The 144,179-nt window shown below is 36.4% G+C and overlaps 2 protein-coding genes across 3 annotated transcripts; both read right to left on the bottom strand.

Annotated features, from left to right (window-relative positions):
* Positions 1–60,659: 60,659 nt before the first annotated feature.
* Positions 60,660–119,606, bottom strand: LOC131144921 (prohibitin-1, mitochondrial-like). 2 transcript variants are annotated; one of them, XM_058093880.1, is made up of 6 exons: positions 119,468–119,606; positions 115,702–115,861; positions 113,169–113,285; positions 61,687–61,857; positions 61,192–61,404; positions 60,660–61,096 (listed from the first exon to the last, which is right to left on the bottom strand). In XM_058093880.1, exons 2-6 carry the CDS (start codon positions 115,852–115,854, stop codon positions 60,899–60,901), a joined length of 852 nt encoding a protein of 283 aa, XP_057949863.1. In that variant the 5' UTR covers positions 115,855–115,861; positions 119,468–119,606; the 3' UTR covers positions 60,660–60,898. The 2 variants fall into 2 exon arrangements, with proteins under 2 accessions (XP_057949863.1, XP_057949864.1); XM_058093881.1 differs by lacking the exon at positions 119,468–119,606 and adding an exon at positions 118,057–118,526 and having other exon boundaries at positions 115,702–117,991.
* Positions 119,607–135,816: 16,210 nt separating this feature from the next.
* LOC131144396 (MLO-like protein 12) lies at positions 135,817–142,466 on the bottom strand. The gene is made up of 14 exons (XM_058093026.1): positions 142,077–142,466; positions 141,757–141,814; positions 141,427–141,581; positions 141,095–141,211; positions 140,749–140,809; positions 138,683–138,771; positions 138,373–138,447; positions 138,176–138,264; positions 138,004–138,053; positions 137,665–137,705; positions 137,370–137,543; positions 136,648–136,683; positions 136,405–136,533; positions 135,817–136,284 (listed from the first exon to the last, which is right to left on the bottom strand). The coding sequence occupies exons 1-14, from the start codon at positions 142,209–142,211 to the stop codon at positions 135,982–135,984; spliced, it is 1,512 nt and encodes a 503-aa protein (XP_057949009.1). The 5' UTR covers positions 142,212–142,466; the 3' UTR covers positions 135,817–135,981.
* Between the last annotated feature and the right edge of the window lie 1,713 nt (positions 142,467–144,179).

Below are 144,179 nucleotides of genomic sequence, written 5' to 3'. Positions count from 1 at the left end.
CGAATAGACCAGTATATCATTAATAAATACCATAACAAACTGGTCTAAGTATTGATGGAACACCTAATTCATTAGGTCCATAAACACTATGGGTGTATTAGTCATACTGAAAGGAATTACCAAGAACTCGTAGTGCCCATACCTGGTTCGGAAAACTGTTTTTGAGATGTCCTCTGCTTTAACTTTTACTTGGTGATATCTCGATTGCAGGTCAATCTTAGGGTAGACCTGTTTTTGAGATGTCCATTGTGGCCTTGTCCACCAATTCGGAGAAATCCTGTACTTTTAGGACTGCCACTTGCTTGTAGATACCCTACCTCAAGCCCTTCTCAAACATCCTTGCCTTTTTAACCTCATCTGGGAAGACATAAGGGGCAACGTGTTATAGCTCAATGAACTTTTTCACATACTGCTGGACCGTGAGATTTCCCTGAGTCAATTTTATAAATTATGCTACCTGAGCCTCTCTGACGGTGGCAGGAAAGTAATGATCAAAGAAAATTTCTTTAAATCGGCTCCAGGTCATAACCACTGGTACATGCCTCTATTCCTCTAATAATCTCACAGTCGTCCACCATTTCTTGACCTCACCTGTCAATTTATAGGTAGCATAGAGAACCCTCTATTCATCAGTGCAGTGGAGTAACATCAATATTTCTCCATTTCTTACATCCAATTTTCAGCCGCTGTAGAATCAGATCCTCCTGAAAACGCTAGAGGATTCATTTTGGTAAACTTCTCAATAGTACAGCCCTGATCTATTGATAGGGCTCCTTGCTCTCTAGAGCTCTGCGCAATCTTAGCCATAACCTACCCCCAGGGTCCATCTTGAAAAGAAGATAAACATAGTCTAAGGACCCTATCTGTATAACATAACTAACATATTTATCTAACTGAAATCTCATATCCTCAACTAACATATCATCCTCATTCTCAATTTAAGATTCAGTCCAGTAATTAAGAAACACAACCCGACAATAGTTTACTATGGCTTTCCATAAATCATCACCCTAGGAAAGACACAAAAACCACTACAAAAATCCTACTTCCCGATCACAGAACAAAACCCTAAATACTCATCTTAATTTCCCCAACATTGACTCACTAAATTCCCGATCTATTCCTATACTCTGGTATTATTTTCCGCTGTACTCTATATTCTACAAAACCTAGCAACCTAGAATTTAATACCAAGTTTTAATGACCTAAATTTTCTAACCATTTTTTTTATTATCAAGCTATATATCATAACTCTGATACCCTGTACATAAACATCTGTCATCATCATGGCCCAGAGTGGATGTCGTGATAACTTGTGCATTTCATGTATATTACCTATGCAGCGGAAAAACATAAATATTCAAATCATATCCCAAAATACACAATACCAGAGTACTACTGATCTATATATACGCACTTGTACATTATTCCCCAAATATTCCAAAAATACTAAGGGTTCTACTACTCAAGCCGAACTCACCCCAAAACTATGCTAACTCAGCCACCTCCTCTATCTCTAAGTCGGACCTACACCTCTCTCTGGGTTACCCAAATATTCATAATGCTGGGATAGACACCTCTCAGTAAGGAGAAATATGTTATTACCAGTGTGTGGCATATGAGTTTATACACAAAACATAACTTTATATTAAAACTATAATTGAGATATCATGTAACGGTATCTATACTATAACCCACATCTATGTCATTTAAAATACAGAATTTTTGAGTTATCTATTCAATCATACTTCTAACTATAATCTGTAATCTCTGTTTTCTGTGTATACTATATATGTACATAATTCTAAAAACTTCCCTAGATGCATGTATGTCATGATTTAACCCCTTAAGACAAGGTTATGCGGCCCATAGGCAAGACTAAAAACTGGTTGGCCTACCAGTGCTAACCTAACCTTATTTATCTATATCTATAGCACAAAAGGTCAGCTCCAACTAGTCCAGACGCTAGGGAGCCCTCTACTCTACCTGTGGCACAATCAGCAATATCATACTCTATCTGAGATGTATGGTTGCACTATTTATACTATATAACTACAGTACCGTGCTCTATAAACTACTCTGTTCCATCATGGTTTGATGCTATATAATACTATTTCTATATATATCTTACCATTTTACCATGATTCTGTTTCAACTGAAATAACCACAACATTGAAATAACTGATTTGAATAACTAAAATATCTGAATAACTAAAATATCTGAATTTTATGGTTCTGAAATTTGTATATCATGGTATTCTATAAATGTTAAAAAATATATTTCTATGTGTTTATTTAAAATCATGATATTCTGAAAGTTGTGTAAAGTTTGTACTGAACTAATAATTACTAATGCCACACAATTAAATAAATAAGAAGTTCATATACTGTAATTTATATTTTCCTCATAATAAAAGTAATTTATAATCTGTAAAATTTTCTCTGAAAACACATAATTTCATACAAAGTTCATATCCCAAAATACATACATTTTACTGATAAAATTTTTCAAATCACTAGCATAGCATATTTCCCTTACCTAAATAATTGGGAAACCTAACTCAACGCAACCCTTATGCCCACAGCATACCAAACTCCAAAATCCTGTAAAAATATACATTTCCTAATTCAATTAACCCAACTCAGAATAATAATTATACTCATATTTTCCCCAAGCTCACATATCCCATTATATCCACAAAACCCTAATCTACTAATCATTTATCAATGTTACCTGATTTCCAGAGGCACACCTGCTGGGGATCCTCAACCCATGCCTAAGGTGTTTGAAAATCCAAAGCGTGAAATCACAACTCCCTAGTTTAATTAACTCAGACACCAGTATATTTCCATCTTATACAAAATTTGAGTTCAGAAAATCCTGTTATAACCTACTTACCCTAATTTTGGGATGGTGCCTAAACTTCTCCAACTAAAATTATGCTCCTGTTAAGTTGTAGAGAATCTCCCTGGGATCATTGTGTTAACTTTTGATCATTGAACCGGGGAAAAACGGGGCCAAAATCTTAAAGATAAGGTGGGAGAACTGAAAATCTAAGGAGAGAAAGAGAAACCAGCTGAAACTCTCGCCCAAAAATCTAATTTTTCCATATTTATAGGTGGTTGGCCACGTGGCTTCATCAACGAGACATGTGGACTTGTCGACGAACTGAAGAAAGGAGTTCATTGACGAAGGTGAAGAGCTCATCGATTAACCAATGGGTCTGAAATACCACCCCCCCCCCTCTCGGTATCTCTTTGCCGACGAAACACCTGAACTCGTCGACGAACACTACATGGGAGCTCCTCGACGAAACCAGGGCGTTCGTCGACGAACTCTGCTTTCTCCCCTTTTTAATTTTCCTTTCTCTCTATTATTTCATTATTATAATTTCTAGGTCTCTACATCTTGTCTCTTGGTTTTCCAAGAAACAAAATTTCGTAGCCTTATCCACCACTGAAGCTGAGTATGTGGCAGCGAGTAGTTGCTGTGTACAAACTCTCTACATGAAACAACAATTAAAAGACTTTAATTTAGAATACTCATACATACCAATAAAATGTGATAATATAAGTACAATAAACATCACTAAAAAATCAATATCACACTCAAGAACTAAGCACATAGACATAAGACATCATTTTCTAAGAGATCACATACAAAAGGAGGATATACTACTTGAATTCATAAATACAAATGACCAATGGGTGGACATTTTCACAAAATCTCTTCCAGAGGAAAGGTTTATAACAATGAGAAGAGAACGTGGTCTGTTACACAATAGGGAAGTGGTTCAAAAAGAATACAAGAAGAGAAAAGAAGAAAATTTTTTTTTTTTTTTTTTTGGGAAGTCAGGCAACTGAGTCCTGTGAACTTGTCGACTGACAAGTCATTGACTTGCAAAAATACAACTTCTCTGTCATTCAGGCGACTGACTTCTTAGGTCTAGTCGACTGGAACATCAAGATTTATAAAGTTTTGAGCGTGAAACCCTAAGTTCTTACTTTCCATTCAACTAGACTTCGCTCCTCCACTTACCTGAACTCCATCTCTTCCATTTCCCTTTATTCAAACTCTAAATTCTTCCTCCAAACGAGTAGAAATCATCTTCCCTATTCAATTTCTAGGTTTTTATGCCACGTTCGTTTATCAAAATGCCATGAACCAAACGAGCAGCAAACTAAGGTTCTACCTCCAAACAAGAAGAAGACAATCTTGATCAATGGCTTGTTACTTCTCAAGCAAAACAAAGATATCAGATTCATTTTCGAGCAACTGATCCTATTATTGTCACCGCATTCTTCACAGCAAATTTTCCAAATATTCTACCATTGTTTAGGGTAATTGGATGGAATAATCTTGTGGTCTATCAAGCCAAGGGTCTATACCCAAATCTTGTTAAGATTTTCTATGCCAACATGACTCAAAATCAAGTAGTACTCATCACTAAAGTGAGAGGACAAAGAATTTCGTGAACTCCTTAAACCTTGGCTCCCATTCTTCATATTGACCAAGGTGATTTTGAGTGTCCAGCATTGTCACATACTTGGATCATGGATCAAGGATTCACCCCTGAGGAATTTTTACCATTAATCATCATAGAAGCACCAGAACAATTTAGGACTCCTCCCAAGTATACTCAGTTGACTCTTCAAGCACAGATCCTTTAGAAAATCATAACCTACAATATCACACCTCAGGTGGGATCACACGATTACATGTCATATGTGGACTGCTTTGTCATGTGGTGCCTTTTGAAAGGGAAGAAACTTGATTTGTCCAGTTTGATTTTGAAATCAATGTGGACAAGGTTGGAAGCACGTCGAGTTACTCTTCCATATGGAGGCATCCCTAATATCTTGTTTTCTCATCTTGGTATCATCAATCTGAGTGAGTTATTCATAAAGAGAATTCGGTTTGATCTTTTCAACTCCACAACTCTAAAACGGATGGGCTATGAGAAACATGAGCAGGGCTGGTTTCTGAGAGGAAGAAGACCACCTAGGCCAGCTCCTAAGCAAGCTCCACCTCCTAAACAGCAGCCCGAAACTCAGATTGATGCTCCTTCATGGTTCATACCATTCCATCATCAGTTTACTACTTTTAGTAGTGGCGTACACTTAGAACTTCAGTCTCTTCAGGAAAGCCATTCCTCACTTCAGTCTAGTATTTCTTTCATTGATCAAAGACTTAGTCGTTAAGAACAATATCAGACTAGTTCCTCATGTTATCCTAGTGATGATGCATTTGATGAGGCATCTGAGGAAGAGAAAGATGAAGGAGATGATGAAAGTGCTGGAGATGATGACGCTGCTGCTGCTGATGCTTGATGTTTTTGTTGCTATGCTATGTATTTCAATGATATATCGGTTTTTTTTTTATTGTGTATATCCTTGTTATATGTACTTAGTTTGCTTATGTATCTCAATTTGTTTTGGTATGTATCTCAAGTTGCTTATAACACTATGTACACCTATGGTCCTTCATGAATATCTTTTTGTGTATGAATTTGTGTCTACTTCGGCCTTTGCCTTGTTATTTTCTCTTTTTGATTGATGTCAAAAGGGGGAGAAGGGTGTTAAGCAAAATTGAGAGAATGTTGATGAAATGTTGATAATACATGATATATGCTCATATATGATGAAATGATGCTATATGAAATATGTTGAAATATGATCTTGCAATATGAACTTTCATAAAACTGAAGTTGATAATATTGAATGATTGTTGAACTTTCAAAACGTTGTTAAAAATATGCTTATTGTAAGGGGCAGCCTTATCAAGGTTTACTCACTTTTGCTCCTTATTTGTCATCATCAAAAAGGGAGAGATTGTAGGCCTAACATGGCTTACTAATATTGTTTTGATGATAACAAATCAAAGGTTATTTAACATGTTTTTTTGAAAGTGATGATACTTCAGGATTCAGGTTTTTAAGCTTAAGATCAAACTTATCACAAAACTCATTGCAAGTCTACATGAAAAATAAATGAAAGCTCAAAAAACATATTTCAAAGAAAACATGATGAAAGCTTAGAGAATTGAAGAAGTTCAGAGAATTGAAGCTAAAAAGATGGATTAAGCAAGTGACAAAGCGTGAAAACTCCAAGCTTAGAATGTGTTTAAAGTCTTAAGAGAATCTCTATGTAAGTACTTCATTCAAATGATGATTTGATTGGATTTGAAGCTCATTAGGAAACTCATTGACTTAGAGACCATATTTTGAAAAACACTAGAAAACACTTTTCAAAAGTCTTGAATTAATTTTAGGAAAGCAAAAGAGCAAAAAATTTTTGGAAACAAAAAGAAAAAAAATAAAATTATGGTCTGTCCAAGCGACTAACAAAAACAACCCAGGCAACTAACAAAGAAATAAACTAATTTTGAAACAACCTGAGAGGACCCAGGCGACTGACAAAGTTTTTCTAGTCGACTGACTCTCTTCTACCTTTGAAATTCTCAGTGTTTTCATGAATCTAAACGACTGACTCTTTATTCCCAATCGATTGACTCTTCGAGATTTCAAATTTTAAATGTAACAGGAAGTTTCCAAATTTGATTTTTTTGAATTCTAAACGTTATGAAAACTTGGGAAACACTCCAAGTCACTTGAGGAACACGAAATAATCTTGTTTAAACATCTATAAAATACACCTTCATGGCTAAGAATTCAAAATATCAAGCAAATTCACAAGCATTCAAAGCTCTCTTGCTCTTAATACTCTCAAAGCTCTCTTGCTCTTAATACTCTCAAACTCTTTAAAGTGCCTTACTGAGTTTTGCTATGAAACTCTCTCACAATTCTGAGCCTACTCTGAATTCTTTCAATCTACAAAGAAAGCTCACGGTGATATACTTTTAAAGGCTTCAAATTCTTTCAATTGTTTTTTTGAATTGAAGTATATTAGTGCTTAATTGTTGTACTAATTAGCTCTTGAAGAGAGTGTCTTTGTACACCAAATTTGTCTCTTTTTTTATAGATGGTTTAGGTCTTTGAATTGTTGGAGAACCAAGCATGAGGTATCGTTTGAAGATACGAACTCTAGCCTACTGAAGGAGAGATTGTAAAGGCTACTCCTGCCCGTCAAAGGAGTGTGTAAGGTTACTCCTACCTGCAAAGGAGTGTTATAGTAGAATCCTTAGGTGATGTGCTGAAGGCAAGGATGTAGGTGGGTATAGCCGAACTTCATAAAACTCGCATCTCACTCTCTTCCCTACTCTCATTTAATTTTCAGTTCATATAAACTGTGTGCTTAGATTTTAATATTTTGTTCATAATAACTACGTAGCTTGGATATTAAATAAATTGAAATTTAATTTGACTTTGGGATTGCGGAAACCAAAAAGGGCGTACGTTGGTTGATCAATATTTATTGCGGAAACCATAAGGGAGTACGTTGATTGGTTAACACGCAAGACTTATTAATTGAAAGTTTATTTAAATTCTGATTTGTTGGAAGAGTGTTGGAAATTGAAATTGTGTTTCATATTAAGAAATCAAGTTTACAAATACAGGGATTTTATCAGCTACATACTTAAACTCTACTTTGAGTTACTTAAGTGCTGAATCTTTGAAACATTGATGAATTCATTGTGAATTGTGTTTTGGTTATCTTGGTTGGATTGAATTAAAATGCTAAAGGGATATTCAAATTAATATATTCATTAATAAAGGTTTATAACCAAATAAATTTCCGCTAAACTTGTGATTGAAAATCAATTTTTTGTGTGTGGTTGCTAAACTTAAAACAAGTTGAGAAAGAATCAATTAAAGAAAGTATAAAGAAGTTTTAAAAACCCAATTCACCCCCTTCCCCTTCTTGGGAATACACCTTCCTTTTCACTTCTTCCTACTCATGAATGTAGATCCCCATCTTCTCTGTCCACCAACCTTATTCAAAGATTCTAAAAATCTAATCAAATATAATAAAGTTAAGGGAAAATACTATGTACCTAGGAAAAGTTTGTATAAAGTCATAGGTTACACACTTGTTTTAAAAAGTTAATATACATGTCAATGTGTTTGTATGTGTTTTGTGTGTGTGTGTGTGTGTGTGTGTGTGTGTGTGTGTGTGTGTGTGTGAGAGAGAGAGAGAGAGAGAGAGAGAGAGAGAGAGAGAGAGAGAGATGGAGAGAGTCTAAATTCATAGGCTTTTAAAAAATAAAATTTTCCTATGGGTAGTATATATAGAATTTAATTGCTATATTCTCCTTGAAAATCTATGAGTTTTTAAGATAGGTTAATTGTATACACTTTATGATAACTTTAATGGATTTGTTAGGAGATTTGACAACATTCTAGAAGAGTTACATAAATATTTAAATGGTATAAATTTTTCTTCTTTACAAATTTAAACTTTAGTTATAACCAATTGTAGAATATGTATGTGGAAATTGGTAAAATTTTAAAGGTGATTGCTTTTGTTTGTCCAAAGCAATTGCAATAGTTTTTGGAGATTGTGCTATCTTACGAGGGAGATTAGAATGCAATATGACTAATTCTATGATGTAAAGGTTATTTTATAACATCTTATAAATTGCATAGTAGCTATGTTATAGGTTCATCAAGTTACTAATAGAGTTAAGGTCATACTTTTTTTTTAGACAAAGATGAAACAAGGGCCCATTTAGTAGTCATAAACTTTTGACCTACACGTGGAATTTACTTAATGGTAGCATTATTCAAAAATTTACCGAGCCTAACTTTTAATAAATGATAAATTGGTAATTTCCACCTAACAAAACTTTGCTATAATCTAATATTTAGTATTAGTAACCAACAAGATTTCAGGTAGTATTTTATTTTAAACATGTGTTTTCAAAACCAATTACGCAACACCAATCATACAATATTAAACTATGCAGATTGTATTTTCATTTTGAGTTACTTCTTGTTAATAATGAATTTTTCTAAATAAAAAAAATAGATTTTTTTAATGTGCGTGCATAAACATATGCTTTCATTTCTCTTGTTCGTGTCCTTGTTTTTTTTTTCCTTCTTTTGTGAGGCTTAATAGACCTTGACCATATTATCCCTCGTTTTGTATTCTCCTTGTGCTCTACCAAAGTTAAAACCCGAGGCATTCGACATGAAAATCTTCTATTGATTGTAAAATTGAATTGTCCTGAGACAAGTTCGATTTTTTTTTTAAAAAAATCAAATAAAATATTATACAAATGAAATACTTTGTTAAACTCTAATTGTTTTTTAATGAGAGAAATGAATCAAAAATCAGAAATACCAAAGCATTTAATTTATATATATATATAGATATATATATATAAATTAAATGCTTTGGTATTAAAAAAATTTGTGCACAAATATATGCTTTCATTTCTCTTGTTCATGTCCTTTTGTTTCTTTTCTTTTTTTCCCCTTTCTTTATGAGGCTTAATAGACCTTGACTACACTATTGTGAAGTCAAAACCCAAGACGTTCAACATGAAAGTTAAAACCGAAAAGTTATTTTGTGTGTTTAATCAACTACAACAACCACATTTCAACAACAATTCCATTTGTCTTAATTCAATTCATGTGTCACTTCTATTTTTCCTACTTCAATTTTATTCTATAATCAAATCTAGTGTTAAACTTTGTAATAGACCCATAAAATAATTCAAATGGCACAACCCTCAAATAATTTCACACACGCATACAAATTTAAATTTAAAACTTGAAATCAATACTCTTAAACATAACTTAAATCATTTCATTTTTTATGCAATCTTTAACTTGATTCCTCGACATAGTCTTTGTGATCTTTAATATCAAAAAGGTGAAGCATTTGTTATGCAACTTTGAGCCTCCTACCTTTTTCCCACATATCAACATCAAAAAATTTCTAAAGCCTATTAGCCTTGTGAAAAGGTTAAGGGCTCAAGATATCCATCTGCAAAAATATTACGTTCTTTTCAAAGCAACCATTCATTACCACAGCTATTCTATGAATTAACTCATAGAACCAATTCATTAGACTAAACAAAGCTAAGCCCCGTCTCACGGTTCAATCTTGTCTCCCTAACTATAAAGTTTTTACTTTTACATAATACTAATATTGTATTTAGTAAAAACTAGAAACTTTTCATATGGTGAATTCCAAAAGTTGGTGAAAATGATCGACAACGTCAAAAAGATAAATCATTTTGTATTTTTGATACACGTGTATCTAATACATCATTTTTGTTTATTTGAAAAATTATGTGTGTTAGCTTTACCGTAATCCCAAGAGGAGGGGTGAATTGGTATTTTTAAACATTAAGCCCTAGGTTAATCTCCTAAAACCAGTATATTCACAACCCTATGGACAATCTAGTGCAAGCAATGTAAATGTATACCAGAAAGTAAATAAATCAATTTAATCAATCACACATGCACTAGAAAGTCGTAAAGTAAGAGTGACACACAAGAATGTTATCGAGGTTCAACCAATTGCCTACATCCCTGCCTTAGCTAACAAGCACAAGGATTACCACTATAACTTGCTCACTTAAATGGGTGGAGCGGCACCAATACAAATCAGGTCAATTCAAGGGATTGACCTCAACCGTTACAACAATCCTTACCGTACTGGATTACTGCCCCCTCAGGCCACGCCTGGAATCACTCATATTTACAATCAAATGGTACAGATAAAAGTGCTTTCACGCAAAGCAGATATGTACCCAAATGCGTTCAATCACATACACCACAAATGATTTAATACGTAAGCTCAGTGTGGTCTAAATAGTTCAACTCTCAAATGTATTTTCTATCAGTGTAGTGACTACGTGAGAGTGTCAACAACAATCTGTGTATCTCAAAATATTCAATCAAACATGTTCACACAAGATGTCAAGTGAGTCTCAAATGTGTCAATCAGTAGGATGTCTCAATCACGAATATAAGTTATATGCTTGGTTTGCAAAAGCTATGGAATCTTTGTATTCAGCAAATGATGTATACTTGAATAAATAGTGCCACAAAGATTAATATCACAAACACAAATATCTTTTCACAAATATATCAATATAGATCCCACAAGATATTTGAGTAAGTTTGAAAATATTTTTGCCAGCCAAAAACAAATACAAGCTTCCTAAGATATTGCAATACAAATGCAATACTCAGAAACTTAGGAAAGTCTTCTTAGGATAAGCTTATGAGAAAAGCCCCCTAAGAACACTTAGGTTTAGTCCTCAATGAAAATCGATTCAAACACACAACAATGAGAGAGCAAACCTTTTAACATCAACACTCAATACACTTACAGATGATATATAGAATTGAAGAAGGTAAGCTTGAGTGGTTTTAGATAGAGTATAAATAGTAATGAGAGTTTTGCTTAAGAGAAAATATTTGGATTTTGTATGTTAATCAAGTTGCTAATTTTCCCAAATGAAGGGGTATATATAGACACCCCATGAATTATGACCATTGGGGACAAGGTTGGTATTATTAGAAAAGATTAATGTCGTTCTAATTAATTTAACCCTGTTTTAAAAAAATTAACCACGGTAAAAAATTCAAGGCAACCCGAGAGACCCAGTCGACCAGAATCATTTTAGTCGACCGAAGTTCATATGGGTCGGTCGACCAAGCTATTTTTTAACTTGGGACTCGGTCGACCGGACGTACATGTCCGAGGTGATTTTTTCATTTTACCGAAGTTTGGTCGACTGGGAAGATTTGAACTAAATGGTTTGGTTGACCAGACCATTGGGACTTCTCTCGAAGACCCTCAGTCGACCGGAGCGTTGGAATTCATTTTGTGCTCAGTCGACCAGGTAGTCAAACTGTTGACTCCTGGGAGGTTCGGTCAACCAAGGTCAAATGACCGAACTGTGGTCAATTGGTTGACCCAGGCCAGTTTCGGTCAGTCGAAAGTGCACAAAGTGTGCATTTCGGTCCTGATTCAATACACTTTCACCCTATTCAAGTGCCTAACATTTATGAATGTAAAGGTGAGTGTCCTAAGGTCATTTCTGGGTCTTTTTGAAGACACTGAAAAAATCTGATGTCGGTCGACCGAAGGGTAAACCCTAAGGTCTTTCTAAGGTCATTTTTAGTTATTCTTGGTTTGAGCTTACGTAATAGACCATGCATGTGATGTGTGTGCTTATTACAAACCAAAGACCCTAATTTACTATTACATACCAATTACGCAGGAGAAACATATATTATTATCATAAATATAAATTGGCCTTCAAACTTCATTTACTTTACGTGCATCTTGATCTTGACGATTGAGGTTCCTACACATATTCTTATATACTCATTAGATATTATGAGTATTTGTCATAATCAAAATCGGGCGTGACCTATACGGTCAACATTCTCCCCCTTTTTTATGATGACAAATATGATCAACAAAAATATGGGTTTAAGCCTAAAGGGCTCCCCCTTTCAATATGCATCCAATTTATTTTTAACCAAATTATGTTACCCATTATTTTTTCCCCTTTCCATCTCCCCATTTTGGCAACAGCAAAAAGGGCCATATGAATTAACACTCTAGGCAATGGGTAAGTACTACAGTTATACATGAAAAATTTTGGAAAGATTTAGAAAATTTTTGGCAGAGTGTCGTTTGTAAATCGGACTTTCCAAAATAAATCCTGTATAAGTGTAACCTATTTGAGTTTAAATATTTCCTAGCAGTTTATCCACAACTACTCAAACAGTTCAGTATGGTCCAACAAGCAAATAAAATTTCAACATGATCATGAAGTGGACAACAGAGTTGTACATTACAAGTAATAATCAATATTTGATGCATTCAATATTATCATGCTATAGATATGAAGCATGTGCACACTATCAATAATCAACTTTCACAAAGTCTAAAGTAAGAAGGCAAGTCATCAATAATATTAGTTGCTAAGACTTAGAAAGTTCTCATTTGAGAGCTCCCCTTAAATTTATGCAAGTTATGAAACATTTAAGTTTAGGAAGCTTCTCTACTATGCATTAAGCCTAACTCGCATCCAATTTGTATGAACCTATCCTCAGGTAGTGGTTTAGTGAATATGTCGGCCCATTGTTCATTGGTGCATACAAAATCAAGTGCAGCATCTCCTTTTTGTACATGATCACGAAGAAAATGATGTCTAATCTCAATATGTTTAGTTCGTGAATGTGAGATAGGATTTTTAGAGATGTTGATTGCACTAGTATTATCACATTTAATAGGTATCGTATCATAGTGCAATCCATAATCCATAAGTTGTAAAGTTGTTGTTTCATATAAAGAGTTTGGGCACAACAACTTCCAACCGCAATATATTCAGCTTCGGCTGTGGATAAGGCAATTGAGTTTTATTTTTTGGAGAACCAAGAAACAAAAGATTGTCCTAAGTAATGACAAGTGCCGCTAGTGCTTTTTCAATCAACCTTACTACCGGCAAAGTCAGCATCATTGTAACTAACAATCTCAAAGGTAGTATGCCTAGGGTACCACAAGCCTAATTCTATAGTCCTAACTAGATACCTAAGGATTCGTTTGACAGCTTTTAAGTGAGATTCCTTAGGGGTAGCCTGAAACCTAGCACACATACACACTGAACATAATATCAATCCTACTAGCAGTGAGATATAGGAGACTCCCAATCATCCCACGATACAATTTTACATCAACAGGGATTCTGTACTCATCTTTATCAAGCTTAATGGAAGAGTTCATAGGTGTACCAAGAATTTTGCAATCTTTCATATTAAATTTCTATAACAAGTCCCTAATATATTTAGATTGGCATATGAAAGTTCCATGTTTGGCTTGTTTGATTTGCAGCCCTAAGAAGAAACTAAGTTCACCCATCATGCTCATTTCAAATTCACTTTACATGCATTTGGCAAACTCATTACACAACTCATCATTTGTTGCTCCAAAAATGATATCGTCCACATAAATTTGAACAAGCAACATATCATCATTTTTGGATTTGATGAAAAGTGTAGTGTCGATTTTGCCACGGGTAAACCCATTTTCTAGTAGAAAACCACTAAGCCTCTAATACCAATCTCTAGGAGCTTGTTTCAATTCATACAAGGCTTTAGATAACCAGTAAACATGATCAGGATATTTATGATTTTCAAAACCGAGTCATTGTTCTACGTATACCTCTTCATTAATGAAACCATTTAGAAAAGCGCTTTTAACATCCATTTGAAATAATTTAAAATTTTTAAAAGCGGCAAAGGCAAGTAGCATACGAATGGCTTCTAACCTAGCAATAGGAGCATATGTTTCATCAAAGTTAATCCCTTCTTGTTGATTATACCCTTGGGTAACTAGTCTAGCTTTATTCCTAGTTACTACTCCATTCTCATCTTTCTTATTTCTATATACCCATTTAGTTCCAATGATGGTGTGCTCATTAGGCCTAGGAACTAAGGTCTACACTTTGCTTCTTTCAAATTGGTTAAGTTCTTCTTGCATGGACATCACCCAAGACTCATCATCTATGACTTCTTTAATGTTTTTAGATTCTTCTTGGGATAAGAAAGCAGAATGATTCACTAGATTTCTTAAGGAGGATCTTGTGGCTACACCACAGGATGGTTTGCCTATGATTTGATCTATAGGATGACTTCTAATGAATTTTCAATCTCTAGGAAACTCCTGATGTTCATTATCTTAATATGATTTTTCATTTTCTTCTGGGTTTTCACTTGCATTATTTTCAATAGAGAGTTTGTCTAGACATTTTCTAATATCAATATCGTTTTCATCATCTTTCTTAGAAAATGGATTAGCTTCATCAAACACAACATGAATAGATTCAATCACAGTTAAAGTTCTTTTATTGAAAATCTTGTATGCTTTACTATTAAGTGCATAGCCTAGGAAAATGTCTTCATCAGATTTGGAGTCAAATTTTCCTAGATATTCATTTTCTCTAAGCACAAAGCATTTACAACCAAACACATGAAAATATGAGATATTAGGCTTATGGTTGTTCCATAATTCATAAGGGGTTTTATTAGTTGATGGTCTAATCAACACCCTATTCATAACATAACATGCAGTATTAATAGCATCGGCCCAAAAATATTTAGGTAAGTTGTGCTCATTCAACACAATTCTACCCATTTCTTGCAGTGACCTATTCTTTCTTTCTACTACACCATTTTGTTGAGGTGTTCTAGGTGCAGAGAAGTTATGTGATATGCCCTATAAGTTACAATATTTTCTTATGCTTTCATTTTTGAATTTCATGCCTCTATCACTTCTTCTGTGAGTTCTTTTATACCCCTTTCCATTTTGGATTCTCCTACAAAGTTTGGTGAACTATTCACATGATTTATTTTTATGTGCAAGAAACAACACCCATGTGAATCTAGAAAATTCATCCACAATTACAAAGGCATAAGATTTACTACCAAGCCTTTGCACAGAATTAGGTCCAAACAAATCTAGGTGAAGCATCTCTAAAGGTCTAGTAGTAGATATGAATTTTTTTTCTTAAAACTAGATTTTTTTTGCTTACCCATTTGACATGCATCACAGATTTTATCCTTTACAAAAGACATTTTAGGCAAGTCTTTAACTAATTCTTTTCTAACAAGTTTGAACAATAAATTCATGCTTGCATGTCCTAAACGCGTATGCCATAACCAACTAGCTTCATTTATAGCATAAAAACATGTTGTTGTGAAGTTAAATTATCAAGAGAGATAGTGCAAACATTTTCATGTCTATCAGTAGTAAAGAGCACTTTGTGATCTGTTTTATTTTCTACTATGCATTTGTCATTTTCAAAAGATACTTTATATCCTATGTCACACAACTAACTTATGCTAAGTAGATTATGCTTCAGTCCATCAACCAATAAGACATTTTCAATAGTAAGAAAGGAATCATTACCAACCTTACCTACCCCGATGATGCATCCTTTGGCATTGTCGCCAAATATCACATAGCCTCCATCCTTGGGAAAAATTGAAGTGAATTTTCCCTTGTCGCCGGTCATATGTCATGAGCATCTACTATCTAAGTACCACTGGTCCTTGGAGGAGGACGATCTTAGGCATACCTGCAGAATAAGCTAAGTAACTGATGCTGGTCCCCAAATTTTGTTGGGTCCACAGGGGTTAATGGCAGGATCTCCCTTAACTACCCATACTTTCCTAATTCTAGCATACTTATTCCTAAGTGGACAATCAAACTGAATGTGACCAATTTGTTTACATTTAAAACATTTTAATCTACACTTAAGTTCTTTAGGAGGAATATGGGACTTTGACTCTCGTGTAAAATGTCCTAAGTAAAGATCTGGTCGTCTAACATTTTCAACACCATTTAAACCAAGACCCTCTTTACTTAAGGAATTTCTTTGGGCACCAAGTAATTTTTTAAAGTTTTCTTTGGCCTTAGTGAATTTTAAAATGATTTTGGAGCTATCCTCCAATTTCCTCTCAAGCTCAATAATAGTAGCATCTTTTTCTTTTAAAATAAAGGCATGAGAAGTTTTTGCCATATTAAATAATTTTGACCAATTTTCATATTTATTTTTCAAATCATTATTTTCTTTGGTCATTTTACCTAACAATTTTGAAACTCGAATATATTCAAATTGTATTCTCTAAAAGTAGGCACGCAGTCAGAATCACAATCATCAAATGAATAATAAGAAGATAATGAATTAGAATACAATACCTCATCCTCGTGTGCCATTAAGTACAGATTAATGACCTCCGTGTCACTATGATCTGAATTTGAGTCACTACTGCTGAATTTATCCCATCAGGTCCCAGCCTTCATGGCTTTCTTCTTTTTCTTAGGCTCCTTTTTTAGCAGTGGGCAATCAGGTTTGATGTGCCCCACCTTGTTGCAGTTATAGCACGTAGGAGCATTTAATTTTTCTTTTCTTTTGCTGGACTCTCCCTTCTCATTAGTAGAGTATTTATACTTTTTAAATGGCTTCCTGTTCTTCCTGAAAAATCTGCTAAACTTTCTAGTTAGCATGGTCATTTCATCATTTGTTTCAGACTCACTGCTCTCACTAGAAGTGTTTTTAGATGCTTTCAATGCAGTCACTTTGTTAGCCCTATTATGCTCATTAAGTCTTTCATTTATAGGTTCATCAAGTTATCAAGGAACCTATCAATTAATCAAAGGTCAAGGCCTTAAGGTCTCTACCCTCAACAATGGTCGTAGCCTTGGCTTCCCAAATAGGAGGTAAGCCTCTAAGGATCTTCCTAATCATCTCATATATGGGATAGGTCTTTCCTAATGCATGTAGTAAGTTTATGATATGTGTGAAGCTAGTGTACATGCTCTAAATGGACTCACCTACATTCATCCTAAATGCCTCATACTCACTGGTCAACATATCTATCCTACTATCCTTTACATCCCTAGTACTCTCATATGTGACCTCTAACTTATCCCATATTTCTTTTGTAGTGGAGCATGCCATAATTCTGTTAAATTCATTCACATCAAGACTACAGTACAAAATATTCATGCCAGTGGCATTAAGACTAACAGCTTTCATGTCATCATCATCAGACTCATCCTCAGTCTTAGGAACCCTAGCTACACCCTCAGTTTTCATAGGGACGTAGTTTCCCTTAAAGACAATCCTCCACACCTTCCAATCAGTATTCCAAAGGTAGATGCGCATCCTCTATTTCCAAAAGGTGTAATTAACACCACTGAAAACAGGAGGTCGTGTGGAAGATGGTCCCTCAGGGAAAGGGGTCACGGAGCTATGAGCCATAAATGATCTTTTGGCAAAATAACAGCTAGTCTATGCTACGTAGCGTTGGAATTCATTTTGTGCTCGGTCGACTAGGTAGTCAAACTGTTGACTCCTGGGAGGTTTGGTCGACCAAACTGTGGTCAATCGATTGACCCGGGCCGATTTCGATCGACCAGGGCAAAATGAACTGCCAAGGTCGGTCGACCAAAAGTGCACAAAGTGTGCATTTCGATTCTGATTCAATACACTTTCACCCTATTCAAGTGCCTAACATTTATGAATGCAAAGGTTAGTGTCCTAGGGTCATTTCTGGGTCCTTTTGAAGACATCGAAAAAATTCGGTGTCAGTTGACCAAAGGTCGACCGAAGGGTAAACCCTAAGGTCTTTCTAAGGTCATTTTTAGTTATTCATAGTTTGAGTTTACGTAATAGACCATGCATGTGATGTTTGTGCTTATTACAAACCGAAGACCCTAATTTACTATTACATACCAATTACGCAGGAGAAACACATAGTACAATCACAAATATAAATTGGTCTTCAAATTTCATTTACTTTACGTGCATCTTGATCTTAACGATTGAGGTTCCTACACATAATCTCATATACTCATTAGATATTATAAGTATTTGTCATAATCAAAACCGGGCGTGACCTATAAAGTCAACAATGTGGGTACATATTAATATTACAAAATTTATTACTATCTAAAGATGTACCTTAGAAAAAAATGTAAAGTTCAATCAATAAGGCCATTGATACCGGAATTTCATATTCCATACTAATTTTTTAGAAGTTCTTTGAACCTAAAAATGTGTCTATATATTTTACACATGTTTTATATTAATTAAAGTTATGTTGTAAAGGTTGGTGTGTACCTTTTAAGTGGCCTATTTTTCATTGTTACTTCACATTATTTTTATTCTAATTTAATGATTCACAGCTTATATCTTCTATTGTGTTTTAGAATATAGATTTCAGGCTTCGAATTTGTACTTATGTGAATTTGGACAAAAATTAATATCATTTTATATTGCATTTTGCTTAAATTCACACAAATTAAAATCTAAGGTCTTTCTCAAACATAGGCTAAAACAATAATATATTGTTATGTGAAGCTAAAATAAAAGAGAAGTGTTTCTAACAACTTTTGACTCTTCTCTGTGTAAAATGTATGAGAGACAATTCAATAAAGAAAAAAATCAATACTATTTTTTTCCTCTTTTACAAATCAATAAACAGGTTGTTTTATCCTAACATAAACAAGTTAAGAAGTGTTTTTGGGTCCATTGGCTAAATCTAAATCATAGAACACTTGAACCTCTATAAAGAAAACAAGATTATTGCACCTCAACCTAATTGGAATCGTGTTTATACTCTTAAAGTTGCATTTGGTTTGCAAAATATCTTATATAATCCTACTCTATATGCTTTTGTTAAAAAGCAAATAACAATCTCAACTTTTTTGCGAAACAATATAAAGAAAAGACAAAGAAAAATTATTATCAATTTTCACCATGAAAATATCTATTTCTTCCTTATTTCACGTTGGATCAATTAATAAAGAATAAATAAAAAATAACTAGTAGTTTTAACTATACTGCAAATCAAGCATAACTATACCACAACTATTCTATGAATTTACTCATAGAACCAATTCATTTGACTAAACAAAGCTAAGCCCCTTCTCACGGCTCAATTGTCTCCCTAACTATAAAGTTTTTACTTTTAGATAATACTAATATTTTATTGAGCAAAAACTAGAAACTTTTCATATGGTGAATTCCAAAAGTTGGTGACAATGATCGAGAACATCAAAAAGATAAATCATTTTGTATTTTTGATACATGTGTATCTAATACATCATTTCTATTTATTTGACAAATTCTATGGGTACATATTAATATTACAAAATTTATTACTATCTAAAGATGCACCCTAGAAAAAAACGTAAAGTTCAATCAATAAAGTCATTGATACATGAATGTCATAGATACATACTAATTTTTTAGAAGTTCTTTGAACATAAAAATGTATTGATTTATTTTACACATGTTTTATATTTATTAAAGTTATTTTGTAAAGGGTGGCATGTGCCCTTAAGTGGACTATTTTTCATTGTTACTTCACATTATTTTTATTCTAATTAAATCATTCACATTTTATATCTTATATTGTGTTTTAGAATATAGATTTCAGGTGTTTGCATTTATGTGAATTTGGACACCAATTAATACAATTTTGTATTACATTTTGTCTAAATTCACGCAAGTTCAAATTTAAGGTCTTTCTCAAATACAAGTTAAAATAATAATTTATTGTTCTGTGAAACTAAGAAAATAAAAGAGAAGTGTTTCTAACAACTTTGGACTCTTTCATTTGTACAAAATGTATGAGATACAATTTAATACTATTTTTTTCTCTCTTTTAAAAATCAATAAACAAGTTGTTTTATCCTAAAACAAATTAAGAAGTGTTTTTGGGTTCGTTGGCTAAATCTAAATCATAAAAAGCTTGAACCTTTTATAAAGAAAACAAGATTATTGTGCCTCAACCTAATTGGAATCATGTTTATACACTTAAAGTTCCATTTTGTTCGCAAAATATCTTATATAATCCTACAAAGAGAGTACTAGTATAATAGAAGAATTTAATAATTTGTACAAAAAATATATATGCTTATGTTAAAAAGTAAATAAAAATTTCAACTTTTTTGCAAAACGATATAAATAAAAGACAAAGAAAAATTATTATCAATTTTCACCTTGAAAATATTTATTTCTTTCTTATTACGCGTTGGATGAATTAATAAGGAATAAATAAAGAATAACTATTAGTTTTAACTATACTGCAAATCATAACTTAATTATCTATTCAATTATTTTTTATACTAAATACACAATAAATTATATATATTTTTTAAAAGAGTAAAAAACACTCACCTTTCCAAAGGTTTGACAAAGAGACATGGACCTCTCCTGAAGTTTTAAAATTTTCATTAACCTTCCTAAAGTTTCAAAAATATCATAGACCTCCTATGGGGTGTACAAAAAAGACATAAACATCTTCTCAAAAGACTTGCCTTTTTAACTTTTACAAAATATAAAGGAAGGTTTGTGTCTTTTTGTCAAACTTCATGAAAGATCCCTGGGATTTTTGAAGTTTCATAGATCTATGTCTTTTTATCAAACATCGGGGAAGTTAATATCTTTTGCCCTTTTTATAATGCAATGTATCGAGTCAATAACGATAATCGATATATCTGATACACAAGTATTAGACACATTTAAAAACCTTTCTCGATCTCGTCAAAATTTGGGAGTAAAAAATGAAAAAAAGACATGTACCTCTCCCAAAGTTTTAAAATTTTCTTTGACCTTCCTTGAGGTTTCAAAAATATCACAAACCTCTCCTAATGTTTGCAAGAAAGACACAAACCTCTTTTCAAAAGACTTTTCTTTTTTACTTTTGCAAAGTATAAAGAAGGGGGGGGGGGTTGTATCTTTTTGTCAAACTTCATGAAAGATCCCTAAGATTTTCGAAATTTCAAAGATCTATGTCTTTTTATCGAACATCAGGGATCTTTTGCCCTTTTTATAATGCGATGTACCGAATCAATAGTGATAATTGATATATCCGATACGTAGGACACTTGCAATGTAGTGATCCAAAAAGAAAAAAGAAATTAATTAATTAATTATTAATTAAATAATATAATATTATATTATATTATATATATATATATATACATATATATATATATATATAAACTTAACTTAAGCTTCCTCGAGAAAGCAAAGAGAAGTTGCAGAGACTCTCTCTCATCACGTCTCTCTCGCCTCGCCTTCCCTTTCTCTCTCCTCATTTTCGCGGTGAGTTCTCGACCGATTGAAGAACAGAAAATACCACTAGGTTCCATTCTCGACCACCAACATTTTAACCAAAGTGGATTCGTGATTAGGACGTCGTAAGCACCACTCCTAGGATAAAGTAAACTCACTCTCTCTCTCTCTTTAATTTCTCCTCAATATTCAACCAAATTGATGATCGGACACCACCACAGGGTCCCGGCTTTGATCTTTAGCAAGTTAATTAGAACAAATTTTAGGTTTGGACTTCTTAGGCACCACTCCTGTGGTGAGGTAAAGGGGATAAAATATGTCAGGAATTTTTATAATTTGACCGATTAAATTGTAATATGAGATTATAGGAATTATATGTACGTTTTTCTAAATATTTTGGCATATGAAAATTGGATTTTGGATTATTATTATTATTATTATTATTATTATTATTATTATTATGAGTTAATCAAATTGGTGTTTATGAGCCTAGGAATTTTATAATAATTGTTATTTTCAAAATTAACTGACTAAATTGTAGTATTTGATTAAATCAGATTTTTTTTGGGAATATTATGGAATTTAAATAAATTGCAAGGATTTGATATATGATTTTTCTTGAATTATTCAGACATATGAAAAGGATAGTTTTGGGTTATTATATATATATGTGTGTGTGTGTGTGTACGCGCGCGCGCGTGTTGTAAAGGATTTTTTGAATGAATTAAATGGATGAAAAATAAAGGCTTTAGGTATTATGTTATATTTTCTACAGGTAGTTTATTCAAGTATGATTAATACTCAAATCGTGTGGCATGAGATTAATTTGTTTTTACATATAATAAACTGAATGTGATTGAAGTGGTGTATTTAATTGATATGTTAATTGCTATGGTGTATTTAATTGATATGTTATGGTGTTGTATTGTTGTTCATGTAAATTGTGATATAACGTTGGCAGTGATATGAGGAGGTCGTTATATCGTCATTTATATAAATGGGGTAAAACGTTGGTAGTGGGATGAGAAGTTCGACTTACTGATTTACTATGAACAAGGTCTTGTGTGTTGTAACTATGGGTGTTTATTGTAAAGTACGTGTCGAGAACGATGGGGAGGGATGCCCCGAGAACCATAGAAAGTGAAGTACTTGTGTAGAATCCTGTGTAGATGTGAAAGAAATATATTGCAAATGTGGTTATGTTATGGTGTATTTAACTGATATATTATGTTATTGTATTGTTGTTCATGCAAATTGCGATATAACACTGGCAATGATATAAGGAGGTCATTATATCATGCTTGATATAAATCACGATATAACATTGCCAGTGATATGAGGAGGTCGTTATATGGTCGTTTATATAAATGAGGTAAAACATTGGCAGTGGGATGAGGAGTTAGTTTTACCGATTTAATATGAATAAGGTCTTGTGGGTTGTAACTGTGGCATTTTGTATGATTGAAGTGAGGTAAACTCTCCGCCCAAGGGCTTGCTGAGTAAAGCTAGTGCCCTGATAGGTATCAATTGTAACTGCACTCAGTCAAAATGGGCAAAGTTACATAAGGTATCAGAGCAAAGGAGTGTTACATGTATGGGCGTGTAAACTCCCCAATCCTCGGGAAACTCTCGCTATAAATAATAGTATATATGAATTGAATGCATCGTGATTGTTGATATTCGTGATGTGATCTGTGATGGTGGATGTACTATGGTAATATGTGTGATATATGTGTATGAGGATTTTTGTGTTATGGATGATGTATATGCGAGTAATGTCTACTAGTGTTTGTTCAGTTATTGGTGAATAATTAAACAGTTATATTTTGACTACACTAAAACTCACTGGCCACACACTGAAGATAATTTACTCCATCCTTATTGAGAAGTGTTTCACCTCATCACTATAATATCATTTTTTAGATGTCATGAGAAGTAAGGCAGCAATCAGAGTGCGCAGTGGAAGTGTGGGTGGAATAGAAGGTCATTGGGTAGAATTGTTAGTATTTTATTTATTTTTTGATGACATCTGAACCATATTGTGTATTAGGATTTTTATTGTACTAAAGGTTAATTTTTAGTGCTCTGATAATTGTTATGGAGATCTTCTACTATTTTATTATATGGTATCGGAGATTTATTTTAAATAACACTCCAGACCCTAGTTTTGGGTCCGGGGCATCACAAGGTGATATCAGAGTTTAGGAAATAGATTCTGCAGACTTTAGGAGGATTATTACCAAAGTATAGGTATGAATGGTGATGAGGATAGGAACAGGTATGTAACGACCTACTTAATAAACCGATTTATATATATGCTCTACATACTCTAATACCATACTGGGGGGTAAACCCATTCATTAACCTAAGCAGCAAGAAGCAGAAACTGAACAAACATATCCATATGTAAATATATACAACACCATACCATACAATACCAGAGTGCTACATGTGTCCCAAAAATATACACATATCTCTATTTCCAAAGCACCCTCAACTAGCTAGGGTATACAAAATCATTCCCAAAAATGTACTCACTCTCTGATAGGGCACCATTGAAGCCCCTCTACTTGCGAGCCTGATCTGCTCGCCTACCTGGATCACCTGAAAAATAATTCAACACTAGGATGAGTCAACGCTCAGTAAGAAGAAATATGCTATTACTAGTGTGTGGCAAATGAGCTACAGTATCATGAAAATCTATTTTCAAATAAACATGTATAACTGCATATATAAATAAAGTATAAGTAATACAATCCACCACCCTTGTCCCTATTGCTTAACATGTCAGTATTGGAGATTATTATTCAAAATACTTCTAGTATAAGTAAATATGTTCCCTGTTTCTGAAAATCTATACATATGTAATAATAACTGAAAATATTCCCTGTGGCTATCTGTGTGTCATGACTTACCCCCTCATGACAGGGTTGTGCGGCCCATAGGCGGGATTTACCCTGGCTGGCCAACCAGAAATAAATCACCGTACTCCATTGGTCAATCTACCCACCTCAACCCATATCTGGATAGGGAGCCTAACCTCTTCAAGGGCCTAGGTGATTGACCTTACCACGTATTATCTAAATAGGTGGTTGCACTCATAAGTAACATAGTATCTGTAGCAACGGTACCATGCTCTGTAACTGCAAGTCCAACAGGGTATGATATCATATAATATATTTCTATATATATATATATATCTGATTTACCATGATTCTGAAATACTGAAATAACCATAATGCTGCATAAATTGTAACTGTAGTTCATACGTAATACTGAGAACTGCATAATCATAATACTGAAACTGCATAATCATAATACCGATATTCGTGTAATCATGGTACTGAGATTCATAAAATCATAGTACTAAAATCCATAAAATCATGGTACTAAAATATCGTAAAATCAGGATACTGAAATATCATAAAACTTATATTCGTACTATATTCATATTCAAAAGCCACACGATACTGTAATACATAATTTTCATCATTAAATAAATTGTATAATATTTTATAAAAATACCTAGCATAGCATGTTTCCCTTACCTGACTACTGAAAAGCCCCTATGGAATACTAGCCTAATACCCGCAGGGCCTCCTACAAAACACCCTGAAACCAACATATGCCAGAACAAAATATCAGTATTTTTCTCCTATATCGTTTCCTATAACTGTCATAAGGCCAAAAATAGGCTAAAGGGCCTTACCCTGAATTTGGGATGAAATTCAACTTCAATTCCCCAACGATCCGCTCCGGTAGACTTGCAGAGAACTTTGCCAAGAGCGTCGTGGTAGCTTCAGATCTTCGATCCGGCAACCAATGAGGCCAGAAACGGAGAGAGAAGGGAGAGAGTGACGTAGGGAGAGAGAGGAGAGAGAGAGAGGAGTGTTAAAATGTGATAAAAATCTGGTTTTTAACTATTTATAGGGCCAGATTCGTCAACGAGACGCGTCACCTCGTCGACGAGTCCTTCATTAAATTCGTCGACGAAACCCTGTATTCGTCGACGAAATTTAGAGAATCCAAAACCGTCTCTTAGTATTTTCTCTTCGATGAAGCCCTGTATTCGTCAACGAATTTTCTTCTGCACTCGTCGACAAACCCTTGTATTCGTCGACAAGTCTTGGCAGTTTCCTAAAATTAAAATTAAAATTATCCTCAAAATGCAATGTCTACGACCTCCTTCTGTTTTGTATCTATTTTCTTCCCTCTTATAATTATTAAAATTTTATTATTCTTCGGGTCACTACAAGGTATATTAGGATACTAGTAGGAATTTTGAGTTTTGTTTCGCAGCCTGAAGGCAGAAATCCCTTGATGGTCTTTTGTGATTTTCTAAAGTAGTCGCGGGTTTTAGAAAATCACGGTAAATCCATCGACGGTGATGTTTCTGAGTTGAGAGACGAAAACTTGAAATTAGAACTCGAAGATTTGGTTAGCTTATAGTGGGAAAAGTCTTTGAAGGAGAATCTTAGTAATTTAAGCGTTGTGATTTGACGGTTTGTGATCAAGTTAGGTACTTGATGTTTTTAATTGAGAATTTGAATGTTAAGTAACGTATTTATGCATATATGTGGAGTATATTGAATTTGTGGTATGATGATGGTCAAGTAATTTTAGGGTTACGTAAAATAATTGATTAGCAAAATTCAAGGACGAAATTTTTATAAGGAGGGGAGAATGTAGTGATCAAAAACAAGAAAAAGAAATTATTTAATTAATTTATTATTATTATTAATTAAATAATATAATATAATATAATTTTATATTAATATAATATTATATATATATATATATAAAGTTAAATTTCCTAAGGAAACTTACTTCCTCATGAAAGCAAAGAGAAGCTGCAGAAACTCTCTCTCTCTCTCTCTCTCTCTCTCTCTCTCTCTCTCTCTCACTCATCACGTCTCTCTCGTCTCTCTCTCTCTCTCCTCACCTTCCTTCTCTCTCTCCTCATTTTCTCGGCGAATTCTCGGCAGATTAAAGGACGAAAAATACCACTGGGTTCCATTCTCGGCCACCAACATTTTAATCAGAGTGGATTCATGATTAGGGCGTCGTAGGCACCACTCTTGGGATAAGGTAAACCCACTATCTCTCTTCAATTTCTCCCCAATATTCAGCCAAATTAACGATCGAATACCACCACAGGGTCCCGGTTTCAATCCTTAATAAGTTAATCAGAGCAGATTTTAGGTTTGGACTTCCTAAGCACTACTCTTGGGATGAGGTAAGGGGAATAAATTATGTCAGAAATTTTTATAATTTAACTGATTAAATTGTAATATGAGATTACAAGAATTATATATACGGTTTTCTAAATATTTTGGCATAAGAAAATTGAATTTTGGATTATTATTATTATTATTATTATTATTATTATTATTATTATTATTATAAGTTAATTAAATTGGTGTTTGTGAGCCTAGGGATTTTATAATAATTGTTATTTTCAAAATTAACTGACTAAATTATAGTATTTGATTAAATCAAATTTTTTTTGGGAATATTAGGGAATTTAAATAAATTGTAGGGATTTGATATATGATTTTTCTTGAATTATTCAAGTATATGAAAATGATAGTTTTGGGTTATTATATATATAAATGTGTATGTTGTAAAGGATTTTCTGAATGAATTAAACAGATGAAAATAAAGATTTTGGGTATTATGTTATATTTTCTACAAATAGTTTATTCAAGTATGATTAATACTCAAATCGTGTGACATGAGATTAATTTATTTTTATATATAATAAACTGAATTTGATTGCTATGGTGTATTTAATTGGTATGTTAATTGATATGGTGTATTTAATTGATGTGTTATAGTGTTGTGTTGTTGTTCATGTAAATTGCGATATAACATTAGTAGTGATATGACGAGGTTGTTATATCATACTTGATATGAATCGTGATATAATGTTGGTAGTGATATGAGGAGGTCGTTATGTCATCATTTATATAAAAATGGGGTAAAACATTGGCAGTGGGATAAGGAGTTCGTTTTACCGATTTACTATGAACAAGGTCTTGTGTGTTGTAACTATGGGTATCTGTTGTGAAGTACATGCTAGGAACGATGGGGAGGGATGCCCCGAGAACCATGGAAAGCGAAGTTCTTGTGCAGTATCATGTGTGGATGTAAATGAAACATATTGTAAATGTGGTTATGTTGTTGTGTATTTAACTTACATATTATGGTATTATATTGTTGTCCATGTAAATTGCGATATAACGTTGGCAATGATATGAGGAGGTTATTATATCGGGCTTGATATAAATCATGATATAATGTTGGCAGTGATATGAGGAGGTCGTTATATGGTCATTTATATAAATGGGGTAAAACGTTGGCAGTGGGATGAGGAGTTCATTTTACCAATTTACTATGAACAAGGTCTTGTGTGTTGTAACTGTGGAATTTTGTATGATTGAAGCGAGGTAAACTCTCTGCCCGAGGGCTTACTGAGTATGGCGAGTGCCCTGATGGGTATCAGTTGTAGCTACACTCAGTCGAAATGGGCAAAGTTACATAAGGTATCAGAGCAAAAGGGCGTTACATGTATGGGCATGTAAACTCCCCAATCCTCGGTAAACTCTCACCATAAATAATAATGTATATGAATTGAATGCATCGTGATTGTAAATATTTGTGATGAGATCTGTGATGGTGGATGTACTATGGTAATACTGTAGCGCCCCGACTCTCTAGGGGGCCCTGAGTGCCATTAAACATACATAACATACATCTCTCTAATACCATACATATACAACCCGCCCTAACAAGGGGAAAACAGGTGTTCCATACTGATATATATAAATATATACAGCGGAAAATACATACATCATCTAATACTTACCAGAGTCTCTAACTGTTTCCCATCATACAACCATAAATAATTAAAAACATAATCTTCTATTACAATTCCCAAAAGAAATAGACATTGTCTAATATCTCACCAGCTCTAACAAGGGTTGTCTACTGTCTAAACTTAGCCCGGCAACACGCTAAGCTCGATCCCTCGGAGGACCTGAAACAACGTTTGTATGCTACGGTGAGACACCTCTCAATAAGACTAATTATAGCATGAGATTTCATATGTACATATACTGCTAATATTTAAATACATTTAATTTGCATTTTAAATTTGTACTAAACTGTAAATTTAAAAGTACATACTGCTGGCTCAATATAGCCCTCTTTATAGTAAATATGCCCATATAAGCCTAGAAGATACAACCTGGTTTGAAGAACTAGCATCATCACGCACGTTCACATATTCTGCTCTGACATGCTTCCCCCCATGATGGTTTTACGGCCCGAAGGTGGGACCTAGCATATAGTCAGCCAACTATAGCTAAGTCAATCTCTATAGTAGTACGATGGTGCCTACTCTCTCTGTGCCCTAAGGTTGCCCGAAGGCTAAGTCATATGGAATTACTACATTGGATGGAGCCCCGGAATTACTGCATCAGGGAGTACTTTACCCAGGTCACCAATCATCTTTCCATATCCACACTCTAACTAAGACATGTGGTTGCACCTCTCTCTAAATATGGCCCCAGTACCATGCCCATACATATCTCTAATATACATAGGGCTCTAAAAGCATATATGGAAATTTACATCATAATAAAACTGAAACATAATTCATTTCATAAAATTGTAATCATGATTCATTTCATAAAACTGTATAGGACATAAGTTATACATATTTCTGTAAAAATTCCTGCTACATACTAACTTGGTAAACACCGGCGTATCATATCTGTCATGAACTGGTTCGGTAAAAACTGGCATTTCATAAAGTCAACATTTAGCTGTCATATCTCATCTCTTGGCATATAGTCATCATATCTCATATCTCGGCATATAGCTGTTACATTTCAGTATTACATAAAACCTGCTTATTTAATGTCAATTAAAAACTATACTCATACCACACACTTTTCATCTGGTAATTCATAAATAAATCATCTGCTCAAGAACATAAATATTGTCGTTAAAAATGGGGTATGAATATCTTCAAGTTGTTATTTTACTAAATATAGATATATAGATAAATACAGGAAAAATGGAGATAAAGAAAAATGGAGATAATCATCTTTGGTTGATTTTAAAACAAGCCTATGGTTTGAAATAACAAATTCCCAACTGATGAAAACATTCAGAAAGTCCAATACTATACTTTAAAAATATCATATTTAAATTTACACGGTTGGTTTCGGACATAAAGTCAGTTAACCGAACCCCAAGCTCGAAAACCCTATAAAATTCGTAACTAACTAACTATATATATATATATATATATATATATATATATATATATAAAAACCATTTTAACAGTCTATTCGGTTAAAACTCATAAACATAATTGACATAATATAATCCCCTTGCCTATTTCCTGAAAAACGACCAGAGACGCTCAAAAACTAAACCCTATATTTTTCCCGAGATCAAGAATCCACTCCATTAGACTTATAGATATTCGCTCCATGATCCTCATGGTAACTTTTTATTATCAAAACGGGCAACGATCAGTAAAAGATCAAAGAGAAAGAGTGTGTGGGCGCTAGTTAGAGAGAGAGAAAGAGAGATATTTCCATTTCTTAATGAAAAAGCAATTGAAAATCTAATTATAAACCCTTGACCCAATCAGATTCGTCGACGAAGCGGCACCTTCATCGACGAAATACAGAAGGTCGTTCAACGACGAAAGAAGGACTTCGTCGATGAACCCTAAACCTAATATTTTAGGACGTTCTGGATCTCTTTGTCGATGATGCTCTGAATTTCAACGACAAACCTTAAAAGGGCCTTTGTCGGTGAGAATTGGGACTTAGTCAAAGAAGCCTGCTGATCCTCTTTAAAATTTTTCTTTCCTCTTTTCTTATTAAATTTTTGGCTTCAGGTCTCTACAATCTCCCCTCCTTATAAAAATTTCGTCTTCAAAATTTTTTAACTGTTTGCTATCACAATATCTAAACTATCACTGCTTTGACTATAAGAAGAGTCGATGGCCACCACATAGCAGCCTCATCCCAAATTTATTATCTGCCCTCATTTATGGTGGATGAATACCATGGTTACACATAATGTCTCAGGAGATTACAATATCCATACGAAACTCTCCCAGAGACCATACATACTCTAAACATGAACAAACCTACACTACCAAACATACATATAAACCACTTACTTACCATTCTTCTTACCTATCTAGCTTTGAGCATCTACGAATAACTGAGGATACTTTTAACGTATCTCTGACTCTAATTCCCATAAAGTCTCCTCTACTACATGATTACGCCACAATACCTTTACTAGTGGAATCCTCTTCGTACATAGTTCCTGCTCTCTATAATCTAGGATCTAAATAGGTATCTCCTCATATACTAACGTGTCCCCGAGCTCCAATGACATGACTTGTAACGGATCACATGTAAAGGACCTAGAACATACCTCCTAAGCATGGATACGTGAAACACGTCATGAATCCTAGACAGTACTGGAGGTAATGCTATTGTAACAACCTACTATTTATTTTCCAGCTCTATTTTTTTTTTTTTTATACTACAAAATTTATAATGCCCTGATACCTACTAGATTAAACCAAACCATCAACCTAAGTAGCGAGAAGCGAAATTCATATAAACACAAAAAAGAAAATATACAATACCAGAGTGCTAAAATGTTCCCAAAATATACATATACGACTGTTTCCCAAAATACCCTCAACTGAGTAATCTTCCAAGAATACTCACTCTACTAACAGGTCTGAACTGTAACCTCCTCTATCTATGAGCCTAATACTTGCCTAGCTGGATCACTTGAAAATATTAATTTAATGGGATGAGACGATGCTTAGTAAGATGAAATATGCTATTGCTAGTGTGTGGCAAATGAGTTACAATGGTATGAAGATCTGTTTCTATATAATCATGTATAACTGAATCTGTAAATACAGTACAAATAATATAAACCACCACCCTTTTCCATATTGCTTAACATATCTGTATTTTAGGTTTCTATACATAATACATTTAATATATATACATACATTCCCTGTTTCTGTCAAATTGTATATACATAATAATAACTGAAAACTTCCCTGGATGGATAACTATATGTCATGATTTAACCCCTCATGACAGGGTTATGCGGCCCATAGGTGGGATCTAACCTGGTTGGCCAACCAGGTTAAACCACTATACTTCGTCAGTCTGATCAGCCCTCCTCAACCCATATCTAATGGGGAGCTTGTCCACTCGTGGGCATTTGATCGACCTACTTACCACGTATTATCTAAATAGGTGGCTCTATATTGTATGTAGCAATGGTACCGTGCTCTGTAAACTGTATATGTAATGGTCCATCAGGTTCTGATACTATATAATACATCTCTATATACAACTATCTATTTTACCATAATTCTGTAATAACTATATTAACCATGACGCTGTGACAAAATGTATCTGTATTAACTGTATTTCTGAAATGAATGTATGTCATGGTACTGTAAACTGTATAATCATGGTATTCTGTAATTACTGTAAAACATATCCACTGTCTGTATATTCTGTAAAACATAATTCTGAAAAATGCTATAATGCATGTTTCTGTACTATATCTATATTCTCAAATCATACAGTAATTTAAAACATATTATTCATAATTAATAAATTGTATAAAGTTCTGCTGTGAATAATAATCTAGTAAAAATATACATTTCATACTGAAAATCATTCTAAAACTGCCTAGCATAGCATATTTTCCTTACTTGATTTCTACTAAAATCCCCCTACTATGACGGGTCCTACACCCGCAGGATTCTCCACTCAACACCCTGAAAACCATATATCGCATAGCAAAATATTACTATTTCTATATCTACAGCATTTCCTACAACTGCTGGAAAGTCCAATTTCAACAAAAATGTCTTATCCTAAATCTGGGATGAAATCCAACTTCGTCCCACCGACGATCCGCTCCGACAAACTTGGAGAGAACTTCCCCAGGAGTGTCGTGGTGGCCTCAGATCGTCGATTGGGGGACTAACGGGGCCGAAATTGAAGAGAGAAGAGGGAAGGACCGTAGAGGAGAGAGAGAGGGCTTTTCTGCTGAAATTATCTTGGTACAATCCGAGTTTAACACTATTTATATTGCGGCTTCATCGACGAGCCACGTCATCTCGTCGACGAGGTCATGAAGAAGGTTCGTCGATGAACACCAACTTCTCGTCAATGAAATTTAGAGCTTAGAAAACAACCTCTTGGTATCTTCTTGTCGACGAAACTTGTCTTCGTCGACGAGACCTTCTTGTACCCTCGTCAACGAATCCCCTGTGTTCGTCAATGAGGATCTGATAAATTTTCTTAGGTCATTGACGAAGTCGGCTGCCTCCTTCTGTTACTATTTCCATTTCCCTCCCTCTTTATTATTTAAATACCATTATTCTTTGGGTTGTTACAGTCTCCTCTCCTTATAAAATTTTGTCCTCGAAATTTACAGTTCATATAACTCATCATTTTTTATAGGTAAAATGGTCTACTTATTTCATTACCTACCCTCACGTATGGCGAAGGAATACCGTGGTTACATGAGTAGTTTTGGGAGATTACAACTATAAAAGAAAATTTTCCCAAAACCAAAATACTACCTATCCTATACTCTACATTACAATTACATTGTACTAAATAAAGCAAAATTACCACTACTTTAATTTACACATCACTGCTATAACCCACTAAACAGGTGGGGATATTTCCGTCTAATCTCATCTTCAAGCTCCCATAAGGCTTCTTCTACCGCATGATTTATCCATAAGACTTTTACTAGCGGTATCTTCTTATTGCGTAATTCATGTTCTTTTCTATCTAAGATCTATACTAGAGCTTCCTCATACGCTAGATCACCACTGAGGTCCAATTCTGCATAGTTGATGATATGAGAAGGATCTAAGACGTATTTCCTTAACATAGAAACATGAAACACATCGTGAATCCTAAATAGAGATGGCGATAAAGTCAGCCGATAGGCAGTGACCCAATCTTATCGATTATCTCAAATGGGCCAATGAACCTAGGGTTCAACTTACCCTTCTTCCCAAACCTCATGATTCCCTTTAGCGAAGCTATTTTCAGAAATACATTATCACTCACTTCAAATTCTAGTTCCAGGCGGCGACTATTTGAGTAGTCTTTCTACCAACTCTATGCTGCACTAATTCTATCTCGAATGAGTCGAACTTTATCGTACACCTATTGTACTATCTCTGGCCCCAAAACTCGCCTCTCACCCAGCTCACTCCAGTATAAAGGGGAATGAAACTTCCTACCATAAAGTGCTTCATAAAGAGCCATGCCTATGCTAGCCTGATAGCTGTTGTTGTAGGCAAATTCCACCAATGGCATATACTGAGTTCAGCTACCCCCAAAATTCGATACACACACTCGCCACATATCCTCAAGTACCTAAATAGTTCTCTCTGTCTGACCATCTGTCTAAGGATGGAACGCGGTGCTGAATGCTAGCTGAGTCCCCAATGCCTCCTGCAAACTCCTCCGAAACAGCGATGTAAAACGTGGATCACAGTCCGAGACTATGGATACCAACACACCATGGGGTCGAACAATATCCTGTATGTAAATCTTTGCTAACATGTTCATAGGGTAGCTAACCTTAATGGGCAGAAAGTGAGTTGTCTTCGTCAACCTATCAACCACCACCCAAATGGCATTTTGACCATGCGGCGCTGACAGTAATCAAGTAACAAAATTCATGGATACGTGGTCCCATTTCCATTCAGGAATGAAAAGTGATTGTAACTGAACTGCCAGCCTTTGGAGCTCAGTCTTAACCTACTGACACGTCAAACACTGCTGCACAAATTCTGCTATTTCCCTCTTCATGTGACTCCACCAAAAATACTCTCGTAGATCCCTATACATTTTTGTATTGCCAAAATGAACAGTGTACAAGGATTTGTTTGCTTCTTCTAGAATTGTCCTCCTTATACTATCATCTGCAGGAACACATAATCTGGTGTGAAATCTCAAAGCCCCATCGTCAAAAATACTGAATTCTAATCTCTGGTCGTCCTGTATTCTGGCTATCACTTCTATCAATTCTGGATCATTCCCCTGAGCGGCTTTAATCCTTTTATAAAGTGTAGGCTATACAACCAGACTAGCAATAAGCGCCTGAGGATCATCTGCTACTAATTCCACACCGAGTCTTTCCAAGTCCATCTGAATTGGGTGCTGAACTATTGCTGCTAATTGTGTTGTATCTTCTGATTTGCGGCTCAAAGCATCAGCCACCACATTTTCTTTACCTGGGTGGTAACTAATGGTACAGTCATAATCCTTGATGAGTTCTAACTATCTCCTCTGGCGCATATTCAACTCTTTCTATGTAAAGAAATACTTTAGGCTCTTATGGTCAAAAAATATTTTACACCTCTCACCATATAAATAATGTTTCCAGATCTTTAGTGCGTGCACCACTGTAGCTAATTCAAGATTGTGAGTAGGGTAGTTTTTTCATATTCTTTCAATTGTCTGGACGCATACGCCGCCACCCTACCATGCTGCATCAGTACACAACCGAGCCCTTTCAAAGATGCGTCATTGTAAATCACATATCCATCACCTCCTGATGGAATCGTCAGAACTGGTGCAGTGATGAGCCTCTGCTTTAATTCCTAAAAACTCTCCTCGCATTCTTCATCCCACACAAATCTGGAATTTTTCCTGGTCAAACGCGTGAGAGGTCCTGACAATACTAAAAATCCCTTAACAAATCAATGGTAATGACCTGCCAGTCCCAAGAAACTTCTGACTTCTTACACATTCTTTGGCCTGGCCCAATTCACCACCGCATCCACCTTACTGGGATCCACTGAAACACCATGCCCTGAGATCACATGGCCTAAAAACACAACTTTCTCAAGCCAGAACTCACACTTGCTAAACTTGGCATAGAGTTTCTCTTCCTTGAGTGTCTGCAAAACCTGTATCAAATGCACCTTATGATCCTCAAAACTCCTCGAGTACACCAATATATCATCAATAAAAACTACTACAAACTGATCTAGATACTGGTGAAAAACTTTATTCATCAAGTCCATGAACACAGCTGGGGCATTCGTCAAACGAAAAGGCATAACGAGAAATTCATAGTGCCCGTACCTGGTCCTGAAGGCTTTCTTTGCAACGTCCTCTGCCTTTACTCTCACTTGATGATAACTTGATCTGAGGTCGATCTTGGAATACACACGCGTACCCTGGAGCTGATCAAACAAATCGTCTATACGGGGTAGAGGATACTTGTTCTTAATAGTAACCTTATTGACTTTCCTATATAATCAATACACATCCTCAAAGACCTGTCTTTCTTCTTTACGAACAACACTGGGGCTCCCCTTGGCGATACACTGGGTCGTATAAATCCCCTATTCAGCAAGTCTTGCAACTGATTCTTCAATTCTCCTAAATCAGCTGAAGCCATACAATAAGGAACCTTAAAGATTGGAACTGTCCCTGGAGGCAAATCTATAGAAAAATCCACCTCGCATTCAGGAGGCAACCTTGCTAGCTCCTCTGGAAATACATCAGGAAAATCTCGCACGACTGGTGTGCTGCCAAATTTCAATTCATTTTCTGTCACTTCTTTTACAAAAGCTACAAACCCTTGACTTCCATACAGGAGCAATCTATTCTCCTGTACAGCGGATACCAACTACGACGACGCACATACACGTGAACCAGTAAACCTAAATTCTTTCTCACTAAGGGGTCTGAAAACTACTTCTTTCTGATGACAATCAATACTGGTGTGATTAGCTGTCAACCAATCCATACCCAGTATTACATCAAACCCACACATCTCAAAAATAATCAGGTCTACTAGTAGCACTTTCGCTTGAATTTCCATAGAATAACCTCTGAGCACTTGCTGACACCGTATCACTGACCCTGACGGTTTAGCTACTGACAATTCCATATCTAATAATTGGGTCTCACTTCCAGATAATTTAACGTAGGATACAGAGAAAAATGAATGAGTAGCACCTGAATCAAATAAAATAATAACGGAATGTGATAAAATAGTAAAAGTACCTGTCACCACATCCGCGGCAGCCTCAGTATCACCCGGCGTTAACGCATAAAGCCTCACCGGGGCCACATTCCTCTGCTGTCCTCCATGAGGCACCTAATATCCTCCCCGATAGGTCCTAGGAGCTGGGACCTAATCTGATGGATCGGGGCACGCACGTGCCATGTGGCCGAGTCTCCCACAATGGTAATATACACCTCTCCCTGCCAGGCACTCCCCCGAATGACGTCTCCCGCATGTCTGACACACCAGGAAAGTCGGTGCACCCTAATTCTCACGAGATCCTACCATCTGCTTCTAATCTCCCCTATCATGACCTCCTCTCCATGGACACCTACTGGAGCCAGCCTGAAAACCCTGAGGCGTAAGCCTCTTCCTCTAACTCTGAGCTGCTATACCCCCCTGTATACCACTCTCAATGATCGCAGTTCTGTCTACAACATCCATAAATGTTTGAGCTCTGAAGCCAATCACCTTCTCAAACAAGTTCTGCCTTAGTCTCTCTTCAAACTTCCTTGCCTTTTTCTTTTCATCGGGTGCTAGATGTGAAGTAAAACGTGACAACTCAATAAATCGAGCTGTATACTGGGATATAGTCATCTACCCCTATACCAGATGCACAAACTCTGCTGCCTTTGCGCTCCGAATGATAGCAAGGAAATACCACTCGAAGAACAACTCATTGAATCGGTCCCACATCACTGGTACTAGAACCAGCCTCTGCTCCTCTATCAATCGCGCTGATCTCCACCAGCGCTTCGCCGCCCCTATCAGCTTAAATGCTGCAAATACTACCTTCTACTCATCCAAACAAGGAAGCACTGCCAACGTCTCTTCGATGTTCTAGACCCAATTCTCAGCTACAATCAGGTTATCTCCTCCAACAAAGGATGGGGGTTTCATCCGCGTAAACTGTTCGATCAAATAGTCACGCTCCCCAGAGCTCCTGGCCATCTCAGCCATCACCTGCTGAGTAACGTTGCACAGTACAGCATCTATATCACCACCCATGTTGGAAGGTCCTGGCCTATCTCCCCCAGCATTTATACCACTGCTTCCCGAGTTCATCTTGAAAACAAGAAACACACTTAAGCACCTTATCTCCTACACAGACCTATCCTATACCAATTCAAAATCAACTACCTTCCATTATCTTAACTCAATATCCAGTTCTGCAACCTAGACACATGACCCGACAATAGTTTACTATGGTTTTCCTGAAATCGTCACCCCAGGAAAAACACAAAAACCACCATGGTAATCCTATACCCAGACTATAGAACAACTTCAAATCATTTCCTATACTCTTGTATTGCTTCCGCTGCACTCTAAAGTCTACAAAACCTAGCAACTTAGGCTTTGATACCAAACTGTAATGACCTGATATTTATTTTCCAGTTCTATTTTTTTTTTTAAATTGCAAAATTTATAATGCTCTGATACCTACTAGATTAAACCAAATCATCAACCTAAGCAGCGAGAAGTGGAGTTCATATAAACACAATCAAGAAAATATACAATACCATAGTGCTAAAATGTTCCCAAAATATACATATACGACTGTTTCCCAAAATACCCTCAACTGAGTAATCTTCCAAGAATACTCACTCTACTGACAGGTCTGAACTGTAACCTCCTCTATCTGCAAGCCCGATCTGCTCGCCTAACTGGATCACCTCAAAAATATTAATTTAATGGGATGAAACGAGGCTCAGTAAGACGAAATATGCTATTGTTAGTGTGTGGAAAATGAGTTACAATGGTATGAAGATTTGTTTCTATATAATCATGTATAACTGAATCTGTAAATACAGTACAAATAATATAAACCACCACCCTTTTCCATGTTGCTTAACATATCTGTATTTTCGGTTTCTATACATAATACTTTTAATATATATACATATATTCCTTGTTTCTGTAAAACTGTATATACATAATAATAACTAAAAACTTCCCTGGATGGATAACTGTATGTCATGATTTAACCCCTCATGATAGGGTTGTGCGACCCGTAGGCGGGATCTAACTTGGCTGGCCAACCAGGTTAAACCACTATACTCCGTCAGTCTGATCAACCCTCCTTAACCCATATCTGATGGGGAGCCTCTCCACTCGTGGGTATTTGATTGGCCTACTTACCACGTATTATCTAAATAAGTGGTTGTACTCTATACTGTATGTAGCAACGGTACCCGTACTCTATAAACTGTATCTGTAATGGTCCATCAGGGTCTGATACTATATAATACATCTCTATATACAATTATCTATTTTACCATAATTCCGTAATAACTGTATTAACCATGACACTATGATAAACTGTATCTGTTTCAACTATATTTCTGAAATGAACTATAAAATTGTATGTCATGGTACTGTAAACTGTATAATCATGGTATTCTGTAATTACTGTAAAACATATCCACTGTCTGTATATTCTGTAAAACATAACTTTGAAAAATACTGTAAAGTATGTTTCTGTACTATATCTATATTCTCAATCCACATAGTAATTTAAAACATATTATTCATAATTAATAAACTATATAAAGTTCTGCTGTGAATAATAACCTGGTAAAAATATACATTTCATACTGAAAATCATTCTAAAACTGCCTAACATAGCATATTTCCCTTACCTGATTTCTACTAAAATCTCCCTATTGTGACGAGTCCTACACCCGCAGGATTCTCCACTCAACACCCTAAAAACCATATATCGCAGAAAAAAAATATTACTATTTTGACGTCTATAGCATTTCCTACAACTGCTGGAAAGTCAAATTTCAACAAAAAGGTGTTACCCTAAATGTGGGATGAAATCCAACTTCGTCCCACTGATAATTCGCTCCGCAGACTTGGAGAGAACTTCCCCAGGAACGTCGTGGTGGCCTTAGATTCATCGATTGGGGGACTAACGAGGCTAAAATCGAAGAGAGAAGAGGGAAGGACCATAGAGGAGAGAGAGGGGGATTTTCTATTGAAATTATCTGCATAGAATCCGAGTTTAACACTATTTATACTGTGGGCTTCATTGACGAGCCATGTCATCTCGTCAATGAGGTCGCGAAGAAGGTTCATCGACGAACACCAAATTCTCGTCAACAAAATTCAGAGCTTAGAAAACAGCCTCTCAGTATCTTCTCGTCGACGAAACTTGTCTTCGTCGACGAGGCCCTCTTGTACCCTCTTCGATGAATCCCCTGTGTTCATCGATGAGGACTTGATAAATTTTCTTGGGTCATGGCATCCCAAAGTGCAACATTATCGATGAACGCTCCTCCTTTTTTTGTTGTTTCCATTTCCCTTCATATTTATTATTTAAATACCATTATTCTTCGGGTCGTTACAGCAATCCTGTAAGCCACCGAACCAACTCTTTCTAGAATTTTGAATGGTCCGACATAACTAGGGCTTAGCTTGCCCTTCCTACCAAACCTTATCACTCCTTTCATCGAAGCAATCCTCAAAAATATAGCATCACCTACCTCAAACTCTAGCTCCCGTCGGCATATATCTGCGTAGCTCTTCTGCCGACTCTAGGCTGCTTTAATCCGTTCTTTGATAAGCTTGACCTTCTCTAAGGTCTGCTGAACCAACTATGGCCCCAAAATCTATCACTTACCAACCTCATCCCAGTATAACGGAGATCGGCACCTTCAACCATACAGTGCCTCATACAATGCTATCCCAATACTGGTCTGGTAACTGTTGTTGTAAACGAACTCAACCAATGGCAGATATTTGGTCCAACTGCCTCTAAAATCCAGTACACACTCCATCAGCATATCCTCTATAATCTGGATGGTTCTCTTTGATTGACCATTAGTTTGTGGGTGAAGCGCAGTACTGAACGTAAGTTAAGATCCCAACGCTTCCTGAAGACTCTTCTGGAACCGAGAAGTAAACTGTGGATCTCTATCTAATACAATCGACACCGACACCCCATGCAACCTGACTATCTCTTGAACATAAATCTTTGCCACCTTATCCATGAAATGACTGACTCTAATCGAGATGAAATGGGCAATCTTCATTAATCTGTCAACCACTGCCCAAATCATGCTCTGTCTATGAAGTGCTAATAAAAATCCCGTGACAAAATCCATGCAAATGTGTTCCCACTTCTACTTAGGAATAAGAAGTGGTTGCAATGGTCCCACTGGCCTTTGGTGGTTGGCCTTCACTTGCTGGCATATTAGGCACTGCTCTACGAAACGGGTAATCTCTCTTTTCATGTTAAACTAACAGAAAGATTCCCGCAGATCCATGAACATTTTCGTACTCCCTAGATGTACTGTGTAGAGCGAATGATGTGCCTCCTCTAGAATGACTCGCTTAACATCGGCGTCGTTCGGTACGAAGATCCTGGTATGGAATATCAACACCCCATGATCGAAGGTATTGAAATCCGGTTTAAACCATCTTGAACCCCTTCCATAACCTCCACCAGCTTTGCGTCTTCCTTCTGAGTTGTTCTAATCCTTTCCCGTAAGGTCGGTTGCACAACCAAACTAGAAATGAATGCCTGGTGATTTCCTTCCACTAACTCTACGCCTAACCTTTCCAAGTCCATGCTAATCTGATGTTGAACACCCACTGCTAAGACTGACGCGTCTACTAACTTCTGACTCAGAGCATCAACTACCATATTAGCTTTTCCTAGATGGTAACTAATGATACAGTTGTAATCCTTTATCAGCTCTAATCATCTTCTCTGCCTCATGTTCAGCTCCTTCTGGGTGAAAAAGTACATAAGGCTTTTATGATCAGTAAAAATCTCGCACTTTTCACCGTTAAATAGTGCCTCCGGATCTTTAATACATACACTGCTATTGCTAACTCTATATCATGTGTCAGGTAGTTCTTCTCGTACTCCTTAAGTTGATGAGAAGCATAAGCAATTACCTTTCCCTACTGCATTTGAACACACCCGAGACCCTTCTTAGAGACATCACTGTAGATAACAAATCCACCACCCCCTAACGGAGTAGTTAATACTGGAGTAGTAACCAGCTGCTGCTTCAGTTCCTGAAAACTCTGCTTACACTCATCAGTCCATTCAAACTTTACGTTCTTCCTCGTGAGTCATGTCAATGGACCTGATAGTTTGGAGAACCCTACTACGAATCATCGGTAGTATCTTGTAAATCCAAGAAAACTCTTGACCTCTTGAACATTATTCGGGCTCGCCCAGTCCACTACCACTTCTATCTTACTCAGGTCCACTGATACCCCTTCTCTAGACACAACATGCCCCAAAAATGCCACTTGCCCTAACCAAAACTTGCATTTCTTAAATTTCGCAAGCAACTTCTTCTCCCTAAGCACCCGTAGTACCAACCTCAAATGAACTGCATACTCCTCAGGTCCTTAAATAAACCAAGATGTCATCAATGAAAACAACCACAAATTGATCTAAATACTCATGGAACACCCTATTCATCAAGTCCATAAATGTTGTAGGAGCATTGGTCAATCCGAAAGGCATAACTAGAAATTCATAATGGTCATACCTAGTCTAGAATGCAGTTTTTGGTACGTCCTATGATTTCACTTTCAGATGATGATACCCGGATCGCAGATTGATGTTAAAGAAGATCTGTGTGCCCTGAAGCTGGTCAAATAGATCATCAATTCTAAGTAAAGGGTATTTATTCTTTACTATCACCTTATTAATCTCTCTGTAGTCAATGCACATCCTCATCGACTCATCCTTCTTCTTCACGAATAGCATTGGTGCTCCCTAGGGTGAAACACTCAGTCGGATGTAACTCTTATCTAGTAGCTCTTATAGTTGCTCCTTCAATTCCCTCAGTTCTGCTGGAGCCATATGATATGGAGCTTTCGAAATCGGTGTTGTTCCTGAAATCAACTCTATAGTGAACTCTACCTTACGATCAGAAGGCAATCCTGGCAAGTTCTCTAGGAACACATCTAGAAACTCACTTACTATGGGAATCTCCTCCAACTTAAGTTCTCATCTCGCCATTTCTTTCACAACTACCAGATACCCCTAGCATCCCTCCAGAAGTAACCTCCTAGCTTGAATAGCTAAAAGGATGTGTCATGTAGAATGCACACACGACCCTACAAACCTGAGTTCCTGCTCCCGGGGAGGCTCGAATGTTACCTCTTCCTGTGGCAATCGATGCTAGCATAACTAGCTGCTAGCCAGTCCATCCCCAAAATGATATCAAAGTCATGCATATCAAATATGATTAAACTGACTGGTAATACTCTCCCCTAAATCTCTACTGGGAAATCCCAAATCACCCTACTACATACGACTACTGACCCTGACGGTGTAGCCATTACTAATTCTGCATCTAATAGTTGTGCCTCTGACCCACATAATTTAATGAATCCCTAGAAAATAAAGGAACGTGTTGCTCCTGAATCAAATAATACCACAACTTTATTTGAAAGCATATAAATATTACCTATCACCGCATCTCCTGCGTTCTCTGCATTGCCAGGGGTTAGGAAATACACTCTCATCTGGGTTGTACCCCTCTGATATCCGCCACGTGGTGCCTGAGCACCTCCTCGATATGGCTACTGTGAGGGTGCATTGCTCCCCGGTGTGCCGCATTCACGCGCCCTATGCCCTGGTCTGCCACACCGGTGGCATACACCTGATCCCCACATACACTTCCCTAAATGCTGCTTGCCACAAGTAGGACAAGCAGAGGAAGATGAGGTTCCCTGAACTATACCACCACCAGTCTCTCACCGCTAGCCTCCGCCACGACCATATTTCTTCCAAGTACCTTGCCTCGCACTTGAATAAGAACTGAAAGGTGCTAGCCTCTTCTTCAGAATCTGAACCTCTGAATCCCCTTGCAGGCTCTCCTCTACCACGATGGCCTTATCCACCAGCGTAGAAAAATCCTAAATCTACAGTATCTTCGTCTACTTACAGATCTCCTTCTTAGGACCCTCTCAAACTTCCAAGCTTTCCTTACCTCATCTGGTACCATAAACGGAGCAAAATGCGATAACTCCATAAATCTAGCAGCATATTGTTGAACCGTCAACTGACCCTGAGTCAGGTTCATGAATTCCTCCATCTTCGCATTCTTGGCAAAGGCTGGAAAGTACCACTCAAAGAACACCACTCTGAAATGCCCCATGTCATTACTACCTGACTAGCCTCTGCTCCTCCAACATCCTCACTGATTCCCACTATATCTCTGGCTCGCCTGTCAAGTTAAAAGTCGTGTAGAGCACCTTCTATTCATCTTTGAAATGTAGAACATCCAATATCTTCTCAATCTCCCGAATCCAATTCTATGCTTGGATCGGGTCTGTACTCCTTAAGAAGGTAGGGGATTTTAGACGAGTAAAATGATCGATAAAACCTACCAACTCAGCCGTGGGATGGTCTTTCCCCTTAGAAGTCCACACAACTTCAGCCCTAAGTTGCTGAGCGAAGTCCCGAAATACTACTGTGGAGTCACTACCAACCTCATGGTCAACCCCCTCACTGCTACTACCTCTAGTGTTGGCAGTATTATCCTTGGACTCCATCCTGAAGAGACAATTGAGAAAATTATTTAGAATCTTAGTACCTTACATATCTGCTACAACTACGATACTATAAGACTCATTTTAATAAATCATCATCCCTAATGACCACGTACTCTACCAACCTAATACCCTCATTCTAACTCAAGTTCCGTCCCTCCACTCGGAAAGAAAATTGTCAATGGATTGCCGTGATTTTTTGAACCCGTCGACTGATCCAGAAAAACACAGAAGTCCACCAATGGATTTCTACCTCCAAGCTTACAAAGCAAAACTCAAAAGTCCAATGATACCCATTCCTAACTTATCCTACTCTGACACATATACTCTGGTAAGATCTCTTAACCCCCTCTAACCAAATCTACAAGACTTAACAACCTGGTTCGCTCTGATACCAACTGTAGCGCCCCGACCCTCTAGGTGGGCCCGGAGTGCCACAAAACATACATAACATACATCTCTCTAATACCATACATATACAACCCGCCCTAATAAGGGAAAAACAGGTGCTCCATACTAATCTGTATAAACATACACAGCGAAAAATACATACATCATCTAATACTTACCAGAGTCTCTAACTGTTTCCCATCATACAACCGTACATAACTAAAAACATAATCTACTATTACAATTCTCAAAAGAAATAGACACTGTCTAATATCTCACTAGCTCTAACAAGGGTTGTCTACTGTCTAAACTCAGGTTGGCAGCACGCTAGGCTCGATCCCTCAGAGGACCTTAAACAACATTTGTATGCTAGAGTGAGACACCTCTCAGTAAGACGGATTATATTATCATCAGTGTGTGACTAGCACGAGATTTCATGTGTACATATACTGCTAACATTTAAATACATTTAATTGGCATTTTAAAACTATACTGAATTGCAAATCTGAAAATACATACTATTGGCTCACTATAGTAAATATGTCCATATAAGCCTAGAAGATACAACCTGGTCTAAAGAACTAACATCGTCACACGCGTTCACATACTCTGCTCTGACATGCTTCCCCCCACGAAGGGTTGTGCGGCCCGAAGGTAGGGACCTAGCATAGAGCCGACCGACTATAGCTAAGTCAATCTCTATAGTAGTACGATGGTTCCTACTCTCTCTGTGCCCGAAGGCTGAGTCATCTAGAATTACTTCATTGGATGGAACCTCAGAATTACTACATCAAGCAGTACTTTACCCAGGTCACCAATCGCCTTTCCATATCCACACTCTAACTAAGATGTGTTGTTGCACCTCTCTCCACATATGGCCTCGGTACCGTGCTCATACATATCTCTGATATACACAGGGCTCTAAAAGCATATATGGCAATTGACATCATAATAACACTAAAACATAATTCATTTCATAAAACTGTAATCATAATTCATTTCATAAAACTGTATAGGACATAAGCTATACATAATTTTGTAAAAATATCTGCTAGATACTAATTCGGTAAAAATCGGCGTATCATATCTGTCATGAACTGGCTCGGTAAAAATTGGCATTTCATAAATTAGGAATTTAGCCATCATATCTCATCTCTTGGCATATAACCATCATATCTCATATCTTGGCATATAGTCGTCACATTTCAGTATTACACAAAACCTACTCATTTAGTGCCAATTAAAAACTATATTCATGTCACACAATTTTCATCTGGTAACTCGTAAATAAATCATCTGCTCAAGAACGTAAATAGTACTGTTAAAATTAGGGTATGAATATCTCCAAGTTGTTATTTTACTAAATGTAGATATATAGATAAATACGGGAAAAATGGAGATAATCAACCCTACCATCTTTGGTTGATTTTAAAATAATTCTATGGTTTCAAATAACAACTTCCCAACTGGTGAAAATGTTCAAAAAGTCCAATACTATACTTTAAAAATATCATATTTAAATTTGCACGGCTAGTTTCGGAAATAAAGTCGGTTAACCGAACCCTAGGCTTGAAAACTCTAGAAAAGCCGTAACTATATATATAAATACCATTTTAACATTCCATTCAGTTAGAACTCATAAACATAATTGATATAATATAATCCCCTTACCTATTTCCTGAAAAACGATCTGAAACGCTCGAAAATCGAATCCTAACTTTTTCCCAAGATCAAGAATCCACTCTACCAGACTTGTAGATATTCGCTCCCTAATCGTCGTGGTAACTTTCGATCGTCGGAACGGGCAACGATCAGTGAAAGATAGAACAGAGAGGGAGTGTGGGCGCTGGTTAGAGAGAGAGAGAGAGAGAGAGAGAGAGAGAGAGAGAGAGAAAGATTTCCATTTCTTAATGAAGAAGCAATTGAAAATCTATTTATAGACCCTTGACCTGGTCAAATTCGTCGACAAAATACAGAAGGTCGTTTGTCGACGAAAGAAGGGTTTCATCGACGAATCCTAAACCTGATATTTTCAGACGTTCTGGATCTCTTCGTCGACAATGCTTTGAATTTCAGTGAAGAACCTCAAAAGGGCCTTCATCGATGAGAATTGGGACTTCGTCAACGAAGCCTATTGATCCTCTTTAAAATTTTCCTTTCCACTTTTCTTATTAAATTTTTGGATTTGGGTCTCTACAAATACGTGTGATATATGTGTATGCGGATTTCTATGTTACGGATGATGATGTATGTGCGAGTAATGTCTGCAAGTGTTTGTTCAGTTATTGGTGAATAATTAAATTGTTATATTTTGACTACACTAAAACTCATTAACCACACATTGTGATGATTTATTCCATCCTTATTGAGAAGTGTTTCACCCCATCACTATCATATCATTTTTCAGATGTCATGAGAAGTATAGCAGTAATCAGACTGTGTAGTGAAAACGTGGGTGGAATAGAAGGTCCTTGGTTAGAATTGTTAGTATTTTATTTATGTTTTGATTACCTCTGAGTCGTATTGTATATTGGGATTTTTATGATAATAAAGGTTAATTTTTAGTATTTTGGTTGTTGTTATGAAGATCTTTTGCTGTTTTATTATATGGTATCAGAGATTTATTTTAAATAACACTCCGGACCCCAGTTTCGGGTTCGGAGCGTCACATGCAACGTAGGCTGCATAGTGCACCTGTAAGGAAGAGTGACTTAATTACTGTGGGGGGCAATAAAAGGGGTAGGGGTAGACCTAAAATAATTTGGGAGGATATAATGAGTAAAGATTTAATATTCTTGAATATATCAAAAGAAATGGTTCATGATCGCATAAGTTGGTAGAAAAGGATTCATATAACTGATCCTACACAATGGGATTAAAGTTTGGTTTTGTTGTTGTTGTTGCAGGTAGTGGACACATTTTAAAACTTTTCTAGATCTCACCGAAATTTGGGGGTGAAAAATGGGGGAAAAAAAATCAGAAAAACAAACTAATGTTCCTTCCGTGCGTTGCGTGATTAATTGGAATCTCTAGGAAAAGCTCTTTTGCGCCCTAAGCTGCGTTTTTTAGACGTGAAGATGTAGTTATTTAGAAAACAAGAATAGATTTTATGTGTAATTTGCAGTGTCGTGGATCAGAGGGACCTATTCAAAATCCATCTTTTGAATTCATGCTATGATGACGGCTGCCTGTTCCCAGTTTTCAACGACAAGAGCGGTCGTCGCAATCGCGACCCCGCTTCAATTTTTTCTTTACTATTTTCATATACGTCATTGATGACAATGACGAGCTCTTTCCACTCAAAGGGCAAATAAGCTTTTAACGGAACTGCTTTTCATGCATATAAAAAGAAAGAAATTAATGGACTATCCTCCTCGTAGCCTTTCTTTTAACCTATCACAAAAACAATAAATAAAAGAATAAGAGAGTATCGTGTTTTGTGGTGGGGATGGAGAGTAGGGGTGAACTTAATTCGGTGAAAACCAAATTAACCGAATTAACCAGCTGAAATTGGCCGGTTCGATTCGGGTAAAAATTCCGGTTCGGTCGGTTCGGTTATAATTCTACAAAATTTCGGTTAATCAATTTTGGTTCGATTAAGGGTAAAAAAAATTCGGTTAACCGATTAACCGAATTACTAATTAATTAGATTTTAAATATAATTTATGAATATAAATTTTATTTATACAAGTGCATTAAGGAGTTTAATTAACCTATTTGGATTCTTTGTTCTATGGTAAAATATTATTTTCATTAATAAAATTAATAAATAAGGTATTTAATTAAGTTGGATTTGGTTTTAAAAAAAATTTATAATTGTATTATATTTCTAATAATTAATTTTAAATGATTTTGGTTAAAATCGGTTAACCGAATTACCCGAATTGGCAATTCGGTCGCGGTCGGTTCGGTATCCTTCGTCAATTCGGTCGGTTCGGTTAATGATATTATTTAACCGAATTTTTCGATTAATTCGGTTAATTACCCGAATTTAACCGAACCGACCGTTTGCTCACCCCTAGTGGGGAGGAACGTTTTATAGAAACAAATGAGATTGTCGCAAGTTGCGGATCTAGGGAATTGGTGTGCGTGTGTATTCCCTAGACAGGATTAAAGAATATATATATATATATATATATATATATATATATATATGTGCGCGCGTGTGTGCGCGCGCTGATAGGGGTAAAATTAGTTCTTGAGAGCACATGGCTTAGTGGTTGTCAACTTGATCAGTAACTTGTTATGTTACCAATTTAATGGTTTAGGGGTATGCTACAAGAAAAACATCTGGTGTAGGCACTTGACCAAATTTAACGAGACCTGTTGTAGAAGCACCACTTTGTCCGACCATTATATAATCAAATTTGGGAAATTTTTGTTCTTTAATTTGGTTTTTTAAGTCATTATCTTTAAGTACCATCTAAAGTCTTCACCTAGAGTGGATCTCTTATTTGTTATTCTCTCAACCTCACCCGATGGAATTAAGTTTTTATTAATTAGGTATTGTTCTTACATTTTGAGTATTACGTTTTATAGAAACAAATGAGATTGTCGCAAGTTGCGGATCTAGGGGGCGTGTGTATTCCCTAGACAGGATTAAAGAATATATATATATATATATATATATATATATATATATATATATTTGTGTGTGTGTGTGTGTGTGTGTGTGTGTGTGTGTGTGTGTGTGTGTGTGTGTGTGTGTGTGCGCGCGTTGATAGGGGTAAAATTAGTTCTTGAGAGCACGTGGCTTAGTGGTTGTCAACTTGATCAGTAACATGTTATGTTACCAATTTAATGGTTTAGGGGTATGCTACAAGAAAAACATCTGGTGTAGTCACTTGACCAAATTTAACGAGACCTGTTGTAGACGCACCACTTTGTCCGACCATTATATAATCAAATTTGGAAAATTTTTGTTCTTTAATTTGGTTTTTTAAGTCATTATCTTTAGGTACCATCTAAAGTCTTCACCTAGAGTGGATCTCTTATTTGTTATTCACTCAACCTCACCCAGCGGAATTAAGTTTTTATTAAATAGGTGTGAAGGGGTGCTAATACCTTCCTTTTGCATAACTGGACTCCCGAATCCAAATCTAGTGACGCATATTACTAATTGTTGGCTTCCTTGGACCTAGATGACCAATGAACTAGTAGTATAATAGGTGTTCTAACTGCATCTAGATTAAATAGGTTAGAAAGATTTCGTTGTTTTCAAAAGTAACCCATTTCTCAGTACATGTATTACACTAAACTTCATATCACATAATATCGAGTCCACCACTCGGTCAAAGCATTTTAAAATTTGTTATCCCACCCATTTTGTGGGGTCGGCCATCAAAGACGTTGCGACACTAGTAACTTGCTATGTACCAACTTAATGACCTAGGATTATGTTATGAGAAAAACATCTAACTTAATGGTTCTTACTTAACAAGCTTTAACCAAACCTGTATCATGTTATGTACCAACTTGATGATCGGCCTAGGAGTATGTTATGAGAAAAACACCTAAAACGCTTATTAATTTATGAAGAAATAGGCTCACTCCTTAATATAGTAAGGGCTCAAATGAAACAAGTTGAGTTGAGTTTTACCATCTTTAAATTGGTTCATTAAATTTTTATTTAATTTCAAACTCAATTTGAGCTTCATTCTATATTGAACTTGAATATATTTGTTTGTGCTTTTTCATAAAGTATTAATTGACTGTGTGAAATCTAAGCCCATTAACACACTTTATTTAAATTTAATTTAATAGAATAGTAATTAATAAATTTATAAAGCTAACATACATAAAAAAAAACACAATGTGGCACATCCATCTTGCCATGCATGTCGACCTCCTTCTGTTCTAATGATGATACTTCTTCTATAGATGAATGTGCTGTTTACAAAATAAAGAATTAAGGTTGAGTCTATCGAATTGAAAATTAGTAGACTAATATATTAGCTAATGGCTTAATTCATTTTCAATTCTAAATACAACAATTGTCATAAGATCACAATCGTCTAGCTATGAGAAGCATCGATCTCCAAATAATTGCTGATTAAGTACAGGGAATAGAGGAAGTGTGAATCCCTATTGCTTAAATTTCTCCTTTTTAATTTGGCCAGTACACTCAATCTAAGTACTTAAGCATTAGAGAGATAGAAAAATATATAATATAAAAAACACAAAATAGAAATTAAAAAAATTAAATAATATCAAGAATAAATAAATATGGGAAATGGAAAGTTAAATGTCTTAGACCACATAAAAATCAGAAACGAAAAATAATTTTAAATAGTAGTAAAATAGTGAGTGAATAAAAATTAAAAACTGAGAAAATAAATTGGCAAAGGGATAATTAATTAAGTAATAGAAAATAGAAAGAGAGTTAAAAGACAATAACAGGGGAAATACACTTGTGCACATTAATTTGTTCCAACCTTGCACTCATAATATCATTGGGTATCCAGATCCCTAATATAAAATTTAAATGTGCTTTATTTTCATGTACATGTTAGGGATTGGGGATGGTCCAAAATACAAACACAAACAAGCAATCACAAGGAATACCGGAGTTACGTGATTTAGCCTAACTTGGCCTATGTCCACGGGAGAGAGGGAGTTTCATTATATCAATAGGAAATACAGTGGAGGAGGAGTAACACAGTCAAACTCAACTCTTAGCTCAACCTCTTTGCCTCTCAATCACAGTCTCTAGGCGACCACACCCCTTTGCGAGAGTGCCAGCAACCCCTTGCTAGGGTGCACGTGCAGTAATCATCTTCTGGATGGTTTTAGTGGATCTAAGAGACCCACTGAATCTGAGCATAGCTTCAATTTCTCTATAGTCACTGTCTTTATCAACATGTTTGCTGAATTTTTTGCTGCTAGGGATCTTCTTAATGGCTAAAACCCCTTCATCTAGAAAAGTTCTGATGAAGTGATAGTGGGGTCCGATGTGCTTGGTCTTTGAGTGGAATGTTGAATTCTTCATCAAGTGTATGGCGCTCTGACTATCACTATGCAAAACACTCTTTGCCTACTTAAAACCCAACTCTGTCAACAAACCCTATAGTCAAATCATCTCTTTGCTAGCTTTTGTCATGATTACATACTCTGCCTCTGGAGTGGATAGTGCAACAATCTTCTGTATATGTAATACCTAACTAATGGTAGTAGCACCTATTGTGAAGACATATCCAATAGTGCTTCTTCAGTGATCTATCTCGTCGGCAAAGTCTACATCTACATATCCTTGTAATGTCAGATCACTTTTGCCAAAGCATAAACATTTGTTAATTGTACCTTGGAGATGTCTTAATATCCATTTTAACTGCTTCCCAATGAATTTTTCCTGGATTCAACATGAATCTGCTAACGGTTCCCACTGTATGACTGAGATTTGGTCTCATACAAACCATGGCATACATCAAACTTCCTACTGCTGAAGCGTATGGGATATTATCCATTTCTTTCTTCTCTTCCTCTAACTCTGGAGACTAAGTCTTTAATAATTTGAAATGGTCGGCTAATGGTGTGCTAACTGCCTTAGCATCACTCATGTTGAACCTTTTGAGAATCCATCTAATGTACTCGGCCTGAGACAACTGCAAGTTTTCCTCTTTTCTGTCTCTAATGATTCTCATCCCAAGAATTTGCTTTATTGGACCCAAGTATTTCATCTCAAATTCAGCAGACAACTATTTTTTCAATTTTCTGATCTCGTCCATATCTAGTCCTGCAACTAGCATGTCATCAACATAAAGCAAAAGAATTATGTAACTTGATTTATACCTCTTGAAATAGCAACAATGATCAGCGTTGCACTTGCGGTAGTCATTCCTTTGCATGAAGCTTTAAAATTTCTTATACCATGGCCTTGGAGCTTGTTTCAAACCATACAGACTCTTATTCAACCTGCAAACAAGTTTTTCTTTGCCTTTCTCTACAAAACCTTCAGGTTTGTGCATGCATATCTCCTCATCTAGATCACCGTTGAGGAAAGTAGTTTTTACATCTAAGTGCTCAAGGTGTGGATTCTCTGCTGCAACAATGCTCAAATCTGACCGAATAGTCATGTGTTTCACAACTGCTGAGAAGATTCCTGAGTAGTCAATACCTTCTATCTATTGGAAACTTTTGACCATGAGTCTTGCTTTGTATCTTCTGCTCTTCTTTTATATGGTACACCCATTTGTTCTGAAGAGTTTCCTTTCCCTTAGGTAACCTAGCTAGCTCCCAAATCCTATTGTTGGTGAGGGATTTCAGCTCATCTTTTATGGCAAGTTTCCACTTGCTAGCCTCATCCACCTGACATGCTTCATCATAGCACTCTAGTTCACCTGCATCAGTTAGTAACATGTAATCCAAATATCTTATATTCAATATATAAGGTCGGGAAGACCTCCTTAGTACCGGAGTTGGGGTTAAAGTTGGGGTCTATGGTACTTCAATGCACCCCTCTATGATAGATTCCTCTGTCTAAGAATTATGAATTTTCTGTTGTACCATGTTGCTATCAGTGGTATCATCCAACCCTACAATATCATAATCATTTTGTGTGAGATTACTTGATGATGTTGCATCTTTATGCATAAATTTTTCATTGAATACAACATCTCGACTTCTAATTATTTTATTGTTTTGGCCATCCCAGATGCAGTAACCAAACTCATCTTCACCATATCCAATGAGTGTGCATTTTTGAGATTTTAGGTCAAGATTGCCCCTAGCCTGATCACTAATATGCACATAAGCAATACAACCAAAAACTTTTAAATGTGAAAGTTTTACCTCTTTTTTCTCCCAATACCTTCTCTGGTAATAGGAACTGCAATGGTACTAATGGACTTCGATTGATTAGATAAGCAGATGTGCTGACCACTTTTGCCCCAAACTTCTTTGGTAAACCTGCTTGTAATCACATGCTTCTAGCTCTCTTAGTCAAGGTTTTATCCATTTGTTCTGTTATGCCATTTTTTTGGGGTGTACCTGGCACGGTTCTTTCAAGTCTTATCCCATGCTCACAAAAAAACTTCTTGAATTCTTTGTCTTCATATTCACCACCATTATATGATCTCGACTTTTTGATTTTCAAGCCTGTTTTATTTTCCACCATAGCCTTCCATTCCTTGAAAATACCATACACTTTAGATTTATGTCTCAAGAAATAAACTCATACCTTCCTGGAATGGTCATCAGTGAAGGTAACGAAATAGGATTTCCCGCTAATGGATAAGACTGGGCTCGGTCCCTAGACGTCGGTGTGCACCAACACCAATTTTTCTTTTTTTGGAGTTCTGCCACTCTTCTAAAAGCTGACTCTTCTCTGTTTGCCAAGGATGTAGCTCTTGCATTGGTCGATATTAGCCGACTAGAAACCTGGTATCTTTCCCTTTGTGTTCATGATTTTCAAACCTTTTTCACTCTTGTGACCGAGTTTCTGGTGCTATAGGTTTTAATCTTCTTTCCTTGCAACAATTGAAATTGACATGCAAGCATCTATGGTCAAATAAAGAGTACATGTTTTCTTATCGCATAAGGATGTCATTGTGCCTTTGGAAATTTTCCAGTTGTCACCATAGAAGGTTGTAGTGTAACCTTCACTTGCAAGTTGTCCAACTCCAAGTGGTACCTGTCAAAATTATTTTTGCTTCTCCTTTTCCTTCAATTTCACAAGGTTTGTCATTACCAAGACAAACATTGCCAAGATTACTGGGTATATACTTGTCAAGCATTTCTTTATTTCTTGTCGCGTGAAATAAGACTCCAAAGTCTAATAACAAAAACTCTCACTTCCTTTCCAAAGAGCATAGAAGTACATCTCCTTCTTCTGAAGAAGATGTGACATTGCTTCAGTCTTATTTTCTTGCTCCTTCTTCTGGGATCGGCATTGATTTTTGTAGTGTCCAATCTTGCCACAATTCTAACACTTGATTTGCCTTTTGCTCTGAGAGTTGTTGGAATTTCCTGAAGCTCTTGATTTGGACCGTCTGCTTCTCGATCTTCGACAGTTATGAAGAAAATTTCTATTTTGGTTTCTGCCCCTGGTATGTTTCTCATCTTGTATGACCAAGGCGCGCCCTTGGGAGTTAATGGTTGGCTTTCTTAGGGTGTCAGTATCCTGTAGTGAAGCCATCACTTCTTATAATTTCAAGGTTTCCTTCCCAACAGGCAATGCCATGACAAGACTATAATAAGAAGGTGGTAGAGATGCTAGGAGAAGAAGCACTTTATCTTCTTCTTCAAATTTTACACCAAGACTCATTGACTGGGTCATGATCTTGTTGTAGTTATTTATGTGATAAAAAATATTGACCCCTTCCTCCATTCTTAGCTGATAGATTTTTTTCTTCAGAAATAGCTTGTTTGTCAGTGATTTTGACATATATATCTCTATTCTAGTTTCTTCCATAGCTCAACCGGTGATTATTCATCTAACACAGAATATTTAACTTTATTTGACTAACATAAATGAATGGTACTAACCGTTTTCATTTCCATTTCTATCCAAGCACCATCTTTGATATTAGTTGGCTTCTTTCGGATTAGCGGCTTGATCAAGTCATGCTAAATCAAGATATCCTTGAATGTGCTTTGCCATAAACTGAAATTGTTTCGGCCGTCAAATTTCTCCACGCCAAATTTGGATAAATTATTATCCATTATAAAATAGCAACTTGGAGACTAATTTTGAAAAAATCAATCACACTTGTGCGTCCGGAATGGTCAAAATAACTAGGAATGGGTTTGACCCGATCAAAATTTGTTCTGGAACGAGTCAACTTAGTAATAGAGCACTCCTTCGAACTAGCAGCATAATGTTGTTAATGTTAATTGGGCAACGTTGACTTGGCAAATGTGGACCCCACTAATGATGTGGCATATGGGCCCCACTAATGACGTGGACAAATCAAATCTCCCCATGTGTTAAGTGATGTGGCACATTAGATAGGGAGACACGTGACACCTCCTTCTACACTTTTCTGCATCCCCACCTCTCTTTTTTTTTAATGCAATAATTGGTGCAGAAAATTCAAATTTATGTCAGATTTGAAAGGATCAAAGACATATCAAAAAACATGCCTTTATTCAACCTTTGGATACGCGAGAGCGAGCTGGTAGGTGAGAAGAATTAATGGGGCGGTGCATGAAAATGGCATTCAACCTCTGCAAGGCATGTAGACTTCTAGAGATGAGTTTTGGGACACTATTTGTTATCTCAGCTTTGTCTTGTTGTCCCCGACCTAATGGTATGCTCAAATTTGCAATCTGAACACTGTGAAATTTTAGACATTCACTGGCTGTATTTAGGTTTTGCGCAAAAAACCACTTTGAACACTCCTTACCTTCTCCAAATGCTCTGATACCAGTTGTTAAGGATTGGGGATGGTCTAAAACACAAACACAAGCAAGCAATCACAAGGAACACCAAAGTTACGTGGTTCTTCCAAACTTGGCCTACGTCCATGGGATAGAAGGAGTTTCACTATATCAATAAGAAAGACAGTGGATGAGGAGTAACACACTCAAACTCAACTCTCAGTTCAACTGCTCTACCTCTCAATCATAGTTTACAGCACACAGCTCACTTGCTTACCACTGCCGATCACACTTATGTCTTACTTTCTCTACAAGACACAACCCATTTTATAGGGGGGGGGGGGAGAAGAAACATGGAGATAGCGTAGTATTTATTAAGCCAAGAGCATGTGTAGCATTTATTAAGCAAAGAGCATGCATGCGTAGCATTTATTGAGCCAAGATTTTCAAACTACAAATCCTTGATTATGGAGAAACAATCTTCTCATTTATTGCAACCACAGGTGTGGCCCAACAGTATAAACTTAAAATGTACATACTTATTAGAAATTCTTGCTTGTGTCAAGTGTTACCGTTATCCATTGTAATCTACTCAATTGATGATCAGGGAGTTTGAAAGTTGTCGTTGAATATAATTATTTCCCTCTCTCACTAACTATATATGACATGGTGATTCATCTCTTCATATATTCAATAGTCAAGTGAAGATGATACTCTTTATAATTAATGAGATTGGGATATTAGAAGTATGCTTGTAGTAGATATTTTTAAAGTTGTGTGTGAAATATCTTAGACTAGACCGCTAAGGGGAGATGAAGAAATATCTAGGATGGGAAAATGAGATAGTTGTCTTGAATATATAAGGACCTCTCTCTCCATCTTTAGGTTTAGTGAGGAATTACTTTCTATGATAGTTTTGTTGAGAATTTCACTTGTGAGTTTGTCCCACAATGGAAAAATTGAACAGATAATGGGTGTTTATATACATGGTTGGGCCCAAGACCCAATAGGCTTAAGCTTTTAGGTCAAATTGGTGCTTATTCATGTGTATCAAGCCCACCTATGGACTCCTCTAGTGCTAACAAGTGGTATCAGAGCCGATAGTTCATAAATATGGGTAAGTGACATCGTAAAAATCGATACATGAAGCTAATTCTCCTGACATGCTAACAACTGAGGACCAAGTGTACAACTGAGGCCAATAAGGATTATCTAGGCCTAGAAGATGGATCCGAATAGGGTCAAGACGTGAAAAGTAGGATTGGTTCGGAGGCACATGGAATGAATCCAAGGCACATAAGACGCAGTTGTAAGGCCCGCTTAACAACTGTTGGAGAATTGCGTTTACTCCATAAAAAAGAACGATTTCTGTTCAAAGGGGAGCAATTAGGACTCACAAGTGAGAGGGAGATTGCTGAGAATTCCACTTGTGAGTTTGTCCCACATTGAAAAATTTGAGTGGATGATAGGTGCTTATATACATGGTTGGGCCTAAGACCCAATAGGCTTAAATGTTTGGGTCAAGTTACTCTTCACCCATGTGTATCAAGTTCACCCATAGACTCCTTCAATACTAACAAGCTTTGGGACTAGGAGGCTAAATTGAACACTAAGAACATCCAAGGTTGTGGCAATCAACTACATTGTGAGAGATTGTAGGCTATGGTAGAAATTTAGCCATAAGATTTCACAAACCAACTCCATGCCTCTCAAGTTCATTTCACTTCTTGCAGCTGACATGACACGTGACATAACGAAAATTGATGACAATAAATTAGCATGCCAAGGGAAGAGTTCTTCAAATCTCACTCATGAACACTAGACCATGGCTATATGACTCACAATATTAGGCCACCTAACCTCTTAAACTAAAAAAATCTATCATAAAAGATAAGTTCTCATTTGAAGGGTCAACAACTAACATCCACAAGACCCCTACAGATTATGTTCATTGCCTTCCAAAGAAGGATTGAGACTATGTTACACCCTATATAGGAGAAAACCCTGAACCAATCCAAAGCTCACTTCATGGATATCCTACAATAAGAGAAGGATACACTAGAAGATTTGATGTGTTGCTTCTCTAATGTTATCCTAGATTTTGGGTCACAACATTACTAACCACCAAGTTTTGGACTTATGATCTGTTGTGCTTAAAAAACACAAGTACTTATAATAGAAAAGAGATTGTGTTCGGAAAATAGAAGTTCAATTTTTAGCGACGACATAGGTTTCCACTTAGGTGACCTTATTTTCAAAAGGAAGGATTTTAAGCTTTAATATCTAACTTTTTTGAAAATATTTCAACTTAATACCTTTTGAAAAAAAAAATAATAATTTTTAGTAGTGAAAAATGTTGTAACTAAAAGACTTGTATGCTTAATTAATACCATTTTTTCTATTTTTTTTTTTTTTAAGTATTAAAGGAAAATGTGTGCATAGAATGGAAAAGTCATTATATTTAGGAGAAACATTGGTCATCAAAAAACCCAATTTCTATTTGCCACCCGGAGGTATATTTTCGCTACAAGAGATCATCTTAATTTTGACAAACAAAGCTTCTATTCCTTATTAAAAAAACATGGATTAATTCCTTATCTTGAAAACAAGAAGAAAAAAAAAAGGCTACTAACATTCACTTGAAAGATTTCCAAAAGGCCCACAAACTTCCCATTTGAAATGGTTGTCTTCAAGCATTAAAAAATGAGTTTTTACTCACAAAACACACATCATTATAATTTTGGAAAAATTGTATTTGGAAAAACATTTTTTTAGTGACACTATTGTTTCTACTACAAGAGAAGATGTTAATTTTGAAGTGAAGGCTTTTTTATCTTTAATATTTCAAAAATTATATCAATTCATTTACCTTTAAAAATATTATTTTCTTACACACTAGGAAAAAAAATATATTTTACTTTCAAAAGGGATTAAAAATTAGGTATTATTAGGCAATATTATGAAAGCACACAAGAGGTGGTAGACTACCTCTAAGGGGTGGTCAACCACGTCCCAAGGTGGTCAACCGGCCTCTACTCTAGAGTTGGTAAATTGTTTTCACACAATAAAGAATAACTTAGTGTCAATTGACCTTGATGGTCAATTAAATCCATAATTGACAAATTCCAATGAACAAAAATGAGTTTTTTTTAATCATAACATATAAATAAACTTCCAAAACCTCAAGAAATAACTCTTGCACACGTGTTTGACATGTAAGTTATGTTAGTACTGCTGATCTCTTCATGTTCTTAAAACTTACTTATGAAGTCCTAGAGTTTCAAATTTGTATTTTTTTAATTCTTTCCTTAAGAAATCTTGCTTCCAACTCTTCTTTCTCTAGCAATTTTCGTTCTGTTACCTTGTTTAATTGTTTTGCTTCTACGGAAAACAAGAAATGTCTAACAACTTAATATATAAAAAAGGTATATAATGAAACTTTAAGGTGGTTGAAATATCGTCAACTTGGATATAAATTTATATTTCTTCTGACTTTCGCTTCTAATGTTTATTTGAATACATTATAATTTGCGTTTGCATAAATTGAAACTAATAGTTAAAATTTACATAGAAACTTAATTCAAACCAACCCCCTCCCCCAAAAATAAAATGCCATTTGAGATGAGTGAGGAGTTCTTTGATAAAATTCAAATCTAATCAGACTTCATTAACTTGAATTTGGTCACCATTATACACATATTCCATGCCATCATAATTTTAGTGCTTAATGACATAAACTCTAAGCTCTCCTACTTAAAATGTCAAAAATAGACTCTTAAGGGTTACGGTTTTCCATTTAAAATAATACCTTATATTTAAACAGAAAAATGTAGATGAACAAACCTATTATCTCTTTTCTTTCTTGTTTGAACTAATGCATCTACTCCAAGAAGGACTTTGCAATGCAAACCCACGTGAGGAGGAAAGAGCAAGGTGAGCCCACAAGCTCTTTCTGAAGTCTCGCCACGTACGCCCAAGATGGCAGCCTGTTCCTTTGATTTCCTTCGTGGTCCAGCCAATTGAGTGAACAAAAATTGTTCAAAGACACCCTCAGAAGAAACACATGGATAGTTTTTGCCGCCATCACGTCTCTGTCATCCCTTCATCAATAATTCATTCACCATACTGTGTGGTGGAAGCAAAACATGATCATTTATTTATTATTAGACCAGGCACAACGACAGGTCAAATTAATACCCATTGCCTTGGTAGATATTGAACTAGAAAACCACAACCAATGATGTGAGAATGATCTCCAAAGGGTCGACTACACAAAGTCTTTAACAGCTTATATAGCATGCACAAAAGAGAATGCAAGAGGTTAAAAAAGGGCTGACCAAACATTCTCTAGAACATAGTGAAAACAAAGAAGAAGAAATGTAAGTAGGAACATTTCAACTCCTCCCAAATCCAATCCATGCAATCAAAAACCGAACAAGAAATCTGGAAATAAACCAATGAGTATTCTTTCTATTAAAAGTAGTAATTATTGTTCCCTTAATATTTTGATTATTTTCTTCTACGTAACCAAACCGTGAAAGTCTTCTTTTCTTGTTGAGTCTCGACATCCATCATTTTCACCCTTTGTCCTCCTCTCTTAACAAAAACGATGCAAACCAAGCTTATTTATGGAGATATTAGTACTCTGTTTTTCTTTTCCTTGGGGTAAAATAGAGAGATCAGATATCATCGCAGCTAATGACGTAAGTCGTCGCAGTCCTTTCTAGCAAGTCATAGCAGTGTTAGCAGTCTAAAACGCCATGTATCAAATAAGAAACAAAACCTCAATTCCAAACTAGAAAAAAACAATGCATCCGCTATTATTCAAAATCTGCAGGGGGGGCATTTTTCTCTGGCTGAACATTCACAAATTTCCACCATGAGATTAATTTCTGTGCAGTTCACTTTATCAGGGAACTAATCACTTTGTTTACTATGATGATATTTCCTTAAAAATTTATGTCCTGCCCGCTGAAAGATGTTAAAAAGCCACACCGCTGGTGGTTAATTCTTGCCACCCGTGCTTTCCAAATTCAACCCTTGAAGGTTCAGCAAGAGGTCATCTGAGTTCAAGAGCACTCGGTTTGCAGCACGTGACATTGTCTGAGCAATGTCCCTTGCAGCTTCTATTTTTCTGAGAGTAATAAATGATTTATTGTTGGCAATAGCCTCACCAATCAGCTGGGCACTCTTGGCCTCCCCCTGGCGATTGAAGATTTTAAAAATATGTGAGAGAGAGAGAGAGAGAGAGAGAGGGCTCATAAACAATTTGCACAGAACACAAGCTTAGTTCTCACCTGTGCTCTAATGATGGCACTTTTCTTGTCTTGCTCAGCTTTCTCCACAAGAAATCTGGCTCGCTCAGCTTCTTGCGCAGCTACTTGCTTGGCTTCAATTGCAGCCGTGAACTCCTTCCCAAAAGTCAGGCCTGTAATTGACACATCATCCAGCGCAATGTTGAAGAAGGCTGCCCTATCTGTTAATATTTTCCGTATTTCCCGACTTACAGCCTGCATAAAGAAAAATCAAGTTCTTGAGCACCAGCTAATTGTTTTCCCTATATTTGGGTGAGAACAAAATTTGATAAGCTAAATATGGTGGACATTTTAAAATGAATAGGATGGCTATAAGAAACTTCAAGAACCAGATATTCAACATTATCCAATCGAGTTAAACTTTATCAAGGTAATTTTCAATGTGCGCTTATATTGGGTAACCAACCAGGAAGCTAGCATGCTTCACATAAAAGCAAACAAAATACATTGAGCAATTAGAAAGAGCCAATTGTCGACCTCTCGCTGAGTAATAAGTTGGCTTGCATTATACTGCGCAACCACAGTCTTTAAAGTCTCATGAATTATCGAAGGTAGGACTCTTTCATTGTAGTTCTCCCCAAGAGTTCGGTATATCGCAGGCAACTGGTCTGCCACAGGACGCGTAAGGACTCGGAGTCCTATCTTAACCTGCTCAGCAAATGTACATGCAGCAGGAATTAGTTACAGGAATAATTTTTTATTGCATATTAAGAAAACACACACCTCTCAACAAGTAGTGCATGAAAAAAGGGGGCAAATATATAGCCTAAGCTAGAATTAGTAGCAATGCCAAGATGTGGAGGAAGATCTAGCTTAAGTCTATAAGAATCCATTATACCACCTCAATAACTTCATCTAACAAAAACATGTACTCAGACATGGAAATCAAACAACTCTTACCAGTTGCCTCTTATTTAGTCTCAATTATTTAGTATTACTGCTGTGTATCAATAAGCATGAGTTAATAAGGGAATGATGGTCATTGTAATGTATATGACACACATTATAAATAGATAATAGAGACCTATTTTTTTAATTAGGTTTTCAAATTCGATAAACATTCTCTTCATGGTATCAAAGATTAATCCCAAAACCTAAACCCAAAGTGCTGCTGCCACCACCATTAAACCAATCCCTAAACCTCATAACACTATGCAAGCATGCCACAGTAGAAGGGTCGTCTACACCACCATAGGCCTGAAACAACTCCAGCAGTAACCAGAAAAAACTGCAGTCACTGAAAATATTGTAGATGCTACTGCCAGTTCAGAATCATAAGAACCCCTATATATTTTGCAAAACCAACCTCAGTTACACAAACATTGCAAATCTTAGCCCTAAAATTTCATCACTGGAAGTCCATCCATACACCCTCATGCACCAGACAAAGTCCGACTGTCCCAACTCCTCACACCAGTGCATGAGACTTTCTTAAGCGTTGTTTTTGGTTCAATCTGTTCCTACATAGCTCATGTCCCTCTGCAAGCCATAATACCAAGTTGTGGGCCATGTTTTTTTTAAAAGATCCAGCTTTTTTTGTCATTCACTAGAAAATTTCATTAATGACTGTTTGGTACTGACTACCATGAGAATCAACATGCTAGCGGTAGCTGAGTTCTCAAGGCTGTGGAAGTGCTATGTTAGGTTCCTTCTGATTTGTTTTACGTTCCAGTTACCTTGTTCATTCTTGGTCTTGTTTTGCTTGTGTTAAAATGGAGTCCATGAATCCCAGAAATATGTTCCCTTCATCACTGCAACATATAACTACCAAGAAGTTGGATGGAGAGAATAATATGCAGTGGCCTAAGGCTGTCAAGATCTATTTGACAGCTTAGGCAAATCAAAACACTTGTTTCAATCTAGGACTAGTGACAACAAATAAAAAAGAAGTGTGGGTTCAGGAAGATGCATTGATCATCTCCAACAATGGAACTCCGAACCCCTGATTGCATGGATGTGCATGCATTTAGAGGTATGCAAGGAGAGTTGGGATTATATCAAAAACCCTATATTCCAATTATATTACTAGCATGTACAATCTTCCCTGGAGTACTTTCAGTTACAACAAGGACAACAGGAGTATCACAAAGTACTTTGCAGAGATGAAGCACATCTACAATTGATATTTTTTATATGCAGAAGCAATGGACCTAGTAGAGGCCACCCACAAGTTGTTCATTGTGCACAATGTTGTTATACAAGCAGTATTGGGATCTTCAAAATAGTTAGGATCTTCATAGTAAGCCCCCAGCCATTGCCAATGCATCTACCATAGATTCCATTATTCCCAATTCAGAAAATGGAGAGCAACATGTTGGACTTGTTACAGAAGAAGAATATTCAGAGTCCCTATGATGTCACATCCTAGCAAGCTTGTTTCCTTATCGCGTCTCTTGCACAAATAGCCATCCCTACAGCTTGCTTGTTGTCCAATATTTCTCCCTTGGGTTATAGATTTAGCCACTGCTAACCATATAACAAGTATAACCAATTTCTTTCCCACTCTCCATTATTATGAAAACTCATCTAGCGTAACGCCTGTTGATGGGTCCAGTAAGTGTAATTAAGATAATAGGGATAGTAAATCCTACTCCTTAATCTCTCTTTCTTCAATTTTGGATATTCCTACTTTGAGTTCTTGCGACATCTTGAGGGCAATTAATGTTAATTGGGAAAGCATCATCATGTTCTGTTTGCTTACCAAATCAATAAACAAGCAGTAAGCCCTTTTCTGTTAACCCATTCTAATGTTTGAGTCTTGGTTTGTGCTAAAGTTGGGTTTGTGATATTTTATCACTTTTATATTAATTTAATAAAATATTATCCTGAGTTATTTCATACCTTTTCTGCATTTTGTTCTAAGATTACAACTTAAGTTGATTTACGCATCCAATACACTCCAGGGGCCTTCATCAAATATAGTAGAGGGTACGAGTGACTTCAAGGATAAGTATATGTTTCCTCTCATCAACCCCATTACAACTTAAGTTGATTTACGCATCCAGATACTTTTTATTCGCAGTGATAAAGCTACGGAGTGATTGAGTACCCACTTCACTACCCAACTAAATTTGATACAATTCATCAGCCATCGTGCGCCCACATCCCACAACAAAATGGGGTTGATGAGAGGAAACATATACTTATCCTTGAAGTCACACGTACCCTCTACTATATTTGATGAAGGCCCCTGGAGTGTATTGGAGTGATGTCATGCCCATTGCCTGCTATGTTATGAATGCCATCCTCTATTCTTGGTGATAAAATACCCTACTCCATCTCATCCCAAAATGTTCCTTTATTCACACAACCTCCTCATATATTCAAGTATGTGTCCTTTGTCCATCAATTTCCCAAGATACTAATATTCCTATTGCTCTCTGGAAAGGTAAACACACCTGTACTCAGCTGCTATTATTTATTGTCATCCTTATATTACTGTTTTTCCAGTATTCTATCAATTGTTGCCCTTCCCAAATATGTGTCTCAAGCCTTATCCTATTATGGGTGGAGAACAATGGTTGGACAGATGTATGCATTATAGAATAACAAAACATAGGAACTAGTGCCTGCTAATAAGATTGTGTATCTGTTGCTGGGTGTATGCTATGAAGGTGAATCCTAATGGCTCCGGGGCTAGTTTGAGGCCCATCATGTTCCCAAAGGATATACTCTAGTGTATGGTTTGAATTATTCTAACACATTTCCCCAATTGCCAAACTTGCCGCATTTTGTTTGTTCATCTACTCGGCAGCCACCTCTTATCAGTAGACGTGAAGAATGTCTTCCTACATGGTGATCTTCAAGAGGAGGTCTATATGGAGCAACCATCCAAATTTGTTGCTCAAGGAGAGTTAACACTAGTGCATCATCTAAAAAAATTCTTATATGATCTAAAGCCATACTACCGTTAGTAAGATTTTGCTGGTGGCATATGTAGATGACAATGTCACAATATGATTACAGGTAATTATGTTTGCAGTAATCGAAGTCTGAAAAAGTGATTTCCGAGACAAAAAATGTTTTAGACTAGAGATTTGGGTCCATTAAAATATTTCTTGGCATAGAAATATCCAGATATCATACGAAAAACGTACCATCACAAAGAAAATATGTTCTAGATCTTATAGATGAAACTGGGCTGTTGGGATCCAAACCCGTAAATAAAATTACTACCGAATCCGAGTAATTTGTTGGCTGACATTAGATGATAACAGACATTCTTGGAAAGTTAAAGTAGTGCACACTCATACAACCAGGCGTATATTTCTCAACAAATGTTGTAAGCCAACTTTTTAATTCTCCCTAGACAAGTTGCTAGACATCATTTGTATCTTCCGATACCTCAAAGTACACCGAGAAGAGGCATTTTGTATCATAATTGGGGCCACACTCATATTGAGGGCTATAAGATGCAGTCAAGGTCACCCTCTAACAAAAGATCCACAACCAAATATTGTGTGTTCGTTGTTGGTAACCTAGTATCTTGGAAGAGCAAGAAATTGTTGTGGCACATCTCAACATGTGAGCTTTGGGGGTCTAAATGCCCCAATAAGGTGACAAGGAAAATATGATGCCTAATTATTTTTTGATAGTTTGATAAAGTCACCTCTAAGGAATTATTTGCCCCACCATTATAATGGGGACCTAAGTTAAGCATAAGCCCTCTCTATTGAAAAGATAGGATCTATGGTCTACAAGGCAGAGTTGAGTTCAAGAATATTGTTATAGGAGAGTTATTAACGCCACAACACACTCATCCCACGGACGTATCTACTTAACCATATCGATCACCACAGTCCTTGAATTCTTTTTTATTACCTATCCTTTTATTATTAAATAACATTACATTCTTCATGCTAGTCTAATTAGGCCTACAAGGATTCTCTCACACACCATAGGAAACCCTAGGCGAGTATTACTGCATCCTCTTTAAGCACCCATCGTCAAATTGAATGGCATAACTTTGAGAATAACCATAGACCATTAAAACTCAAGAATTAGATAAACCTTTTCTTTTTTAAATTACCCTCCATTTGATATTTGGACGCCTTGAACCCTTCATGGTAGTCTATGTACAAGGACTACATCGGGAGACCCCAAGGGAGTGCTAGTGCGCCCTTTAGGTGTCTATCATGAGATTCATATCAGTTATTGTTTTTCTAAGAGTAATTAATTCATAGCATGCCTAATGAGACAAATATTAAACCTAGACAAATATTAGAAAACCCTAAGCACTAAATACCACAAATTAGAGAAACACAAATTGAGCATACAGCTCATAACAAACCCATGTTTCTTTTACGGTATTGTACACTTCATTATGAATTTTTTTTAATGTTTTTTATTTTATGGAGTTTTTTTAAAATTATAACATTTTTGGATTTACTTGGAATTTCATGTATTTTTAGATTTTTTTAAAAATTTTTTTAAAGAAATTAACAAATAAAATTTCTAAAAAAATTATTTTTTAGTAATTTTTTCGATTTTTTAATTGTTAAAAATGATAACAATAACAAATGAAAATTAAAATAACCAAAAAAAAATCTTTCTATCAATATTTTTTAAACATTTTCATATCTAAAACTACAACCTCAAAAAAAATAATTAATTAATAATTGTTTAATTTTTTTTTTCTTTTCTTCCAATATTTTGGAATTTTATGATATTTTAATTATAAAAAAACTATAAAAAAAAAAACCAACTTAAATTGGAGTACTAATAATAATAAATAACTATAGTATAACTAATGATAACAATAAATTATATCAATAAATGCTTTACTTTCTTCTTTAATTTTTGTTTAATTATAAAACAAATAATAAATTAAAAATAGAAAAAAATAGTTAATAAATAGAAAAAGATAAAAACTAACATATGGGTCGAGCCAACTCAATCAACCCAACCAATCAAATTGGGTGATGCGACTCAATTATCTAAGAGATACAACCACGTGAGGGAGGAGTCACAACACCCCTCTCTTTAGCTTCTTCGAGAGACCACTCTCCACACGAGCACGTTGCAGTGGTGGATGAGCACAATCCAGCGGTGTGCAATCATTGATGATGGCTTCGATCACCATAGTATTTCCTCCCTTCTCAAAGCCTTCTCTCTATTTCTATACTCTGCAAGGATTGTAGGTCTTTCACCTCCGCCACCTTGCATCCATGCCACCAAGTTAACTGTCGAGCTACCCATTGCCATCACCAATGCTAGAATAATGGGCACGGCCACCGTTATCTCATATTGGATCTCTTTTTCTCTCATTCTCTCTCTCTAATAGGAGCAAAAATGGATTCTTTAGGGTTGCAAGCTAACTGCAACGTGCCCACCAACATCGAGTTGCGACTGCCATTTAAGTGACATTGATCCAATGCCATGCCCCACTGTCATCAGTTATGCTGCAACATCTTGTCTTTCTTGGCACCCATTCAAAAGGAGGAGAAGAAGAAGAAAGATGGTGAGTATAAAAGGGGTTCTAAGATTGCTACCATGGAGCTTATGGAGTTGATGTTGATGTTGATGATAATAATGAAGATGATTATAAAAAGGATGTTGATGACAAGTCATAAGGACGGATGAGGACGGTTATGAATTAAACGTTTATGAATATCATTCTTGATATGAATGCATGGGGGCTTATGAAGGTCAATGAGGGTGAGAAAATCCTTTCACATAAATAAATAAAAAAAAAAAACAATGGGCTATGCTTGACATAGAAGCAGCCCAAGCCCCACGACTTCAATGCGCTGCTTTCAAAACTTCCCTTCAAATGATATTATTAACCATTGAACTAAATGCAACTATCATATCCTGGACTCCCTAGCTAGTCCTTGCTAACAGCCCCACTTCAAATTAAAAGGAAAAGAAGATTTCAAGAATTTCACCATCATACAACTTTCTGAGGCCAGAAAGCTTCTGTTAAAGAAAAGACATTGTTAACAATGCTTAGGAAAAAGATTGTAGGGAAGCAAAATTGTGATGTTCCTTTAAAATAGCCAACCATGTAAATTCATGGTTTTTTAAAAGGCAAGCTATTAGGGGAATGGTTTTTTTGTTTCGGTAAGACAATGGATTAACTAGCTCTAGTTATGTATTTTCACACACTCCCAAATCCAAAAAGGAAAACGGATTGTGAAAGGTTACTGACAGCTAACATATTTTTTTTCTTTTTGTAATATAGCGTGCATGGTGGAAGTGGATTGTAGGATCCATCAAAAATCTGATTAGGATTAATTGCAGGGATATCTAATGGCAAAGAGAGATCATCTCGCCAGGAAATTCACGCTGGAGACTATGGAAGGTGCCACTGAGCTAATCCTTAACCCACTCTTCCAGGAACATTCTAAGAAGATCAGAATTAATGAGCAAAACAAATAGAGAAATTTTTGTACTGCATGCATTAACTATGCCTGGGCAAATGGCTATTCCTGGAAGACCTCATAAATACACTTTGGAACTAGATCATAATAATTACACCAAGATGACAATAATTAATACATGTTATACTAACAAGATTAACTATGTTTCGCAGCTGCAGCTGCACTGCATCAATCCCCCTTCTTAGAAGAAACCCGCCTTTGAGTGGCCAAGTTTTACAGTTGCACACTCACAAGCATCTACTCTGTTTAAATTCTTCTTCACTTATCCACAAATTTTATACATCTAGTTTACCTTCCCTCTATACAACGAAGTAGTAATATTTCCTACCATACGTCTTGACCTTTCTAACTTCAATAACTTGCTCAACCTGCTCCTTCTTTGAAGTATGCACCATTTCCTTCCTCTTTTAAGTTTCCAAAATATTGGATATAAATATTGGGTAAATTCAAAGACCTAATCACAATGATAGGCGACTCCTATTTATAATATCTTTTTGACAAGGACATGACAAGGACCCTATTGCCCTTACTAACTCTAAGCACTAACTCACTTACAACACAGCAATAACACAGAGCAGATATACTAAGAAACTAAATTAACTAGTAACAACATCCCCTCAAGCTAAAGCATAGATATCATATGCTCCTAGCTCTTTACTAATGGAGTTAACCCAAGCAATCCCTCCCCCCTCCTTTTTTCCAAAAACGGCTTTAGTGAATAAATCAGCAAGTTGGAAATTAGACTTCATAGAAGTCGTTGTAATGAGCTTCCCCACAAGTTCCTCTCTCAAACAAAGTGACAATCAACTTTAATATCTTTTGTTTGCTCATGGAAGACTAGATCAGAGGCAATATTTGACTCAGCACTAGACTAGGGCCACGTTCGTTTCTTACTTTCCAGGATACCAAGTTGCCACCAACAAAAAAACAATACCCAATTGCAGATCTTCTGTCAAAAGGTGATCAAGCCCAGTCTGCATCTATCTATCCTTGAACAAAAGTGTGATCTAATTTTGATATAAGAGACCTCTCTTAGGTGCACTTTGAGGTTTCTCAAGATACGAATGACTACATTCCAAAGACTTGTTCTAGGAGAATCAAGAAACTAGTTCACAACACTTGTTGCAAAAGATATATCAGGTCAAGTGACAGTGAGGTAGTTCAATTTTCCAACAAGTTGCCGGTATTTTCCAAGCTCGACCAACAAATCAACCACATCTAGCACTAACTTGATGTTAGGATCCATGGGCGTATGTTTAAATCCCAACAGATTGGTATCAACTAAACTGTCCAGAACATACTTCCACTTTTCCCATACAAGATATAGAATACTTCTATACCCAATATTTCAATAGCCTAAAATCCTTGGTTTGAAATTTAGTTTGTATAACATGCTTCAAGTGCCCCAGTCATCATCACCAATTATCACAATATCACCAACATACACAATGAACGGAACCATAAAGACCAAACTAAAATATCATGCCATGCTTTGAGAGACTGCTTCAGACCATACAAGGACTTCTTGAGCCAACAAACTAATTGTTTGATTCCCCCTAAGCAACCCAGGTGGTTGTTCCATATAGACCTCTTTTTTTATAGAAAAGAAATTCATTCACAAGAAAGAGATGAATTTACATCAAGATGGAGGATAAGGGATCCTCACAAAGAAATAATAAAAAAACTAAATTAATAATAATAATAATAAATAAATAAATAAATAAATAAAAGAAAAAAAAAAACCCAGTGGGATTACAATAATGCCCCCGTCTAGTCCTCTGAGGATCTAACAAAAGTAAACCCTGAAAAAAAAATACCAAATTAATGAGCCCAAAAAGACAAAGAAAACCACTTTATCCCAAAGGAAACAAGGATGATTTGGTTTTCCTTTAAAAATCCTTGCATTTCATTATGTCCAAGCTCCAAAGAATCCAAAGGAAAGCAAAGATAGCACATCTCCAAAGGATCCTCCCTTCCTTAGTTCTCCCAAATCCTCTATAATGCACTTTTAAGAAAGCTTCAACTATTCTTGGGAAAATCACAACCTCACCAAAGACTGAAAACAACATAAACCAAAGCTGCAATGTAGGAACAAACGGTCAATACTTTCACTTGAGTCATGGTACATGATAAATCTGGACTTATAGCCTTGTGAGGCCTCCTATTCTGCAACAAATCATTGGTATTAAGCTAATAAAGTACCGAAGTCCACATGAAAGCTTTAGTTTTGACAGGAACCTTTGCCTTCCAGATAAAATTATTCAAACGAAAAGTACAAGGTCTCGAGGATTTCATAGGTTGAGAAAAAAAAAAAAAAGATTTAGTGGAAAAAAAAAATAAGAGGAACCACCTACTCAAATCTCCTGCCAAATTGTGAAATTAATAATCAAAAGTTGTGTAACCAAGACAATCTAAAAATACAAAGGACTAAAGACACCAACAAGACCTATTCCATCCAAATACATTCCCAAAAGTAGACGTTGTTTCCTTTACCAACTTGGAAACGAGTAAGAGGGTAGAATAAATGGGCTATATGAGAAATGAGTTTCCAAGAACTTGCATATAAAGCACAAGCATTTCCTCTAGTATACCACCCGTTCCGATGCAAGCCATATTTACTTCTAATTAGCATGTCCCCAAAGGGAGTCAACCAACAAGGAAACCTCCAAAGCCATTTTCCAACTAGCAAAATATTTTTAGACGCCATTTCCTAAGCCCCAAACCGCTTTCAGACTTCGGTCTTCAAATCCTGTCATAGCTAACTAAATAATCTCTCTTACTCTCCCCAACTCTTGACCATAAAAAAATCCCTCATAATACTCTCCAAGGTCTCCGCCAACCCAATTGGAATTTTGAAAAACGGGAAAGAAATTATATAGGTATATTAGAAATAGTTGCATTTAAGAGGGTAATGCAACATCCTAATGCCAAGAAAGCCCTCTTCCACAACCCCCAACCCCCGATTACCACCAAGGGGAAGACCCAAATAAGACAAAGGCCACTCCAAAATTGTGCAATCCACAAGTTCAGCCAAACCATCTAACTGTATCAAACCTAAGTTGACACCCGCTACCCCACGCTTAGACATGTTAATTTTAAGACCCAAAATATTCTCAAAGATTTTTAGTAATGCATGAGTCTTGCGAAAATTCAAAAATACTATCCTCAAGAGGAGGGTGTCATTAACAAATTGGAGATGGGGCAATATGATCTCTTCCCTACTTACTTTGAGAACCCAAATGACAATGACACCTTGGACATGATTGATCATCCTACTTAGCACATCCACAACTAAAATAAAGAGAAACAAGGAAAGAGGATCCCCTTGCCTTAAACCCCATAAGGCCTAAAACCACCCTCATGGTTGACCATTTACTTGACTAACATTGTCATTGTAGAGAGCACGGTTGTTAGAATCGGTCGATTCTAGAATCAAATCGGACCGATTCTCGATTTGAATCATGCAATTCGAATAGAGTGGAGGGGAAACTAAGCTGATCTATATGGAGAATCAAAGACTGCACTAATTCGATGAAGAATCATACAATTATCATCTGAAATCAATTAATCGAATCAAATCATAGGATTCAAATAATTCTCTTCTCTCATCTCCGACTGCTTTAAAACCCATTTTTACCCTTTTTTTTTGCACAATTTAGTTAGTTGTAGGGGGTGTAAGTGAGTCAAGCTTACTCCCAAGCTACTTAAGCTCAACTCGACCCAGAATTATCCTCAACTCAACTTAGTTTGAGTTCGAGCTCAAGTCGAGCTACTCGGCAACTCAAGCTTCCTATCAAATAAAGTTTGAGTTTTGAGATGCTTGACTCACACGCTCACAAATTTAATTGAGCTTTTAAATAAATAATATACAATATATAAAATAATAGTATTTTATTAATGTATTATCTATTATATTTTTAACTTAAAAGAAAAAAGTAAAGAACAAGGATTTTACTCTTACTACCCATAAATACGATTAAGGGTTTTAGGGTTCCTAGTCACCTTTGCCAGTCGCCACAAGCTGCCCACACAGCCACATCCACCACCACCAGCCACCCACGAGGGCCACGATAGCTCTAATTCCACTGAAACCACCTCCACCCACAACAACTCCAACCTCCAGCCGTCCAACAGTCCAACTTCTTATGCGATTCTGCACTCTCTAAAGATCGAAGGCTTGTCATTCACGTAATCTAGTGTTTTTTGTTTGATTTTGATTCAAAATCTAAGATTTTAGATTGATGAAAGTGAGTTATTTTGATTTTAGGGTTCCAAACTACAATTGCCTTCACCAATCGTCACATGCCACTCACACGCACCACCACCAACCACACACAAGGGCCATGACAACTCTGATTCCTCTAAAACCAATGGCCTTTAGGGATGAAGCTGCCCCTCCACGCACGGCGGCTCCAACTATCCAACAACTTATGCGATTCCACATTCTCTGAAGTCCGAAGTTGCTGTTCAGGTTTCATGTGCTTCTTGTTTAATTTTGATTCGAAATCTAAGATTTTATGTTCATGAAAGTTTATTGTTTGGATCATAAGTTGTAGGATGCTAGGAGCACTAGTATTGTAGGTTGGATCTTCACAGACAGTGAGCTGAGCTCCTTGCAGATTCGGGTGCTCCTCATATATTCTATGTTCGCTGCTCACCGTTTTCCCTCTAAATCTGATATACAAAAAATCATAAAATCTAGACATCTAGTCCTCCTTTGAGTCTTTGAATCTGCCAAGTGAGGTTGGGATACTGTTTTACTTCTAGATTATCAAGATAGTCTTTTGATAATATTGAAGTGTTTATTAAGTTATTTGGATTTTGACAAAAAGAATTGAGGGATGTTTGGTACTCCATTGAACTAAATCAATATTGTCTAATTATCTAGTCTCCACACCATTTTTTGGGGTTTCCTCAAATGAATTATTACTTACTTTTCAAAATTTTGGATTTAGGACACCAAACAAATAATTTGGTGGTTCATCATGTGCATTAAGGTTTCATCTTTTCCATTATTAGCTTACTGTAGATGAAAAAAAATATGGTATTTTCAGCAAATGTATTCTCACGTCAAAGTAATTAATGGCTTTAATCAAACTTATGTATGAAACTTTTGGTAATTATTAATGTATTCAATAAAAATTGGGTTTATATTTGCCTCTTAGCAGCTATATGGCATCAAGGCATGTGCATTTCTTCCTAAACCTCAACATTTTCTCATTAAATTTAAAATTCTAGAGAAAAAAAAAAAAGAAAAAAAAAATTGAACTTGGGAGTTCTTATGTTGGATGTCATTGCATTATCAAATATTAGTACAAAAATGTCACCTTTTTCCCTTGCCTTCCAACATTTGAGTGTGATACTTAGAAAAGACTATTTTTGTGTTTCCTTTTCATGTTTTCAAAATCTGAAAAAAAAAAAAAAAAAAAAACATTTTTCCATTTTGTAGTTTTTTGAGAAAACTAAAAATAGAATACGAAAATTGTTTTCCATAGCAATATTCTAGGCATGTTTACAACCCAAAAGATTGAAAAGGTTTGATCTTTTAAAATTTATTACTAGTTACTAGCAAAGCTGGACACTGATTTTAAGTAGTATTGGAAATAAAAAAATTGTTGTTTCAAATTGAATTTCTCAATTCTTATGACGGAATTTAAGCAACACTATTACATGAATAATGTAGTCATAGTCATTCATTAACTAGGGAAGGATGGTTGGGCTGTTCTACCCTTCTGTTTTAAGTGTTATCAGCAATAAGACTCCTAACTTTTTTAAGATTAAACCTCCTAACTTTTTAAGATAAAATACCTAAACCCTAAAGGCTTAAGGAACAAATATCTTGGATTATTTTTTAGATAAACTCAAAGTTCATTTACTATCATAAAACTCATTTTGTTTGTAATGTCTTTTTTTTTTTTTCCATCTCATCTCAATTTAAGATTCACAGCCCTAAAACATCCAACCTTGGTGCTGCATTTTGCCTCATGAAAAAAGTAAAGCATAATTTTTCATAAGTTTCCAAAGTAAATCACATTTGCCACTATAGTTCTTTAAGATTTACTTTTTATTTGGTTATGACATCAAGTGTTCATTTTTTCTCTTGAGTTGTCTTGTAAACTATTTTCTCAGAATTTCCTGGAAATTTTTACAATTGGCTAATCATTCATTTGCATAGCCCATCTTGGCAGCATGGTCTTAAATTTCCATGAAATTGTCGAAATTTCTGGTTTCCGTCACCCTCGAAATCGAAATGGCAATCGATTTCTGTCTTGCATAATTTACATCGAAATTTCAGTGAAACTTGTCAAAGTTTTAACTATACAATGAAATTTCCTTGGAATTCAAATAAGAGATTTAGGAGTGAAGTGAAATTTCTCTCTTAGTTTATTTTATTTATTTTATTGAAACAAAATATTATTATAAATGCTTTTGAAATTATATGAAAAAATAAACTTGCAGCAGCATTTTATTCAACCATTTATGTCTAAATTATCATTATTTGTATAATAAAAAATATTTAAATGATTTATGAATTTCATTTGTATTAACTGAAAATGTTTTACTGTATATTATCTTACAAATATGTTTGATATACAGTTTATATTACAACTTTTCCACCTCATACACAGCATAGATGTATTTAACTTGTAATATATTAGTCCTAAAACTTACATTATTACGTTTGTTAACCATTTCTAAAGTTTCACAAAGAATTTCATGCTTTACTACTGATTTCCATTATTTTTTCAAATCGAAATCGAAATTGACATCGAAATTGAAATTTCCTTCGAAATTTCCGCACTTTTGGAGCTTCGAAATTTGAGTCGAAATTGAAATTTAAGACCTTTCTTGGCAGGTTACAATGCGATCATGCTATGCAATGTGAATCTTGAATTTTTTCCTCTTTTATTCTCATCTTCATTCAATTCTCTAAAGAAAATGCTAGGATACAATATGGATCTTAATAATATGCTTTTTGTCTACACTTTAAGCAATTGTAGTCACCTATTTGGGTGAGTAAAAATATGTAATAGGAGGGTAATACTGTATGGCACCCATCACCCAAGCCAAAGCCTAGGGGAATGTGTAATTGTTTTGCTAATGAAATGATACTTTTTTTTTGCCTGTTTTCATGATAGATTTGTCATCTACCACACCAAGCCTATCTAGATATAGAAGTGAGTCATTTGCCCACCAAATTGTGTTAGAAGAGGAAAATGAGGCAAAATATGAGTTAGAAAATGAAAATAATGAAATTATCAATGAGGATGATGCAGATAATGCTAACGAAAATACAACTCAAGATGTTAACGAGGCCGAGGATGATAATCCCTTTGGAAGTAAAAAGAGAGTAAATACATCTAAAGTTTGGCAGGAATTTAAAGAAATTGATATGCTTGATGGTACTAAAAAAACATAGCGCATCCATTGTCACCACACGCTTAAGATCTCAGCAACAAAAAGCACAACTCATTTTTGGAGGCACCCAAAAACATGGTTGAAGCAAAGGCTTTTTCTAAAACAATAAAGTAAGATTAACCTATGCCATCTGAATCAACTGGAGATAAGGGGATAATGGAAGGAGTTAGTGCTTTACATGATGGCAAGTTTGACATGGGAAAGATGACGAAGGGTGCAGCACATTGGATACTCATGCATGAGCCCATTTTCAATTTTGGAAGAGGAAGATTTTAATATGATGCAAAAGCATGGAATGCCTAAATGGCAGAAGATTTCACGCCAAACTTGTAGAAATGATCGTTTTAAAGTGCATGACATTGAGAAGAAAAAATTGAAAGCATTGTTGAAGAATGTTAACAAAGTTTGACAAATAATTTGTGGCACTCCAAACTTCAAAAGATTGGGTAGATGGTTCTCACAGGACATTTTATTGATTCTAATTAGAGGTTGAAAAGCATGTTCTCAATTTTGTTCACTTACCTCCTCCTCCTCATGGTATTGAGATAGTTGATGCTATTTACAAGTGTTTGACAAAATGGGGGATTGAAAACAAAGCTAGCTTTAAATATTATTCTATAAAATTTATTTTTTTATTATGTTTAGAATGATGTAAAATATTCATCATCTACGTCTAACATAAATCAAAAGAAATGGTCCATGATCACATAAATTGGCAGAAAAGGATTCATATAGCCGACCCCACTTAGTGGGACTACGGCTTGGTTTTTTTGTTGTTGTTGTTGTACGTCTAACATAAAATTATCTTCTATATTTTTACTTTTTGTAGATCTACACTATTTCAGTAGACATGTCAGTACCAATGTTACTTGTATTCAAATCTTGAAGGACACATTCTTGAGAACTAAAAGGTTGGTTTGTGGAAGTAAGATGTTTCACGTTCGATGTTGTGCTCACATTTTAAATATTATGGTTCAATATGGTCTTCAAGAGATTAAAGAAATCATTGAACATGTACATGAAAGTATAAGCTATATCAATGGAAGTGAGATAGGATTGAAATGTTCTCTAAGATTGTGCAACAATTACAATTGTCACATCATAAGTTGATTCTTGATTGCAAAACACATTGGATTTCAACTTATGAGACGTTGGTTTCTGCAATTAAGTTTAAAGAGGTGATTCCTAAATTTCACGATCGAGAATCTGGCTATATTTGTTGTCCAAGTAAAGAAGAATGGGAAAAGGCTGAGAAAATTCGTGAAATCTTAGTGTTTAGTGTTGCCACCAACATCATTTCAGGTACTAACCATCCAACTACAAACTTGTTTCTAATGGAGTATATAGGGCGAAAGTGTGGTTGGATATAAAGTCAGAATCTGATAATTGGTACATTAGAGCACTGGCAACAAAAATGGATGAGAAGTTTGATAAATATTAGGGTGAATGTAATTTGTTGATGGCTACAACTGCTGTTTTGGATCCAAGATGTAAAATGAAGGCTGTTGAATTCACTTTTCTAAAAATGTTTAACGAAAATGAAGCTCAAGAGAATATAACAAAATTTAAACAAGCATTGTATAAGATTCATGGGGAATATTTGAATATGAAAAATGCAATTTGTGATGAGTTAAGTGGAGAAAACAATGTGAGCTCTTCATGTATTGGAATTGAAAGTGGCCCAAGCTTGCTCTACTGGGTGGTCAGAATTTATGCAACTTTTTAGGAAGGTTGAAACTATTTAACCACAAAAATATGATTTAGATATTTATTTAGAAATGGGGTGTGACATGTGTGAAGGTGATTCAAGGACATTTAATGCATTGGGGTGGTGCAAGGTAAATAATTTGAAATATCATGTCTTGTCAAAGATGGCAGCAAATAACTTAGCCATTCCTATCACCACAGTGGCTTCAGAGACAACAATCAGTGCTGGTAGTAAAGCAATTGATCCATATTGTTCTTCCTTAAGTGGTGCAAGTGTTTCTTTGTGCAGGAGATTTGTTTCGCAATCTCCATAGAGTTAAAAAAAAGAACAAAGTAAAATTAGGGACTTCCGTCTTTATTGTTAAATGTTTTCATCAAACACTAATCTTTTATTTTTTTATTTTTTTCATATCTTTGCAGGTCAACAAAAAACAACAGTCAAAAGAGATCCTTCCGCCTATTCCTTAAATTATTCTTAGTTGAGGTAATCAATTTCATAAAAACTCATTTTCTTTGTTTTTCTTTTATTATGAAAATCACAAAACATTAATGATATTAAAATATTTAGAATTTTAGAACTAATAGTCATTTTTATTTCACTAGTAATAACATAATTGTGACTTTTATTCTCTCTTTTTTTTATTCTAGAAGTTAAAAAAAAAATTTTGTAGGCACTCCCAAGTAAAATGTTTAAATTGAAGTTATATTATTTTTTTTTATTTCAGATTATTTCTATGGTGAAAGAGAAACACTAGTGCTAGACTACAGGGGGAGAACGATGAAGATCAATAGAAATTAAAGCAACATATTTCATAATATTTTTCTTTTTAATTAATTGTATTAAACTATTTGTACATTGGGTGCTTGCCAATTTGGGTATAACATTTTAGTTGCAATTTGCAACCAAACTTTAATTGCCTTGTTGCTTTGTTCGCACTGGGAAAATTGAGATTATCATGATTGGGCATTTTTATTAATTCTTTTCAACCATTCTTTGTGCTCTGTTTCCACCATTGAAGGAAAATCAGACATTTCCCTCTGTGCTTCTGTCTTGGCATAGAAGCAAGATCATAGATTAGTGTCTTCCTGAGCTTTCTAATTCTCTGCTCCATTTGCCATTGAAGAAACAGTCTCAACAATGGAGAAGACTCCACACAGAGAAAGAAAAACTCTAGTATGTTCTATTGGCTATGTAGGACCGTAGGTATGTAACTTAACTTGGTTGCCTTTACTTTTTGTTCTTATTTCGTAGTTAAAGTTTTAAAGAAAATCCATGGCCGCGTACATTAAAAATGATATTTTTTCTTATAAAACAAAATGAAATTCAAATTTTTATTGTTTTTTATGATACATTCTCTTAAAATATAGTCTTAAAAACCACAAAGTTTTGTTTTTTATTAATATTTTCTTGATTCATTCCCTTATTTTTTTAAAAGAATGTGTATACATGGTTTTTTTTTATTGTTAAATATATTGAATCAACTATTCAACAATTAATAAAACATTAAAATAGACTATCATACTTTGTGATATTTTATAATATTCAATTATTCATTATATTATTAAACTATTATAGAATATAAAGTTATAATAAATTAGTAATATAGTATTATATTATACTTCTTTAGGTTTTTCTTACTCTTTCTAAATATGATGTTCATTTTTCATTTGTAGGTTGAAAATTGAATATTGAATTGGAAAGTTTGTGCTTATTTGATTGCCGAATTGTGGCAAGATGGCTTTTAGTTCAAAAGTGCTAAGCCAAGAAAAAAGAGTTCCAATACAAAGAGTAAAGATCCTACATTGGATCATTGTTCCCAAATCAATGATAATAGGATGCACTTGAAGTGCAATTATTGGACTTGAAAGATGGGGTGGCATAATTAGAATAAAGCATCATTTAGCAAAGGATCATGATAATGTAGTAAGAGGTGTCCAGAAAAGGTGAGGGATAATTTTGTGAGGATTTTGAAAGAAGTAAAACAAAAAATGCTGACAACGAAAAAAAAAAAAAGTTAAAAAAAAAAAGATTGGAGAACAAGAACAAGTTCAAATTACAAGAGGACAAAGAAGAGACACAAAACTTGAATGCAATAATGAAAAATAGGAAGCCGGTGGTTTCAAGCATTTTCCGGTATTTATTTGGGCAAGCTTTACCATCCAACTTGGTGAAGTGTCCCATTATTTGCATCAATGATGAAGATGGTTCGGGAAAATGGAAAAGGATCGGAGCTTCCAAGTTATCACAAGGCTAGAATGACCTTTTTAAAGAAAGAAATTGATAGTGTTAAGGGCATTATGAAAAAATATATGAAAGAACAGTAAACACCGAATGTGCTTTAATGTCATATGGATGGGCCAACACAAAACAAAGGCATCTCATGAATTTTCTGGTTAATAGTCCTAGTCGCACAGTTTTTCTCAAATCTATAGACATTTCAAGTGTGGTGAAGAATGCTTATAAATTATATAAATTGCTTGATTCATTAGAGGAAGAGATTGGAGGGAAAAATGTGGTTCAAGTGGTGACAGATAGTGCTTCAGCTTATATAAGTGTTAGTGAGTTGTTAATGGAGAAGAGGAAACATATCTTTTGGTCTCCATGTGCTGCCCATTGCATTGAATCGACATTGCATGATATGGAGATTTGCCCATAATTCATAATACAATTCAAAAGGCCAATGAGGTGTGTGTCTTCATTTATCGACACATATGGGGGCCTCACATGTTTAGGAAGCTTTCTAAAAAAAAAAAACAAATTGAAGAGAGTCAAGGCTACAAAGTTTGCTACATCTTTTCTCACATTGAAGAGTTTTAATGAAAACAAGCTTGCTCTTCGGGCCATATGTTTGCATAAGAGAAGTGGGCCATGTGTCACTATGCTTCAAGGTTGGAAGCTAAGAAAGTGGAGGACATATTATTGTGTGATGATAAGTTTTGGAAAGCAATAAAATATTGTTTGAAGTGTGTGAGCCCCACTTGTGAAAGTTTTCAGGTAAGTTGCATCGTCCAAAAACTAAATAAATTTAGTAACATGTTACATGCGCAGTGAACCTATAAACTATTCATTTATCTTATCACTTCTTTTATTTGTAGGTTCCAATTCAATGATTACTTTAATAAGGACATGGAAGTAAAAATTGGTCTATATAACACTGTTGAGAAAATGCATATGGATGTTGAACAAGGATCAAGATTGATTAACAATTGAAGAAATTCAAAAAAATTGAAGGAATGTTTGGTTTAAGCATGGTGTTAGGGTGTGACAATGTAATGGGGAAAATGGGGGAGTGAGATACTGCTATAATTGTATTCTTCAGGGATTTAGAATGAATATATGAATATCTGTGTTGTCGCTTGTATGGTGATTCTCTTGTAGATGAATAATACAAGTAGTTCTTTTCATTGTGGTGTTCTGTTGCCTTGGATTATGATGTCTCTGATTGTTATAGTCTTATTCAGTGTATAAGAATATATTGCTCATGTGAAATCCTATTGTTCCTTGTTTTCCTTGAGTATTGAGACTCACCTGGTGCTCGTGCTTGCAGGCTTGAACGTGTGAGAGTTGGCTGACTTGTCGAGGGAGAGCTCTCAACGAGTGCCACACGGCCCTTACTTGAGTCCCATTTTGGGGGTCCGTGACAGTTGGTATCAGAGCACAGTGTGTGCGAGCACCATGCGTGGGATTAGGAGAAATAAGTCAGGAAGAGTGAAGCGCATTGAGGCGCTTGAGACAAAACTCGCAACCCTGGAGATAACGTGCGGTGACCTCCAAGGGTTGGTGGCAACATTGATAAAAGAGAAAGGCGGGTCAACAGAGCTTGAGGCCGCCGAAGAAAACCATAGAGAAAATCTCTATGGGGTATCAAAAGTCGTAGAGAGACTTGAGGAACTTGAAAAATTCATTCCAAGTGTGAAATCCCTGGAGAAACGGCCAAGAGAGCTTGAGGTCTTCCAGAAGAGTATCGAGCAGTTGGAAGCCTTTGAGAGTAGGCTACAACATATTGAGGGCATATTTCCATCTCTTTCGTCCCAACGAGGGGAGCCAATAGAGCTTGAGGCCTCCTTACGGGAGCTAACGGATAATCTTGATTTCCTTACAGAAGATGTTAAAGTGTCCATTACTGCTTTGAAGGGAGATTTGAAGGAGATGGGCAATGTCCAAAGTGCGGTGGTCCAAGTCCAGAGGGATTTACAAGAGATCACTGCGAAAGTGAATGCAGTGGCACAGTTAGCCCGATGGCCAGTTGCACATCCAAATGAGAGTTCTCGATGGAAGGTACCGGAACCTAAAAGTTTTGGGGGTACACGAGATACAAAGGAGCTAGACAATTTCTTCTTTGATATGGAACACTACTTCACGTGCTCCCGAGTGGATTTAGAAGTGGACCGGGTCAATATGGCAACGGTATACCTAGTTGGGGATGCAAAATTGTGATGGAGAACTAAATGGAATGATATTCAGCACAATAGATGTGTCATTAACACATGGGAGGGGTTGAAACAGGCGTTGAAGGCCCAATTCTATCCAGAAAATGTGGAGTATATAGCAAAGTGCAAAGTAATGGAATTGCAACAAACGGGCTCGTTAAGGAGTTATGTAAGGGAATACCAAGCCTTGATGTTGGACATTGTAGACATGACTGAATCGGATAAACTGATTCATTTTCTTCGGGGTTTGAAGACATGGCCAAGAAATGAAATACGTCGGCAAGGTGCTGGTGATCTCTCTTCTGCCCTCGCTGCTGCTGAACGGTTGGATGATTTTTCAGATACTTCTGGGAAGCGAAATTTCCCTACATCCGCCAATAATGATTCCCGTCCCAACAAAGTGTATAAGCCCACAAATTGGGGAAGGGATAAGGAGACAAATAGTTCTTGGAAAGATAAAAGAGCGCCCATGAATAGGGAGTGGAGGGGCAGACGAACAGGGGGTGGAGAGCGTCGACCGATCTCTTGTTTTCTTTGCAGTGGACCACATCGAGTGGCGGAGTGCCCCAATCGTAAGACTTTGAATGCTATGAAGGCCCTTCGAGGGGAAACCGAAACCTCAACAGCAATTCCAGAAGAACAACCGAATATGGTGGGAGCCTTGAGATTTTTGGGGGCATTAGAGCGTCAAGTAATTAACAACAGGTCTCAGGAGAAGGGACTAATGTATGTGGATCTACTTTTGAATGGAAAGAAAATCAGGGCCATGATTGATACAGGGGCCACCCATAATTTCATTGCTGATTCTGAAGCTCAACGGTTAGAATTGCAAGTAGATAAAGATGTGGGCAAAATAAAAGCAGTGAATTCTCCAGCATTAACCACAGTGGGGGTGGTACCTAAAGTGGCATGCCACATGGGATCATGGTCTGGAACAGTTGATTTCACTGTGGCACCCCTTGACGACTTTGATGTGGTATTGGGGATGGATTTTCTTAAAGTGACACGCTCAATGCCGATCCCAGCTGCGGATTGTCTTGTGATAATGGGAAGTGCACCTTGTGCGGTCCCCGCAGCCTACAACAATTTCGATGAGAGGAAGTTGCTTTCAGCCCACCAATTCAAAAAGGGAGTAAAAAGGGGAGAATCTTCTTTCGTGGTTCTACCAATAGTCTCAGAAGATGCAGAAGTAGGGAAATATCCACTTGAGATTAAGGAAGTTTTAGAAGAGTTCAAGGAGGTGATCCCAGAACAGCTACCCAGGGTTTTACCACCTCGACGACAGATTAACCACGAAATTGAACTTTTGCCAGGAGTAAAGCCGCCAGCACGTGCCCCTTATCGAATGGCGCCGCCTGAATTAGCTGAACTTAGAAGGCAACTGAATGATCTTATTGCAGCAGGGTTCATCCGGCCTTCAAAAGCACCTTTTGGGGCCCCAGTGTTATTTCAGAAGAAATAAGATGGTAGTTTGCGCTTGTGTATAGATTAAAGGGCTCTTAATAAGGTGACCGTGCGCAACAAGTATCCTATTCCACTGATTGCTGATATTTTTGACCAGTTAAATACAGCTAGATATTTCACGAAACTGGACTTGAGATCGGGATATCATCAAGTGCGCATTGTTGAGGGAGATGAACCGAAGACCACTTGTGTCACACGGTATGGAGCATTTGAATTCCTTGTCATGCCTTTTGGGCTAACAAATGCACCCGCTACCTTTTGTTCTCTAATGAATCAGGTTTTTCGGGACTACCTTGATCAGTTTGTGGTTGTTTACCTTGATGACATACTGGTTTTCAGCGCATCCTTAGAAGAACATAAAGATCATCTTCGAAAGGTTTTTCAAAAACTCAAAGAAAATCAGTTATATGTAAAAGGGGAGAAGTGTGCTTTCGCTCAAAAGCGTATCAAATTCTTGGGGCATATCATTGAGGAGGGCCAGATTCGGATGGATTCAGCTAAAGTAAAAACTATCAAGGAGTGGCGAGCACCTACATCCGTTAGAGAATTGCGATCTTTCTTGGGTCTTAGAGGGGTACTCTAGAAGAGTTGTATTGTTAACAAATTTATTGAGGAAGGGGGTACCATGGGGGTGGTCAGAAGAGTGTCAATCAGCATTTGTTGAATTAAAGGAAAAGATTGTAGGAGATCCTGTGCTAATCTTTCTGATGTGACAAAACCGTTTGAAGTGCAAGTAGATGCCTCAGACTTTGCATTAGGGGGAGTTCTCTTGCAGAATGGGCATCCAGTTGCTTTTGAAAGTAGAAAATTGTCGGGTGCCGAACAGAACTATACAGCACAAGAAAAGGAGCTTCTCGCAGTGGTTCACTGTCTTCGGGTGTGGAGGCACTATCTCTTGGGGTCCAAATTTGTGGTAAAAACCGATAATGTAGCAGTTACTCATTTTTTGTCACAACCTGGACTAACGTCAAAACAAGCCCGTTGGCAGGAGAAACTAGCTGAATTTGATTTTGCTTTTGAATATAAAGTGGGGAAGACGAATGAAGTGGCCGACGCTTTAAGTAGAAAAACTGAATTGGCAGCATTGAAAATCATCAGTCATCTATCAACTAGTAGGGTGGCGCTACCTTTGAAGAATCTTATTAAGGAACATTTAAGTACAGACCAGCAGGCGCAGTCACTAAGCAAACTAATAGACGAAGGGAAGACACGACAATTCTGGGTAGAAGATGGACTGATAATGACTAAAGGCAGGAGAGTCTATGTGCCTAAAGCTGGAAACTTGAGGAAAACCTTACTGAAAGAGTGTCATGATACGTTGTGGGCTGGTCATCCGGGATGGCGAAGAACTCATGCTTTGATTACACAGGGGTACTATTGGCCAAATATGCAAGATGATGTCAGGAGTTATACTAAAACGTGCTTGATCTGTCAACAAGACAAGGTAGAAAGAAAGAAGACCTCAGGTTTATTGGAGCCATTGCTAGTTCCTGCTAGGCCATGGGAGAGTGTCTCTTTGGATTTCATTTCCTCGTTGCCAAAAGTAGAGGAGTTTGACACAATTTTGGTGGTGATTGACCGGTTCTCAAAGTATGCAACTTTCGTACCAGTCTCGAAGCCGTGTTCAGCAGAGAAGACAGCTCAGTTATTCTTCAAGCATGTGGTGAAATATTGGGGTGTTCCAAAAAGCTTAATTAGTGATAGGGATGTTAGATTCACGGAGGGATTTTGGGGTGAACTCTTTCGCTTGATGGGTTCAAACCTTAATCTTTCCACGAGCTATCACCCACAGACAGATGGTCAAACTGAACGTTTTAATGGGATGCTGGAAGAATACTTGCGACATTTTGTTCACTCCAATCAGAAGAATTGGGTTACTTTACTAGACACGGCACAATTCTGTTTTAACTCTATGAAATCTTCTGCAACTAATAAAAGCCCTTTTGAGATTGTGACAGGTCAACAACCGACTCTTCCACACACTCTGGATGGTCCATACAAAGGAAATTGCCCAAAAGCCTACCAATTCACGAAAAATTAGTTGTAAAACATCGAAGTCACCCGAGCTCAGTTAGAAAAAGCATCCAAGCGCATGAAGAAATGGGCCGCCGGAGACATTTCGCTTTCTTCGTGGCAAGGATAAAAGGCTGTTACGTCGTTACGAAGGTCCAATCAGAGTAATCGAAAAGGTGGGACATGCATCTTATCGGCTTGAGCAACCCGAGTGGATGAAAAGCCACAGACGTCCAGTTCATCCCGTGTTTCATGTAAGCAATTTAAAGCCATTCCACACAGATGAAGCAGATCCGCACCGACAAAAATTAAGGAGATCAACAATTTCCAGAAGGCATCCTGTCACCAAATAAGTCCGGGAGATCATTGCAGACAGAGTCGTCAATCTAGACGGTCGTCAACAACAACAATTTCTGGTTCAGTGGTTAGGACTGGGGGAAGAAGAGAATAGTTGGGAAACAGCAGACAACCTTCAACATGCCATACAGAAGATTGAAGATTTCAGAAATTCATAGTCAACGACATCAACATCGACATTGGAAGAGTGAGAAGGCCGTCTACAACACATCGACGAGGACGTCGATAAATTGAGTGGGGGAGGATGTTAGGGTGTGACAATGTAATGGGGAAAATGGGGGAGTGAGATACTGCTATAATTGTATTCTTCAGGGATTTAGAATGAATATATGAATATCTGTGTTGTCGCTTGTATGGTGATTCTCTTGTAGATGAATAATACAAGTAGTTCTTTTCATTGTGGTGTTCTGTTGCCTTGGATTATGATGTCTCTGATTGTTATAGTCTTATTCGGTGTATAAGAATATATTGCTCATGTGAAATCCTATTGTTCCTTGTTTTCCTTGAGTATTGAGACTCACCTGGTGCTCGTGCTTGCAGGCTTGAACGTGTGAGAGTTGGCTGACTTGTCGAGGGAGAGCTCTCAACGAGTGCCACACGGCCCTTACTTGAGTCCCATTTTGGGGGTCCGTGACACATGGCTATTCAAACAAGAGACAAGAAACAACCGGGTATTATATCAATTCAAATGCTGCGTACTTGCTTTTATGATTACTTTTGCAATTTTTGTTTTTCTTTTTTCGTTCATAGTCATAAATTATTATGTTTATTCATTTGTTTTAATCATATGTATAGCTTTATGGTGGGAGAGTTATGGAGAGGAGTGCAAGGAGAGCTTCAAAGACTTGCAATACGAATTCCTAGCCTCATATGTAGTGCCATGGGATGTGAGAGAAGAAATTGGAGCACATTCGACTAGATTCACTCCAAAAAAGAAATCAGCTAGAACAACAAAGACTCAATGCTCTTGTCTTTGTTAAGTACAACAGTCCACTAGAGCTAAGGGAAGCAAGGAGGCAACAAAGCAGTGAAACACATGATCCAATTTGTTTATCAAAGATGGAATCAAATGATGATTGGATTACCGAAAAGGAGAGACCTTGTCTATCAGAAGACATTTCATTGATGAATGAAAATGATTGCTTTGAAGATAAAGGAGTAGTTGGATATAGCAAGAAAAGAACGAGAGGTATGAGTTGTATGACTAAAGACTTTATATTTGCTACTCCTAGGTAATTAGTTTATGAATGGAGGAGAGAGCTTTAAAAATAACTGTCATATTCTAATAATTTTATATTATCATATTATTATCAAGGACCAATGACCCCAAGATTTGATCATAAAAGAAAAGGCAAAAATGTTGAAGAAGATGACATTGAGTTGATTTATGATGAGGAAGACGATAAAGAAGAAGAGGAATATGAAGAGATGATTATGGTAGACAATGAAGATGATGACAATGACCTTGCATTAGGGGAATGGGATGATGACTGATGATGCACCACTTTTCATATTAGTAATCTAAATTCTATAAATGGTTTAGGGTTTAGTTCATTCTATTTTATGAAAAATGAGACGTGGGCTTCTAGATATCTTTTTTGTTTTGAAGATGACATCTCACAACACATGTGATTGGACTTATAGTTTTGTGACGAAGTACATAATACTTGATAGAGGTGGCATGGATAGATCATGGTATATCTTTTTGTACATGGCTAGTTTTTCCTTTACATAAGTATATGTAGAGTTAAATAGATCATTGCAGCATTCAAACCTACAAAACTTACTTCAAAGGCAAGCTGCATTCCAGTTAACAACATGATTGGTCCAAATCTGCTGATGTTTCAATGTGTTTTGCTATTTTATATTGTGGTACATAAGCACGTGTCATTTGGAATCAATTTTTCAAAATTTGCACCAAATCAATTAGAATCTCGATTTGACAACCATGGGCTGGACATGCACCCTTTTATCCATTTCCTCCAAAACCCACTAAAACCCTTCAAGGCCAACACATTATCCAATAAACTCCAACTAAATTAACCATATCGTAGGCTTTTTCAAAGTCTAATTTGAGTAAAAAAACCCTTCCTCCCCTCCTCCTCATGTCTTCCACCACCTCATTTGCCACAAGTACAACATCTAAAATCTATTTATCCTTAATAAAGACAGACTGTTCGAGTGTAACCGCTCTCACCTCCAAAGCCTCTTAGACAAAACTTGGCGAGAATTTTATCAAGGCTACTTAACAAGGTTATCAGTCAAAAGACTCACTTTCTTTGAATGCTCCCCCTTAGGAACAAGAGCTATAAACGCAAAATTCACATTCTTCCTCACCACCTTATTTCTATGAAACTCACAAAAGAAATCCATTAAATCTTCCCGAATCACCTCTCAACTATCCTAGAAAAGAGGCATGGTAAACCCATCGGGGCTTGGAGCCTTACACATATGCATCTAAAAAACTGCTCCCTGTTCTCCTCAATATCAAAAGGCCTTTCCAGCCAAGTAGCAAGGTTTTCCTCAACGGAACTCCAATTTTAGCTTTCAATCATCAATCTATTTGTGCATCCCTCAACGTACAACCTATTATAGAACTTCATTATCTCCCCAATTTGAACTAAATCCCGCACCATGTTTCCTTAATCAAATTCTTCCTCCTCCCACCGACCAGGTTATGAAATGGTTTGGAATTACAATCCCTTTCTTTCCTCCACTTCATCCTGGATTTCTATTTCCAACTTATACTCTCCTTAAAAAAGGATAATTCTAACTGATTACTAAGTTGGCTTCTTGCAACCCTATCCTCTTTTCTAGCCAAGCCACACTCCTCACACCTAACCAAACATTCAATCTCATTTAGAATTAATTTCTTTTTCCTCTCAAATCACTAAAAATTTCCTTATGCCAAAGTTTCAATCTATTTTTCACATCATTCAACTTTCTTATAAATCCAAAGCCTGCCTACCCCTGAACATTGCTCTCTTTCCACCAAGACTTAATGCACTCCCTAAAAGAAGGATGAGTCAACAACATATTTTCAAAGCCAAAAAAGGGTAGAACCTCAGTGAATGGCATTTGTATCCAAAAGGATTGAGGTAGTGGTCTGAAACCGATCTAACGAGAACCACATGAGAAACACTAGTAAGGTATCCTTCGATTCATTGATGAACCAAAAACGACTATCAATATAGGAGTCAATTCAATCTCCTAATGCTGCCTAGGTAAAAAAGGCCATTATTTCGCAATAAATCCTCAACTCCACAATCCCAAATAATGGAATCAAAAATTCTCATACTATTAGTCATCTTCAAACCTCCCCCCCCCTCCCCCCCCACCCCCCAAAAAAAAAAACCTCTCCTAATAAACGAATGGTATTGAAATCCCCACCCGCCAGCCAATGTTGATTGCAAATGCCAAAAAGACTAGCAAGCTCCTCAAAAAAAGGAAGTCCACAAATGATATAGTGTGGGACAATAAACTAAAGAAAACAACCAACTCCCAATACCTTGTTTACCTCTAGTAACACAAAATGAGAGAACCAGCCAAACAATCTTTAAACGATGCCAACATAGTATCCCAAACAATAACTTGCCCTCCTAAGGAACCTAAAGAGGGAAAGAACACTTAATCTCAAAGGCTAGAATCCCAAATACTTCTCACCAAGAAGGCATCTATAGACTTAGCTTTAGACTCTTGGATGAGTAAAACATCCAGAGAAACCCTATTAATTAACTCTTTCACAACCCTCCGCTTCCTACTATTATTACCTAAACCTCAGACATTCCAAGAAAGAATCTTCACTAATGACTAAGGAGGCAAGCCTATCCAACACTCTATTCATTTTGAAGATCTTTTTCTCTCCCTCCTCACCCCTCCACCAATCCTAATGGCACAAGGTCTAAGTTCACAATACACAACTTGACACTGTGATGGCACCACGTGACACACTTGGTTAAGCCAATGTCACACAAACAGATCATTGGTTAAGTTTTGCAAGTGTATAGCAATTGAAACAACATTATATGGCAACAATATTTATAGAAGCAACACCTCCCAATGTTTTTCTCTTATTCGAAGACAAGGAACATACACTTTAACATGTGCAGGAACACAACAACACATTATCTCCCTCTACCCCATGCCACCCACATGTTAAATTGATACATAATTGACACCCCTACTGCCTAGGGTCTATAGTTGACAACCCAAAATGCCTAGGTTGTGTTGGACGTAACCGGCATTTGCCAACAAGGCTAAAACAAGTTATGCTTACACTAAAAGCATGCCTAGATATCATCCCACAAATTTACCCACTAGCCAAGCCAGTCTGGCAGCCATACAAGGATAAGTTGCCAAGTAACTGCCCTATCTAGTCAATATGTCAACACTAAAAACAATTGACATTGACATTGTATACTCCTAGGAGTCAACACTTGTGTCAAGCATGGTTTCCCCTTAACCATGATTTGTTCTACGTCCCAACAGCAGCAAATGTCAAATGAGGCACTTGACATAACCAAGTTAGCCATCCAACCATGTTAACCAAAACCAGCCACCATAAGCAACCTTTTCAAGGACCATGGCCCCAAACATGTCCACCCCTAACCATGTCAATTAGGCAACTTCATATCTCGTCACAAGCCCCAACGCAAGATGACATGTGGTGGCCAAGGAGATGAACAAATTAAGAAAATTCGATGACTAAGGAGAATGTGTCATAATAATCCAAACCATACACTTGAGTGTATCCCTTGGCCACCACGCAGGACTTCAAATGATCCATGAAACCATTTGAATTGACTTTCCTACAATACACCCAAACCAACCACACACTTATCAAGAGGAAGAGGTACCAATTCCCAAGCATCATTATCCTGTAATGCATGCATCTCTTCAACCATTACAGTCCTCCATCCATAATGGAATAGGGCTTCAAAAACAAATTTTAGAAGAGCAACAGAAGACAAAGTACTAACAAAACAATACTATTGAGTGTCACAAGAAATCATAGCAAACAAAATTTGATGTTGGATGTTGGGTACAAAGAATTTATCTTTCCAAACAGCAATAGGAAGATCAACATCTTGGGAAATAGAACCATACAAGGGAATTAGAGTTGCAAAAGTAGAAGCTAGAAGAGGTTCTCCTCCTTGGAGTTATTGTCACGTGTACACCTGCAAATTAGGATGATCCAAGCAATGAGAAAAACTCAAATAGGATGAAGATGTAGCGGGATCAAACAAAGAGATTAGGTTAGGATCTAGAAGGCTTGGTAGAGGAAGCAACTCATCAAGGTTCGTAAGACTTGAGGAATAAGAATAGTATAGTGTATACTCAAAGAAGGTGACATCAATACAGATAACAAATCGATGTAAAGTAAGAATATCACATCGATATCCCTTTTAAGTACAAGAATAGCCCAAAAAAATACATTTGATAGCACGAGAATCCAACTTGTCCACAAAGGACACAGCCAAATATATAAGGTAGAAATGAGAACAAAGGAGCCTTTTAGAAGATAATTGAATATGGGATTTTACCACCAAGGACAACAGATGACATTTTATTAATGAGAGAGTAAGCAATGAGTACAACATCACTCCAAAAGAAATACAATAGGATATGAGTGACATCGAGAATATGTCAGAACTCCAATTTTTGGTGGAGTGTGGACATGAGATGACTAATGGACCATACCAAAGTTATACATACAAGTAGTGAATTGGGTACTAAAGTACTCTTTAGCATCAATACAAAGTATCCTCGCCAAATTGAGTCCTTATTTAAGAATAAACTACAAAAAGATATTAAACAAGTTAGGACAATCTTTCATTAAATACAACCAAGTCATCCTACAATAGTCATCGAAAAACATAACAAAGTAATGTAACTCAACTTTGACATAACACGGCTGAGACCCCAAACATCATAACAAACTTATATGCAAGGCCTAGTTATCACTTGAGAGGCAAAGGGGACGCGATGATGCTTTCCCTGTTGACAACACTCAGACCTAGGATTAGACACAGAACTCAAAGTGGGAACTAACTATTTTAACTTGTCAAGGATGACTAAGGCAACAATCGATTTGAAGTGGTGTAGCAATAGCATTGCATGCAATAAGAGGAGAGAGCAACTCAAAGTCGTAAGGTCCACCAGTTTCACGTCCTTTGTCCATCATCTTCCTCGTCTTCAGATCATGAATAATAAAAAAAAATCAACAAAGAACATTACAAAACAATTTGTCACGATTCAAGCTTCTTTAGGGCATTATGTTTGCCTATCACCACTTGCCTTATGTGCATAGGATGGGTTACCATCATGTAAATACTAGTATAGGTTCTACGCTTTGAGTATATTTATGTCTTAGTGTAAAATGGGAGTATGACTCGAACAATTTGATGTTTCCTAGTGCAATAGCTAAAATAGCATATAAATCTCTTCAGGAGAGGGTGAGTGTTCATCATTCTAGTAAAACTCACTAGCATTTGTTAACCGTGTTTAGCCTACTTGCCTCCCTCAATAAACACACATCGCTTACGAAGGTTTTGTTAATGAATTACGTTGCTTCAATGTTCACCGCTTGCTTGCTATTTGTTTTCATGAATTGATTATTACTTTCACTTACTTTACATTCAACTATTGTGGATGTGTTTCTGTGGTAAGCCGCGGTAATCTTAGGTTGACTAATTAAGTAAGAGTGCTTTAACTAGTGCCGCACAACCCTTCACAAGGTGTGAAATATTTGGCCCGGGACAATTGGAATCAGAGCTTAGTTAATTGCTATGTGAATTTAGTTGCCTTCGTTATGGGATTGTTCTAAGCATTGGTAAGAGACCATGCAACCAATACCAAGAGAATTAAAGCACTAGAGACGTAGCCTAATATAGGAAACAATGTGGCTATAGATATGGTCAAACTTGCTGACTATGTTGATACTTTGGAGGGATCACAAAAACATCAATAGAGTTCTATGATGGAGATGTCAAAGGACCTCCACCATTTAGTACAAACTGTATAGGTTCAAATTGTTGGGGATAAATTCTGAAGCAACAATCACACACAAAGAAAAATCAAGCACATCCACAATGGAACACCGGAAATTACGTGGTTCGATCGAATCGACCTACGTCCACAGAGCACACACCACTGCACTATACTGGGAGAAATATTACAAGGAGCCTCACTGCTCAACTCTTCATGTCTCTCTCTCTCTCTATCACCACAACTCTCTCTGCGTACAACACAACCTCTCTGCACTCACAGCACTCACGCTACATACACCACACCTCTGACATACACTGCTCTTCTCACGCTACACACCTCACTGCAACACAACACACTATATATATAGCCATGGGGAGGTGGAGTGGTTAGCAAGAAATTCAAACATGGTGGCTTAAAGTCAGCCATGGTAGGCAAGGTAGATGGAGGGTTGTTGGTCTCCATTTACTGCAGGTCTCCAATTTCAACATAAGCTGCGCCGGGGGGGGATGGGCTGCTGCCGATGACTCCACACCTGCAATCTCAACAATCTCCCACTTGGAGACGGAGACAGCATCTCAATCAGTGTATAGGCAAATGATATGCTCATGTATGTCTTCAAGCATGAAGACCAACTGAAGTTGAGCACAACTTCAGCTTCTCTGTAGTCATCACCTTCGTCAATATGTCAGTTGGATTTTTGCTACCTTGAATCCTTTCAAGTCAAGTGCCAATACTCTATCCTCTAATAGAGATCTGATGAAGTGATAACGCAATCCGATATGTTTGGCTGAAATGAAATGCAGAGTTCTTTGCTAAATGTATCGCATTCTGACTGTCGCTGTACAAAACATTCCTCTCCTGCTTTAACCCAAGCTCTTTCAACAAACCCTGAAGCCAAATCATCTCTTTGCTGGCTTCTGTCACTACTACGTACTCAGCTTCTATAATGGATAGGGCAACAATCTTTTGTATCTGCGACATCCAACTAATAGATGTTGTGCCAACAGTGAACACGTATCCGATGGTGCTCTTGCGGTGATCAACTTCACCAGCAAAATCGGCATCTACATACCCTTTGACTTTCAAGTCTCCTTTGCCGAAACATAAGCACTTATCAACAGTGCCTCTGAGATACCTGAAGATCCACTTCACTACTTCCTAGTGAGTCTTCCCTGGATTAGACATAAATCTACTGACTGCTCCCACTGCTTGGCCAATGTCCGGTCTAGTACAAACCATGGCATACATGAGACTTCCAATGGCTGAAGCGTAAGGTACCTTAGCCATGAAGTCCTTTTCTTCATCTATCTGGGAAACCTGATCCTTGGAGAGGCGAAAGTGTCCTGCCAAAGGTGTATTTACTGCTTTGGCACTGCTCATGTTAAACCTATGTAAAACACGACTAATGTACTCCGACTGAGATAACTGCAATGTTCCTTGTTGCTTATCTTTGGCCGCATCCCAAGTATCTGTTTCGCTGAGCCTAAGTCCTTCATGTCAAATTCCATTGACAAGTGCTGCTTCAATTTCCTGATCTCTTCAATATCTGGTTCTGCGATTAACATGTCATCCACATACAACAATAGAATGATACGGCTATATTGATACCTCTTGAAGTAGCAACAGTGGTCGACGTTACACTTTAGAAAATCATTCCTGTGCATAAAGCTGTCAAATTTCCGATACCATTGTCTAGGAGCTTGTTTGAGACCGTACGAGCTCTTCTTCAACCAGCACACCAGATTCTCTTTACCTTTCTCTGAGAATCCTTCTAGTTGATGCATGTAAATTTCTTCATCAAGATCACCGTGAAGAAACGCCGTCTTCACATCTAACTGCTCGAGATGTAGGCCCTCTGAGGCAACAACGCTCAAGACTGATCTGATGGTTGTCAGCTTCACAACTGGTGCAAAGATGTCGGTGTAGTCAATTCCTTCCTTCTGCTTGAAGCCTTTACTACCAACTGAGCCTTGTACCTCCTCGAGCCGTCATACTCCTCTTTGATTCTATACACCCACTTGCTGTAAAGAGCCTTCTTACCTTTGGGCAACTCAACTACTTCCCACGTTCTTTTGGAGGTGAGGGACTTCATCTCATCTTTTATCGCAAGCTCCCACTTGCTCGTATCTGTCGCCTGATATGCTTCATCATAGCATTCGGGCTCTCCTCCATCTATAAGAAGTAAGTAATCTATACACCTTTTGTTTGGTACATGGGGCCGAGTAGATCTCCTACGCTCCCGAGCTAGAGTAGGAGATGGTGGTGCAACATCTGGCACCAACGACTTGTCACATGAGCGAGAAAGGACTTAAGGTGATGCACTCAAAGGGAAAATTGAATGGTCTACAATCAGTGCAGATTGACACGTGTGAGGATTGCATATTTGGGAAACAGAAGAGGGTCAGTTTCCAGACAAACATCCGTGCCCCAAAGAAGGAGAGATTAAAACTAGTCCACTCAGATGTGTGGGGACCGACGCCTGTCTCATCCATAGGCGGAAGGAATTATTTTGTCACGTTCATTGATGATCACTCTCGGAAGGTATGGGTTTATTTTTCGAAGTATAAGTCGGAAGTATTTGATGCTTTCAGGGTATGGAAAGCTATGGTTGAAAATGAAACTGGTTTGAGAATCAAGAAGCTAAGAACAGACAACAGCGGTGAGTATGAAGACACCGAGTTTAAGAAATTCTGCTACAAGCACGGTATCACGATGGAAAGAACTGTGCCAGGTACGCCTCAACCATGGTTCGAAATCGCGGTCGCGGGTAACGTCGCGAAACGGTCGCGGGTGTCGCGGGTCGAGGGAGACGCGGGTGTTACGTAACGGGAAGGGGGCGTAACGGTCGTGAATTTTTTTCACGCATGCACAACTATGCGAAAATTAAAAAATAAGCATGAAATCCATTAATACATGATTTTTAATGAATTTTGAAGGCTTTCATTCAACCTACAAATGCTTTTTAATAGGCATTATGATTTTTATATTAATTTTAGTGCGCTGTTTACAAAAAAAAGCATATTTTTTTATAGTTTACATTATTTTAATGAGTAAAAAGATGTAGAAATGTAAGAATCAATTAATTTAAGTCATAAAGTTACTAAAAATGAATCAATACTCAATAGACTTAATACTCAATATACACATTACACATACATGAATTTAACAAGTGATTAATATCAAATATCAATAAATAGTTGAAAATACATGAATACAATATTACAAATTTATAACATAACACATGTCACCACCAAAAAGAATGACATGGAGGGTCTTCATAATTTGTATCTGTATCTTGAGATTGGGATGGGAAATTATCTCCCCATCCTTGTGGAAATACATAGTTGAATGAACCCAAGTTTGCATCATTTTGTTGTTGCTCTTGAAAATGTACTGGTGATGAAAATTCTCCTGAATAATGTCTATAAGTTGGGGCAAGGGCTGGCTCTGGGTAGTGTGTAGAAGAAGACTCACTAGATCAGAGATTCCTGATCCACTGGGATAAAAATGTGAGTCACGAGATGCATAATGTGGATATGCTGGATGAGATCCATATGATTGTGATGATGAACCATCTAAACCAAAGTCACCAAAACTACGAACCACACCATATGAATCTTCAGTAGAATCGCTAGGGTCACCACGAGCACTCCTCCTTCTCCTGGGTTGTGAAGATTGGCTCCCTGGAGGAATACCCAAGTCATAATTTTCAGGTATGTCTTGTAGTCCATAAGGATCAGAAGGATATATATCCCTTCCAAATGATGTCCCTGTATCATATCCATAATTATATTCTACACCGCCGCCTCCACCACCACCACTGCCACCCCTCCAAACCCCAGCTCCAGCACCACTATTACCATCATCATCACTTGGTGGGCTTAAACCAAGATTGTCATCACTTTGTGTACGTTCAGGGCTTGAACCTGAATCATCATGCGCGTTTATTGGTGGTTGATCACCTCCTTCTGTAGTACCACCAACCTCTTCATTTAACCAATTTGAATTGTCCTGACCGTCGAGTAGTGGTGTCTCTCTCTCCTCTAACCATTGACTTAAAGGATCATCTTCTTCGAAAATGTATTCCAAATTGATAGGATTAAAACCCTCTTCAATTTCTCGTTGGCTTCTTCTCATTGTACGTCTTAACTTTAACCTCATGTTGTAATGTACGAAAACAAGTTTTTGTAGTCTCATGTATTTTAATCTATTTCTTGTTTTCGTATGGATGAGGCTAAAGGTGCTCCAATTACGCTCACAGTTCGAAGCTGATGTGGTCTGGCTAAGAACTCTAATTGCTATTCTTTGGAGCTCAGGAGCACACAAGCCATAATGAATCCACCATTCAGCTGCATGAATAATTAAAAAGAGTTTTATGTTAGTATAGCGTATTTCAAAAGTCAAATTTGAACACAAAGAGAGAAAATAGAGTAATTCTCCATTATTTAGCTATATAGCCATATTTACCAGGATTTGTTTGTTTCACTGCCCTTTGAGCCAACGGGGTTCCAAAAGTCTCATGCCTATCTCGATATAGCAACAACTAAAAAATGATGATTGTGAAATATAATTAATTAATTAGATGTATTAATAATTATTCTTGAAAGTATTACAGAATACTAGAACAATTCATTATTTAATTTAATGGAACCAATACTTACTTGATTAATAGCCCGAATTTGAGTATCTATATCGGGTACCAACTTGGTTATCACTTTTTTAACTCCATCCATGACTTCTCTAGCAACTTCAGGAGAGGGTGGGGCACCATAAAGAAATTGTGGGTTCAAAAAATACCCTACAATTAAATTTAGAAACATATTAATCAATAGTTTTCTAATGCAACTATGCATAATTTAAAAGTTAAAATAATAAGAAATTGTATTTGATTTACACTTACCAGCAGCGTGCAAATCTTGGTGCAACTGAAAACTCCACCGGTTGTCAATAATTTTCCAATAGTTTTTGTAAAACCGGCAATCTTTTTGAATGGCCAACTTCGCCCTATCAATTGCCTCGTATATGAAGCCCATGGTTGGTTTTTCATCACCATCAACCAATTTAAGAACTTTCACCAAAGGTTCTTACACTTTAATTATATCAGAGGCCTTTTGCCAAAACTCTTTGCCTAAGATAATTTTCTTTAAATCATATGCTGGGCCTGATTTTGCCATTCCAAATCTTGAGTTTTTCCAAGCATCAGATGTAAACATTTCCCTTAGTGCTTGTTTATGCCTGACAATAGTCTCCAAAGCAATGAAATTTGTGGCAAATCGAGTGATGGCAGGGCGAAGTAACTCTCTATTATTTGTGAATTTCTTCATGAAATTCACTGTCCATGTGTGGTTGTAAATAAATGAGATTATTGTTCTTGCATCTTCTAAGACCTTCTTCACGTTACTTTTCTTACCAATATCTTCAAGAATAAGGTCTATGCAATGAGCTGCACATGCTGTCCAATAGAGATTGGGCCTCTTCTGCATTAATAATTTTCCTCCTGCCTTCATTGCAGCTTCATTATCAGTCACTACTTGGACAACATTCTCCTCTCCAATTTCTTCAACCACCTCATCCATTAATCTGAAATGAAATTATAGATTCAATAATTACTACTATTTAATTAAAAACATGCAAGTCCATAATACTATTTGCATATACAATTAAAATTAGAAAATTACCTGAAATAATATTCAGCTGTTCTGCTTGGCACATCAGAAGCATCAACTGATTTATGAAACACGGTGCCTCTATCGCAATAAACTAAAAAGTTTATAATGTATTTTCTAGTTGGTCCTGACCAACCATCACAAATAAGTGTTACACCTCTTTCCTTCCAAATTCCAGCAAAAGAAGCTATATAATTTTTCATTTCTTGATACTCTTGCTCCAAATAAATTTCAGATATCTCATAGGGTGATGGACCCTTCACCCCCTTTCCAACCTCTACAGCAATATCAAGCATAGGCTGCATAAATGGAGACTCAGCTACATTCGCTGGAATCCGATTATAAATTAGGAATTTTCCAACCGCTTTTCCTAATTTACTTCTTAAACCTTTCAGTAACTTTGTGTTGAGTTTTGGTTGTTTCGCACTCTTGCTTCTTTCTAAAATAGGATCCATTGCCTTTAGTCTAGCTTCAGGGGCATCAGGATTAATCCATTGTCGTCCACTACCTCCAGCTTCTCGACCACTATAAGATCGAGCTCCTGCTCTATTGAAACCACTGGTAGCACCACTGCCAGAGCCACCTCCCTCTTCATAAATATTACCCCTTCTAGTTGTTCTTGCTCAAAATCTTTGTCTCTCTTCCCATTGTTGTTGTGATCGCATGCTTTCTTGTCGAGCAAATCTCATACTTTCTTCTTCCAAGTCTTCTTCATCGCTCAAATTCTCAAAATCTCCTCTAATTTGGGCTTCTGCTTCTTCTTGCCTTTTTGTTTATCTCTTTTCTTCTCAGCATACTGTTGTAGATGTTTCATCATTTGTTCTCTTACTTGTGTGGTCACCCTTTTTATGTGCCAAGTGTTGTTTCAAGCGTGTAATGTCCCCTTTGATTATCTTCCCACATAACTTACGCATAATAACATGTCTATTACCGTCTACCGCAGTACCAAAATGCCATCCAATATCCTCACTAAGTAAGTTTTCATTTCCTCTATCACGTGACATATTGATAGACTTAATTTGATGATCTCTACACAAAATATAAAGAAAATACAAAGTTACAACCTTCCTACAATGACAGGAATAATATAATTAGTAATTTAGTAAATATTAAATAATAAGTACTAAATAGTCCTAATTTTAAATACTTATTACGTAAAAATAAAGCATAATATTTGATTAAAAATATTAAGTAATGTTTATTATTTTTATATTTAAATAAACAAAATTATAAAATATTAGATATTTTATTACAAAAAAAATATATTCCTTTATCTTTAAAAAGATATTTTTATTATTTTTTATAGCTTGATTTTATTTTCATTTATAACTATAAGAAATTAACACGTGAAAAAGATTTTTGCTCTACTTTCATATACATCATAGCATCACAAATAGAGATCCATACATTACAAATTGACTATTTAATTTTTTAAGCATTTTCTCAGTATATGGATTAAAATTAAATTTTTCTACAAATTCCAGTAGTAATTAGTAAAAATCAGATTTATTAATGTATTAGCTATTAGGTTAATTTTTTTTTTATTAAGTTATCAATTTTTACTTTATTTGATAACTAAAAACAAAAAATAGATGTAAACATTTATTTTACCTAATTTTAAATTTAAGGTCAAAATGATGTTTTAAAACTTAAAAAATATTAATAAACAGGGTCACCCTACTCAAGAAATGGCAAGTAGATACACATGTAACATAAAATGGGTGACAGATGTTATTTAATTTTTTTTTCTTTTATAATATGAATATTATTTAATATTTTTTCAATAGATGGGAGTGAATATGATATCTTCTTTCTCAAAATGACCACTTTGTCCAGCTGACATAAATAGTATGTTAGCCAATTGGTGCCATGAATTAATTTTATTTCTATAAGTTTGGCAAATCCTAAGACTAAATATTATAATAATTGTGCAGAGTATTCCTTAGAATTCTTTAAGAATGGTGAAAAATAGAGCTCAATTAAGCCTAGATAATATAAAATGTCATCACATGGATGTCTTGTGTACATACATTATTTTAATGCTTTGTTTAGATTGTGAATGCAGTAGTGGATTATTGATATTCAAATATTATTATAAAAAAGGCTTCAATTATTATTGGTAAATATTAATTATTTACTAACCTTAAAAAATATTAATTATATACTATTAATAATTGCTTGCTATGTCATGGAATTAATTTTCATAATTATCTTTCAAAAAATATAATACAATTAAAATATTTATAAATTAAGAAAATTTTATTTTACATAATTATTAATGATTTCTAATTTTTTATTCTATTAAATTACTTTTTTTTTAATTCAATTTAACAAACCTATTTTACAACAAAATATAATTTAAAAAAAAAACAGAATGAAAAGTGCTGTGGGAACAACAAAATATAATTTAAAAAATAAAAAACATAAATGAAAAGTGCTGTGGGTGTTGAGTGTTAGTGTTAGAGTGTCTCATACGCTGGGCCTGGTAGTCGAGTCAGACCGAGAGAGGGGAGGGATTCGAGGGAACTCGGAGGAGCTCGAAGGAGCGAAGGCTGCGAACTGCGAAGCACAAAGCAGCGATGACTCCAAGCTCCGAGCCTCCGAAGCTGAAATCGAGAGGCTGGCTGGTGGCGACTGGACGACTGGCGGAGGAAGGTGCCGACTGCGACGACTAGCGGAGCTGCTGCAGATCTGTCGCCGTCGCCGGTGACTCGCCAAGTTGCTGGAACTGCAAGATGAGTAGATCTGCTCGGTAGCCTCGGTGTGCTATGCTCACTCTCAGGCTTCGAAGCCTTCTTATTGCTTCCGCCAACAAATTTTCAAGGTCAGTTTGTAACTTTCCATTTTACCCTTTGAATGGCAGATGGGTGTGGGGACTGGGGAGAGGGGGGAAAGCAGCGCTGCTTCCTGCTGCCTGCAGCAGAAAGCCTTCGAAGCTGTGACCTGTCGGCCATGTAACGGTCCGTAACGGACGTTACGAAGTGTAACGTTGGAGTATCGGCCGTTACGTGCCGTTACGCCTCCGTAACGGCTGTTACGGCAGTGAATTTTTCCCGAACCGCATTATCAGCCCGTATCTGTTTCGGGGCCTCCGATTTCCGTTATGTGTCGGCCGTTACGCTACGTAACGGCCATTATTTAAAACCATGGCCTCAACACAACGGCGTAGCAGAGCCGATGAACCGAACATTGACTGAAAGAGCCAGAAGCATGCGTATACAGTCAGGATTACCATTGCAGTTCTGGGCAGAAGCAGTCAGCACAACAGCGTACTTGATTAACAGGGGTTCATCAGTACCTTTGGACCACCGTATACTAGAAGAGGTATGGAGCGGAAAAGATGTGAGACTTTCACATTTGAAAGTTTTTGGCTGTGTTGCATATGTACACATCAGTGATCATGTCAGGAACAAGATTGATCCTAAGTCCCGAAAATGCACCTTCGTTGGTTATGGTGAAGATGAATATGGCTATCGCATTTGGGATGATGAAAACAAGAAGTTGATCAGAGCAGAGACGTGATTTTCAACGAAAAGGTGATGTACAAAGATAGGCACACAGCAGAATCCACCGAACCAGTTCAAATGGAGTCAACCTATGTAGATATGGTTGATATCCCAAAATTTGTCAGGACATAACAGCAAAATGCCGAGAATCCTTAGGAAATTGAAGCAGCAATTGTCAATGGAATTTGACATGAAGGACTTAGGCTCAGCGAAGCAAATACTTGGGATGCGGATCTCCAGAGATAAGCAACAAGGAACATTGCAGTTATCACAGTCGGAGTACATTAGTCGTGTTTTACATAGGTTTAACATGAGCAGCGCCAAAGCAGTAAATACACCTTTGGCAGAACACTTTCGTCTCTCCAAGGATCAGGTTCCCCATACAGATAAAGAAAAGGACTTCATGGCTAAGGTACCTTACGCCTCAGCCATTGGAAGTCTCATGTATGCCATGGTTTGTACTAGACCGGACATTAGCCAAGCAGTGGGAGCAGTCAGTAGATTCATGTCTAATCTAGGGAAGACTCACTGGGAAGTAGTGAAGTGGATCTTCAGGTATCTCAGAGGCACTGTTGATAAGTACTTATTTTTCGGCAAAAGAGACTTGAAAGTCAAAGGGTATGTAGATGCTGATTTTGCTGGTGAAGTTGATCACCGCAGGAGCACCACCGGATACGTGTTCACTGTTGGCACAACAGCTGTTAGCCGGATGTCGCAGATACAAAAGATTGTTGCCCTATCCACTACAGAAGCTGAGTACGTAGCAGTGACAGAAGCCAGCAAAGAGATGATTTGGCTTCAGGGTTTGTTGACAGAGCTTGGGTTAAAGCAGGAGAGGAATGTTTTGTACAGCGACAGTCAGAGTGCGATACATCTGGCAAAGAACTCTACATTTCATTCCAAAACCAAACATATTGGATTGCGTTATCACTTCATCAGATCTCTATTAGAGGATGGAGTACTGGCACTTGAAAAGATTCAAGGTAGCAAAAATCCACCTGACATGTTGACGAAAGTAGTGACTACAGAGAAGCTGAAGTTGTGCTCAAATTCAGTTGGTCTTCATGCTTGAAGACATACATGAACACATCATTTGCTTATACACTGGTTGAGATGCTATCTCCGCCTCCAAGGGGGAGATTGTTGAGATTGCAGGTGTGGAGTCGTCGGCAGCAACACCTCCCCCCCCCCCCCCCCCCGCGGCAACTTATGTTGAAATTGGAGACCTGCAGTAAATGGAGACCAACAGCCCTCCATCTACCTTGCCTACCATGGCTGACATTAAGCCACCATGTTTGAATTTCTTGCTAACCACTCCACCTCCCCATGGCTACATATATAGTGTGTTGTGTTGCAGTGAGGTGTGTAGCATGAGAAGAGCAGTTTATGTGAGAGGTGTGGTGTATGTAGTGTGAGTACTGTGAGTGCAAAGAGGTTGTGTTGTACGCAGAGAGAGTTGTGGTGGTAAAGAGAAAGAGAGAGACAGAGAGAGTTGAGCTGTGAATTGTTGAGATTGCAGGTGTGGAGTCGTCGGCAGCAGCACCTCCCCCCCCCCCCCGGCAGCTTATGTTGAAATTGGAGACCTGCAGTAAATGGAGACCAACAGCCCTCCATCTACCTTGCCTACCATGGCTGACATTAAGCCACCATGTTTGAATTTCTTGCTAACCACTCCACCTCCCCATGGCTATATATATAGTGTGTTGTGTTGCAGTGAGGTGTGTAGCGTGAGAAGAGCAGTGTTTGTGAGAGGTGTGGTGTATGTAGTGTGAGTGCTGTGAGTGCAGAGAGGTTGTGTTGTACACAGAGAGAGTTGTGGTGATAGAGAGAAAGACAGAGACAGAGAGAGTTGAGTAGTGAGGCTCCTTGTAATATTTCTCCCAATATAGTGCAGTGGTGTGTGCTCCGTGGACGTAGGTCAATTCGACCTAACCAAGTAATTTCCGATGTTCCATTGTGGATGTGTTTGATGTTTCTTCGTGTGTGATTGTTGCTCCAGGATTTATCCCCAACAATTGGTATCAGAGATGTCCCTGGACGTTGGCGGCGCGTGTAGGTGCGTACAGCGTCGTCTGAAGTCATTTGGAGCTCCGGTTGGCACAGTTTGCTTCGTCTCAACGAGAGAAGTACGATGGTGGCCTCAAAATTAAATTTTAAGCTACTGGACAGAGGCTCAAAATTCGGGAATTTTTCTACGATCTAACGATTCTACTCCAACCAATCTCTGATACCAATTGTTGGGGATAAATCCTGGTGCAACAATCACACACAAAGAAAAATCAAACACATCCACAATGAAACACCGAAAATTACGTGGTTCAGTCAAATCTACCTACGTCCACGGAGCATACACCACTGCACTATACTGGGGGAAATATTATAAGGAGCCTCACTGCTCAACTCTCTCTGTCTCTCTCTTTCTCTCTATCACCACAACTCTCTCTGCACTCACAGCACTCACACTACATACACCACACCTCTCACATACACTGCTCTTCTCACGCTACACACCTCAATGCAACACAACACACTATATATATAGCCATGGGGAGGTGGAGTGGTTAACAAGAAATTCAAACATGGTGGCTTAATGTCAGCCATGGTAGGCAAGGTAGATGGAGGGTTGTTGGTCTCCATTTACTGCAGGTCTCCAATTTCAACATAAGCTGCCGGGGGGGGGGGGTGCTGCCGACGACTCCACACCTGCGATCTCAACACAAATGGCAAAGCTGACTGCCAAAACGAACTTGATGGTTCTTGCTAATGGAACCACCAATGCCATGGAGTATATAGGGACCAAAGTGCCAAAACCCAAAGCATTTTGGGGTGCTCGTGATGCTAAGGAGTTGGAGAACTTATTTGTTATTGAGCAATACTTTTGCACGATGAAGACTGACTCAAAACAAGTGAAAGTAACAGCAGCAACAATGTACTTGGTTGGTGACACTAAGCTATGGTAGCATACCAACTACGATGAAATTGAGAATGGATGTTGTGGAGTTTATTCTTGGGTAGACTTGAAGAGAGAGCTCAAGGCTCAATTCTTTCCTAAAAATGCTAAGTACAATGCTTGACATAAACTAAAAGACCTTACGCACAATGGTTCAATCAAAGAGTATGTGAAACAATTTTCTGCTTAGATGTTTGATATCCAAGATATGTCGAAAAAAGGCAAGTTGTTCTACTTTCTTGAGGGATTGAAACTGTAGGCAAGGACAGAACTTTCATCATTGCCTACTACACAAGCTGCTATAGAACGCATACCTGTCTACACTAGAGAGAGTTCTACAATGTCCAAAATAAGTAGCATGGGTAGAAACAATGAAAGTCTTACAAGAAAGGCAAATCCAAAAGTGAGGGAATCAACACCAAGGCATCAACTTGGAAGATGCTTCGTCATCTAGATCATTCAACACACCCAATGATAAGGTTAAGATGACATGTTTCTTATGTTGAGTCCCCTCACAAAGTTGCCAAGTGCCCTTGCAAGTCATCACTTAATGCCTTGCAAGCTTCCATTGCAGAGGGGGCACAACATGATGATGAGGATAAGGAGGGAACCCTGAGGATGGGTGCAAAGTAGTTAGTCAATGACTCAATGCATTGGAGAGGCAGATAAAAAAGACAAAGACTACCCAAGCTAAAGAGTTAATATTTGTAGACTTGCAGTTCAATGGAAAGAGAACAAGTGTTATGGTTGATACCAGGGCTACACATAATTTTGTTTTACAGGTAGAAACGCAAGACTCAACTTATCCTTAGAGAAGGATTCAGGATGCATGAAAGCGGTTAACTTTGCAGCTCAACCTACTCTTGAAGTAGCCAAGTAAGTAATTGTGAAGCTTGGACAATAGGCATGACCTGCAAATTTCACAGATACGTCGATGGATGATTCCCAAGTAGTTCTTGGAATGGAATTCTCAAGAGAGACTAAGGTTGTACCGATGTCGTTTTCCAGTTCCCTTCATCTGATGGGGAGACCATCCCTGCATGGTGCAACTCATTGCAAAGAAAAGAGACAACGAGAAGTTCCCTTCTGCCATACAACTCAAGAAAGGATTAAGAAGGGGTGAACAAACATATCTTGCCACGCTGGTGGTAAATGAACATGTAGGCCAAGAGCAAGTGCCTACCACCATCCAAACTTGTTGGATGAGTATAAAGTTTGTGATGCCAGACAAGCTACCTTATAACTTGTCTCCACGATTAGGCATGGAGCATGAAATCGAGTTGTTACCAAGAGTGAAGCTACCTACTAAAGGACCATATCGGATGGCGCCTTCAAAGTTAGCAAAGTTGAGGAAATAACTTGATAAGTTATTAGAAGCGAGCTATATACATCCTTCAAAAGCACTGTTTAGAGCACCAGTGTTGTTTCAGAGGAAACATGGTTGGAGTTATGTGTGGACTACTGTATGCTCAACAAGGTGAGGGTGCGCAGCAAATACCCTATTCCACTAATTGCTAATTTGTTTGATCAGCTGAGCAATTTAAAGTACTTCACCAAACTTAACTTGAAGCCAGGCTACTATCAAGTGAGAATAACAAATGGGGATGCATCGAACATGACCTGTGTGACATGTACGGGGCATATGAATTCTTGGTGATGCCATTTTCGGTAGACAAATGTGCTAACAATAATCTGCACCTTGATGAACTAATTATTTCATGAGTAACTCAACAAGTTGTCGTGGAATACCTAGATGACAATGTTATCTATAGTTCAACTTTGGAGGAACATAAACAGTATCTATAGAAGGTGTTCGATAGGCTGAAGGAAAACAATCCTTATGTGAAAAGAGAGAAGTGTCCGTTCGCTTAGCAGAGCATCAAATTCCTTGGTTATGTGATCAAGCAAGGTCATATCTAGATGGATATGGTCTAGGGCTATTTAAGACTAGAAGAACCCTACAACAGTGAAAGAGTTGTGTTCCTTTCTTAGACTTGCCAATTACTATCAAAAGTTTGTGGAGGGTACAAGAGGAGAACTGCCACATTGATAAAATTGCTGAAGAAGGGTCACGGGTGGAAATGGACAGAGAAGTGCCATGGAGCCTTTGACAACTTGAAGGATGCCATGATGAGAGAAGTGTCAGGAAGCCTTTGACAATTGGACATAGACGTGCTGAGGAGCCTTTGACAACCTGAACGATGCCATGATAAGAAACCTGGTAATTACTCTTTCAGACATCATGGTACCCTTCAAGGTACAAACAAATGTATTAGACCATGCCCATGGGGGAGTCTTGTCACAAGATGGGCATCATGTTGCATACGTGAATCGTAAACTTAGTAAAGTTGAAAGTACACAACTGAAAATAAGGAGATGCTAGCAATGATACATTGCCTTTGCATGTGGCAGTATTACCTATTTGGGTCGAAATTTTTGGTGAAAACGGATAACTCAAATCAGTCACTTCTTTACACAGCCAAAGTTATCACCCAAGCAAGCCCATTGACAATCATTTCTAATGGAGTTTGATTTCTTATTTAAGCACAAGGCAAGGCAGATGAACCAAGTCACAAATGCACTGAACAGGAAAGCCAAGCTTGCAGCCTTTCAAATGGTAATTCACTTGACAATAAGTAAGGTTACCACGACAATGTAGGAGAGCACTAAAGAGAACCTTGCCAAAGATCTAGCCCGTCAAAATTTGTGGTGAAAACGGATAACTCAAATCAGTCACTTCTTTACACAGCCAAAGCTATCACCCAAGCAAGCCCGTTGACAATCATTTCTAATGGAGTTTTTCTTATTTAAGCACAAGGCAAGGCAGATGAACCAAGTCACAAATGCACTGAACAGGAAAGCCGAGCTTGCAGCCTTACAAATGGTAATTCACTTGACAATAAGAAAAGTTACCACGACAATGTAGGAGAGCACTAAAGAGATCCTTGCCAAAGATCTAGCTGCCTAAAACCTTATAAAGTTGCTAAAAGAGGGCAAAAAGTGCTAGTTTTGTTAGAAAACGGATTGCTAATGACACATGGTAACCAACTCTTTGTGCCTCAAGCTAGAGATCTAAGGAAGACACTACTGAGAGAGTGTCATAACACCATGTGCGCAAGTCATCCAAGATGGCATCGCACTTTGGCATTGCTAAAGCAAAGGTAGTACTAGCCACACATGCAAGACGACGTAGTTGAGAATACCCGAACTTGTCTCACCTACTAGCAAGACAAGGTGGAGCAAAAGAAAATTGCAGAGCTGTTAGAGCCATTTCAAGTACCAACCAGACCATAGGAAAGTGTCTCACTTGACTTCATGACCAATTTGCTCAGAGTGGGAGACGCATGGTCTATACTTGTGATTGTAGACATGTTTTCAAAGTACGATACTTTCATACTCGGACCAAAGTGTAGTTCCTCAAAGGAGAATACACAATTGGTTTTCAAACACATTCTGAACTATTTGGGTGTTCCCTAAGACATTATTGGTGATTGAGATTCAAGATTCACAAGCAACTTCTAGACAGAACTTGTCAAAATCCTTGGTTCACAGCTTGACGTCTCTTCGAGTTACCACCCGCAGACAAAAGGATAGACAAAGAGATTCAATGGGCTACTAAAGAACAACTTGCATCATTCTGCCACCGCCAATCAGAAGAATTGGGTGCATCAACTTTATGTGGCTCTGTTTCAAAGCCCAAAGGAGCTCAATAGCCAATAAGAGTCCTTTTACGATTGTCACAAGCGAGCAATCATTGTTACCTCACAGTGGATGAGCCATGTAGAGGAAAGAGTCCAAGAGTATACATCTTCACCAAAGAAAGGAGATAGAATGCAAAGATTACACGATCCTACTTGGAGAAAGCTTCGAAGAGGTTGAAGAAGTGGGCATTTCAAGGGAGAAGACAGTTGCACTTCAACGTGAGAGACTTGGTGCTCGTCAAGCTCCATCCTTAACAAATCAGGTCACCACAAGGTCGAGATAGGAGACTATTTCGCAAGTATAAAGGACCAATCCCCATCTTGGCTAAAGTCGAAAAGGCCTCTTACAAAGTTAATCCTCTGGTTTGGATTAAAGTGCATCTTGTGTTTCATGTAGCTGCCTCAAGCCATTTAACCATAGGTGTAATCAGTTTGCTCTAGTTCTAACCTATACTGAAAACCAAACCAAACTTCTCGATTTTTTGAAGTAGTGAACCAACATCGAACCAACACCAAGGATTCACCAAAAGATAAAGGATGTTTTTGCAATTCGGCTCAATCTTTAAACCAAAATGAAATTTAAAAAAACAAAACCTTTATAGAGAAGACAAAAAATTCAACCAAAATTAATGTGATAAATTAATATCTGAGCCCACTTAAAAAAAAAAAATGCAGGTCAAGCTAAACAATGAAGTTCTTTCAAGGGGCAAACAAAATTTATAAAGAGAAGAATGCCACCATCTTTAACTCATTTAGTCATTTCCGATGTGGGACTACTTATTAGTCACTATGGGGACTGGGGAGCATGCAAGCACACAGCACTTAGCATCTTCTCATCCCACATCAAACATTTCTGAGGGGAGAGAGCCTACCCACCTTTATAAAATATGCCCCCTAGCCTCACCCTTTTCATTCCTCAACATTATCAAAATTATAATTTTCGTGAAGATGTAAAATATGGAATTTAAAATTTTATTTTAATATAATATAAAACTATAAAGATTAAAGATTCAAAATACATAAATATAAAAATATAACTAGTTTTATACGGTATTTTGTATACCAAGATATACATATAAATATTAATTAATTAGTTTTTCAATTTTTCAGTTCAGCAATGGGTTAAAAACTGAAACTGAAATAAAACTGAAAATTTTCATTTTTAGGAACCAAGATTGATAACTGATAACCAAAAAACTACACCGAAACTCATTTGGGTATGGTTTCGGGTTGGTTTTCGATTTTTCAGTAATTTTTGTGCACCACTAAATTCAACACTGACAATGACGATTAACGTAGAAGTAAGTCAATCAAAGCACCACTGAAGACAACGCAACTCGATAGAAGAAAAGTTGAAGTCATCTTACAAATAGAAAGTTCACATCATCAAGGAAGAAGCGGCACAAGTTTTTAGTGAAGTGGAAATGCCTTGTAGATGAAGAAATCTATTGGATTTCAACAAAAGACATGCAACCGTTCATGGACCAAGTAGAAAAGTACGTAGAGTCAAAAGTCTACGAGGACATCGTCCACATAAGTGGGGGAGAATGTCACGAGCCAAGCTTGTTCAGCGCATTATGCTTGTCTACAACTACTTGCATTATGTGCATGGAATGGGTTACCATCATGTAAATGCTAATATAGGTTTTAAGCTTGGGAAAGTTTATGTCTTAGTGTAAAATGAGACTATGACTCCTCAGACAATTTGATATTTCTAGTGCCAGAACTAAAATAGCAAAATAAAGCTCTTTAGGGGAGGGTGAGTATTCATTAGTCTTGTAAAACTCACTAGCATTTGTTAATCATGTTAAGCCTACTTGCCTCCATCGCTAAACACAAAGTTGCTTATGGGGGATGGTGTTAATGAATTATGTTGCTTCAATGTTACCGCTTGCTTGCCATTTGTTTTCATCAATTGATTACTGCTTCAACTTACTTTATATTCAACTGCTATGGATGTGTTTCTGTGGTAAACTGAAGTAATCTTTGACTGACTAGTTAAGTAAGAGTTCTATATAGAGTGGCACACAAGGTGTGAAATATTCAACCCGCGACAGAATTTAGCAACTTCATAATCTTACTAATAAACTTGAGATTGAAGGGCAATTTAGAAATGTACAATGCAGAAGAAGGAGAGATTGCAGAAATAGGATTTACTGTATCCCCTTAACTGTAGCGATGGACCTATCAAGGTAAGTCGAGGTAAGTATTTTAGAATACTAGAGGGCAGAAAAAAAGAGAAAAAGTTAAGTTGCACTTGTCATATGTTCAGTTGCAACAAAATACAAGCTATAGGATTACCTTTCCAGGCAAAAGATGCAATTGCACTTGTCATACATTCAGTTGCAACAAAATATGTAGGATTACCTTTCCGGGCAAAAAATGCAATGCGATAAGATTCTTGTTGGGATGCCTGATACTACAAGAACCTTGAATACTCCTCAATACATTGTTCACCAATGGTCGAACAAGTGTCTAATGAGGGAAACATGGATTCCATCCCAACACATTCACAGCCTTGACTACGGGAGCAAATAAAAAACACAACAAAAAATAAACTTTTGGGATTTGTGGACTATCCCAACATGCACAACTTTCAACAACTAGAGCAAACTAGAAAGGCACAACAAACTTAGTAAACATTGACAAACAGCTCTGGGCAGTATCAAACAGTCATTCCTGGAGTGCCACACATGAGCAACTAAAAAGGTGAGATCTTTAAGCAAAATCTGATCAGCAAAAACTTAGGCCAAAAATACGTATTTATAAAGCTTAACAATCCGGTGCATGTGGTCAGCCCTGCCCGCCTTTGATCAGTGTATGAGGGAGCTCGGGAGTAGCTCTATCCTCTATGGGATTTGGATTTTCTTCAACTGTTCTCGTTCATGACCCCATCTCCTTCCATTTACTTGAATATTTGTGTAAAGAACCAGCTCTGTGAAGTTTCAAATTTGCTCTGGTAGTTCATGCAACATCTCAATGGTAGAATAAATCCTGGCTCCCTTCACTAAGGTTTCATTTTCTACTCCTAGCAGCCATCTATAAATACCCAAAGGAGAACCTACTCTGAGACCTCATCAGTATACTTTGCCATCTATAAATACCCAAAGGAGAACCTACTCTGAGACCTCATCAGTATACTTTGGAACTAGAACATAATAATGACGCCTAGATTACAATAATTAAGAAATATTTATGCAGTAGGAGCGGTGGCAATAGACTGCAGGATCTTTCATATTAGAAATTTGAAAAATTAGGACTAATTGAAGCAAAATTTAGTGGAAAAGAGGGATCCTCTCACTCAGAAACAGAGCTGTGGGGGACGATGGAAGGTGCCACTAGGTGAATCCTCAGCCTACTCTTCCAAATCTTAGAAAAATGCTAAGATGAAGAGAATTGGTGAGCAAAAATGAAAAAAGAAAATTTTGTGCTCTTCATTATCTGGACTAAAGAAAAGAAACTACAAGTATATGACAGCTTCAGACATTAACTGTACATAGGAAAATGACTATTTCTAACAACAATGGGCATGACTTTTCTGGACTCCAAGCTCGTGAACTAGACCACAATAATGACACCTAGATTAAAATAATAAGTACCATAGCAACTAACAACATTAACTATGTTTCATTGGCGCAGCAGCAATGCATCATTTAGTCACATTATTACTCTTCCAAGGAAAAAAAAAATATTATGTAGCTGGCCCCAAATAGTTGAGATAAAGGCTCAATTTGTGGTTGTCAGTCATTGTTGCGGTGCTTTGCCATTTTATAAATTGTTTATGTTAAAGTCTTATTTATTTTACTGAGCCTTTCAAGATGCCGCTAAATTATGCCCTCATTCCAATATATGAACCCTTACACTGTGTTTTAAACAGATATGCAAAATGGCTATGTACATATAGCAGTAGCAGAAATGAAGATATGAGCCATTTTGATAAACTACTGTTTTGTTATTACCAACATTTGTGTTCATACATTATCATTGTACATAAAGGAAGAAGAATATAACATATATGCAAACTTGATGTTATATCCCACGGGCATGCGCCAGGTGCCAAAATACTAATCATTTCCACAATGCAACGTATATTTGTTTCAAATATTATTCTTCAAATATAATAATGATGCCAACTACACTTAACATAGAAATTCCTTAAAGTCATTTGCTGGTTGAGCAGCAGGAGGGGAAAAAAATGCTGACCACTGGGAGATAGCTTTCTTCGAGTTTGTAAGTACTAATTATAGAAAAATTTATAATAGCATGGCTTGTTGAATCGCAAGATAATCATATGATATGAACCAACTTTTTTTCCTTTTTTTTCTAATCCTCCCTCTTTTGTTTAACTGGAAAAGTTTAGGAAAGGTATTTACCATTTGAAGGTCACGGCTCCCAGAAGTACTCTCAACAAGATGGGGGCGTGCACGGACATCATAAATAATTGGCCTCTCAAACCAAGGAATCATTAGATGTGTTCCTTCAGGATAAACCTGCAGGTTTGTTACGTGAGTCGATAAGACATAATGAAAAAACCATTTCTGGATGAACATAAATAGATAAGAGCCCACGCAAGCACAGAATTGATTCTATAGAGGCAAATATTTGACCATTTCCCACCAACGTTAAACTTCATTAAAATTCCTCGCATAACCGGCTTCCATTTATGAAATAAATCAATTCAATTCATGGAAAATAAGAACCATGAACTGCAAACAGCATAAAAGCTAGCTTCTCAAAAATTAGAGGAATTTTGCCCCATCATAATACCAGCTTTTAGAGAGTTTTGGTTATTACACTCACCTCCAAGAACATGGAACCCAAGTCTTGCACCCTTAAGTTAGAGGTTAAATGGACACAGATCTCAATACCAGGCTATGTATGAAGTACAGACATCTCACCAACCAATTGTAGGCATATTTTCCAACTCATAAATTTTAGAACTTTATTTAAAAAAATGAAAATTTTTTATCTGAATAAAAAAAAAACAAATTTTAAAGATATTTCTGAAACTTTTCAAGTTTAGTCTGAAGGTACAGACATGCTGCAGTGACAAAATGGAATAAGCCCCTCGATTCAGTGGATAAGACTCGACTCTCACACTTGAAAATTCCATTGACTAGTAGTCATAAATCAAGCTAATTCTTTTTTGCCACCAAAATTTGTTTCTGTTCTGCAATTTCTATACATTCCATGTTTAATATCCCAGTAAACATAGGATTAGTCCATATTAATTTATTTAAAACTAAAAATATGAACCAATTTCAAATAAAAATTGACAAAAGAAAAAAAAAAAAAAACACACGCACAGACACAAAATGATGCAATTCAAACCCTGTGAAAAATTCAGGGGCCATTTGGTATCACAGTCAAAAATTAGAGAAATGAAAACCAAAAATGAAAACTTAACACCAGAAACAGAAACAAAAAATTAGAAACCAGCAACCTGTTTGGTTGACATTTATAGAACTAATACAAATTAAAAACTTAATTAATAAAATGCTCATTTTCATCTTTAAATCAAGTAATATTATAAAAATATGATTAAAATAATAAAATTACAACTAATTTACATTAAAAAATTACTATAATAAAATAAATTTATTATAATTATTTTACTTAATTGTTTTACTTTCAAATTTTACTTTACAATAAAATTTTTATTAGACATGACAATTGAAAAATAGAAAAAGTATTTTGTAATCGGGTTTATTATTATGATTTTAAATTTAATTATATTTAAATTCATATGATCATTTAATTTTGATTTTAATTTAAAAGTGTATAAAATGAATAATTTAATCCCAAAAACTATTTCTAGATATTAAAATTTGTGGCAACAAAATTCACTTAAAGGAGTACCTTGGAATAGAAACAATTTTGTCTTCTACATATTACTATATCTATAGAATCAATAATTTTATATGAAGAATTACTGAATTCAATCACTTGCTGCCATTACTCTTCAATTTTCTTGGAAATTTCCCAAAAAGCTAATAATAGGTTCTTGATTTATTTCATCTATTCCGTTGCTTTAGCACCTAGCGCAACGGCTCCTAGTGCAACAACAAGCACCAATTTTGGGGGTGGAGATTTAGTAGCAGTGGGGGGCAAAGTAGCTTTGTTACCGATTCCATTAGGAACCACGAATTGGAATCCAAATGATCTCTGGATTGATCAGAAGATCCTTTCAATTGGCTAAAATTTGATACTTGAAGGTTGCCAAAACAAGTGAAAACCATAAAATCTAGTTTTCAATTTTTTGGCAAACAGCTGAAAACCAACAACAGTAACAGAAAACTGAAAACATAAACAAACACGTTTTTATAATCTGTTTCTTCACTATGGAGAAACAGAAACAGAAACAGAAAACAGCAATGATACCAAACAGACCCCCAACATCCAAAATCAATTTCCATTGAAAATCAAAAATCATTAAAACAGCGAAATATAGATCCCTAAAAATAATGCGAAACAAGACATTTCTGCAAATGCAATTTATTTAAGGAAACATTTCCAGTGTTTTTGAACAAAATACAGGGATAGCAAGGGATTGACCTCTACTGCCACACAAAATATTACCAAAATCATAGAGCTTCACTAAATAACCATGATGTCATCAAAATTAATGCAATAAGAATGATAGGAACTGCAGATTCACACAATTGTCAAACATAGATACAAGTGATAATGCATGCCTATGCTATTGATGAAGCTCAGGAATTTGTAAATATATGCAGAAGTTGATGTTTATCATGAAACAGTGAAGAAAAAGACAAGGAAGAAAAAAAAAATGAAACCACAACAAAGCATATATCCCGAAATAGAAGAAGAAAAGGAACACATTATACACCTTATGTTATGAATTCATGATATCAACTGAACAAAAGTTGCACAAGAAGAGTTTACCTTATCTTTGACACCAGATATACGATTAAACATAACCGCTCTATGTCCTCCTTCAACATTGTAGAGACTGTTAAAAGCAGCGTACAGACCAACACCCCCAACAATGCCCAACTTCATCAATGCTGGAGCTGCCTTTGGTACTCTTGAACCCATTTATATTCTGAAAAGATAATAAATAAGTCCCAGTCCCAGTTTCAACAGTCAAAGTTAGACCATTTAAGCAAGCCACCAAGTACTATGACAGATAAGAAACAATAAATGAACAACAGAAAATGACATCTGAGAAGGTAACGCCTCAAGCATAACTGATGTTAGGATCTACATATTTATAGAAATATTTACAATTGTATATGTTAACGTTTCTCTATGTTAAAGTTACAACATAATAACAAATTTACTATTCGAAATTTAAAAAACTACTATACATGTGGAGAATCCTCTTGATTGTCTCCGAATTCTCCTCTAATACCACGCCTCAAAGTTGGCGTGGTGGAATGTGGGCAGCACAAGTGGCAGCAAATTGTTGTTGTTGTTTGTACAAGGAGCACAAAAAATGGGAGCCTCGCAATGGGTGGAAGTCACACCTGTACAAGATTTATTTTCACACAACAAAGAGTTTTCAAGAGGATCAATAAAAGTGACATAATTTGTAGAAACCAAAGTTGGTAAACTTGATGTGACATAAGGGAAATGATCCTCAAAAAAATGCACATGACGAGAGACATATACTCTGCTAGTGTTTTTATCCAAACACCAAAAAACTTTACGGAGAGGACTATAGCCTAAGAAAACACAAGGAATTGAATGAGGAGACAATTTATGAGGCATATAGCGACACAAGAAAGGAAATCAAAGGCAACCAAAAATGCGCAGTGACGAGTAAGAAGGAGCTTTACCATATAAAATCGCATAAGGGGTTTTCCCCTGCAAGAACCGGTGATGGGAGGCGATTGATGAGATAACAAGCCGTTGAGAAGGACTCCACCCAAAGATGTAATGGAACACTAGAATGAAACATGAGGGTGAGACCAGTTTCAGAGATATGACGATGTTTTCTCTAAGCAATACCGTTTTGACTAGGAGTAAGGACAAGAAATATGTTGAACTATACCACCCTCGTGGAGAAAAGAGGTAAAGCGGTTATTGGTAAACTCCGTGCCACCATCACATTGGAAGGATTTAATGTTTCTGTCAAATTGAGTAGTGACATACTCATAAAAAACGGACAAAAATATCGAAGAAATCTAACTTAATCTTTAAAGTGAAAATCCAACTAAAGCGAGAAAATTCATCAATAAATACACAATAATATCCACATTAGGATGGAGAAGTAATGGGTGAAGGGGCCCATAAATCGCAATGTATGCTTTCAAATAATGAGAAGCAACATTGATCTAAATTGGAGAAAGGTAAACAATGATTTTTTCCCAATTGACAACCAAAACAAGGTGCAGAATCAAGCTTGCTTTTATTAGAAATGGTAATATCCCCATGCTTATTCAAAAAAGAAACACTGCGAGAAGAAGGATGTCCCAATCGTGCTTGCCAAATATCAAATGTAGCATGAGAAGTATATAAAGAAAAAGTAGATAAAAAATTTGCACGGACACGGTCAAGAATGTAGAGCCCTTTCTCACATCGGCCGACTCCCACCACCGCTCTTGTTGCTAGATACTGTATAGTAAAGCCAATAGAAGAAAAGGTTACTGATCAGTTGTTCTCATGAGTAAGCTTACTGATAGACAAAAGATTTTTAGCAATGCCAGAAACAAGGAGAACTTCAGATAATGATAATGATTTGGGAGCAAAAATGGATGAGATGGAGCCAGTTCAAGAGATAGGCAATGAGTAACCGTTACCAACAAACACCCGTTGATTACCATTGTAAGGGACAGAATTGTCAAGAGACGCAGCATCATTTGTCATATGCAAAGTTGCTCCAATATCTGCGTACCATTCGGAATCAGTGGGATTATCAAGAGAGGTGGCAAAGAAAGCTTCAATTAAGCCACCAGCCTTGACCTTTTTTCAATAATTTGCCAAGTTTATAACACTTTTTGGTGGTGTGATTTCCTTTACCGCACCACTGGCAAGCAACAATAGACCCTTTAGTGGAATTGGCTGAACCTTGTGCAGAAATTTCCTGCTTGTTGCAACCAGTAAAGTTGGCAAAAGAACGACGTTGTGCAATGAAAGCCGACTGCTGAAAAGAATCACCGAGAATGGACCGAGAGAAAAGCTCATGACTCAGAGCTTTGGGAACCAAATTGGCGAAGGAAGGCAGCGGCATCTGAGACAACATAGATGTTGAAAAAATTTTGAAATCTAATACAAGGCCACAAAGAAACAATATACCTTATCAGTGTCATCAACCGATTTGCCAATAGCACTAAGTTGATCACAAAGAGAGCAAAAAGAACGAGCATATCCAGCCACACTGCGAGAGCCACACTGCATTAGCTGAAGTTCGTCTTTCAATTGAATTTCTCTTGCCTTGGAGTTGTGAGAAAATGATGCTTCGAGAGTCAACCAAGCATCACGAGCAGTTGAGGAATTAACAACCTCAGCCATACATTCCTCTATAAGAGAAGCATAAATGAGGCAGAGCAACATCCTGTCTTGCATATGCCATTTCTTGTAAGTTGGATTAGGAACTTGATTGGAACCCTCTCGAACCAAGGTTGTGGGTGCATGTGAAGACCCATCCAAGAAGCCCATGAGATCTTGACTTTCAAGCAATGAAACGAATTGGCTACGCCACAGGAGGTAATTGGTAGAAGTGAGATTAATGGCCACCATGTGAACCATCATATTGAGCGGAAGCTGATTGGAGCATGAATCAGCCATGGAAAAAAATTTAAGGTATTAACCGAAAGTGACTCTAACAACATAAGAAGGTAACGCCTCAAGCGTAACAGCTGTGAGGATCTTCATATTTATAGAAATATTTACACCCGTATATGTTAAAGTTGCTCTATGTTAACGACGTACAACAGAATAACAAATTTACTATTCGAAATTTAAAAAACTGCTATACTAGTGGAGAATCCTCTTGATTGTCTCCGGATTCTCCTCTAATATCAGTAAACAATAGAAAGAGCAGACATGAAACCAGAGACTGAAACAGATTGGTAATAGACAAGCAGCCGTTGGAAACAAATACTAATGATAAATGAAGCACAAATAACCAACAATTCTGCAATGTGTGGAACCGTTTCTCATCATTCCTCTCCAGCGGAAGATATGCATACGGTATGCCATGGAATTACGGACACACAGGACCAGAACTTCATTTTTTTAAAGGTACAAATGGGAAAGAAACATCAAGAAATAATATCAATTAATAAGCCTTCACCTCCTGATTCCCATTCCCTCAACGACTTAAAGTTGAAATAAAACAAACATCTCCCCATGTTTAAGTTGCATTCATGACCAAAGTCATCCATGTTCAGGCCTCTGGGTCATGTGTATAATGTCAAACAACTTTTTGTTTGATTCCAACACATCCGCAACGCAGTACAAAGAAAACACATTCATAATAGACTTTCCCCACATCTCACAGCAATTTGAAAAATCCATCTTATAGGCATTAATGAAGCATAATCTCATTCAGAAATGTCCAATTGTACATATTCTCAGTTTCCATCACGTAAGGCTTAACATGAAAAGGCGATCGCTTGAGGTTTTTGTTTATGAAAATCTGAAATAGTTCAGTGTAATTTACTCAAATAAACACGCACAAGCAGAGAGAACGAAACCGCTATACCTCTGGGGGTCAGGGACTGCCGTCGCTACTTCGTTCTGGGAAGAAAAGAGAACTATGCAGGGTTTAGGGTTTTATGTCATTTCATTATTTCATTGCTGTTTTTTAATTTCGTCCGCTGCAAGTTATGTAAGAAGACCGAAATATTATCTTTAACTGCCCCTGATTTATAAAAATGTCAGTTTCGTCGAAAAAACTTTTAGAGTAAATTGCATATAAGTGCCTATAATTTCTCGTATTTTTACAAATTCCCCTGAATTTTTTTTTAAAAATAGTATTTCCTACCTCTGTTAGATTTTATATTCTATATTATGATAAAAGTGAAAAAAAAAAAAAAATTAATAATACATTCACACTCAATAGACTCCACAACATGATTTAAAATAAATTTTACAATATTCATTTATCAAAAAATTATGCAAGATAAGATAAAAAAAATTACATCGAGCTTGAAGTTTAGACATTAATTTATACTTATGCAGATTTAAATAAGTTATAATATCATATTATATTAAATTTAATTTAAATTCAAATAAATCCAAATGCAATGCTTCAATTCTATGCTCCAAAAAACAATACAAAAGTTTACTTGACATAATGTTTTAAATTAAAATTATGTTTTGTAGAAAATAATTATATGTTTTAGCATTCGAATTTAAGCCTTGACTGATTAGGTCACCTTCTTATCTCTTTACAAGAAAATGGGGTTTGAATTCCTTTTATATATATTTTTTATGCATTATAGTTAGCGGTGGAATCGTGGAATGATCATTTTCATAGTGAGCCGATAGTGTTCCAAGTCTTGATCCTTTGAATATTAAAAAAGATGTCAAAACTATTACGAACACAAATTTGGTTGAAGAACTTCTATTTAATAACATGTTATTAGTTATAGTGATTGGATTGTGACTATAGAAGTACATTTAAATTGAAAATATGGAGATAGTGGGAAAGATTTTTGCAAGAGGCATTGAATGGTAAGATGGAAATTGGAGTTGCAAAAATGAGTTATGAAGGACAGGATAAATTTGTTATTTTATAATTTATTTTTTTTCAGAAAAAAAGTAGGCAAACAAGTCTTCATGTTAAAAAAATTAACATAATATTAAGCTACTATAATTTGCTGCCTAACTTCTCGGAGCACGGTGGATGAAACACTTTTGAAAAGAAAAGAAGTAATAAATAACAATAAGGAATATCAAATCTAATGGGTATAACATGTATTTTTCAAAAAAAAATATATTGATTTGGGTAAATATCAATTTTAAAAAATATATGGGAATTTTTTTTGCAATTTACCTCTTATTTGTAAAAAAAAAAAAATAATGATGAATACAATCTTGAAAGCTTACTTGTCATTGGCCACATTACGAAAACAATATATTCTCATCTTAAACCGCTTTAGTCAACTAATTACCTCATCTCAAAAAAGTGTGAAAATTTAAAGGAGAGTTATATGGCCAAATTTTTGTATGTTTATCACCTAAGTGTCTAATACAATTTATGTCTTATGAAAAATTAACTATCTAACTTAAAACACAGGTAACTAATATTTTTTTTCCTAACGAAAAATGACCTAACTTAAACTAATTTTTTCTCTCAGTAACATAAAAAATTTCATTTATTTTGAGTTAAAAGCTAAAAAGAAAGTAACAACTCGTCATAAAACACTAATTAAGGAGCCTAAAGGCCACCGGCTAGTTACATAGTCAAGCACCCCAAAAAAAAAAAAACCACTAATTAGATAGAGAGAAACATTGAAATTACTCCAAGATAGATATAAGTAATTAGTCTTAATTAAGCTTAATTACTTATATCTATCTTGTAGTTATAGGGGCAATCCGGGTACTTCTGGAGGTGGAGGAATTAGTCGGGATTGTCATGGCATGACAAAAGCAGTTTTTTCAAGTTATTTTGACAATGGTACAAATAATAGTGTGAAATTAAAAGCAATTAGGGAAGGAGTTCATTTGTGTAAACGTTTGCATTATTTTAATGTAATTATTGAAAGTGACTCGCGAATTGTAGTTGATTGGTTTCGGAAAGGTAGATGTACTTTGTGGTATCTTTGGGATTTTTGGGAAAAGCTCGTGGTGGAGATAGAAAAAGTGAACGTCATGGTGATGCATCAATATAAGGAACGCAATAGTACGGTTGATTTTCTTGCTAAAGAATAAGAAATGGGAAATAATGTAATTTATGAAAAATAACATCTTCTACCACATTATCTGAAAGGTATTCTTCGGATGGATAAGTGGGATTTCGTTTCCGTTCGTCGTTAGTTCAATTCTAGATTTTTGTTTGGTGTATTTTGATTTGTTTTTTGTTATGTTTATGTTTTTATCTTCTTTGTTAGTTATGCTTTAATTGTTGTCTTGGTTTGGTTGGTTGTTGGTATTATTTTTTTGGAAGGATTTTTCTGTAATCTCCCTTATAACCACGGTATTCCTCTATCAAAAGTGAGGGTATATTAATAAATATATGGAGATGCCACCCTATTTTAGTAAAAAAAAAAAAAAAAAACTTGATTTGGCTAAAGTTCACTCAATATTTATGCCCCATTTGGAATTTGAATGCGTAGGATGAGTCATATAATCCAATCATTCCAATTTCCAAGGAATTAAAGCAGTAAATTCTCATTCTAGTGTTTGATTATCTATAACTATATGAATTTTGACCCTTTCAAGTTCATGTGCAACTGACATGTGGCACAACTTTTTTTTCTCCATCCATTTTGTAGCTGGGACCCATCTTCTTCTCTCTCTTTTATTTTCTATACTCTTTTATCCATTTTTTCCCCTAGATGATACTTAATACCTTAATGACCAACAAGGTATCTTTGTAATTGTATCTTTTCTATTGTACTTGTTCATATTTAGCATACACAATCTTAATGACTAATTATGACTTTAATTTATTCTTGGACCTCCTCTACTACACGGTGTATATTATCATAGTAGAATTTAGGGTCATGATCATATTTTTATATTCCATCAAATTCTCTTATGTGTGCCACATGGATTGAAAAAAAAAAACTATACTAAGCTTATTCTTAATTGCTTATAGGAGAACCTTGTGCAATGAAGAGATTGAGGTTGATCCACGTGTTGCCTAAATAAATGGTGAAATGGAGTGGCTATCATTACCCAGAACTTGAACAAATTGCAAAGATTTTGCCTTGTGAAAAAATAAATTGGCAATACTAGGGGAAAAAAACTATGGTTTGGAACTAAACTTCGCAAAAGTTGGGCAACTCTTTTATGGGCCCATATTTATTGGCTAACCTATGCATATTCCAAGTGAGAAATTTTGTTGCTAAATAGGATGATTAAAAAGTTGCTAAATAATTTGCTGCAACACGACGATTGGTAAAAGCGAATCAGATGACTAACTAGAAGAAAATAACTTTTTCTTATTTCTTAAATGAACATATCACCACCAACATTTTCATTTCTTGAGTGTGGGCAAGTTGCTAGATAACTTCCTATATCATTGTTGTAACGTCTTGGAAATGGATCCAAAAGGGCAAGGGGTAATAATAATAAATGTTCGATAGTTACGTCACTAATTTTTTATTTACCTAGGTACAGTTAGTTCATCTTATTACTATTCGTTGATTGGTTTCTAAGTTAATCCTAAGGTTAAAGAACTAGTAGTTTTGGTTTACATTTACCAGAGTTGGGTTCGTAATTTCAGTTATGCGAGGGGAAAGTACTAGTACCCCCTACACACTCGTTCTACGAATGATACCTAATTAACCAGTTATCTCTAAACTGAATTTAAAACAAATAAATTTTAAAATTTTAAAAGAAATGTGAAATAAGGTGCGATTTGGAAATGTCTAATAAGACCTCCAAATGAAGGATCTTATTAGATAAATCCCACTTAAAACTAATATAATTGAGGTCTGAAATACCCCTTTACTTTTTGTTTATTCATTGAGACACGCTCACAAAAATAGAATATATATATATATATATATATAATCAAATAAATCTCATCAAAATTTGAGCAAAAAGAGTCTTTAGAACATTTTCAAGATTTTCAAAATTTTTAAAGAATTTTTTTGAAAATTTTTCCAATTTTTTTGCAATTTTTTGAGATTTTTAAAGATTTTTTCTCCATCTTATTTATTTGTGGTATTTTTATTTTTTCATTTTTTTTATTTGAGTCAAAATAACTCAAATATTATTTATTTTCTATATTTTTTAATATTTTCCTCTGATTTTTTTTATTTTCCTAATTTTAAAAAATTAAAAAAAAATAAATAATAATGTTTTAAAACAAATGAACTTATGGTTTAGGACGGGTCAAATTGATTCAATAGTTCACATGTCGGCTAACGGTGGCAACACGTGGTGATGATATTTTTTATTTTTTGAATTTATATCAGCATGATGTCACCCGCCACATGCCAAAATTTGGTAGGCCTTGAGAGTTTGACACAGATCGCCGACGTGGCAGCGATCCGTCCATCCATAGAAAACACGCAATGGACGACCACGATCGCGCTAAGTCGCTTCTCAAACACTCGGTCTTGGGTGTGTCATGTGTCACCATCCGGATTTATTTTTTTCTATTATGTTCAAATTTAAACTTTAACTATTGATATTTAAGTGTAAAATTCATCATGCTAGAAATCGGAATAAAATAATAAAAATTAACAAGTACCTACCTCTACTATTGAATTCTCCACTTTACAATTTTCTCTTCCTTTTGTCTGACCCTCTTGAATTCTTTTCTACCAATCTTCTACCGCTTCTACAATCCAAACCTTTTGTTCTTATGCTTTTCTTCACTTAATTTCTTCAATATTAGTGACTCAACCTTTTCCTTACCTTTTTAGTATCCAATTTTTTCCCAAATATTTTCCTCTCCAATTTTCTCCTTTTTTGTTTCTGTGTGTCTGTATCCCCTACCCTTCTAAGCCCATTATTTATAGGCCTGGGGGATCACTCAATTAACACTAATTAGATCAATTAACATTTAACTGATCAATCAAAATTAAATTGAATTAATCAATTAATGTTTGCATTAAACTATGATTTAACCCACATATTACTTGTATAAATTTTCACATATCTAATTTACATTTTTCCTTTTGTGCTTGCAGGTTTAAAGATGAAGATGTTGACACACTTTGCTTCATTTCCTTTTTTATTTTTTATTTTTATTTTTTATGTATTCAATTTTTTTTCATTTTTTTCATGTATTCAATTTTTTCCTTGTATTTTCTCATTTTAATGGATATTTACACAATGAATAATAACCCAAAATATGTTATATAAGTTTTGGACAAAATGGGGTGTCTACAGCTACCCCTTTTATAGGTTTGTTACTTAAGATGGTAAGAATACATGTCTTTTGGCATCCTACAATAACAAATCTATAAAGACGAGATATGAATTTTGGACGGGGCGTAATATAACAAAATCCTAACAAAAGAAAATGTATAGAATTACAAAGATGCATGAAATCTAGGTTAACTCAACAAACTTATAAAGTAAGGTGTAAATTGACCTAGTTTATGAAGAGATTACTATCATGGATTTGGAAACTGTGTCATGTACTACTAAGGCTGATAAATCATCACAACTTTGAAAATGCCTACTCAAATTTTATGGTATTTTTAAAGACTTTTTCTCCATTTTATTTATTTTTGATTTTTTTATATTTTTTGTTTTTGACTCAAATAATTTTTATTTATTTATTTCTAATTTTTTAAATATATTTTATTTATTTTTTATTTTGTACTATTTTCCCAATTTTTAAAAATTTTAAAAATAATTAAAAATTATTTTTAAGAAAATGAACCGACAGTTTGAGACGGATCAAACTAATTCAACATGTCATCTCAAGTTGACTTGAGTCAAATCGATTTGACATAGTTGAGGAAAGGATTGACACGTGTCAGCCAGCGGTGGCGACACATGGCATTGAGGATCGCGCCATGTTACTACTTAAACGCGCAGTCCTGGGTGTGCCATGTGTCATCGTTCGTACGGTGAAATGTGTCACACTAATTTTTTTGAAAAAAAAAATTAACACAAAAACCTTTTTTTTTCCTATCTCTTCGTTCTTCCTGCTCTCCCTCTCTCCTTTCTTTATATTTTCCTTTTTCTTTCTCTGTCTCCCCTTCTTCTCCCTTTCTTCGATATATACTCTCTTTCTCTCTCCCTTTTCTATCTTCAAGCTTTTCTCTCTTATACTTTCCTCTCTCTCTCTCTCTCTCTCTCTCTCTCTCTCACACACACACACACACACACACATTCTCCATCTTTCCAAAATATCTTTATTTTTTTGATCTATTTTATCACTTCTTCTCTATCTCTCCATCTTCCCTTTTTAATTTATCCTTTCTCTCTCTCTCTCTCTTTCTCTCTCCCTCTCTCTCTCCCTCTCTTTATCTTTGATCTCTTTCTCTCTTTCTCACAATTTTCTGATTTTTTTTTGCAGGTTTTGGGCAAAACATATGGTGACAGATAGCTTAAAGCTCTTTGTCTTCAATTCTCGTATCTACAAAGAGATTCAAAGCAGATAAGTCTCTACCCCCCCCCCCTTTTTGTAATTTTTCTTCTGAAATTGCTTTGGAAAAAAAAATTTTGATTGATTCTTGTAAATTTTCTTAGAATTCAAATAGGAAGAGTTAAGGTTTTAGTTAACTTAGGTTAGGGTTCAAGTAGGGACTAGGTTTGGTTTAGTTGTTGGATCAGGGTTTAGGTTTGGGTGGGTTAAGCCAGACCTATAAGGCTATGCGCTTAGGGTTTTGGTTTAATGAAGGCTTGGTCAATTGGGTCAAGCCCAATAAGTTTTTTATTGAGTTTGTCTAATTAACTTGAAACTTTGGGCTTTAAACTAATTTGGGATTTAACTAGATTAGGCCCAACTAGGCCTGAGGGTATTTAATTGGGCTCAAGTTGGGTTTTGGGCTAGGCTAAGCTTAATGGGCTATTAGGCTTGCTGAGTTTTTTTGTTTTTGTTTTTTTTAATTAAATTGGGCTATGGGCTTAAATCAATCGAGTCTGGGGTGTAGGTTTATTAGGCAGGCCTAGGCCTAAATGGGTTTAGGTCAAGGTAAAAGGTCAATGGACCCGGTTCAAAGTTGGACCTGGTTCTAGATCTTCGAGTCAAGTTGACCTGAGTCCCTAGATCGGATTTGGGGTATTCAAATCCAAGTTATTGGACTTGTGTGTGGGCATGGGTATACGGATCCTGATCTGGATAAGAGTATTCAAATATGGTTTCTCTGAATTTGAATCAAATAGCAAAGTTTTGTTAAGAATATTCTAGAAAAATTTCTGTTTTATTCAAATTTAAACTTTAACTACAAAATTTTGAGTTCAAAATTCATTATGCCAAAAATTGGAATAAAATAATACAAAACTAGCAAGTTGCAATCTTCTCTTCCTTTTGCCTGAGCCTCTTGAAGTGTTTTTTGCCAATATTTTACTACTTTTGCAATCAAAACCTTTTGTTCTTCTACTTTTCTTCCCTTAATTTCTTCAATGTCAGCCACTCAGCCTTGTCCTCACCTCTTCAGTATCCAATTTTCCCCTAAATATTTTCCTCTCCAATTTTCTCTTTTTCTATTTCTGTGTGTCGATATCCCCTACCCTTCTAAAGCCCACTATTTATAGGCTCGAGGGAATTACACAGTAAACACTGATTAGATCAATCAACATTTAATTGAATAATCAGAATTAAATTGAATTGATCAATTTATGCTAGCATTAAACTATGATTTGACTCACATGTTATTTGTGCAAATTCCCACATGTCTAATTTTCATTTTTCCTTTTGTGCTTACAAGTTCAAAGATGAAGATGTTGGCCCACTTTCCTTAATTTCCTTTTTCTTTTTCTTTTTTTCACTTTTTTCGTGTATTCAGTTTTTTCCTTATTTTTCATGTATTTTTCCATTTTAATGGATATTTACACAATGAACAATAACCCAAATTATGTTACTTAAGCCCTGGACAAAATGGAATATCTATAACTATTACCAATTTTCTCCCCTTCTTTGACTTCTTTTTTAGTTACACTGTATCTAATCCAGTGAGTTAGCTCTAGTAATGACATTTTTAATCAACTTGGTTATATATCCATTGATGGTGGTCATCCTAAAATGAAGGGATTAATGTTGCATTTTAGAACGCTAAATGAATTATTCTAACTAACTATGTTATCGTTAGCATTGGTGGCTTCATATTTAATGTGTTTTGATGATATTTAACCTATTTGTGGTTTTTAGTGTTTCCTATCTTAGCAGATCATGTTAAGTATAGATACAAGTGACAAATACATGAAGTACTGGATCAAATGCAAAGATCAGAATGGGTAGACACTTGAATAGGAAATATTAAAAGGACACTCATTTGGAAGAACTCTAGCATCCAAGGAAACTAATAGAATTATATGTAATGAGGAGTGTTTGAGGTAATATATTTTGTAACTCTTGCAGTTTTGTTTCATACATGATTTCTAAGCAAGAGTTGAGCAAAATGCACATAAATATTAGGACATATGAATATTAGGATTTCATTAAGTCACAAACTCAACACTCATGGTTTTTAAAGTTAAAACAAGAGTTTGTCAAAAGAATTCTATACTCAAAATATGTTTTCATAAAGGACAAGTTTTCAACATCTTTGTATTATCAACATGTTATATTTGTGTGTGGCTCTTATACTTAGTGGGATCACAAACAAAGGAAGGAAAACATGTGAGAGAAGTCTTCTTGTGCTGGCAGTAGAAGACTCGCCGACAAGTGCCCTGTGCTCGTCGATGAGTAGATACCGAGAGTCAGAAAATCTTAGAGTTAAAGACTCGTTGACGAGAGGATAGATTCGTCGATGAGTGGGCTTCTTTGTCTTGTTGACGAATCCCCTGTACTCGTCGATGAGTGCTCCTGGGCTACGAGAAGTTATTTGAACTTTGAATTTGAACGGTGTGACGTGTAACGACAAGCCTAATTTACCATATATATAATTTTTTTTCCATAATAACATTTAATATAATAAGTCGATATCCTGTTCAACTGTAAAACATAATCAACTTGCTCAGATACTTAAGTAGTAGAAAACGTAAATTACAACATACCATAAAATCAATCACAATACCAGAGTTCTACTAAATCTGTTATATATAAAATTATCCACCAAAAGGCCAAATGTACCCTAGGGTCATAACCCAAAAATAAACCTGACCCTAGCTAAACAACTCACCCTTTAAACAGGGTGGCCTTATTGGTCTTTATTGTCGAGGAGCTCGGTCCACTCCTTTACCTGGATTTCCTGAAATGTTTATATAGTTAGGGTGAGACACTTCTCAGTAAGAGAAATAAACTAATATCAGTGTGTGACAACATGAGTGTTTTCATGTTATACATAATATCAGTACACACATCATATCTGTTAAAAACTGTTGATATCATACTTGAATAAAACATGATTCCTCAAAACATAATATAACGTACTAAATTACTAACATGAAAATCATTTTATATAACTGTGTAATACTAAAATACACCTAGGATGGATAGCTAGTTGATGTCAAGTCTTATCCCAACATGACCAGGTTGTGCAGCCCGAAAGTGGGACCTAGCAATGGCTGGCCGACCATGCTAGATCAAACATAGGTCTGTAAGTACGATGGGCCCGCCCCTACCTGGTCCTGGGACTGCTAGGGGGACTACTCCACTCTACACTGATGCCACATTGACTATCATCTCCCACACTACTGGTCGTGTGGTAGCACTATCATAATTCTGAACATATAGCTACGATATCGTGCTCCTGAAACTATACTAAACCATGTCATCCGGGTTTTGATATCATATAATAAGTTCCAGATACTGAACATAACTGTTTCATATTTTATAATAATAACTGTCATGTACATATTTCATGATTTCTGTCTGATCATACTTGATTATGGCATCTGCACCAACATGAACTTCGGCATCTGCGTCGGCATATCATAACATTAAACATAGCATCTGTACCGGCATAACATAACATGAATCACGACATCTGCGCCGACATAACATAATATTCTGAACATAATTTTATGTACTGTTTAAATATGTAAAATCATGATTCCTACTCTATTTTACAATTGCCATGAAAATCATCATATCATGCTTGATTTGGGAAAAACATTTTATTCTGATACACGCAATTATATGGAAATTAAACTCATGTCACATAGAATTAGAGTAACCTCCTGAATGTAAAATATGTTCCAAAATCATATTTTTTTGAATAAACATGTTTAAATCATATTTCTGTTCATAACACTATTTCCCAAACATAATTATTTAATATACATATTTTCCTAGAATTTAATACTGTAAAATAATAAGTATTTTCATGGAAAATCTTGACTTAGTTTATCCCTTTACCTGGCTTACTGAGAAGCTCACAAAAAACCCAATTCTTCACCTGTAGTGTTCCCAGCACAACACCCTGAAAATAACATTTTTTCCAACTAAACTTCAGTATTTCTTTTCCTAACATATTTTACTCAGTCCAGAAACACCAAATACCCAATAATACTGAAATTAACTAACTTACCCAAATTTTGGGATGGTTCCCAAGTTAGTCTAACCGACGATCTACTCTAATCTTCTCAGGAGTAGCGTGGCGGTTTTGGATCTTCGATTTGGCAAAGAACGGGGCTGAATTTCTAGAGAGAAGGGGTGGAGGACGAAGAAAAAAGAGAGGAAGGAGGGTTTGCATGCAAAAAATGGTTTCTAGAATACGATTTTGGCATACTTATACATCGGCCTTCGTCGACGAGACACATCACTTCGTCGGCGAGGTCCAGAAGGGAGTTCATCGACGAACTCATAACCTTCATCGACGAATTTCAGGCCCTGAAATAGCCCTTTTGGTAATTTCTTGTCGACGAGACATGTGTCCCCGTCGATGATCCCAATAAGCCACTTCATCGACGAGAACCTGCTGTGACCTCTTTTACAATTTCCTTTTCCTATCATTTCTTTTGTTATTTAATTATCATAATTCTTTGGGTCTCTACATTCTCCCCTCCTTATGAAAATTTTGTCCTCGAAATTTACTATCTGAGTGATCCACCATCCCTTAAAGAAAATGGGCTACTTATTTTATTACTTACCCTCACTTATGGCAGAGGAATACCATGGTTACATTCAAGGTTTTGGGAGATTACAAATACATAAAATAAAATTCTCCCAAGACCAAAACACTACCTACAATTGAAAATTATTACATATACTGACTAACCTACATAAAAGAGACATTACATATCTATTTGTATCTTTTCCTGATTACTGCTATTCCCCGCTAAACAGATGCAGGTATTTCTGTAGTATTTCTTCCTCGAGCTCCCAAGAAGCGTCTTCCATTGTGTGATTCTTCCACAGGACTTTTACTAGTGGAATCCTCTTACTGCGCAATTCCTGTTCCTTCCAGTCCAGAATCTACACTAGAGTTTCCTCATAAGCCAAAGTATCACTGAGTTCTAATTCGGCATAACTGATGATATAGGAGGAATTTGGGACGTATTTCCTTAACATGAAAACATGAAATACGTCGTGAATTCTAAATAATGCTGGTGGTAAAGCCAGCCGGCAGGCAACTGACCCTACTCTTTCAAGAATCTCGAAAGGGCTAATGAACCTAGGACTCAACTTACCATTGCTCTCAAACCTTATAACTCCCTTCAATGGCGCTATCTTAAAAAAAAACATGGTTCCCAACTTCAAATTCCAACTTCCGGCGGTGCGTATCGGCATAACTTCTCTGCCAACTTTGAGTTACACTAATCTTATCTTTAATGAGTCGAACCTGATCGTACGTATGCTACACAATTTCTGGTCCCAAAACTTACCTTTCACCAACCTCATCCTAGTAAAAAGGAGATCGACATCTCCTACCATAAAGCGCCTCATAAGGTGTCATGCCAATGCTGGCCTAATAGATGTTATTGTATGCAAACTCTACCAGCGGCATATACTAGGTCCAACTACCCCCAAAATTCAGCATGCATGCCAGCAACATATTATCTAATGTATGAATCACCCTCTCAGTCTGACCATCCGTTTAAGGATGAAACGTCGTGCTGAAAGAAAACTAAGACCCCAGAGCCTCCTGAAAGCTCCTCCAAAATCGTGACGTGAATCGTGGGTCTCGGTCTGATACAATAGACACTAACATGCCATGTGATCGTACAATCTCCTAAATATATAATTCCGTCAGTCTATCCATGAAGTAGTTGACTTTAATAGGAATGAAGTGAGCGGTCTTCGTCAATCTATCAACGACCACCCAAATATCATTCTGACCATGCGGTGCTGACGGTAACTTGAAGATCAATTGGAATACTTGAAGAAAAAGTACAATGATGCTAAAGAGACAATCATTCGTTTGTGAGAGGATAATAGAGTAACAAACGATCGGGAAAAGAGGAGGAAGGAGGGATGTGAGAGGTCATTGGAGCCTTCGAGGAGTTCTCGTGAAGGTGAGAAGGAGGTTGTTGCTTATTTGAAAAATAAGATGAATGATTTGGAGTGCGTGAAGGCGATTGCGAAGTGAGGGTTGAGGCTTGGAAGAAGCGGTTTCTGGAATTAGAGGCTAGGGCAATTTTTTTGAGCGGCGACTGGTGAGTGGGTGATGGATGACTATCCATAATGCACTGAATGACTAAACTATCCACATTGGACAATTCAATAATGGTTGAAATACTAATTAATTTAGCATTTTACTTCATATGACATTTAGTTCTTAGCGTTTCACTGTATTCTATACATTGTTGCTCTTAGCCAAGTGTTTTAGATTTTCAATGCTTGCTTTAGAATGACTTTAAGTTTTAACTGATCATGCATACATTTCTTTGTACATGGTTTTATTTTGGAAAAACTTTAACGAAATTTCGACAACATGCCGTTTGTAAATTGAACATTTCCCAAAAAATTCATACACTAAAACCTGATAGATTCAAGCAAACAAATCACAATAATTTGCATCGTGTAGATACCATTCAGTTTGAGCATGCGAGAACCTAAATCCACTACCAGCATGCAATTCACAATATATTGCATCAGCCATGCAGTTGGCGTTAAACACAAGCATGTATTCCAGCATACACCTTTTTTTTTTTCTCTAGGCTAATTGCATGGTAAAAGAGAGATGAAAAGGAACATATCATATAATAGTATCATATAATATAAGACAAACACCAATAAGACTGCAGGTCATTTTTGTTCAAGCAATGCCACCATTGCAAGTTCATCTAGGTACACCAACACCAAAAGCACTTTCATCCAAACACAATGAAAACCTAAGTTTCATTGAGTTTAGGCTTGGACACCGCATCCTAGATAAGGAAAACTTGCCCCAAGCCTTCTAACTTTATAACTATATGTGCTTTATATATAGAGTTACATAAGCAGCAAGAACATTTTTTGATTTTTTAGACCTCCCTTATACCCTCGGATCAAGTGGCTCTAAATTGCAAAAGATAAAATAAAAATATTGGTTAAATTTCGTTCTTTTTGTTTTTATTTTAATGCATATAAGATATAGACCAAACTAGGAAAAGAAAGTAATAACCATCAAATTTGTCGTTCAAGGCATATATAAAAGTAACAATTCTATTCAAAATAAAGTCAACATTACTAAGTGCATTTTATCCACAAATTTCTTATTTTGTAAATGTGATAATGTGGCCATCTAAATAAGATTTTTCAATAGGATAAAGTATCATTATTAGAACTCATTGAAGAAATACAACTAAGTTCAACACAAAATAATAACACATGCATACACCCTTCTATATATTCCAAGAGAAAATTTGCACACGAAAAGAGACACTTTCTTTAACTAAATTCCTTTGACTAACTAAATAAAATTCTAAAGCTCTCTAATGAATAAAAAAAATATATCTTTTCTAAAGATATCCATGAAAAATATATTTTTTCTAAAGATATCCATGAAAAATAGTTTCAATTTATGATATGAATAAACATAACATATGAAATTTTTTCTAGGCAACTTACTACATGAATCAAGATAAGATAAAAATAATTAAATTATGTTTGGTTGTGAGCATGTACATGAAAACTCCAAGATGAGAAAAGAACAAAATCATCCTTTGGGATTTGCCCAAAAGGTGGAAGTAATCCTTGTCAATTCGGAGAAGTCTAAATTTAACATCTGTGAATACAATATGTCCTCATCAGAAATGGGTTGCCTCTAAATTTAGCGGGTTTTGTTTCGTTCGTTTGGTTGCACTAATTGTACAAGCTTCTTCCAAAAATACAAAACAAAAAACTAAAACAAGTTTCCAAAATTCTACCTTTAGAAGAAGAGGTTTGGGTGCCAGAAAGGTACCGTTCATAGAGAAAGAGGCAGGAGGATGATCGATGTGGGTTTCGTAAGCTGGCAGTGTTCTTTAGCTGCGATGGTTTGCGAACGGCCACGGGCGAGGGGTTGCGACGAACGACGATGACAAAGGGCTGGGGTTGCGATGGAGAGAGGAGGATGGGGAGGGGAGGAGGGAAACAGATGGAAAGGAAGGAGGGAAAGAAGGGGGATTAGGATCCGGGAGGAGGGAACAGATAGGGATGAAAGGAAGGAAAGAAAAGGGATCGGGATCGGGGAGGAGGGAAACATATAGGGATGAAAGGAGGGAAATGAGGGAGTTAGAGGGGGAAACCTAAAGGGTATTAGTGACAAATTTAAACTGTCATTAATACTGTATTATTAGTGACGAATTTCCTAAATCGTCACTACTATTGTTTACTAAATTTTTTTAAAATTTTTTAATAAAAAAATTATTAGTGACGACTTTAAACCATCACTAATACCTATTATTAGTGATGGTTTTGCAAATTCGTCACTAATAGTATTAACTATATTATTTTTATATATCAATACAATAATAGTAGTGATAGTTATTTAACCGTCACTAATAAGGACTTTTAGTGATGGATTTTATTCGTCACTAATATCCCAATAATTGTAATATTTTCTCGAGATAATTTTTGTGCGAAAAATGATTTCTCGCGATAGTTTGAGCAGGGAAATTGGTTTTTAGTGACGAAATTAATAGTGACGATTTTAAAACCATCACTAATAGTGTTGTATTAGTGACGAGAGCTAAAATCGTCACTAATGCTTACACTATTAGTGACGGTTCTTAAAAAGTATCACTAATACGAAATTAAATTCGTCACTAAAAACCAATTTTTTTGTAGTGTTTATATCTTGTGCATGATTTTATTTTATATATTGTGATATAATTGTTTGCATCTTGCCAAGATTATTATTTTGTAGAGAATAGCGAAAATACGCAAAAGAGTCCATTAACCCCCCTCTAGACTCTGCACTCGGGCAGACAGTTACTATTAGCCATTTTCTTCATAACCATTGCCATGGCTTTCACTGTCCATTTCGTTCAATGATGTTGCATCTATGATTTGGGGATTGTTGATTTCTATTTCGCCCAAAGCTAGATGACTGCACCCTCTTATTCTACAAGGATTAGGAGACTCTTCTCAAGTTTATTGTGTTATGTTGGCTCTCTTTTGGACACATGACCCATATCTCTCAATTTTCTTTTGTGAGGACACATGGATATGCAATTTTACAACCTTGTCAAAAGGAACCAAAACCTCATTGAGATGTCATGGAACCTAATCTTAGTTATACTCACAAGCACGATGCGTCTTACATGGTAGTGAGGAGGCTCTAGATGTGGTAATTCACTGTAAGACTCACCATAATTTTTGCTCAAATTCTTGCAAATAGCACTAATTGAAGTTGTAAGTAATGTTCAAATAGCTTAGGTAGGTTAGCAAGCTTGGAGGTCAATGGGCATTCAAATGTCACAAACTTTCAAAACAAAACTAAAAGACACTCATATTGTGTTTTGATGACAATTCTCCCATGCTCAAACTAGTATCAAGTGATGGAGAAGTAAGCAACGACCAATTAAGAATTGATCTCTTATGTGTACCTATTTATCATTTAGTTCTCTCTTGTTCATACAACTATACCATAGCTATGAATTCTAAATGATGGAAGGAACTACTAACTCATGATGAATTTGTAAGTCCACTTTATGTCTAGTGTCATTGTTGTTTATTTAAAATTTATGACTCATCTATTACAAGAAAAAGTGTACAATTAACTTTAACTATATGTTTAAATTTCCAATTTGTTCCATCTCAGTTGGTTTGGTTAGTAGTAGGGGATAGTATCCCATCAAACTTAACTTTGGTTAACTAGTTAGAGCTCACTATTTGGAAAACACTGTTCTTCATAGGTTCTTATTAATTTTCAGGCCTCAATCTGTTGGATACCCTTAGCATTAATTGTCAATATTATTTGGATTAAATTAATTAATGAATAACTAAAATAACTACACAAACTTTCCTAAAACATGAAAGTTTGACTACCAAACAATGGTGACAGTATTCCCCCCTCCCCCCCTACTCGAATCCTCTTTCAACCATGCATATTCTTGTAAAACTAATTACGACATTTTGGACATGTCAAAACCCTCAAAAGATCCGAGCTTTCGGAGCTCCTTGGATTTTCCTTCTCTGCCCCTTTCATCATCAACTACTTCAATGGACAGAAACTCAGCTTTCGGTGATGGCGTGTGATCGAGATTGTCGGAGAAGGAAGGTGAAGTTTCGACCGAAGCATCCAGAGATGGACGTGCAGACTCGGTGATTCTGTGATGAAATAAGTTCTTCTTGGCATTGGCTCGCCATTTCTGTAGACCCATTACAACTCCCTCGGTGAATACATCTTTCCTCATTGAAGTTCCCATCTGTTGCAGATAATTACATGTTAAATGGTTCAAATGTATGAGAATACCAAAAAGAGATCGATAATCAAAATAAATTTTCTACATCATATCCTTAATTATAAGAACAAACTTAATGAGTACCTGTGTCACCAAAGCATGCAGAGGCAGTGTAACATAGCCACAGAGAATTTGAACCAGCAGACCCAAGACAATCCTTATAACAATGTCCTCAGTTTCTTGGTGGAAGCATGATCTAAACCCAAATTTGTACTATGTTTTAAAAGCAAAATCAGTATTAATACAGTTCTTACTAAATAATTACAAATTTAAAACATTCATTTAGCCAATAATAATTAAACATACTGTAATTAATTAGATGCATACCCAAGTCCACGCAAAGAATGCCATTTGAAACGAGTTCTGTAAAAACCAAAGCATATATACTTCTTTAGAACAATGCAATTAATGTTGCAACAAGTATGGTTTAGAAAGCTAAAAAATTGCTTGTGGATCTTGATTTTCAAAGCAAGGAAAATGCTTTCCTATCCCCATTTATTTTCAGAGGGGATATCCACTTGAAGCATGTTACAAGTGGGAGGGCTTAGGGGGCTCAAGCCTAAGCCCTCCATACGTGAAATCTCTTAACCAAGCCTAGCAAGGGTGTGATTTCACCCTGCAGTATGGTATAATATGTTCGAGTGAAGGTGTAATAAGGATATTTTGGGATTTTCATATGAGAGTACTATACATACATATTGTAGCTGAGAGTTGAAATGCTAAGATAGTCTCATTTGATGAAAGTAGAAATTGTGCAAGAGTTATGTAGGCATATTGTTGAACCATGTAAATTGGTTATTCTTTTTCTTTGTTTTGATTTTCTCTATTTTTCACATTTACTCTGTGTATTTACTTTGTATGTGTGCGCATAACCTTACGACATGATTTCGAAACAGTATCCGGGCCCAACTACGAATTCAAAACTATAAAACAGTGTAAAAAAATAAATGGGCAGTTAGAGGTGAGCTCTGTCTGGTTCAAGTTTGCTTCCAAATTCACTTCATCACTCGCCATGAAATGAAGAAACCATATGAAAAAAGAATGATCACCTGAAACAAAATGAAGTGCATAAGGTGGAGAAGCAGCGCTGGGCGGCCAAACCAGAAGAAATGGTCACCAGGCCTCACAAGCAAAGTTCCCCTAACCACAAGAGCTTTGTCATGGCTGTCCATGCACATCTTGGTTATGATATCCTGCAGCTTTGTTCCCACCACCAGTAGCATCTGTAAACATATTTTATATATAATTAGTCCACCTTCATTCATCAAGGCATTGGATTCAAATTCTTTCTTTTTAAAAAACGTTGGCAGCCCAGTAGAGATTGATTTGCTAATTAGTAATTACCACTAATGGAATAAAGGGAAGCCATAGGTAGCTGTAAAATACTGCAGACATGAAAGAAAAAAAAAATTGTAGTTAGGACTTGGGACTACCAAGCTTATAATTTTTATACAAAAAAAAATTGAAGAGAGGCTTATGCTATTACGGAAATGATTATTGGTCCGGAAAATGCATCCGAGGCTAGATTTCGGTTAGATACCGGGGGGGGGGGGTATGCAACCGATATAGGTGCCACACCTACCCTTGTTTTTACCCAGGGCATCACTAAAAATGCATTTTTTGGGGTACCGATCGATACTATATGAAGATAATATTAGATTATATGGATTAAGTATGACTCACCATGTGCATTGAAAAATATGAAAAGTATGAAGAAGATCCAAACCCACCAACTGCAAAAACAATTAGTAGCCATGGGACAAATTATTTTTTGAACTCTAAATTTAAAGAGAGATTAAAAATGATATATAGGATCATCTATCAAAGCCAAGCTTCTTCTATATATCTATTTTACCTTATTCCCACCACCACATGAAAGTCTCTCTCTAGTGCTCTTTTTATGTACTTTTGGAAGTTATAGTTGCTTCCTTCTGCAAAATGCGCCTAGAAGCGGAAGAAAATAAAATAAAATGAAAAAACTGACAAAAAAAGAAATTTTATATCGAATTTAGATAAACAAAATATGTACGTCATGCGTGGGAGATCAAATACCATGATGAACCCGTGTCGAAGAATGAAATAGTCCACTTTGGATACAGAATGATAGAATTGTCGAAGAAAACATGCCTGCAAATTAATTAAGTAAAATTGTTATACCGATTCATTTAATAGAATAAAATTCTTAGGCAATGTTTGATGCTAAACTAAAAAGGAATAAAATTAAATTAATCACTTTACTTCATATAATATTTATATCTATTCAATGTAGTCCATTACATCATAAGTACACTAATTTATAATGAAAATATATGCAATACGAAGAACTTAGTTAAATAAGATAAGATGTTGAAGTGGAACTAACAGGCCAACGAAGTAATCTGTGGTCACTCCAACATCCTAGATGTCGCTTCCCAAATGATGTTTCATGGATGAGCTTGAACCTTCGTGGATCTATATCAATGTTTTATACAACATCGTTTAGAAAAGAATTGAAGATGGTTAATAAATAATTTTAAAAATAACAAAACAATTTCACATCCATCAATAATAGTCCTAGACTAATTAATATGATAAAAAAGAATGATCATAAATTGCTCGACTTTTAAATTGCCTATTACAGTTTAATAAATAATTAAATAAGCCTATATTTTATTATCTCTAGTTTTAATTAATTAAGCTCACACATATTAAGATAAAATTGATTATAATTGGTCCTTCAATGTTAGGTTTGTTAGTATACTTCCTAAGTTACCCTTGTACCCTTGTATATTTCCTAAGTTACCCTTGTATACCCTACCTCCTTTAGTTATAAAGCCTTGTACAGTGTTAATAAGAAATACTGAGAGTTTCTCTTTTAACGTGGTATCAGAACCAGGTTTCTTTAATTTTGTTTTTTTTCCGCCGCCGCTATCCGCTCCAGCTCTCCTTCTGGTTTCCGACACCCCTTGTCAATCCTTTGGCTCCCTCTCAGTGTTCTCTTGGCTTCTCGGTGCTGTCATTATCGTCGCCACTCTCTCATGCATGTCGTGGTCTGTTCGTGGTCTCTTAGTTCGCCTCTGTTTCTCCTTCTCCGGCATCGTCTTAGTTCTCCACCGTCTCGTGTCTCCTTCTCCGGCATCGTCTCTGCACTCGTCGTGGTCGTGGTCTGTTCGTCGTCTCCTTCTCCGGCGTCGTCTCTGTTTCTTCGGCGTTGTCTCCATTCGTCGTCTTTGCACTCGTCGTGATCGTGGTCTCGCGGACTCTGCTGTTGCCACTCTCCGTTCTCAACCGTCTTGGTCTCGTGTCCTTCTTGATTCTCCGGCGATCTTGCTTCTCTCGTCTATTGGTGTCGTCTCATCGGCTTTGTCCCTCCGGCAGCAACAGCACCGGTTCCACTGCTGCGCCTTCTGGTGGTCCCTCCGCACGGCTGGTTGTGCTACATTGCAACTCTCCCAACACTAGAGAAGCGCCCCTTCTCTCTTTATTGTGATTCCAATTGTCACAGTAAAGCGGAGTGCGTGAGGGCTGAGGAACACCCATATTGTGGAGAAGCCAACAAAGCCAAAGAAGCTCAGAAGTTGTATCAGTAAGAGCCCGATACTCAGCCTTAGTACTAGAGCAAGCAACAACAGTCTGCTTTTCGCTTCGCCAAGAGATAAGAGAGTCACCAAGTAGAAAAAGAAAACCAATGGTAGACCGACGATTAGTAGGGTCCCCTGCCTAATCAGCATCTGAATAAATCTGCAACGTCAAGGATGAGTGAGAGGAAAAGAAAGGCCCATGAAATAGGATTCCCTTCACATATCGTAAGATGCGAAGAACAACTGCATAGTGAACGGAACGAGGAGCCGACATAAACTGGCTAACAAGGTGTACTGCATAGGCAATGTCTGGTCTAGTGACAGTGAGATAAATCAAGCTCCCAACAAGTTGTCGGTAACAAGTGGCATCAGGAAGAAGCTCCCTACTGATATCTTCACAAAGGCTCGTCCACCTGGTCACCATCGTGCTTTAGTATGCAAACTCTAGTTGACATCTTCAATACCACCTTGAGTTTGAGGGGGGATGTTAGTATACTTCCTAAGTTACCTTTGTATTCTTGTATATTTCCTAAGTTACCCTTGTATACCCTACCTCCTTTACCTATAAAGCCTTGTACAGTGTTAATAAGAAATACTGAGAGTTTCTCTTTTAACAAGGTTCAAAACTTAATCGATTGGTTTTCGAAAGGCACATGTACACAAATTATTGTACGACGAAGACTAAAAGTTAAACCAGATGATGGTAGACAATATATATAATTCTCCATGGATGACAAGTTTGGGAGGCAGCTGGCATACCGTATTGGATCCTCAAATGAATTTTCGACTATGTCTCAACATCTACAGCATATGACAAATTGGCTTTTTCGATATGACCAAATTAAAAGTGGCTAGCAAGAGGGCTTACCGTTGGAAAATTGATATTCTAATGTTCGCGTTTCTGCCTCCCAAGTCTGCCACCTCTTCATCTGCCATTGCATGAGGAGTTTCAATATTCATTCATGCACGCACCATATGATATCAGATCAATTACATAGTCAATGTCAAAGTTTAGTCAACACCAATTTAATCCCATTTGTTCTCAATTTCCATTCTTCAAATTTTAATTTGGCTTTAATTCTCCATGGTCAAGCGTTTGACGCCTCTCCCCATCCCTTTCTCCAAGAAGAAAGAAATGGCAATTGGGGTCCAACAAGGGGAATATCGTGTATGTGTAGATACTGATCAAATATGAACTGAATTTAGGTAATCACCTTGGCCATCCCAAGACTAAACGTGAGAACGCAGGACAGAACGTGGAAGAAGGCCAGCACAAAGATTAAGTACTGGAGTTGCGTCACACCTTCCCTCGACAACAATGACACCTTCCCCTGCATTCACGCCCAATATTTATTAGTCAGCACCCTAGCTAGTAGAACAGGGTGATCGAATTCTGCGGCAAGTTATTAAACTAGATCTAATGTTCTAAGCTTGATTTTTCGTAAGTTCGAATTATGTTCGAGTCCTCTGCATGTGCTTTTGAAATGAATTCAGTATTTCGTCAAAACAGAATTAATTAAGCAGTATTCAAGTTTGCTTGACGTACCTGCTGTTCGCATTTAGATTCTTCCTCAAAGTCAGTGGAGCCCATGGTGCTGCAGGGAAGAAAAGTCTCTCCCACGCTCTTTGGGATGCAGATATTTGCGATGGGCTTTTCGCTCACAGTCAGCAGCAGCGAGATAAATCCCATGAGCATCAACTCTGCGCGACACCAAGCAAGAGACATACAGAACAGATTACCTAGCTAATTTAGCAATACTTTATTTCTTGAACAGAAATTAAGCCAAAAAATATAATTCTGTATAATTAAAATGAAGAAGAATGAGAAGACGAAACATTATGAATGGTCACTCAATTCAGTTTCTCCCATCCTCACCTGATTTAACCTTGTCCAGAGCCTCAAGGAGGGCCTTCCTCTTCTTCTCGTGGAAGTACTGGAAAAATTAAACGTCAATTTAAACTAAATCACCCAATAAAATTAATATATATATATATATATATATATATATATATATATATATATCAAAGAGTACTGATGATCATGACATGGGATCATGGATGCATGAGCGGGCAGAGACCTTTATTCACTCTGTGCTCGATCAGTTGGGTAAACATTTTTAAAATATAAACCCTGATGAGTATGCATGATTCGCCCTTAAGGCGATTTAAAATTACGTTTACAACAGATATGGATACCTTGGCAAGGAGATGGAGGAGATACTCCATAAGAATGGAGATAGAAATCAAGACGAAGCACACAGTTGCCACTGCCCATGTTGGTGTTTCTACCAATGAACCTGTTTCTCCACCTTCACTACTACTACTCGCCATTTACAGCTCTCTCTCTCTCTCTCTGTGAAATGGGAACCTTGGGCTCTGGTGCTGGGCAGGGGAGATTGAAGGTGGTCAAGAAACATGGGCAGGGGGGTAATTGAAAATTTTAATACAGCAGCTAGCTAGCGCGGACAGGCCACTGGTTTGTATTGTTCATTATAGCAAAGCAAATTAGTCAAGAACACACACTCCTCTTTCACCGTCAATGCGCCCCCCTCTTTCTCTGACCCTTCCTCAGGCGACGGAAGCATTGACGTGCAAACCGTGGACGATCTTTATCATTCCCCTACCCTACGCAGCTAGCGGCAGAGGTTAATGTAGGCAAACTTCCTACGGCTATGAGTTGATTTGGACTTTTTGTCTGGGACAAATAAAAAATAAAAGAGAATTTATTTATTTATTATTATTTTTTACATCAAACATCACTAGATATGACAATTTATCCTAATATGATTTTAAAAAATATATTAAATGTCAATTGATGAGCAAAATCAAACTTTTCTTGAGTGATTTTGTACGTTTTTTTATTAATTCTTCCACACTTTATAATATATATATTTGCTTTCTTCAATGTTTATAAATTTCAAATGGGGCATATATAATTGGAATTAAAATTTTTGAATTTTTTAAAAATTGAACAAGAACTACGAGTCCTTTGTCTGCCTTTTTTTTTTCCTATTATTTTTTAGTACTATTAACAGCCTGTAAACTTGAATTACACATAGAAGTAGTAAAAAAATACAAAATTATCATTTTACTATGTGAGAAATATTTATAGCTATGTGAAAAGGTGGCAGACCTAAGACCTAAGATCAGTGAGAGTTGAGTCGTTTATGCATGCATTTGAAAAACATAAATCTTTAAAATTATTTATTTATTTTATAAATTTTTTTACAATTATTTATTCATAATCATAACTTAGTATTATTATTATTTTTGATAATTGGGAAACTCCAACCACCATCGCGCCATATTGGACACAATGGTGCGGCACCAAGCCCATCTCATTAACGATAAATTAGTACATTATTCCTTTTGACATAGCATCAAAGTTTTAATCAACAGAAAAAAAAAAAAAAAAACTCACTTTCCACTACCTTTATTCCAAAAAAAAAAAAATGCATAAAATAATTGTGCTAACCCAAGTTGTCAGGCTTTTGAAGGTCTCATAATAAACTTATTTGTAATGCTATCGAAAACCTCTCTTAATATAAATGACTACATAATTAGTTATTTAAAAACTTAGAATTAAATATAAAAAATAATAATAATTTAAGAATTTTGTCGTATTAGAACTGATAATAAAATAACTTAATATCGATATTAGTGAGAATCAAGGGACCTTATTTTGTTTATTTGAATTAGTTTCAAATAGAAAACTACAAAAAAACAAATTATTTCTTAAATCTTGTTTATTTAAATTTAAAATTTTATATTAAATGGATAAAATATCCAAAAATCATGTCATTCTAATCTTTGTAACACGTATATTCTACGGAACCTTTGCGAACGCTCCTTTCACCAAGCTTTTTTAGGCTTCCGTAGAACTTCAACCGTCTCACAATAATGTTTGGAATAAAAAGAAGGATCCCAATGACCTCACAAAATAATAAGTAAAAAGAAAATTAATAATAGATGACGAATTTATATACTTTCTAATTCCTGTGGGGGAGGGTGCTGTATAAGTGAGAAACGATGACCGGCGGTGCATGTAAGTATGGTCATTGATTACTCGCAAGGGAAAAGAGGTCAATGGGCATAAAGATTAAAGGGAAGCAGGTGGTGGCCGGTAACGCGGGAAAGAGACAGTCGCCCAATTCGATTACCTGCTTGGAAAGCCCCCGACGCCCATGAACCCCATCCATCAATCATCCATCCTCTCTTATATATATATATAAGGTGGTCTCTCACACCATCTTTCTGGTCGGTTTAATTTTTTTTAATGATTCGAAATTCCTATTTGGG

This window comes from Malania oleifera, chromosome 12 (assembly GCF_029873635.1).
Source record: "Malania oleifera isolate guangnan ecotype guangnan chromosome 12, ASM2987363v1, whole genome shotgun sequence".
Lineage (NCBI taxonomy): Eukaryota > Viridiplantae > Streptophyta > Magnoliopsida > Santalales > Ximeniaceae > Malania > Malania oleifera.
This window is presented reverse-complemented; position numbering and strand designations above follow the sequence as displayed.

Bases quoted from the DNA above. Each gene is read 5' to 3' on its own strand.
- LOC131144921 (XM_058093880.1), bottom strand. From the start codon at position 115,854: ATGGGTTCAAGAGTACCAAAGGCAGCTCCAGCATTGATGAAGTTGGGC. The intron at 113,286-115,701 runs GTAAACTCTTCT...ACAAACCTGCAG, and splicing joins TATCTGGTGTCAAAGATAAG to GTTTATCCTGAAGGAACACA. The intron at 61,858-113,168 runs GTAAATACCTTT...TTTGCTGAGCAG, and splicing joins GGAGCCGTGACCTTCAAATG to GTTAAGATAGGACTCCGAGT.
- LOC131144396 (XM_058093026.1), bottom strand. From the start codon at position 142,211: ATGGCGAGTAGTAGTAGTGAAGGTGGAGAAACAGGTTCATTGGTAGAA. The intron at 138,265-138,372 runs GTATTTGATCTC...TTCCGCTTCTAG, and splicing joins TTCGACACGGGTTCATCATG to GCGCATTTTGCAGAAGGAAG. The intron at 137,544-137,664 runs GTAATTACTAAT...ATATGTTTACAG, and splicing joins TTCCCTTTATTCCATTAGTG to ATGCTACTGGTGGTGGGAAC.